The 144,179-nt window shown below is 45.9% G+C and overlaps 3 protein-coding genes across 7 annotated transcripts; all 3 read right to left on the reverse strand.

Moving 5' to 3' along the window:
* Positions 1 to 1,404: 1,404 nt before the first annotated feature.
* On the reverse strand, positions 1,405 to 13,104 carry ARPP19 (cAMP regulated phosphoprotein 19). 5 transcript variants are annotated; one of them, XM_054272657.1, is made up of 3 exons: positions 12,932 to 13,104; positions 8,169 to 8,291; positions 1,405 to 4,910 (listed from the first exon to the last, which is right to left on the reverse strand). In XM_054272657.1, exons 1-3 carry the CDS (start codon positions 12,974 to 12,976, stop codon positions 4,740 to 4,742), a joined length of 339 nt encoding a protein of 112 aa, XP_054128632.1. In that variant the 5' UTR covers positions 12,977 to 13,104; the 3' UTR covers positions 1,405 to 4,739. The 5 variants fall into 5 exon arrangements, with proteins under 5 accessions (XP_054128632.1, XP_054128634.1, XP_054128633.1 ...); XM_054272659.1 differs by lacking the exon at positions 12,932 to 13,104 and adding an exon at positions 10,456 to 10,759; XM_054272658.1 differs by lacking the exon at positions 12,932 to 13,104 and adding an exon at positions 10,453 to 10,758.
* A 4,066-nt stretch (positions 13,105 to 17,170) lies between these two features.
* Positions 17,171 to 64,679, reverse strand: ATOSA (atos homolog A). The gene is made up of 12 exons (XM_054272588.1): positions 64,554 to 64,679; positions 33,953 to 34,137; positions 32,920 to 33,122; positions 32,356 to 32,481; positions 30,243 to 32,091; positions 29,480 to 29,596; positions 28,462 to 28,535; positions 27,552 to 27,660; positions 26,686 to 26,844; positions 24,816 to 24,884; positions 23,785 to 23,984; positions 17,171 to 18,405 (listed from the first exon to the last, which is right to left on the reverse strand). The coding sequence occupies exons 1-12, from the start codon at positions 64,567 to 64,569 to the stop codon at positions 18,252 to 18,254; spliced, it is 3,261 nt and encodes a 1,086-aa protein (XP_054128563.1). The 5' UTR covers positions 64,570 to 64,679; the 3' UTR covers positions 17,171 to 18,251.
* A 26,953-nt stretch (positions 64,680 to 91,632) lies between these two features.
* Positions 91,633 to 107,284, reverse strand: ONECUT1 (one cut homeobox 1). The gene is made up of 2 exons (XM_054272806.1): positions 106,204 to 107,284; positions 91,633 to 92,948 (listed from the first exon to the last, which is right to left on the reverse strand). Exons 1-2 carry the CDS (start codon positions 107,282 to 107,284, stop codon positions 92,656 to 92,658), a joined length of 1,374 nt encoding a protein of 457 aa, XP_054128781.1. The 3' UTR covers positions 91,633 to 92,655.
* Positions 107,285 to 144,179: the final 36,895 nt, after the last annotated feature.

A 144,179-nucleotide genomic window follows, 5' to 3' on the forward strand; every position in this document is an offset into this window, starting at 1 on the left:
GGTTCTGCTGGGAGAGTTTAAAATAACGTGAACAGAATTTTAAAAATACATTCCTTCCCATGTTCTGCCAGCATGTCCAGGCTCATCAACCACAGCTGCTGTTGCTGTCCCACAGCAGGAGGCTCACTCCAGCAGACCTGGACATTCACTCTCAGTGCTATAAAAAGCCCAGAAGGGTTCCTGGGAGCTGCTGTCCAGGCCAGGGGTGAAGTTTTGGCTAAGCTGTGCTCATAGCTGCTCTCCATCCCTCCGCCAAGGCAAACCAGGGAGATCTGTACTAAAGCTACCAGACACCTTTCATGTGCAACACTGGAACTATAAACAACTGAAATTTCAGGTTTGTTTTCAGAAAGGACCTGGACCTCCCCTCTGTGTGAAGCTTCACATCAGATATTTTGAACCCTTTAAATTCAAAGACACTCATTTCAGGAGTTTGCCTGGACTGTGGATTACTGATCTCAGCCACCCACAGCTGGAGCTCAGGAGCCAAATGTAATGAGCCACAGCAAAAAATAGATATCTGAGTCCAAAATATGCTATGATTTGACACAATTTGCATAAACCAGGATTTCAAATCTGCCATTAAGGACAGGAATTGGGGGCATTGAAAGTTGCCAGGAAACAACCTTTTTGCAGTGTATCCAGAGCGACTGCTTTAAGATGCATCCTCTGTATCAAGTATTTGCCGGCAAGATTTTAAAAGACCCCATCTCTTACCTTGCACAACATCTTTTTGAAAACATGGCATTTTTTTCAGAGCATAGATCCCAGGGTGTTCCAGATAACAGCATACAGATGATGTAACTGACACAGTCCACATGTAGAATTTTATACTGAATTTTTATGCAATTTTTTTTCAGCAGTTAAGAAGCATTTGCCCTATCTTTTTTCTTACACCTGTGTTCTGTTTATATCTGTGATCTGTTCAACTGTGGCAGAGAAATTTCCTACTCACACAGGACTTCCTATTCTGTACAATCAGTGAGCAGAGAGTTCTCTGCCAAGCCCACATTCTCACACCTCACGGACCAGGCCTGCAGATTTTAGCTGTAAAAACAAACAGGGCTGGTTCCAGCCAGTACTGATGGAACAGTTAAGAACTCTGCAATGTAATACAAGAGATATGTAGGAAGAGAGACAATCGTGTACCAGGCAGAGCACAGAGGGTGTTACTGTAACCCTGGGGACTGAGCTAACTGTGTAAATAACACCCCGTGGAGCTGGAAGCTGTGCAAAGATCAGCCTCAGGCTGACTGGGAAATCAGTGGGACTCTTCCAGCATTGTTGTTTCTGGAAATGTTGCCATATTTAGGCCAACAGTCTAAAGCAATGCAGACTTCTTTGCACCAAGCTGGTTCCCAGACATCCCCTTCATTCAGTGCAAGGGACCCAAACAATCATCTGTTACGGAGTTTTCAAACAATAAGCTTTAATTGCCTTAATAGAAAAATAAGCACTGAAATATATATAAATGTGATTACATTAAAGTAATTCTGTAGTCTAACATACTAGAAACCAACGCCCAGTCGTATTTTTAATGATACAGAGTAGTAAGATTTAGGGTTTAGAAATTTTCCACAGAGAATACCGAAGTATCCAGTATTGTTTAGGAAAACACAGTAAAGATGAGACAAACCTCCATGGTGCAATAAAAACTAAGTAAATCAATTTATTCTGTATACTATACAACGTGTAAGTTTGTAAAGAACAATTGACATTTTTATCACCTTAACATCTTGACTGGGTGTAAATATGTCCAACAAAATGTACTCCTGTGGCCTTTACACAAACACTGTCCTACTACATCAAGAACAATGAGAGGGAAGCCTTTGGTGTTACAGATTTGGGGACATATCTGTGAAGTTGTAATTAATCCACTTAACTATCTCAAATAAAATGTTGGTGCTATCTGCTATAACAAGCCTACATGAGTACTACTCTAACAACTAAACACTCTATCTTTAAAGGCAAGATATGAAAGGGACTGCCAGTCTACAGTGTGGACAGGTTTTCTTTGAAAAAGGCAATTATCAAATGGTAAAACTCATATAATACATTATGTACATCAGTTTGGATAGCTGAGTTATCTTGCTGGAGTAAGCTGAAAGTAAGCATCGATCTGCAGTCATGTTCCATTTCCTGTTAAGTGACTACTGGACTTGAGTTTTATACAGTGTACAGAATCAAAATAGCTGTGCCTGCTGCTGAGGTCTGTCAGATGTGAAGGCTCATAATCAGTCACTGACCTAGTTAGTATTACAGTACTTCAAATATACACATGGAGAATATATTCATAGCTGAATTTGTAGTAATCTTAGGAACTGCAAGTCACTGAGTGAGCACTGGAAGAGCTTGTGTTGTCCAACCAGCAGGACAAGCTGAGTTGTAGCTGAGTGAGTGGAATGTTTAAATTTAAATGGCTCTCTTTTTAAACCTTCCCAAACATCAAGAGAACTCACCTTAGGGGAGCTACAGAATAGTGGCACCAGACAATACAGAGCAAGTCACCTTGAGTTGTTCAACATTTGTTTCAGGCCCAATCCTATTGTTAATTTCAATTTCATTTATACATAGAAAAATAAAGAAGGATTTTCACATTAGAACAAACATTTATAAAAAGCAGCTTGCTTTAATATTTCCAGTTTCCTTGTTATTCTTCCAGCCTAATTTCTTTAAGAACTCAAGTAGGTCCATTTCTTCAAACTGTTCTGCAAAAACCACAAATTATTTGTAATACTAGTGGAGGATAAGGAGTAAGGACAGGCTTGACAAAGCCCACCTAACTACTAAAACAGGGCTATACAGACTCAAATAGAATCAGGTTAGGAATTCTGAAATTCTCTGGAATTGCTTCTCTGAATCAAAAATGTGACACAGACACTATGTTCTGATCAAAACAGGACCAAATAAAGACTATTCAATTTCTCTTGACCATTTTGTTTGCCTCTAGAAGAGAGCATTGCAGAAGATATGGGCCAGCATTGGTATTGACTAGCAGTCCTTTATACCCCAAGACCTTTCTGAATATGTCAGCACAAAGTACAAGCTTCTAAAAACATGCAGCTTTAAGTGTTCTCTCTTGTGATACTCACATTGGTGCTTTGTTTCTAACAGGCTCTTTCCAAACTATTTTTTTTTTAAAAAGCATTCAGTAAATGGATCTTTTAAAAGAGTTTCTTGTTCTCCCAAAGACTGTGAAGGCTGTGACTACCTATACGAAAATCAATTAAATTGTGGATCATACTCCACTTTCAATATTCTGGTTTCATTGAACTAACATGTTTTAAATGCATCAATTCACCTAACTAACACCAACTATGTATTCTGTTTACCTAATACAACCTTCATCATAAACATGAACTGGAGTTCAATCCTATTTTCTGCTATGAAAAGTTACCTATTTCTAAATAAGTCATTATAGAAATATCTTTCCAGATATTTGTTTCCACAAAGCCAATGAGGGGCTGCTGTACAACAAAGAAAAGGAAATAATTTACTACCTCTTCAGGAGTCCAAGAAAAAAAAAATATATCCTTCTGCTTCCAGAAGTCTAAAGTAGCTCAAAAGCCAATTGCATATCAAACATCAGTGAGCCTAAATCTGGTGTTTGCCACACAGGGAACTCTCTAGAACAGTACACTTAACCATATTCCATGCCAACAGACAGAGCATTTCTGCTTTAAAAGCTTGAACAACTGCTGAACATAAAGGGCACTTGCCTGCAAATATAGGTACAAATTCCAAATTTATACTTGAATGCTGGATATTGTTGTGAAACAAAACATACAACTGCAAAAGCATACGGTTGAGTCAAGTGTAAATGTGTTTCACAAATTTCAGGTATACAATTTTTACTTTCAGTAGCAAGATTCTGGGCTCTTAGTTTCAGGACAAGACTTTGAAAGATACAGAATCACTTGTGCTTTGATTGGCACATTATCTGCTTTTTAAAACATAAAACTAATAGACGTTTGCAAAAGGTTGTGCAAAACTATTGTATTTACAAAAAATGGCACAAGAGTGAATTCAACAGTCTATGCACATGCACACTTCATCCACATCTTCAACAAAAGTGTGTCCTAAGCTACAGAACTGAAAAGAATACCAGCTTCAACAGGCAGTTGTCAATAAGCACTAGGTTCACAAGAGTTACACCAGAATGGGCAAATATTGCCCAAGTAAAAACTCTATTGTTAAAGCTGAAACAGGTTTAAGGCCGTTCAAGTTCAAAAGCAGAAACAAAATTCAATCAGAGCCCTGTCTTTGTTTTTATACATGCTTCACCATCTAGCAACTTGTGGTCTAAACCTCTATTTTAGACAACAAACCCAAACACGGAAGAAAAACCCAACACAACTGGAGGTTATATTAAATACAAATATGCTGTAATTAAGATGAAATAACAAAAGCAGAAACATTAGAAGTTGTAAAACTTGCGATGTCACTTGCTGGAACCAGTCCTACACTAGGAAATGGGCAATATGTACATTTTCAAGTAGATTACATTGCTCTAACCAAACTTGTCCTTTTTAATCAGTGCATTGTTCTCAACTAGACCAAATACTACATTTTACTCTTAACAGTATTCCCTTACAATAGCAGCACATGCTATCGCTACCTGCAAAGCTGTCAGTCTCATGACTTAGTGTAAGAAAGAAAAAGGGGGATGTGAGGGTGAGAAATAACTATTAAGGAGAAATAACAGGAATGAGAATAATCATGCAGTTCAGGTGCTCTCGTCAGCCAGCCAGCTTGCTAGCAACAAGAGATGGTTTCCGCTGAGGAAGATCCTGTGGAGTAGGAATATGGTCACCAGTGACTTCTGTCTTGTCAGGAGCTGCAGTAGGCAGTTGCTTATTCTTCATCTTTGCTTTAGCCATGTTGTAGTCACCAGAATCAAAGTATTTTTGCTAGAAGACAAAACACACATATTTAAAAGCCTGAAATCTTTTCAGATGTATTCACCGAATTATATTGGCAAATAGATATTTTAGATATTAAAAAGTTGCAAAAACTCTGTGATTTCTCGAAGTAGCTTTGTGTTGATTAAAAAAAGGTCAAGACTAGTAAGCATAGACAGCTGAACTCTTAACATCACTGTGAACAATAATCTGAACATTACTTTTGCCTTGGTCTTCCCAAAAACTCATCTCACACTACTGAAACCTTGGGGTTTGCAAATTTTGTTGCACTGAACAAGTTCTGCTACTCAGAACAATAACCAAACAATGCACAAATTAAAACTGGAGAACAGAGCCTGATCTATCACACCAGAGAGATCTATCAAAGTATCATGAAAGTGTGTGCTAACAAGAAAACCTCTTCTCTGCACACATTAAAACAGTGAAACTGTAATCTCTAAAGTTCTCAAACCAATTATTTAGCAAAGTCAAATCTACTGTACAGTCCTGAAAAGCACTAGGTCAAGGAAATTATTATCCCCCATTCCATTTTTTCTGAATACAAAAATAAATTAAGTTTTAAATTCCTAGTTGAAAAACAGCGTTCCTTAATATATCAGCAAGTTTTTATTAGCATTACATTTAAGAGTAGCCAGACTTCTCAAAATGTTAAATTATCTATGCATGTCAAAGCCAAATGACTGTTATTTATCCACATCATGGTAAAATGAGGCATGGAATTTCATCCAATTCTTCAACTGGTCACTGACACATTTTGCAGGAAAAGTTGCATTGTTTTTACATCTCACCATGAGGTCTACCATTCAGATACTCATAATCCAGGATTTTGAACAGATTTTGTACGAGGCAAAAAAATTAGGTTCAGGATTAAGATTGACACCACTGACTACTGCTCACAATCACAACCATGTCTGAAGATAGACCACCCAGTTAGATTTGTACAGGCTTAGTCCTCAGCCAGCTGAACAACAGCCATCACGACCTGCCATGTCCAAGTGCTTCTGGGCAGCACAGTGCCAACACAGCCTTTACTCTGCATTAGTACTAACCAGCTGCAAAATGCTCAGCAGCAGCAGTTGCTAGACAGAAGCAACTTGAACTGGCTTTAAATGTTCCCTTGGCAGAGCCCTGAAGTTACCTGATCTATCTCTCCCATAGTCCATCGTACATCTGAATCACACACTCTTATTATTTATAAACCTTCCCAGAACAATCCTTTTGATGGTGTAATCCCTATTTACACCAAAATGTTCTAGCACTACTTCTGCAGCCTAGGCCTCAAGGTAGAACATAATCTGATTTGGAAAAAGGTTTTCCCATTCTGCCCTTTAAGACTGAAGCAATCGAAAGAAACTTCTAAACAGCAACTAGGTAATAACAGAACCATTTGATCTTCAGATGTGATACAGCTGTTAGCAGATATCTTTCTGTCTCTCCAAGAGTTCCAAACAGAATCCTCCCACGGGAGCATGACCTAGTACTGTTCTCATCTACCACTATTCCAGAGAAAGTGTGCTGGTAACAGTGTGTGCATCAAATGCAGAACATTTCATGCAGAACAGCAAATATGACCTGGCAAAGTGTGTCCTGGTTGCAAAACTGATGATGATTTGGGCTACAGCTGACCACAGAAGAATATTTGAGAAAACCCACCATCTCTCATGCATTAGAATACCAATCCATTTTGTCCTTTAACATATTCCTGTACTTTCCCGATTTATTCTAGCTTCTCACAGATGGCCTGAATTTGATCACCCCTTCCAAAACCAACTATGTCTGTCCAGTGTCTTCCTGTCACAAACAGTATCTGACAGCACATACACTATCCTCACTCTATTCTAACTCTCAGTGCAGGCAGCTCAAAGTATACCAGAACTCCTACCAAGTAAAGGAGCCTCTTCATTTAAGACACTGAGCACACTAAATTGAAATTTTAAAAAATTGAATAAAGTTATTATCACCACATCAGGAACTGCAGGAGACCTATTATGAATTGGAACCCACAAGTTTATGCCATCTTTCATCAGAGCAGCAAAAGTCAATTAAGATGGCCATGGATCTGTCTGTGCTCAAATCTGAAAGTCCATGCTGCAAGAGCCTTTGCATTCAATGTGTATAATTAAGATGGCGATATTGTACAGGCTGTTATTGCTGGTGGTGAGATTCTCTCACATTTGCACCAAGTGCAAGCAGCCACAATTCTTTATGGCTATCAATCTTTACTGACTGAATGCTGGCCTGTTTTCCTGAGATATCATCACAATACAAACTTACCACTCCCTTCTGTGTCTACACATACCCTGAACCCAGTGAAGTCTCACTGAGGCTGCAGAGTAGCTCAGAGGGAGTCACCTCAGCTACCACCTGCCCAGCCATTAACTCTGCTTCATATCTTCCAACTCATGAGACAAAGATTATCCAAAAAACCTGCCAACAGTAACAATCCCCAAGAGATGTTACCAGATAGCACAGAATTAGATCAGCACTGAACTCCACCAGCTGGTTTGTGAAGGATTTATACCTGGAATCGTTGTGTGTACTGAAAGGGCCTAGACAATAGTGACAACGGTGTGACAGCAATGAAAGCACCACCAGAAGCAGTGACATACCAGGATTATTACAAGAACAGAGTCCCAGCATGCCTGAAAGGCATTACATAATCACTCTATGAATAATTAAACTAAAAATCCCCCAGTCAAATAGCTAGGAAGAGACATTGGTTAGATGTGGAACAATACTGAAATATTAACTCACTCTTCATTCTTCTATCATTATTTTTGGGTCTGGGTGTATATCCAGAATTATACAACCATTGTCAAACCACTAATGTCAGATAATGCCTGGTCCAACAGCAGGCACCAAACTTACTTGTGCCAGAAAATGGATAAAAGGAGTGGACATAGATTTTGGGGGCATAAGAATGGGCAGGATAAAATCACTACAAAATAAGGATGAGTTCCTAATCTTTGGTGTTTACTTTACAGGTTTTTTTCAAGTCTATCACAGCAGCTTCTAAGTTTAATTTTTTATAACAAGAGTGGTTGAGGCCCTGATGCTGTAAACAGCTATCCTGCCAACCTGGCATTTGTTGTGCAGAGACAAATTTGTCTTCCTCGTGCTTTCTCAAAATTTAAGGTTCTTAGGACTCTTTAACCATGCAAAGACCTGTGGATGAGGAAAAAAAAATCACAGATACAGGAATTTTGGATTTTTTTGTCTATACCCTGTGGACAATAAAGAACTTACTCCTTTTTGAAGCCTCTTCCTCAAGAAGTCTGAGCCTCCTGGCTTCTGGCCCAGATGAGGATATCTTGCTTTCAATTTTGCTTCTTCAGCTTTTTCTGGACTTAACACCTTATCCTCCATCTCCTGAAAGACAGTGAGTGATACTGTAAGTGGAACATCCAACAATGTATATTTATGCAGAACAGCTTTGCAGGTAATACACCCACAGCCCATTGCTGCTACCAAGTGAGCATAACAATTATCTGATTAGACATTTTCAAAGACTCTTTCTCAGATGCTGACAGCAATTGTAGGAGTTCAGCCTCCCATTTTAGACACCTTTCCTGGAGATGCTGAAAATGTCACACTTCCCTCTCAAAGAAAAGTAATTTGAATTATTCAATCTTGAATAAAAAAGCTCAAACAAAACTGTTGGGTTTTTTTGGTCAAAACAAGGGGTCCACTAAGAACAAATACTGAATAGTGAGCAAAAACCACAGGGTTTTTTTTTCCAAATGCCTGTTTCATTATTTAGTTGCTTAGGCAGATTGGCACTTGCACTGCCACACTGATCTGTATGGCTGCTCCAGCCTAATGTGTTGATATTCACTGTGAAACAGTCTCAAAAACATGCCTGCTGTTACATTAATAGCAATACTGTGTTTCTCTATACATGCCTATAATTATCCTGAAATTATGAGGATGAAGACAGTTGGGTAGTGCGTTTGTGTAAAATAAAATGCCTATTTTATGAGCATACTGTAAAACATGGATGCTCAAAATAATAATTTAGAGATATTCATTTGGCAAAACTGCAATTTGTTCACTGGCCTCTACTTCACACTCATCTTTTCCATGTCCATGTAGCAATTTAATGTATGAAGTACAATTTATTCTGTTGAATCATTCCTAAAATATCTTTCATTCAAAATTCTTGGTCTGTTTTTTCCAGAATTTGGCCACAGCCTTTTTTTTTTTTTAAGGAAAACCATTCCTGGTTCAGAGAAAATACATGATGTGCACTGATTGCTGTAGCACAGAATTGTTATCACCTGAAGCACAGAAAGACTTTCAGGCAGCAAGTAAGAACTGCCACTGAAATCAGGAGGGTGTCACTCATCTATGACTAAGATTTCATGTCCACTTAGAGCTGCTTAGGCAGCCCCTTCCTACTCTTTTCCATGCCTGTCATCATCCTTTGCATTGCATCAATCAGCATGACTGCCTGTATTCCCCAGTTAGGCTTTACAGAAACTAATCCAACAAAAAATAAGCCATTTATAATTTTTTTTCCTTCTCTCCTTTGTTGGGCTGTTTCATTAGGATGTGTTTGCACGGGCTGGATGAGCAGGCAGCTGCACAAACAGGTTCACACAGCAGCAGGAGGACAGGGACACAGGGAGCTACTTAAGCCACAACTGAAGAGGAACAGGAGCCACCAGCACAGTCGCCATCCCTAGGGGCTCTTCTCTATCTCTTATAGACTGCTCCAGGTTGTGACAGATTCAACATCTTTCTGGTAAGGTGCCTCAGAAACAAAGACTGTAACAGATTTAGAATGTAACATTTTCTAGTTGCTCCATTTGGGCAAACACCTCAAGGACAGCTTTGCACAATACAACAGGAAACTGAATTAACTGTTCTGCCAAGGAAAAAACAGAAACTCTCATAACAATTAAAGAGAAACTACAGTGGCAACAGGAACCAATGCTTTTTATTAGATGAAAATGCAGCTAGGCAATACGATGCAAAATCCAAACATTTAAAATAAAGGGCAAAGTCTCCCTGGCACTCCTGAGCATAGAACTACACCATTTCTCACTAGGCAGTATCACACTAGCCAAGCCCAGGGTTCTCATGCCTTACAAAGATCACACAGCAGCTGCTCTCCCCATTGTGTTTTATCAAAATGCCACCACAGCCTGGATTTGCTCAAAAGTAATCCTTTCAGCTCAACACTGTGAACACCTAATGCTGAATCACTGGGTACTCACTGCTGAGCCAACACACAAAGTATTAGAGGGGGCACATTTTGCCACACTAAAAGCCAAAAGGACATATTTTTTAAGACAAGAGGACAAACAATAAATAGCTTATATAAATATGTATTCACGGTGCATCAAAGGAGACATTTATGCAAACTCACAGGGCTGACAAATTATGGCACAGCAGGCAATCCAAACAAAAACATTGTGTTATGCATCAGTGCAGCTCAAAAGGATACAGAGCACGGCGCTTCTTCTGGATGACCAACAACAACTAAGACCCAAAAACCCACAGAACACAAATTAAAGAATTTCAATACCACGACTTGGCGTGTCAAACAAAACCAGCTGACAGCAGGTTCAAAAAATACTCAAGACAACAGTTCTTCACGTAAAATACAGTTAAGGTGCAGAACTCCTGGCTGAAGGATACAGGGAGTGCCAAGGGCTTGGATTCAGAAAGCAATTCGCTGTGTTCATTTGCAGCTCAGAAGCCTAAACCAGATTGCTGAGACCTCGGAGAGTTTTCCTGGGAAGATCACTGCCTGCACGTCCTGATCTTATGTTCTTCTGAGGACTAAATGGTACTGAGCACTCTCAGAGACTTCAGCCCAAGCCACTCCTACATTCAGAACATTCCCCCTTGAATTACAGAAGCAACAACCAAGTGACTAACAAATGACTGGGGAGTGGGCAGAAATCAAGATATACCACGCTCTTCTTCCAAGTGACAACCACACAAAAGTTATAATTTTAGTTCTACAGGAACCTGACACAGCTCATGAAGTCATTAAAATGATCTACCAGGAAGGCAGTAGTTACCTAACTCACTTAAAGACAGCTTTTGCTTTTAATCTTCGCACAGGTTCTGGCAGCATGAAGTTCTGTATCTGCTGGACAAGTGACCTGCATGACTAAAAAACCAGCCAGCAGCCTTTTAAAACTCTGGTATGAATGGCTCATCTTTGGCACAAGACATCAGACAAAATGCAAAGCAGAAAATGGGAAAAACACAGCAACAGCACAACCCTACAGCAAACTGATGTGGCAAAAACCAATCCAGCAACAAAATGCAGCACCTCTAAGAGTTTCCTGAAAAATACAGGCTTCTAAGGCCAAAAGGGTCAACCAAGCATACATTCTCCTCTGTCCAAAGTTTCTTTGTTTCTGAACTTCCCCCTGCCACTGTCCTGAGTTCTCACACCAAGAACAGGAAACACTGGTCTTTGGCAGATTTTCAGCTTGTATCACTGTAGTTAGAAACCTTTCTCACTCAGCACAAGCTTCTTACAGCATGTCAGAAAGTTTAGAAAAAAGCTCTGATCATGAAAACACTGCCTCAAAGTTCATTTAGGGGTGACATCTTTTTGAAGCATACATATGAATAAGTACTGCAAACTGGGTTGTTTATGTAAGTGTTTCAGAGCTAAGCATTAACCAAGTGAGTGCTCAGTTCTGCCTACCCAGACAAATTGTTTTAGTGGAGGTTAATATTGCAATGTCATAACAGCACTCATATCACAGTATCACACTAGGACATAAACTCAGAGAAAGCAAAGTTTTATTTTATTGATGTTATATAATTTTTCTTGAACACGTTGCCAGAATAAAACTAAATTAGGAGAGAAGCAAGGACCTCCCATCTGTCAAGTAAAAGGTAATTTCTCCAAGCAGTGCAAAAGCATGACATTTCAAGACTTCACTCTGAAAGTTGGTTAGGAAAATCAGCCCCAGTCACCTGACTTCATCAGAACACCCTAGAAGGCATTACAATAAACTTGCTGCCACATGTTTAACTATGCTCTTATTACAGAGCTATTCTAGGAGAGCTGCATAGGCCAGGGACTTATTTTTATAGGCTTTGAACAGGAACAGTATCCGTTCAGCAGCCTACCTGGCATGGACGTTCAGTCACGCTGCAGAACACACCTATTTAAGAGCAGATTACAGACCTGACAAGGAGCTGGTTCTGATTACTGCACCTACTGAGAAGGTATCATTCCATATTAAACCCCAAAGCTCTACCTGTGTGACTAACTCATATTACAAACTGTAAATTATTAAACAAAAACTTAACAGCTGATGTAGATCAAGCTTTTTCCTTTAGCGTCCTTCAAAGCAGTACTTGCGTTTCATAACTTCTCCGGATCATCGCCGCGGGGATTGCAACCGGGCTCCCACGGCAATGACAAGACTAAAAAACAAACGGCTTCTTAAAGTCACAGCACAGCCACCTATGAAACCAAACCCCACTTGAGAAATGACACAATTATCAGTGAGATGACATAAGAGGGACACAAGATAACCCAGACAGTTATTCTTTTTAGCCTTAACTAGCACAGGTCACGGCCGTTGTGATTTGGGTATTTCCGCTCCTGAACTGATTACATTAAAAACTGACCATTTTTTAGAAGTGAAACAAACGTTCAGCCTGCGGATTATGGCTGGTGTCCATCCGGCCATTGCGATCGTGAGCCGCAGGCCGGCGCGGCCCGCGGAGCACCCGGAGGGAGCGGGCCCGAGGCCGGACAACGAGCGAGGGAGCGCCGCGGGCCCGGCCAGGCCGGCGCACAGCGCGATGGGCCGGGAACACCCGCTCCGGAGCCATCGTGCTGCTGCGGCTCCTCCGCCTGCAGCCCGGGACCGCCGGCCGGCCCTGCTGCGCTCCCACAGCCCGGGGCAGGCGGTGCGGCCCGCGGGGCTCCCCGGGCCGAGCGAGGGAGGGACAGGCCCGGCCGCGCCGATGGAGGCGGGAGAGGCCCCGCGGGGCTCCCTGTGCTCCTCGGCCCGGCCACCCACCTTCTGCTCCTCGGCCGAGGCGGGCTCGGGGCTCTCGGCAGACATGGCGCCGCGGCAGCGGGACGGCGGGGCCGGGCGGGAGGGAAGCAGGGAGCGAGGGAAGGAGGCGGGCGGGAGGCGCGGCCGCGGCTCCTCCGCACTGCTGCTGCTGCCTCTGCTGCGGCTGCTGCCGCCTCTTCCCGCACAAGATGGCGGCGGCGGGCGCGACGGAGCGTCGGCGGGGCCAGACTTCCTCCGCCTCGGCCCCCGCGCGCGGGCTGGGCAGCGGGGGCGGGATCCGCCTGCTCCCCGCGCGTCACGTCCGGGGCCGCGGGTTCGAGGCCCGAGCTCGGGGGCGGCTGTCGGAGCCAGGATGGGCTCGGTGCCCCTCCCGTTCGAATGACAGAATTACAGAAACATCGGGGTTGGAAGAGATGTTCAGTGTGGTCCAGTCCACCCTCACAGGCGTCACTGTAACCACTAAAGCACATCAACCGGCGCCAGGGCCATACGTGTCTTAAAACACCTCCAGGGATGGTGACTCCATCGCCTCCCTGGGCGCCTGACCAGCCCAACAGTGAAATGAAATTCTTCCAATATCTCATGTGAACCGCCCGTGTCAGCTTAAGGCCATTTCCTCTGGTCCCCTCAGTGGCCCCCAGCTCCCCTCCCCTCACCACAGGCCCCTCACCCCAGCTTGTCCAGGCTGCACGGCCTGCCCTACTCAGCCTCAGCCTAAAGGGGAAAAGCCTTTACTGCTTGGATAAAGTCAGTTCTTTTGGCTACTTTTAGTGAGTAAAACACAAGGAGCTGAGTCCTCAGCAGCATTACTCGAGGATCTCACAAATCCCAGACAGCAGCTGACAGGATAGGAAGGCTCAGTCCATTGGAACTCCTTAACAGCACAGTATCAAGTGATACTGAGTATTTTATTCCCTCCCCATCTTTCCCTGTCTGGTTCTTGGCTGAAAAATAACCTTCTGTGGACTCTCTTCGAGGGATTTAAATAGCCCACCATTAGTAAATCTTTAGGGGTCCCTAAATAAATGGATTATGTGAACATCAAGGTGTGGATTAGCACAGCTCAGGAGGGACTGGCCAGGACAGGCTTTGTGTGATTATGGTCAGGAAGAACATGAGAGGCAGATCAGGAAGGTCTGTGAAAGCTGGAGCTGTCAATGACTTTGTCACAGCTAAATTGTACTAAATAGCCCACAAGGCAGTAGGTGGAAGAGGTGTTTTTTTATGCACCTGAGAGATCCATCCAGAGAGATTCATCCAGGATCACGAAGCTGCAGAGAACCCAAGGAATGTGCATAACCCTCGTTCAGAAAGGGATACAGCCAGGCAGGTTGCACAGAAAAATAATCACAGAATGCACCAGTGGGTTTTTTCCTAATGATGAAAAAAGCTATGATAGTGGTGGGTGTGCCACATTTGCTTCTGGCAAAATTAGGGAGAAATGGTCTGAAAGTGTGAAAAACACAGCGACATTAAAAAATTATCATAAAAAGGATGAAATTCAGCGGTGACAGCAGACAAGATTGCAAACTCCAGGAATTTCTTTCAAATCTCTTAGGAAATTAATGTGAGGGAAAACAGTTTCAAGGATTCAGCAGTTCCTTAATGCAGTTATTTCTTTAAGGGAACATAATGCAGAGCAAAGATGGGAAATAAATTCAGAACCTCAGGAAAAGCCCAAGTTCTTCAATGGCCTCAAATACAAGAAAGCAGCCTACAGAAACTGGGTCAGTTTTTAAGGATGTGCACCTAAACCAGATCATGAAGACAGGGGGGTACCAAAATATTACAGAATAAAACTTTTAAAGACTAAAGTGTTTAATGTTTGTTTTTGTTCAATCTGACATGATCAAAGTAAATAGTGTAACAAACAAAGTATAGCCTCCAGCTGGAATAAGGAAAGACTGGTTTGCATGTTACTTTAATTAGTTTTGGTAAATATTTTCAACTTGGATGAAAAAATATCCTTAAGAGATTAGAGAATGACAGAAGCAATTTCCAGTTAATTACTGGTGATTCATATGGGAACCTGTGAAAAAATGAATGGGTTTCCAGGAGTCACTTTTCCTGAATTTGAATTAAGAGTATGGGGAGGACAGAATACAAGCTATATAATTTGGCTGTCAATAATGACTTGAAAATCATCTAAAATAAGCACTCAAAAGAAACTGAGTAGCTAGGCAGGAATTCACAGTTAAGAACAAGGGTTTCACACAATCATTTTTCCTTTAAGAAAAAGGAAATAAACCATGTGGAGAAGTGGGTGAAGGTGGCTGAAGTTCCAGATGCCTTCTGGCATTAATGAGGCTTCTGACACTTTCCCATGCAAATTAGGGAAACTTAATTAGATGAAACTTTAATGTGGTGGATGCAAGTTTGTTGGACACAGCTATCAATTCTTCAAACAGCAATGCTGTGTTCAGCATATAAAATCTTGGGTGGTGAGAGAATAAAGTTCAATAAAAAGAGCTGCTATTTTGGGAACAAGCAGGTAGGATGTCTCTTGTGTTGGGTCACAAGATGAATGCAAGTTGACATCTGATACTGAAAACCAGTGTATTCCAACAGGATGCATGAAGAGGACTTTAATCCATATGATTTATCAACCAATTCTTCCAGTCTGACTGGCACAGAGAGGCCCTGACTGGGATGCTGTGTCCAACCTCACACACTTCAAGACTGACTCAGTCTAAAAGAAGAAAGCAAAGAGCCAGAATGACAAGAGGTGCAAAAAAACAAAGACTGACTGAACAGTCCAGGGTTCTCTTAGTTACCAAAAAAAAAAAAAAAAGACTGAGAAGGGACATAAAAGAATTAAATTGTTTGCTTACAGTGAAAAGGCTAGGCAGTATTTAATTCAACTTCAGCAACATTTAGTTGGATGCTATAAATCCTTATATAACTATAACTAAATGTATATAGTATAACTAAATGTTATACTTCGTCAAGATAAGTATAATTTATCACTGGAAGAGATTAGTTGTAGCAGCCATCACTGGAGGCCCTTAAAAACCACTCATTTATTAAAAATAATTGTATATGGTTGAGCCTATTGAGGAATAAAGAGAAGAAACCAATGATCTCTCAAAAATTAGTCTAGTCTTACCCTGAGCTTAGAAGGTCATGTGGAATTTAGTTCAAATTTTATGAGCATCCAGCATTTTTCCAGGTGTGTCCCTAATGGAAAGTGTTTACTCAGATCAAGCTGTAAATAGAGAATGACTCAGTAAAATCAAAGTTGTGCACAGATAATCCAAGGTCACTTTCATTCCAAATCCACATAGGGGCTAAGTGTAGTTTGACTATTTAAGTGAACACAAATTTATTTCCTAGACATGACTTGTAGTAACCACATATTCAAAATCCACACTTCTTTGCTATTCAAAGCAAATGAAGGATAGGAGATGACTTGAAGAAGTCTATTTAAATAAAGTTATCAAGATACAAACATTGCATAATGTCAGTGCAAAAATAAAAGGTTAATCTACTACTAATGGTGACTTTTCATTAAAAATGTGTCCTTTCCTCATGTTGTTTTTTCATTGAGCATGCAAGCAAGCTCTGCACCATGACACAAATAAGTAGTTTGAGGATACATGCTGTTTGCTTATGACTCAACAGCAGCTACACACAAACTAGGACGCCCTCTTGATATCCCAGTTCAGACCTTAGATCTGTACACAGCACAGCTGAGGTTGTGTTTGACTCTTCTGCTACCAAAAGAAACCTTTTCTCAGTTTTAAAGGGCACTCAATGACTAGAAACTGCAAACAATCTCTTCCTGTACAGATTTCCCCGATTCGCTCTAAAATGAATGCTAGGTAAACCTTTGAAAACCTGGGGTAGCAGAATGGCAAACACTGCTGACATGGAGAGAGGACTCAGCAATATCTGAGCTTTGCCCTTCAGGAGCAGCAGTCATTTGCATGTACAAGGGAGTTGATGAGTATCATCTGGAAAGTCCAGTCTCCCTTACGTCCCCTGGCAGCCTTCCTGGAGATTTCATGATACACTGACTTCTCTCATCTAGGGGCACTGCTGAATATACAGGATGCACATTCATCCTTTCTCCAGTCTTCATCAGATAAGCATGGTAAAGGGCACGTTGCATATTACTGACACTCTAAAAACCTACAGCACAGTAAAGAAAAACACAAATCAAGGCAAGACAGTTGAGAAACTCAGATCTTCATCAAATGTCATAAAGCTTCATTTCCATTATTAAATATATGGCTCAAATATAATCAAATGCTTCTAACTTTATTTCTCTCAGTTACACAGTTGAACACTTAGCATAAACTGTTCATCTGGCTGTTTTGTTGTAGGAATACACACACGTATTGGAAAATAGTCATATGCCCAGTGTAGCATTGCTAGTAAAACTTCCTGTGGCCACCTAGTGGCCTACATGGAATTGACCTATGAAAAATATTTAGGATTACATGAAGATCCTCTCATCTAAAAATAAAACAAAAAGTACAAGTTTCATAGCTTTTGCATATATTTGAGATATAAATACTAATTTGTTTGCACAGGACATCCTTTAACACAATTTGAGAAATAAAATGGGGGAGGGTGCAAATTTTATGTGAGGAAAAGTAATAGGAGAAAACAAAATTAAAATGGCCCTTAAGGAAAGAAAAGGAGGGAGCAAAATGTGAATTGAATTAATGATCTGAATGAATGAGTAAATAAACAATCTGCAGTGTGGTTGCAAGTGTTATTAAATCTGGATGCAAGAAAAAATGGAAAATGGTACCATTAAAGAGAAAAAACAGCTAAATGCTTGCATAGTATGAAATGTTATGGAAATTCACCTGTTGTCCCCATTTTCAATAACTTAAATGAATATCACTTAAAACAGCACACAGATTAAAGACATCTGTATATATTTCAGATTTCAATATTAATGCCAAAAATACATAGTATGATTTTACATAGGATTTATGCTACATTAGAACACTAAAGACAAACATCACTTGAGTATTAAATGAAACATTAAATATTAAATAACTGAAAAATAAAATAAAAAGTGTAAACACTAAACTAAATTGGGAATTTGCTATTGCAACACATCCAATGAAGTGGTTTTAAACAGTACAAAAAGATTAGATTGAAGTATGTTTCCAGTCTACTTGGAATACACAAAGCTCATTCCAGAAACCTTTTAAAAACTGGTCCAGGATCACACAGAACCTTCTTTCTCTTGAGCGCTATTTTCATTCCTTTACAGACTTAACTTTATACTGTTGTCTCTACCAATCTTTGCTTGCAAGGAGTACTCAACAGTAAAATGAATACTTGAGTTGGCCATTGTTTGCTAGCATCTTGGTGAAAACTGAGGGTTTGTTGGAGATTCAGTGTAAGATTTGAGTTCGTATGCAGCGCCGCTATCAACTTCCATGGATTTCCGAGAGAATAGGAGCCTTACATCTCTGTGGAGGTAGATCTTTCCAGATTTAGAACTCTGGAACCTGAAAAGATACAAATAGCTGTATTACCTAAACCAAAAGAATAATCTTTAAAAAATATTAAATAAAATGCACTCTTAAAACATTTAAGGCCAAAACACATTTGAACAAACAAAATTAGTCAGTTAAAATTAAAAGAGAAAGAATATCCTAACACTTTCATTCTGTTTTGTTTCTTTTGACATTTAAAGGTTCTGTTCCTAATCACCAATGCAGTGCACAGCTTTTAAAGTGGCATGGAATATTTGAGTTCACAGTGCCATTATGTACATTGAAGATTAAAGTCCTCAGAAATCAGGAATGGCAAAAAATTCCCTTCAGTGAGCACTCCTAAAAATGTCCAAAGGGTGGCCTAAGCACACACAAAAAAGAATTTTCAACTATATACAAACTGAATATGCATTTCTGTTCCTGCAATCATATAGACAGATCTCATTGCTCTCTTTATGAGTGTAACACCAGGAAGCTTACTACTGCTTTATACCACACTCCAAATAAAAGAACTTGTCTTGAGAAGCAGTAGGTACTTGGATCTCTGCAGGCAGACAAAAAGAAATTTTTTTGCACAGACTAGAAACATTTCTAAGAGACTGCAGTTCACTGGCCCAATCACCAAGCAAACAGTGGTCAATTCCAGCTAAACAGCCTAATTCAGGTCCTCCAAACCTGCAGGAATGTGCCAGTTCCACTTCCCGAGGGTATTAACAACTGTATATAGGGAGACAAGATCTGCATTTCAGAGAACTGTATTCTACAGTTTTTCATGTGGCAGAACTCTGATTTCCTTCTCTCCACCAGGAAAGACAGAAGAGCCTAAGGAGCATTTGTTACAGCAACTGAATTAATATAAGTACCACTGTGCCACAGAGACAGAAAAGTGCTATTGCTGCTGCAACAGAAACAGAAAAGGCATTGCTGTTGTCACAACAAGATGATACCATGGCAAATGCTGAGAGAGCAGTGCATGCGGTGTTATCATGTATTACAATTTGCACAGATTTTTAATAGGCTTTTACATATTGACCCCATTGAAGCAAAGCAGTATCTCTAGAATAAACCTATTCATAATTGGACTTAAATTCTGGGCAGTAGGAGAAAGACAAGTACAGAAGATCCACCAAGGCTTCATGGTCTGAGGAAGGCAGGGTGCAGAAATGGATTCTGTGGCACTGTTCTGTTCAGAGGAGTGGTGCAGAATAGCCTGTGGTCATCCCCACAGCCAGACAAAGGCAAACTCTGTTCTCCTAGATGCAGCTGTCAAGGACATTAAATGCAGCAGGGTCCAGCAGAATGCTCCTACTGGCTCCCTCAGAGATCTCATCCATCACTATTTATTTGCTCGGTGCTGTCAGTGTAAAAGCCCTTTACCTGATAGGCAAAAGGGAGAGACACTACCTTAAGAGAAGACTGTGGAGGAGAACACAAGGAAGAGTGAAAGAGATAAGGGACAAAGCAAACACCACAAACAGTTAACTCAGAATCTAGCTCATAACACATTTTAAAAGGAAAAAATTAGTGGAAGTCTATTGCAGCAAAAGTATGACTGAAATTAATTCCTATAGATCTAGTTATCAAAGCGCCATCATAAAACAGATCTCAACTCCCATTTTACACAAGGATCTTTCAAAAGAATTATTAGCATGGTCTATTTTTAAACTCCTCAAGCTTGCTCTTTTCTACAAGTGATAATCCTGCAAGACTCCCTTTGCTCAGTAAATAGTGGTTCCCTGCAACATGACTTTTCTGAGCATGGCATTTCAGAAAGATTGAAGAAGGATAAGTGTGAGACAGCAGCAAAGTTCAAGGGATCCTTCTCATCTCTGCATCCTTATTTATGTTTGTTTTCTTTTAGACAGGTCTACCCTAGTAATTGGGATTTAGAAATGTTGCTTTTTATACATGCAAATACATTGGAATAATTGAGACAAACATTCCCTACATCCTTGCAGGATGGTGATGGAGTGGCCAGCATAGGACTGACTCCAGAGCTGTAGCAGCTCCAGTAGTTTTGTGTAAAGAAATTTTAAAATCCCAACACAACCAAGGTCTCTGACAGATGGTGTCCTAGGAACAGCAACAACAGACACATACAGAAATAATTAAACACACAAATATCAGATGCTAAGAAGTCTGGCAGAGGAACTTTACTGAAGAAATGACAAATACAAGCACAAAGTCCCTATATGTATTTTATAGGCCATCACAATTCACAAAGAACAGAGAAATTCATGGAAACAGAATAATCCTGAAAAGCAGGATCATCGTGAAAACATGTAGCAAGGTGTGTTTTGTAAGTGTAAAAGACTATACAACACCACCTATAAAATCTGTAAGTAAAAGCATTAGGACAAGGATAACAATTTCTAGATAAGAAAGAATGCTGAGAGACCAGAAAGATCAAAAGCAGCTAGTAAATCAGTCATAGCAGGTATCTTCAGCTTCCACCAATAAAGGTGCATGTCACATTAGGACAGTATTTTAAAAAAAGTTTCTCAACACCTTGAGGAATCACTACTTTTAACAACCACTTTCAGGCTTACCTTCCACTGAGCCCTCAGTAACAGCCCCTGTTTAGCTGTTAGGCAACAGCAACTATGCTCCATGCAATTCCTGGCATTGTGTCGGTAACTAAGGCTGTTGACCAAGCTTTAAAATCTTGAAAAATGCTGAGCTGTGGGCAGGTTAGCTGTTTAATTACTTTTTACAAGAGTGCCAGAACGTGACCTAGAAACCCACAGATGGTCATCACAACGCCAGGCAGAAATGAGGCACAAGCAGAGCTGAGCTCACAGCACTTATGCTGAAGTAGATTTAATTACAAGACAAGGAGTCATTGCTTCACATGCAACAAAAAATTTATCCCTAAAGCATCTTCAAAAACCAACTTAAACTGCAGGTGCAACTCTTGGGGATTTTTAATAACGAATAAAGCTCTGCTGTGTGTGCAAGCTACATTTGGTGTCTCAATCCTGTAGCTGGGGTACAAGTACAGTCTGATGGCATATTGAACAGAGCCTCAGCCATACAGAACTGCATGCAGAAGCTGCTCACACAATAAATCTGACACTTTAAAGACTGTTGTAGAAAATCTGGCCGCCAGTGTTAAGCTCCAGACCTATGCAAGCGTTTTTGCTGAATTACCACTTGAAAAGGAGCTTTCATAATGTGAGTGCTGACAACTGTGATTAAGGCCTGCAAGCAGATGTGACCACAATGCAGCTCACTGGTGGTGACTTCATTTGTTTTTTTAAACAAAATTTCAATACGTAAGCCTAAGATGCTTGTGCTCAATGACTACTGCAACTAAAACTGAAAGGCTGTTCTAAGTCAACTTGAGCTACAAACAAAAAGAAATCTGAATAGTTAAAACTTTTTAGGTTTACATAACTTTTCAGAAAAGCAGGGTTGAGGAAACTTTGCTGCTTTTAAAAATGAAGCTTTAAAACCAACTTACACAAACTAATATACTACTAAGATTTTTTAAAGCCTTCCTAATTAAAATCCATCTTCAGTAAAGAAGGCTACTAAATGGACAACTGAGTCTTTTGTAAAACTATAGGTGCTCAGTATAATAAACTACAAGACAGATCAACATAAGCTACTTTAATATTTCAAGGAGTTCTGCCATTCTTACATTATGAGAAAGGACCCAAAGCTTGAGCTTATCACTGAAGAAAAACTTGTGGCATATCCGTAGTTATTCACTTTTCAAAGTAAGCAGCTCAGCATCATAATTATGACTTTGGTTTTCCCATCAGAAATGGATGCATTTCCAATTCCACATCATAAACCCATGAACTGATCTCTACCAGAGGTCTGAAAGCTGAATTGTAAAGATATCTCAAAATAAGAAGCATCAGAACTGCAACATTTCTGTCTCTCAGCAGGTATCAGAAATAGGAAGCTCTTAAAAAAGACTTCCAGCTGTAACAGATGAGAGAGCAGAAAGCAGGTTTGACTTCAAATGAAAGTAATTCCTGATTCTGTCAACAAGAAATTTACAACCAACATTAAAGTAGAAACTGAAAGGGGACACAAGACCACTACTCTTCATGCAGGTATGCCAGAGCCAGCTGGCCACAGATTTCACCCACCACTGCAGCCAAGGCCTGTCCCCAGTTCCTCTGCACAGGCAGATCAACATTACACCTGGACAGAGCCTTCTATTGGGGCTACACACTTTTTCAGAATTTGCCCCAAAAGAAAAATTTTAGAAGGTGGCTAGGTTAGACCTTGCAAGTCAGTGTGGCCTGAAAGGCTGAATTTCAATCCAGGCTGCATTTCAGAATGAAAACACTGTTCAACAGCCTTCTCATGACACTATTTTCACACTCCAGTAAACCAACACACTTTTTATGACTGTCAACTTCCATTCAATGGGAGAGTCTGGCTTAGAATCACTGTTCTAGACAAGGTTGTGTTTGAAAAGTCTGTTGGATAGAAACCAATGCCACTAAATAAGAAAATAATATGCACCAGAAATAATTGTAAAACAACAGAGAAGTGTAAGATATTTGATTTTGTTCTGCTTGCTCACTTCAGAATGTCAGCTGCTGGTGGGTTTTCAAGTGCTGCAATGAAAGCACTGGGTCTGTGTGTACAGACATTTTTTACTGCAAAGACACATACAAAAAGTCTGCAAACTGCAGGAGGACAGAGTATATCCATCATTCCCCTTTGTTTCCAACTGCAGTTTCCAGAACACCCCAAGAGCAGCAGCACAGTGTCTAGTTCCAGGCAGTGCTTTGTAAATCATTTAAGGAAGATTGAGTGAATATTTTATAAAGTGAAAGGCATCATCAGCAGTAATGCATCATGAAACAGGCATTTACATTTTTGCCACTAAACACTGTATTTTTAGGAGTAGCTCAGACCATTTTTCATATTACAAGCTATTCTGGTCAAGAGGCACATGTGAGGCACACCAGGCACATGTGAGGCACACCTTCCCTTTAGTGATCCTTAGTTCTGGCTTTTGCCCATGTAACATCCACTTTCACCATTTCCTGTAACCTCAAAAAAAGTGCATTGATTCAGCCAGAACAATTTCTGTCTTGCTAGGAAAAGGTTTAAGCTTTATAAGGTTATACAACATACTTTAATGCCAAGAGAGAGCTTTATCTTATATTTCAGCTTTGTTTCTCCCAAGGACAACCCAAATTATTTATTACCTCTTCTTCCTCTACTGTCTAGCTTAAAGACCAAGTTAGCATTCTTTTTTTTTATTTTTTTCTTTTCATTCTTTCTTATTTCTGTATACAAAAAGGTTGGCTGGGAAAGAAATTACGAGTTGAATTTTGGCAGATACTTTTTTGAGGTTTTGGCTTGGGTTTGTTGGAGGTTTTTTGTTTTATTTTGGTGTTTGAACCTCAAGGAGCTTACCTCAGATGTATGAGGTAGCGTAGTAGCCTTTCTTCAGTCTGGTGGCTGTTTTCTTTATTGACAGTTCTCTTGACTTCTCGTCTCACAGGAACAGAAAAAGTTCTTTGCCGTAGGAATGTTTGATGATTAGCTGGCATTTCTCTCAAGTCATAGATCACCACAAACATCTTCACCACAGTTTTGTTAGGGTTAAATAAGGTCTGAAAAGACAAACAGTTCAATACAATACTCTTTAGAGAATTTTTTTTTAAAAGAACAATAAATCTAACCAAACTCAATCTGTCAAAATAGTTATCTATGCACTTTGTTTCTGTGCCATACAGAAACATTTATGTAAAGACATTGTGAAGCCTTTCTGGTTTTCAACACTTCAGCTACCAGCAATTCCCATTTGAATTATGTTATAATTATAATGCTAAACACAATCTAATCTGAATGAAACACTAGTATATGACTACTCTTACTTTGCTAATCAGCATCCCCGTTTTTGTTAATTTTTCCAGTCAGCTTTTTGTCTACACTGTTTTCCAGACACAATACACTCGCAGGAAGCACAGTGGTGGGCTCCGCTTTTAAACCTGAAATTATGAATGTGTTATCTTGGACTGGGTTCTTAAAAGAAAGAGTTCACTGGTTCTAAGCAATGACTGTGATTTACTTTTTATTAAAAAAGTAAAGGTGGTGTTAAAATATTACAAAAAGTAGATACAATTTTTCAATAGTAATTGATTTAGAAGAATTTCAGGATTTGGACTGTGGCCTAATTACTTCCCCATGACTTTTTCAAAGCCACAGTGTCCCCAGGTATTCCAAATCTCCTGGAACTGATTGTAAGACTCCTCAGAGCACAGAAGTGTTCAAAGATTGGGAATCTTTTTTGCCCCACACACAGATTTCTACTTTGAATTACTACAGTACCTACAGAGATGCACATTTCCACTGCTAGCTTCATGCTCATCTCCAATAAACTCATCTGTGCATGGCTTTCTGGGTATTAGTGGTTTCAAGGCACTTATCTGCTGAGTACGTACCACTTGTATTGTTCCTGAAGGCGGTACCCGATAACCCCTTTTACCAAGGGACTCTAAAGTAATTACACCCTACAAAAACAAAACCCATATTTAGGTCACAGAGATAAACAAATCAAAATGTTCTAGTCATGTAATTGCATTAATTTGAAACATAATCAGTAATTTATAAAAAACTAAAAATAGAGAAGGCAATGCATTTAAACAATGCAGTTAAAAAATCAACAGTAGGGGCCTTAAAGATACTTTGGCAGACCATTAAAAGCTGTGCAATAAGAGGTACATTCTCCTCTTGAAACAAGATTCAAGTTTCCACATCTTCTCCACATCAGGGAGCTAGGACAAAACGGAGCTTTCTTTTCAAAGCAGCTGGGAGGTTAAACCGAAACATTTGTCCCCTCCTTTCCATTTCTATATCATCTACAATTGCACCAATAATACTCCAAATCTCACAGAACTCATTTTTGCTTTTCAAAGGCAGCAGATGCACTTAATCTTCCATTCTAATCCAAACCTTAGGAAGGATGACATCTGCTTTTGTACCAGCTGTGATGCACAGAGCAGCCCCACAGGCGCTGTGGCTGCCGAGGCCACGCTGGGGGCACTGCCACACGGCTGGGCACCCTGCAGGGCACCAGGGCTGCACAGGGCTCCAAAACCCAAACCAAACAACAACCAGGAACAGACCCCACAGCACAGAAACTAGCTATACAAACAGAAACAATGCTTCTGATGATGGAGGCACTACACAAATGCTGTATTAATCCTGCGAGACTCAGCCATAATAGCATATTTGGAAATAGCATGTGGAAAAGCCTGAAACAATGAAACCCAGCTAGGAAAATAAGCAATGCTACTTTTAACCATTTGAGCAACATGAGAATCCTTTCACCTCCTAGAAAATCACATGAAATAATCTAGAAAGATGAAAGCAAAAGAATAGATATTTTTTGCCGTGGTTAAAACATATACAAGTTTAAACTCAAAGCCATTACTTAAAGTCTAAGCAATTTCATTTTCTAAATACTTTCCAAAACAGGAGGTCAGAAATGGTAACTGCTATGAATTTAAAATTTAAATCTAAGTAATGGAATACTCAGATGTTCACTGCTTGACTCCCACATTTAAACAAACCCTTTAGTCCATATTAGACAGACATACGCATATGAAAATCTCTACAAATTGGACCTGTCACCTATGTAAAATTAAGGTTCCTTAACAGGCATTCAGAACAAATCCAGTCTCTGATTCAATGCCAGCATACAAGTCACCATTTTCTTTTTACAGAGGAGCACTTTTAGACATGCAAAGCCCATGTGGAACAGAATTAGCACCCAGAGACTGAGAACACAAACACGGCATGGCTGCAAACATCAGCAAACCACGCAGCCTGTGAGGGTGCTGAGTGTCACCACAGCCCAGGCAGTATCTGCTTTAAAAGAAAGGGCTGAGTAACTTCCACGGCTAAGGTCTCCAGCAGCCCCTTGGCCTGCACCTAAGCCACTCTGCAGGGTGGTTAGTTGCCCAGAGCAGCTGCTTGTTGGGACAACAAAATGTATCCTGTTAAGTCCAGCTACTGCCTCACTGCTATTTTAAGTTAGATGGATAAAAAGAGATGTTGGGGGTTGATCACTCCAGTGTGAGGGGAGACAAATACATTCAATATCCCAAGATGAGAACAGCTGAATGGTGGGGCAGAGAAGTAGGAGGAAAAGCACTAGTTAGGGAAAGGAAGGAGGACAGGAGAACTCTGTCATAGGCAGTTGAAAATAAGCCTGCAAATCTTTACTTTCTGAACCCTCTACTCACCAAGCTCTTGCTCTTCACCTCCACATATCAGAACTTATTAAAATAAATCCAACCACACATTTACCATGTAAGGAGAGGGAGCATTGTCATCTGAAACGCTGTAGAATGACACCTCAACTGGCAGAGTCATGTGCGTGGGACAAAAGACTCCACTTGCTCCCACCTCTGCTGTGAAACCCTCCACGACACCCAGCGGGTCCAGGCGGAAATTCAGGACAGATTCCTGAGAAACAAAGCACACACAGCTTGGCTTGGGATCACCTCAAATAAAACAGAGCATAACTTCTGTCAGAAATTCTGTAATCAGGAAATAAGAGCAAAAGCCCACAGAGAACTTTATTGCAGCAGGATCTGTGCTTGCTTTTCAACATATACTATCTGAAAAAAATTAATTAACCTACATTATGTAACCTTCCCCTACAAATTCAACTCTGTACTTCACAAGACAGTACAATATAACCCTTTAATGCACTGGCTAATAGCTGCTGTTATTGGATATGCTATATGAAGTGAAGAGCTGGAGTCTACACTTCAAACACTTTCTGTTTAACACACTGATTCAATCCAGCTTTTGTGACATACTAAGTAGACTTTAAGAGTGAAAATGTAAATTCTTTTTTCTAGGTAAGTACATTATAAACATGAACAATTACAGGTTATTAAATATCATTTATGGCAACAGAACATCTTCTAACTTGACCCTAGTGGGAAACAAAGGCTTAAGCAACTCTTTGTATTTGATTCTCTGAGACAGAAGATGTCTGGGGCATGAAATAAGTGCCTTTACAGCTGGAAATGAAAACAAATTTTATTCAATTCAGTCAGGAACTTTTACATTCTAATAGTGCTGGAATTGTTCACAGTAATATACTTTTAAAAGCAGTACAGAAGAGTAAAAATACCACAAGAATTCTAGAGAATATGCAATACCTCAAAGTTTCCCAGAAGGCTCAGACTTGTTACTGGGGGAGCACTAGAACTTAGAATTGGTTTCCCATGGCTGTCTGGATCACTCTCTTTGTTTATACATTGTTGTGGGCTATTAAAAAAAGACAGAATAAATATAGAGGATAAACATGTTTGCTTTTGTCTTCTGGGCATAAACAGCTCTAGAAAGAATAATTTACTTACTGTACTACAAAATGTTGTTCTAAAGAAGTAACAGTTGAACATTGCTTATTAATACCTTAGCAGAACATTTTCTAGTTAACTGAAAAAATATTTTTACCAGCTTTACATTAACAAGGGATAAAGACAATAAAAAATTGTTCTTTAGCTCCATTTGCAGGAGCCAAAATAAAGTATTATTTTCTCTTGTATGTGGGTACTTCTGTCTCATATTCTCATATGAGATATGAGATATATGTCATATTTCCAACACCAAACTACCATACCAAAAGCTGTTTATGTTACATGTATTAATGTATGAAAGGTCATGATTTGCCCTTTTTAAAAGTCTGGTTCTCTGAACAAGTGAAGGTAAAATGCTTAACACATTCAACACCATGAACAAAATACAACACAAAAATAACATTGGTTTGCAGGAGAATCAACAATTACTAGCTTTTCTGTCTGAAAACTCAAGTGCATCTGACAGCATATCTACCCCTGCATGGGACAGAATTCATTCTGCCAGCAGCTCTCATTGCATGGCTATGTCCCAGAGCTGTGCTAACCTGGAAACTCCCAGGGCAACTCAGATGCTGAGTCTTGTATCAAAATAAGGATTCCTTTGAAAGCATTTTTTGTCTTTGCTAACATGCTTTGATTTTGCATATAAATATATATATACATTATGCCTCCCTCAAAAATCTCAATGTTTCTGGTAAATAAAACATACCTTCTTGCAGACAGACATTTCAACAATGAAGAATCCAGATCAAAGCACCCAGACTGTGTTTTCCTTTGAGGAACCTCAACAAGGAAAGAAGATGTTAATTTGAAAACTGAACTGCTACCACAGGCAATTTTGCCAAGTAAGCACATTTTGCCAAGAATTTTCATGACATTATAAAATTACAAAAACAGAGCAGAGAATATAATTCTTATACATTTTAAACTGAGTGAAGAAAGTTCTAGGATAATTAATGATGAGACTGTAAATTCTGATTAACAGGAAGCATTTCAGTAAAGACATTCAGGAAGCTGATGTCTCTTTGGAACAGGACAGAACATTACTAATAAACAGGCTGTAACAATTTCCATCCAATTTCCCTGAAAATATGACAGCCTTTACAGGTAAGGAAGAATAAAGCATCCCATGTGTTGATTGCTACTTCAGTAGTTTTAATAGGAACTGCCTGGTTTTTTTAAAACTCCAACCAACCTACCAAGAACTCTAACACTCCCCTAGTGTCTGCCTTATCACAGCAGCTTTGTTCACTAAGTCATTCCATGACACCTCTAGTTACTGAGGAATATACAGTACAAACTGTTCACAGAAACAAAGGCTTTGGAATAATGGGCAATCAGGTGTTGAAAAGGAACACAAGATCCCCTAAATGAAAAAATGTTAACTTACACTTAAAACACTGATCTTCAAAATGCTTTCTTTTGTGTTCTAAAATAGCACCAAAGCATTGTTTCTATCCATTTTTCAATTTAATGCCACCTTTTGTTAATCTTGATATGATCTCAACAACTAAATCTTTAGTATTTTCTTTTCCAAAATTATTATTCAGCCTAATTTACATGTTCTCTCATTTAAGCATTAATTTCTACTCCCAAGAGTATTCACTGTGACACAAAGTAAATATACACCCTTCACCTAGGTATTTTGTCAAATTCTGTGCCATGCACAGACATTAGAAGAACAAACAGTCCCTTTCTCAGCTATAAGAATTTCCAGAATAACTTACAGGACTTGAAAGCAGAGGCAGTCCAGTTCTGGGATGAAAAGCCTTGGTTGAAGTTCCATCCAGGGATCTAAAATTGTGTTTCCTCCACGTATTTGTGTGTTTTAGAGGTGGTGCTTTCTGCCAGCAAAACAAATTTACTGAGCTTATCAGTGGGATATTTCAGTGACCTATCATGGTAACACTCACTTGCTGTAAGGGAGATGATTCCTGACCCTGGTGGATCTACAGCACACTAGCATGGGATGAAACATTCAGTAGAAATTCCCCTTGACTCAATCCACAGCTACAGACTGCCCCTAACAGATCACATTCCCTACTCAGATGGGTGCATTTCTACAAACCAGGGTGCCTCCCTGCCCATGGAAACAGCCTTGCATAACTCTGCCACCATGAGGGGAAGAGGACAGTTAGTCCTTCTCCACGTTGAACTGAAGTTTAGGGGAGGCACCAACGGCCAAGTTACCCCATCACACAGAATCATTTGACAGGGCACCTTGTCAGCTAGGCCATGGCAATAAATTGTTTCTTGTACACCTCCAGGGATGGTGACTCCACCACCTGGGGAATCCATTCCCGTGCTTAACCCTTTCCATGAAGAAATTCTTCCTGAGTTACTTCAGGCCAGGACTACAATGGTAATACACTGCTACCTGCAAGGTCAGGCTGAAACTCCTCTTCATGCTGGCCCCCAGCAGACAGAGGGTACAAGCTATGTGACAAAGGGCAGCTAGAGGAATTATTGCCTGTTCCCAAATGTACCTACCTGTACATCTGGGTTCTTCTGCCGCTCACCCTTAACCACACTGTCTTCTGCAGGTTTCTTCTGAGAAGTGCTCTGAAAATCAAGGCCTGTTGGGTCTTCATTCTCATCATGTGCAGTTTTTGTTTTATCTTGTTTGGTTTTGGTTTTAAAACTGTCATGGTCTTTATTTAAATAATTTTCAATACTAATAAGTTGTGTATTTTGCTCATAAATAATTGGTTTTTTGGAGTCTCTGTCTAAACACTTGAGCTCATTTTTGTGCAAAGAGTCAGATAGCGGGATCACGGTTGCTTTTTTTGTACCTTCAAGTATTCTGCATTTTTCTATCTGTATATTATTACAACTGTCTGTGCCATTGTTCTCACTAACAATTGTTCTTTCTTTAAGTTTATTTGTGCAAATCTGTTCATCAATGCTGCTGGGATTTGAACCCTGTTTAATTCTATTGGTTATCTGATCTTTCTGTGCACAACCAGAATGTATTTCCAATTTATCTGGAATTTCAGATTTGTTTTCTTTAATACATGATGATGATATGTGAATGCTACTAAATGCATGACAAGTTTTATTGGAAGTCTGATTAAATGAATTTTGGACAGCTTCACTGGGTTTTGCTAAAACCAATTTTCTTCTTGCTTGGACTTTTAGAGAAGTCTTCAATTCTCCATCAAACCTAGAAGGACTGATAGGAGTATCAGGTGTCTTTGTCCCTGATTTACTGCTGTCTTCTAACAAAGAAAATTTTGATTTAGCAGAAGAAACAGAATACGATTCCTTGCCTTTCTTCAGCAAATTTTCATCTTCATATGTACTTCGGAAAACTTTTGATGTGACTGGACTAGCCTCATGCACTTTGAATGGATGTCCAGCAACATGGGAAGTGGCTGGATCACAATGGATCAAGTGCTGGGCAATCCTTGCTATCACCTCCTGGCGCTCCTGGAGCAGGGAATCAATCAGGGGGTTACCCTCCCCTGCTGACGGACGGCCACAGTGGCTCCCTGGCACACGGGCATCGAGCAGGGGCACCTCTGGCACTGCTCTAGCTTTGCCTTCATCACCACCCTCCTGTTTTGCATTGTCTAAATTGGCAGCAGGAACAGGGGAGCTCTCCTTGCTTTTCCTTGGCAAGTTTTCCTCTTCAAAAGTGCTCCGAAAAGCTTTGGGTGTAGCTGAGATGTTTTCATGTGTGGTGAATGGACGCCCAGCAACAACTGGTGAAGTAGCTGGATCACAGTGAATCAAGTGCTGAGCGATCCTTGCGATGACTTCTTGTCGCTCTTGAAGCAAAGAGCCTATCAAAGGATTGGTTTCTCCTGTGGGCTGATGAGAGCAGTGACTGTTTGAAACACGGGAATCCACCAGAGAGTAGGATTTAAAAGTTCTGACCGGTGTTTCACGAGCCTGTGTCTTATTGTCTGCTGTAGCATTATAACACTGAACTTTGGACTGTGACGCCCCAAAGTCAGATCCAAGTCTGGTAGATGGGTAAAGTTTTAAATTTCTAAAAGATGTGGTAAATTCAGGCATCTTTTTTCCATTAAGTAGGCCTTCAGGTGTCATTGTCCATGTCTGCTTCCCACGAAAATGCAGCGGACTGGAAGTGCTGCATTGCTGAGCAGCACTGGGATCGCTGCGCTGATGGAACTTTCGCTCTTGCATTTGCTTTTCATAAAAGCTAAGGTTGGTGTGAATACTACAGGTCAAAACTGGGTAGTTGGATTGCCTGGGCAGGGACTGGACGCTGACCCTCAAGGCCACATTGTGAGAAACATTAGGAACAGGAAAGACATGCTCAGTGGGTGTCTGGGAGAACGTCCATTGCAAGTCCACATCTGCAGCGCTCACCCTGAAACAATACCAAAGGGCATTTACAAAAATAGCTAAATGAAAAGCTTTTCATTATCTACTTTGTAACAAATATCTAAGAAAAAGCACTAGAAACATCAGCAACTGCTGTATTTGCACAGTACACAAATCCTATAGAACTGCCAAAGTACCAACAATATGGCACCTTCTAAAAGCAAGCAGGAAACAAGAGAGAAGAATGATTTTAAGAGAAGCTGCAGCAATCTGCAAACAGCAAACCAGTATTTTTCCATTGCAGGCATACCTGTACAGGATGTTTCGGGGAACAGCACCATGTGAAACACTCAGCCACGCGCTCAGCTGAGAGAAGAAAACAAAGGAGCGAACTGCCAGTAAAAGGGTCTTCTCTTCAATAAATCGATCTCCACTCCTAAGCATTTAAAGACAAACATATGAATGTTGGTAAGAATACTCAGAGACCTATTAGAACTAGACCATTGTCAGATATTTGGTCAGAAAATAAAATACGGTTAAATCAAACAAAGCAAAAACTCCTCAAACATTTTGAAGATTCCAGAGTCTGATTTGTTTTTATACACATAAAAAAATTTGACATAACAAATGTTACACATTACCATTTGCAGCCAGGATCATTTCATACTCTGCACTGCAGAATGTGCGCTGCAGAAATTTTGAGTATAAGATGACTAAAATTGAAATGCTTCAATTTCACTAGCAAAAAGTGGTTTCTTAGATCAGTCCTCATGGCATGGCAAAGAGCCAGTTCAAAAACACTAACTGATTACTTTAAGGACTTTAATATGACAAGATTCTTGCAATTATCAACTAATCCTCATATCCAACTTACTGTCGAGGAACTGGCTCCAAAATCCACCTTTCTAACAGCAATGCATCTTGTTTGATTGCAGGATCATTTAAATCATTCCCCTCTGTGGTGGGCCCTTCATCACTATAGCAACAGTCTGGAAGTAGCATCACTTCTACCATGATTGGAATATTGTTCTTCCACAGAAGCATAACCTCAGATCTGGTTCGCCTGGCCTGACGACACTGAGGGAAAGCAAAATGTCAACATACACAAGCCATAAAAATACTAGCTAGATTATATCTGATTTAAAAGCACAATCCAAAGTACTAGAGAAAGGTAAGGGTCAAATTCTGTTTGGTTTCACCAAATCAGAAATAAGATTCCAGAGATATTAAATTAAAAAATAATTAACATCTCCTTTACAGTTGCCATTCCTTTCTTTAGGAAATTTAAAAAGCTTATAAAAATGCATTTCCCCAACTACTGCACTTTGCTACCTTGTAGTTACCTCTCCACAAGGCACCCTCTTGGGTAGACAGACTCCAGCAGTATCTTTATAAATTCTGTGTCTTGGAGCAGGCTAACTTCTGCATGAATATAACTTAAATTCCCACAGTACTTAAGAACTTTTACTTGAGAAATGGAATGCTCCAACCTTACTCCCAAATAGCCAGGCTAGATTTGATGTGCTTGTGTTTTTTGGATCACTAACTTTTCCAGAACACCTGGAAAAGCAAAAAGTTAGGCAAGTCAGCCCACATTTTCTCCAAAGAAACCCCAGACCAAGAATACTAAGTATAGTGCTTGTCATTTGCATAATAAAGATTCAAACAAGCACTGCATTCAGGTAGTCATGCAGAACTTCGTGTTCAAGGATAAAAGGCTTAATGATCTCTCATTTTAAGGACAGATCTATTATTAGCAGGGTACTGAATTACATACTCATTTAAATGAAGGACTGCCAGAAAGCCATTGTTACTCATGCTGAACTGTGAATCCACTGTGGGGTTCCTGGCTGGCTTTAACCACAGGAGCAAGGATTTGTGACATGAAATGGGTACCACCACCATACCTGAGCCAGTTTGTCGCTGCATTCATGCTTAGTTGTTGGTGGCTGACTTGACTGTGCTGGTGGGCAGTGAAAGCCCTCTGTCCTGCCCTTGATGGAGTACTCTGGTGTCCGGCCCTCCGTGATCAGCAGGGCCAGGGAGACCAGGAACTCCTCAGCTTCATACTCAAAGTATTCATCCAAAGTATCTGCCATTTCAAAAAGACAAAAATTAATGACATTTGCTGGATAACAACTGTTGGTAGACTCTGCAGTTTGTTTCAGTTACACTTGAAATGAGAATGGGCTATGGGAAATGGATCTTTGTGTCAGACTGGCTGCACTCCCCATAAAACCCACCAGCCCCCACTCCAGCACCACAAAACAACTTTCCTCATCTCATAATGCTGTCACCACAAACAACGAACTTTGTTTTTCTACAGCTTTTCCAGAAGACAAAAGGTTTCCTGGGCTCTTGTTGGAGAAGTCTAATGACAGTATGACTTGGCATTGTTATTATCATCTGACAGATGGAACAAGAAGCCACAATATATCATAAAGTAGATTAAAAATTGAAGAAGAAGAAGAAAAAGAAATATTTACTTCTATTATGGAAAAAGTGGGACACAATGTTCTTTAAGATTTTTATTGCAAGTCCCTCCTGCTGAGAGCAGAGCTTACTTCAGAGGTTCATTTTTAGTTACCACTAACACATGGGAAATGTTCTGAAGAAACATACAGACTATTCATTGTTTTGTACCACGGTCAGTCTAAACTTGTGCAAAGAAAGAAAACTCAACAAGTCTCTGTAGACAAAGCAGCAGCTGGCATTGCTCTTCATGAAGAGCCCTGGCACACTCAGTTCCTGCAGAGTTAAGTGGCACCATTTTATGGTGTTTTATAGAGCACCCTTCTCCTCCTCCTCACTCATCACGAGGATGTCACCCATCATTCAAACACATTTAAGTACAACCAGATCATGTCGTTCCCCTCACTGCTTCAAAACACTTAAAGTTTCAAAATTATTTAATTACTGAAGAGGTTACAGAAAACTCTCTTTTCCATGAAAGATAAAATACATTCCCTTCAAAGTCTATTTTAAGAGCAGCAAAGAAAAGCGGGTGGAGGCAGGGCTGCCAGCAGTTCTTTACCTTTATTTTGATGCTTTAGGGGAACAAAAGCACCTGACATCTTCACAATTTTAGTTTAAATGTCCTATGTCATCCACCAAAACTGCCACAGGGAGAGAGTTAATTTCTATTCACGTTTCAATTATCAAGCATAAAATACCTTTCAGAAGTCTTTTTTGTCTTGGGCCCCTAATAGCAGAGCATTTGGCAAACACTGCACTGGCAGACTTGAGAGATGCACACAAGAATGGATGCATGAAACAAAAGCTCCAATTAAATGTGCAATTATCTGCATATGCAAATCATGGAGTGTGTACAACTAGCTTTTGCATGTACATATTTGCCTAGCCCAGGCTTGTACACCATGGACCCCAGGGCTTACAGACTGTTTGAAGGGATCTACACAAGGTAAGTAAGAGAAGTCAGCCCACTGCTGAAGAAGAGCCAGAGGACAGAGGAGTTACCCTGGAGGACCCCATGTGGCATGTGAACAATACATTAATTCATCTGGCATAAGTTAAAATGGTCATCCATCTGATGGATGGCAAAAAATATCTAATAAAGGGCGCATGAAAGATTAAAGGAATGGTAAATAACAGAGAAGACAAGCCTCTGAGGTAGTGATATGAGTCACCTACAAAATTAGGCACCTGCACTTTTTTTTCAGCTAGAAGTCTGGTAAACAATTGGCAAGTCATACTTGGGAATAGGAAAATGGAATTTGGGAAGACTCTGAAAAGGATTTGGATATACAACAGATAAAAAAATAATTTCAGTATTATCTTGCTGCTAAGTTCATCTTTGTATGTCCAAAGGCCATGGTAATTTCAAGAAAGTCACAGCATGAAGGATCACTACTGGCGTATTTGGCATACTCTGACATAGAAGTTCAAAAATCTAGAAAGTGTTCAACAGGAGTAGAATTAATTTAAACAAGAATTGCCTCATGCCTAGCAGACTAAACAAAACTAACTCACTCCTAGAAAAATCTGAGAGAATTGTTTTTAGTTAAGATACATAAAAACATGTATGATTTTTAAGAAAAACTGCAAAGAGAGTGTGATCAAGATCAGCACAGTAAAATGTGATACAGCACAGTAAAATGTGATACCTGAAAATTTACATTAGAGAATTTTAAGTGGCAAGTACCAGTAAAACAGACATGCCCTTCAATTACCATTAGCAGCTTACCAGATGAAGCAGTAGACTTTGTATTATTTAGCTCTCTTTTTAAGAGAGCTATATGTTATCAAAATCTTTTGGGCTTGACACAAATTAATGGAGAAATCCTATGGCCTCAGTGCTTCTACTGAGCAGTTAAGATTTAGGCAAAAAAACCCCACCCCTTTTTTGCATTCAAAAGCCTCTGATACCAAAGCTCATATTGCCTACTTTAAGTGCTCAGTGCCTTCACAAAGCTGTCACAGGTCACTACAAGGCACAGACAGTTTAAGATGTTCAGATAAAAGACCCAGTGAATAGTAAATTAGCAAGATCTAGTGAATCAAGCCAGGTACATATTCTGAAATAATCATCACTCAAGAAACAGATTACATACACAATATTGATTTGTGCAAACAGATGAAGCTCACTTCCAAATTCAATTTACAAATACAGCCTCTGTTCCTGTATCAGACCTATTATTTCAGAAGCAACCAGTTTCTTGCCTTAAGAATGGAAGAGAAGGCCCAACTAGCTAAAGAGACATATTTATGTAGTTATATTGGCTGCAGTTACAAAAACACCACGTTGTTTCAAAATAAAAATGGCATCACTAAAAAGTCTGTGTTGAACTAAGAAATGCTGCAGCATTATAAAAACAGGGCCAGTACTTTAAAATTATGTCAGCAAGGGAATCAACCAGTTATTTGATCTGGACTTAAAAGAAAATAAAATTAAAGCACAAACAGCAAGAGGTATCAAGAAATATACTTTTTCCTACAAAGTTCATGTGGCAAAATATCTTTTTTTAGCTCCACTAGATTTACATATCATTTAGCAACTTCTAAGAGTTTTCATAAAGGAAAAAACCCTATAACCATTGAGAAGCCTGGTAATTGTTCCTATACAACAGACATAGATGATGCAAGTTGATGTAATTGAGGACAATGTGGAATGACATTTATAGAAACAGCAAGCTCAGTGTTTAGTTTTAAAAGTCTTACTGTGTGTGTGCTGTAACTGTTTGGTTTTGTGTATGAATCAGCCCTAGGACACATCATATATTGTGTATAGAACAGCCTCAATCCTATAACCTGACTATACAACTGTGATTATTGTTCTGCTTCATTTCTAGCACTGCAACGTGCCAAGTATATAGTATAAAACATGCATCTCTGCACTGTCTGGGGTTTATTCTCCTTAAAATCCAGTGACACAAGTAAATAAGAATTAAAGTAGTAAGGCACTGCAGCCCTCTAACCAATACAACTAAAGATTATTGACCAGGTGGACACAAGAGATAGCAGCAGGTGTCAGACTACTCTAGAAGGAAGAAAGAGAAATTGAAATTTAGACTGAAGCTCCTGTGCATAGAGCAAAGCATACAATACTGGAGAACTGAATATGCAATACTGGAACTTTGTTTTCCTTTGCCTCCTGCACATATCAACGTCAACAAAGACTGATTTTCTACACCTTCTCAAAAAACAGAAAAGCCCATTTAACCAGAAATGTCAAAGAGTCTTCAAATCCTTGTCCTCCTACCTCCACTACACACAGGTGCATGAGCACTGGAATACAGAATAAGAAGCCACAATCCCCCTCCCAAACTGAAATTGGCTCACATCCTGAAACACCAATTAAGGTTAGTTATGTGGTAGTAGGGATTCACAAATCCACTTAACTGTAACCCAAGGACTCTCTGAAAACTTCAGTTAATTGAGTTATGCTTAGCTGACTCCTTTCCCAACTAGGTCACGCTTGTGCGGACCAACTCCCTTCCCTTTCCTATCACAGCTTTTTCTGTAGTAATTACAGAAGATGTTTTCCTGAAATACATGTTTTAGAAGAGCATTTAATCTGTTTTCTAGGCTCAGGCCAGGAAACAAAGACATTTGGTATCACGTAACCCATTGTGTTCCAGGTGCCACCAGAGGATGCATCTGGGAGCTGCTGCCCTGTCCTGCCTGGGCACAGCAAGGCAATAAAGGGCCCCAGCAGAGCCTCTCCTGCCCTGTGCCACCCTCCCATCATGACCAGGCTGTGACACAATCACCGTCTCTCCTAGTCCATGCTTATTATATTGTCCTAGAACCTCTCATACTGCACTGCTCACCACAACTGTCTACCAAACTCGTCCTCTTCTCAGAAAAAGAGCTCATTTCTGCAAAGAGATTTTCTTCAAAGAAAGACAATTTAGTTCAACTGAGAGTATCCTTTAATCCTGACCTTTACTGATTGAGGGCTACTTCCTTTGAGAGTCCATGAAACAACTAATAATTGTCCTTGAATATGCTCTGTAACAGCCCAGACCTTTCCTGGAAAATCTTTAGGCACCCATAATGGATTTTGAAGGCCCCTGATTAAAAGTAATCACACTCCTATTTTACTTAGAAAGTTGAAACCCAGTAAGCAAAATACTTAACAAAAATTGGACTGTATGGTGTAGCCTGTTGGGATTCCCAGCTGATCAAGCCCTGCTCAGTGGGCACCATGGCATGGCTGCCCACATCTGCTCTCTCCTTCCTTTCTCAAAGACTAAAAGCATGGCTTAAATACTTGGATTTCTTTGTTGTGCTTTCAGCACAGGCAGTCCCAAAGGAGACACTTCAGTCCAAGGGTGCCATGGCAGGAGAGTCAGGTACACTGGAGGAGAAGTGGCTGCACTGTCAGAACTCAGAACCCATCACCTCCCAGCAAGGGCAGTGCCCTGCTTTGAAAAAAATACAGCAAAAGCCCTTCCTGCAAATCAATCAACTCTGAAGAAGTTTTATATCTTGCTATTCCAAGAAACAGGTTAAAGGTACTTCCACATTTTCGGAGTAAGGCAGGGATTCAAGAAACTACTGTAAAGGAAATGAAACACAATGTAAACCTTTGACTAACAGTTTCTCTTCTGGAATTAGAAACACCTACGGATGCTTTGGTTAACTAATTCCACGTTGTGCTTCACTTCAAAAGAAAGTTGCCCTTGAATCCCCCAAATTCAGGATTCTCTAAATGAGCAGTCATGTTGTGTCTGCATATTACAAACCCATAATTATATCTGAAGTCACACGCTTCAAAAGCTTTGTAATATTAAGAGTTTAGGTATAATTTAAGCTATCAAGAGTTAAAGTTATGAGATGGCCTACTTTTTTCAAGAAACAAGCTATTAGTTTCTTAAACTCAAGCAAATACAGTGAACTGATTACCTTAATTTAGGAGGAATCTCATACAGATTGACACACATTGCCAACTGTCTTACATTCTTATGGGTCAAGATCTTTGAGCTCAGGGACAGTCATTGTGAAAACATGAAGAGAGCAGCACCATAATTCATCTTATTGTTACTGTTTGCTTACTTTTTCCAGGGTATCAAACTGAACCACTACCTGGTGGTTTTGATATCTGGGTATCAAAGCAGTTCAGCTGTAGGCAGAAAATGGCAGCATAGGAATTTATATTAGAACCGATGCATACCTGTTATTCAAATAAATTAACAGTATAAGCAACAAAAACCTCTGGTCCTACTTAGTTTCACATAAAACAGGGAGATACTCACCTGCCTCTGTGTTGTTATGCCAGTTTATAATTAGAAAAACCAACCAAAGCACACTATCTTGTAAGTTAGGGAGGTTATTTAAAACTCAAGACAGAGCTATGTGGAGCTGATGAAGTTATTGCAGAGTTGCACAGCAGTGAGAATCAATCAGTGCCATGAGGTGCAGTGCCGAGTGCAGTGCTGCATGAACTCCCTGGGTGTGTGTGTATCACTGCTCATCTCCTGCACGTTCCTGCTGGATGCCTCTCACAGCACCCAGGGCTAATCTCCAGGCAGCTTTACTGTAAATAGAGAGACTGGCTTTAAAACTGGGCCGGGGGAAAAAAAAAGTGTAATTCACATTTTACTAAAACTTTTTCAGGTTCAAACAGCTTAATGAGTGCAGACATAAAATCCATTTAAAGCTTAAGTTTCTTGCAGTCATCTCAGAAACTACTGCTCCCTGGGAGTGTAAAAGGCAGACTGTTAAACTGATCTGGGTGTTCCCATCTTGCTTCCTGCGTTTTGGCTGACATCCTATTTTGCCATCACCATGCTGCTTACTGAGTCACTTCTCTCTGTCCAACTGTAGCTTCTATTTTTATCTAAGCAACAACAGTTTAATGTGCTTCTTTTGATTTTTTGGCACTAAACCAAATTCTAGATCCAATATTTGCATTTTGAGCCGGGAATCTGGATTTGTATTCCCTTAAGTGGACAAAGAAAAAGAAAAAATGGTATCAGCTGAATCGTTTTTTGCTCCACAATGAAATCAAAATTGTAAAGTAGGTCAATCATTACAGTTTCAACATCTGTATTTAGTAGAAGGAAAGCAATATCTGAAAACATGAACTTTGAGGCTTATTTCAAACATCAATTCATGAAAAGTTGCAAGAGAACATGTATCATGTAAAATACAACTGTCTCCACTCTATCCTTACATGGTAAATAAGTGCTGAAATATCAATGTAAAGCTGTAAGACTATCAGTGCTGCAATGGTTAGCAGTTTAAAAATAAGCCAGTTGTGGGGAGAGAACATTTTCATTTTGCTGACCCCTAAACTAAAGGTGCTACTTTGTACCAACATGCTACAACTGGACAGGTCCTGAAAGCAAAGAGGACTTGGCTCAGCAAATGCCCTTAAGAGCACATCAATTTCTATTTTCCTTTATATTACCATTTCCTACATTGTGATAACATTAAACGTGACTACATTAAAAAAACCCCTGAAGTTGTACTATAACGGAACAAAAATGCCTAAAAGGAGCAGACCAAGTAATTTCCATTAGTTCATCTCTAGGTTTTTACATTTTTCCCTTGTTTAGCTGATGCTCTGCCTAAGCTAGCAAGTGTTAGAACAAACTGCATGACACAAGGCACCTATCTGAACAAAAATTTAAATTCCAACAAAGCAAAAGGATTTCTGTCAGGCGTTTCTGTTCATTTCTAAAAGAAAATAATTAGGAGAAAACAGCTCTTTCAAATTAGTGTGTGGTGCTGAGTATAGAATAGACACTTGGCTGTAACTGGAAGGGAATAGAAGGTTTCTATCTGGCCTTCACTCATCACCAGTGCAGTGACTTACTACCCTGGTAAAGATGCTGATAGAAACTTTGCAGAATTATATTGGAGACAAATTTCTGTTTTAAATTCCACCCTAGTCCCACAGGGTAGCAAGGGCAATGTGGAGGTCAGACCTAGGCTAACTTCACAGTCACTGGTACCACAATGCAAAACCCATCCAAATGCCCAGTTTGGGCAGCTGAAGGAGCCCTGTGTCACCCTAGAACAGAAAACAGCACACTTCATTTTACAGAGTATGTGAGAATCTCTTCCTGAGGTGTTTCCTTGGCCAATAACTGAGCATTTTTTACACTAAAGCACAGATTTTCCAATACAAAATTTCTATGTATATAATTTTTTCCACGCTTCCCTCACTGGTATTGATGTCTTTCATCAAGGCTTTCCCAGCCAAGGGAACTTTGAAGATGGGAATGATGACCACCTTCATTAAGGCAGCTCATTAACTCAGAAGGAGCTCAGCAGCAGCCACATGGCTGAAGACACATGGACTGAAGGCTTTCAGCAGCTCACTCTATTTCACCTTTGCTGTAAATATCATTCTGCAGTAACTCCACAGCTGCTACTTTCTTTTCAAATGAAACCCAGTGTGTGCTAACAATGAAAAAGCACATCTATTTAGCTAATCCTCACCTCTTCCTGAAGGCATATCATCCATGTGACAGTTGCAATTGAATATTGAGAAGTCTTAACTCCCAGGCCAAGATATCCTTCCCATTAAACAGGTTGATGCAGCTCTGCATTAAATTCCAGCTGTGACAGCATTTTTATAGTACATAAATAAAAGTGTGTGCCAGAAATTTTATTTCAGGCCCTACACACAATACAATACAGGATGACATCCATAAGTTTCAATTTTAATTTGTTTAACAATCCAGCCTGACAAAGATTCAACTACTTGCACACTTCTGTACTGTTTTATACAGAGATTGGTTAGAGATGGAAAGCAGTAATTTGTGATAATAAATCTCTTCCAGATGTTACTGGAAAACAACAGAGACCTTTTTAAAAGTCCTGCAGTAGGTATTTCAATGCCTACGAGAGCTGCACTTAAAAAAAATAGATGTTTGCACCTTTTGCTGACCAGATTTTTGATGAAGTATCACTTGGTTTATTCCTCTGTAATAGATATTCACATCAGACACAAGTATCTTTGGGCTCAGCATTTATAGGGATGAAGTGTTATCCTTGCCAAATATACTGGTTTCTAAAATTTCCCCATTGACACCAAATTTTTTTCTGTTTGGGGTATTTCATGCTTTATTTCATCATCTCAAACATGAATTGTACTTAGAAACTTTGGCAATATACTTTTAAGTGTTCTTGTGCTTCTTTTTCTATTAATACAGATAAAATAACACTTCTTTTCTGAGGAGAAATATAAAGTAGCTTTCAGCTTTCAAAAGGATTTTTAGCAAATTGTTTAGAAGAGTCTCTCAGTGCTTGACAAAACTGCAATGGGAACACAAAAGTCTCACTGGGAAAAGCCATCTCTATTCCGTGTGTGCAAAGGTTCCACTCTGGTTTACACCCACCAGGCACAAGTTCCTCTTCCCTAAAACAATTGCAAGGAAAAGAACTGTTACATCATGAGCCCTTTGCTTCAGACCATAGTTGGACTTGTTGGAAAATAAACCAGAGATTGGAAAGTGCTGTGTGAGAGCTCTGACTCACTTTTGGGTGGAATCAGCAGGCATGCCACAGCTGCTGGAGCCAGGGAAAGCCCCTGGTGAAAGTACCATACTGACTTATGGGACCACACTTCATGGAAACCTTTCACTGAGCATTCAGCCCTCAACACAAAATTGTCGACTAGGCAAGTGAGGTTTCATAAGCACCAAACACTCAGAAAACTTTCAACAACCAATACTCAAACACTCTTCTCCACACTGTGGTCAGGTGCCAGTGGGCCTGACTGATGGTTTTTGAAAACCATGCTACTGACAAAGCTCTTGTATGCTGAAAATCTCCTCAAAAGATACCTATCAGTATCTATTTTTAATAGATATTGGACTTTCTCAGCTTTACTGTGGTTACAAAATCCCCAATCAAAAACAAACCAGAGAAGACTGCTGTGGGACAGGGGTGGGCAGAAGTCTATATGTTGAAAAAAAAACAAACACCTAGTGTAATTTTTGGTGAGTCTATTCTATTAAAAGACCACTAAATAAAATAAAACCAGACAAACAACTCTCCCATGTGTGGTTAGTATGTGATTTCTTCAAGGGCAAGAATTTTGGTCATTTACAGGTAGCACATTTTAAAAGTTTTGGTTTTGTTACTTACATTATAAATTGGGTAAGAGTGTAAAATAGGTGCTATCAGCAAGTCACCAGTGCAGCAATAAACCCTGCACCCATGGCAAAAGCAACCCCTCTCCCTCAAGGATGGATAACACTCAATTTCAAATATCCTGTTGTCTTAGAGGAACCTGCAAAAACCATAAAGCTATGAATGAATGCCAGCACTGTTACCCAGGTCAGCCAATGGCCCTGATCCAGATAAATGAAGGTTAATTGGTGTTTTTTTTAAATTCTAGAGAATATGACAGCCTGTGCAGTTTTCCATGGGGCTGAAAAGACCTCATGGGCTAGGAATTAAAAATTTGCAACTGCTTAGACAGTAATGAACTTGTAGTTCAATACAAATCATCAAAATAGTCATTGTACATGTCTAGATGTATTTCATCTGGGCAAGTACTGAATTGCTTGATGTATGCAGTTTTTCTTTCTCTTGCTTTCACCCAATTTGAAGACTCGACAGGATCTAGCTGAGTACATTTATCTTGTTACAGATCAGACTGACCTTAAGATTTAAAAAAAACAAAACAATCAGACTAATGAAACTCTAGAGCACCAGACCTTGGAAAGTACCTTTTTAAAAACTTGAACAGTGAAATTTCAAACAGCATACTTGTTTGCTTACAAAATTTAAGCGTCTGCTTTCCCTCTCCCCTTCATTCAACCATCCTTCCAGGCTTGCACTGCAGCTTTTAAGGCTACCAGAGCCATCCAGCCACCGGGCACCTCACAGAACAAAGCAAGCTTCTGACAATCCCAGACACAGGACACTCGCACCAAGTGCCAAAATTAACACTGCTGGAGCAGGGATAATAGTGGTGTATTCACCATGTATCTGCTGAAAACAATTCTCCCTTGAGGGGGAAGAGACTGCTCAGGCTGCTGCTGGCAGGGAGAGAGGGAGGGACCGTGAGGGCAGCAGGCAGAGTGTGCCTGCACGGGGAGGACAGCAGGCAGAGTGTCCCTGTGTCCCTGCACGGGGAGGACAGCAGGCAGAGTGTCCCTGTGTCCCTGCACGATGGGGACAGCAGGCAGAGTGTCCCTGTGTCCCTGCACTATGGGACAGCAGGCAGAGTGTCCCTGTGTCCCTGCACGATGGGGACAGCAGGCAGAGTGTCCCTGCACTATGGGACAGCAGGCAGAGTGTCCCTGTGTCCCTGCATGATTGGGACAGCAGGCAGAGTGTCCCTGTGGCCCTGCACGATGGGGACAGCAGGCAGAGTGTCCCTGCACTATGGGACAGCAGGCAGAGTGTTCCTGTGTCCCTGCACGATGGGGACAGCAGGCAGAGTGTCCCTGCACTATGGGACAGCAGGCAGAGTGTCCCTGTGTCCCTGCATGATTGGGACAGCAGGCAGAGTGTCCCTGTGTCCCTGCACGGTGGGGACAGCAGGCAGAGTGTCCCTGTGTCCCTGAACGGTGGGGACAGCAGGCAGAGTGTCCCTGTGGCCCTGCACGGTGGGGACAGCAGGCAGAGTGTCCCTGTGTCCCTGCACGATGGGGACAGCAGGCAGAGTGTCCCTGCACTATGGGACAGCAGGCAGAGTGTCCCTGTGTCCCTGCATGATTGGGACAGCAGGCAGAGTGTCCCTGTGGCCCTGCACGATGGGGACAGCAGGCAGAGTGTCCCTGTGTCCCTGCACGATGGGGACAGCAGGCAGAGTGTCCCTGCACTATGGGACAGCAGGCAGAGTGTTCCTGTGTCCCTGCACGATGGGGACAGCAGGCAGAGTGTCCCTGCACTATGGGACAGCAGGCAGAGTGTCCCTGTGTCCCTGCATGATTGGGACAGCAGGCAGAGTGTCCCTGTGTCCCTGCACGGTGGGGACAGCAGGCAGAGTGTCCCTGTGGCCCTGCACGGTGGGGACAGCAGGCAGTGTCCCTGCACGGCACTGACCTGGAGTCACCCACCGGGCTGGGCTGGGCTGGGCTGGAGCTCATTGGCCGCACGTGTGTTTGTAACACCCTGTACTGAGGATTCTTGGAACGTTCTTTCCAGAGAAGCACAGGGCCAGGGCTCACCCCTGCACGGCCACTTGCAGGCCAATCTCCCCAGCAGCAGCAGCATCCTGCTCCTCGAGATAAACTATCAGGTTATACAAGAGGAAAGGATCCAAAGCCTGCTCGCGTGCTCTGAAATCAGGTGACCCGTGAGTCAAGGGACAGAGTAATAAATTATTAGGAAAAACAAAACACTACACTAAAAATAGTGAACACGAGCAGCACATGAAGAATAACAGTTTTTATCCAGTCAAAGCTCAAGGCCCTCCCCAGCTTCTTTTGTATCTGGGCAAAACAAATTGCTATGGGAAAAGGCAGACAAACAAATAAAACCTTACTTTAGTTTCTCCTTGATAATTCACAACTATATTAATTAAAAGTAAACAGCAGGGTCAAAAAGCCCAGAAAGCTGAGTTTTGGACCAGCAGAAAAAGTATTCATGCCCAAAGTAAATATCCAATGCAACTTCAATCAGAAAATACCAAAGTTACTTTCTTTCAGGAAAAATTGTTCCAAGATGAATTCAGCTCAGATATACCAAAAGCTTCACTTCAGCTACTAACACAGTTCAGGCAACATTAAGGATTTGCCCACTTGTCAGGTTTAACAGATCTAATAAATTATTGTGAATGCTCAAGTTAAGCATTAGGTAAAAAAACCAAAAGCCCTTCACAAACATTCCTGAATCCAAGTGCCTGATAGCCATAACTTATTTTGTCAACCCTCCCATTAGCAAAACCATTATACAGAGATTTTCTACTAGAAATCAATAAAGAAAATAAATTTTGTTATTATCAGGGGACAACAATGCATAATTTTGTTGGAGAAAGAGGATTTTTTTCTAAGAGATAAGAAAACAGCAAGCGCAGAAGAGTAGTCAAAAAGACTTAAAGTTTCCATTTAGAAGTATCTGATTACATTGGCTATTACTGTAAACAGCTGGTTTTTTGCAATCACTTATCTTCAAGAACTAATAAAAAACACATCTGAGAGATTTTTAGCACAGAACATTTTATTCTTACCATGTGAATTAGTGGCTGAAGAAAGTTCTGAAAGCATCAGAATCTGGCATGGGAACCCAGACAACAAGGAACCTGCCCTCTTTATCCCCAGAAAAACATGCAAACTGGGTTCACTACACCCTCCTTGCTGGGCTGAATCCCTAGGAAACAGCATTCAGAGAATTGCTTTTAGCATGAGCTGGTTTTCCTCTCGAGTATGGAAAAATGCTTGTCTGAAATCCAAAGATTTTCCTCGGAGATAAATTCCTCACAGTGCAAGCTGGAAGCTTGCCCTGCCAGTGGGGACCTCTGGGCTGGGCACTGCCCACGTGAATGCCACAGCGAGCAGATGGCACTGCCTTATCTGCCTGCCCAGGGCAGAGCCAGCACTGCCCGCAGGATTTCTCACAGAATCTGTGTGAAAAAGGCACAGGCAAGGTTATGCCTCACCACCACCCAGCCTTGTAAGGTACCTCTGATCGGTGCCTAACAGGAAGCCATATTTTCCTGTTCTTTTTGTCTCTTAAAACATCATCTTTCATAACAAGAGAATTACCTTTTTTTTCTTCTCCTTTCAAGATGCTCCATGGCTTACCAGCATTCCTGTTGTCACCCACTCACTACTGCAGTAAACTGGTTTCTGATTACTTTAATCACCAGTCCTCACTCCCCCTGTGTTGTTCTACACTCTTGATTAAAATGACTCTGCTTTGCAGCTTCTCCATTACGGTGATAAAGGCTTGTTAGCCTGTGGGAGCACAGTTTATCTGTCTCCATCAGTATTATCCCTTTGTCTCCACACAGCCCTCTGTTGGAAGCCATTGATTTAGCGTTTGATACTTGCATAAGGTCTGAGGTGAGGACAGTCTTTTGTTCCATGCTTGTAAAGCACAGATACCCAAGTGGGAGTCTTAATTTGTACAACAGATCCAAATAACGCCATGAACTTGCTTCCCTTCTCTTTAAGTCCTTTATGACTGAGTTACACACCTGGAGGAGGAAGAAGTCCTTGATCCACCTGACACAGCAACACAAAACAGTGAGCAAACACAGCCTGAGAATACAGAGGCTTGGTACACAACTACATGAAGTACTTCCTTCACTCTGTAAAGAAGCCACTGCTGTAGTCAAGACCCACAAGCACAGATGTACCTCACAAACACAGCAAAAGCTGAGGAATCTACGTGTCCTCAACAGCACTGATAAGAGACAACAGGTTGTTCCTGCTGTATGAGAAGTGACCTGGACTCAGTTATATACACAGCTCTTGTTCATGACTTCCCAAATGAAACCCCACCCTCCATAGTACTTTCAGTGCCATGAAGCTTAGTCTAAAACAACAATCTTTCAGATGTCTTACCCTAAAAAGAGATATTGATATATTCTCGTTTGAATTTAACTACAGTAGGTACAGCACCCATAGAGTAACTTCACTATAAAAATAGGAGAGCACTTGGGGCACCTCCAGCATCCTGCTCACACAGCCCAAGGGCAGTGGGAGTCAGAGCAGAAGTCGCATCCACCCCACCACAGGCTCCTCCTCACCCCTACCATGCCCAGGTCAAAGGCAGAGAGCTTCTTACCTCCTGCTCCCTTTCTCCTTTGTGATGCCATTCAAGTTGCATGAGGCAAATTTTCATGTTTAGTTAAATGGAAAGCATTCAGAGAGATCTGCTCAGATTATAAACTTCTGCATTTAAACTGATGTTTTAACTGCCAGGCATTTTAAAGTATACAGTACTTCAGACATCTTTTGGAAAGATGTTATAGGAACTCCAATACACAAGGCCTCTAGGAATTCATATCCACATATTCTTAGTTTACCTTTTCTCCTTCTCCAGCTGGTTTGCTTTGCCTTTTAAAATTTGTTTTAAAGTCATAAAACCAACAAGTTATCTTGAGTTCCATAAACTTTGCTAAAACTGGAGAGTAAAACGTGTTAGTTGCCATGGCAGTAGTGAGGAGTTGCTGGGTCAGGATGTAGAGAACTTCTCTTGTTCTGTCTCATCATTTGCATCAGAAGTTCAGCCATCTGTTATTAACTATTTAACAACAGTCTTGCTTGTTAGCACTGGTGCTTGCTATTTAAGTCTCCCCACCTTCAGCCCTTTTGAAAATCTCCTAATTAAAATAAATTCATCTGAGGGCTCAGTTATCTTTCAGGCAGGATGACCACCATTACTTCAAGTTGGCCAATATTCTCCTTTCTCACCAAGGAAAAAGCAAACACTTATGCAGACACCAACCTCTAGAAGCAGCAGCTTTATTGTTAGACAGCAATTTGAAAAGAATTTCATCAGACAGTAGATGATGTGGCTGAACTCCAAGAGAGACTATATCCCTCCATTGAAGTACACTCCACTCTACATTTTCTTCCCAAAGTTCCACAGCATCCCTCAATCTTCTTTATCCCAGCTTCTTGATATAGCAAAAGAAAAGTTTTGTAGTTTTATTTCAGAGGATGAATAGCATTGATTCATCCATGTGTTGTTAACAAGTAAATACTGTCTTTCATCCTCTGAGAGAATCTGAAATATGCTTGCCTACTTGCTGCATACATGAAGAAAAAAAAACTTAGTTATTAATTTCCAAGCATAGAATTTTGGAGTTAAAAGCATTTTACTTTATCTTTACTCTGCTATATTCATTTAAATCTGCATAACCTAAAGAAAAATACTCTGAGTCTCATTCTAGGAAAGCAGGCCAGTCTTGTTGCTCTTCACTCATCACACCCTCAATAAGAAAGTGGGAGGCTGTACAGTGACAAAAGGGAACAATGCATCTCACTGTTCCTAAAACTACTTCATAAAAAAACACACAGAAAAAAAAAACCCACCAAAAAAAACCCCAAAAATACCCAAAAAACCAAGACCCAGTAAAATTAGGGGCAAGGAAGAGGCCTCCAGCAGGAAGTCCTTGTTTCAGTCATTTAACACCCTAACATATGTTAAGAGCACTCTGTTCACAGGTACACCCAGCGAAACTCAGATCCTCCAAAATTACAAAGTGGAAGAAAATTCTGAAAAATACTTATGTGGAATACAGAGTTGCAGGGCATCAGAAGACACATCCCAATAACAAGACTATTTTCCAGGCTGGTCTGTCTTTCATGATGACAAGCAGACCAGCAGCCTGTTATATGCACAAATACTTTCAGAGCAGCAGAACATGGCTCAGAGACAGCACAGGCTGAGATGCCTTCTCAGGCTAAAAAAATGAGAGACTGGGTAGATACAACCACACATGCATAGGACAGATCTGATATAATACAAGGGTTTAGAGATCCAGAACAAGAACACAGTGTCATTACTTGTGATTCAAAAGAGAATGATGCAACTGAACGGTCTAGAAGTGCCTGAAAAGATTTTCCTCTTAGCATGTTCAGGAAAATTCCCCTTTACAGATATTTTTGTCTTCACATGTGAAGGCTTGGAGAAATACATCCAGGGCAGCTTTCTGACTATCAGACCACATCAACTCGAGAGGCTTCCTTCAACTCCAACAAGAATGCGAGCACTGATGGCATAACTAAACTCAAATAATCCTGGGGAAGAACTATTAAGCACATTTTCTGCCTACATGTAAGGCACCTACAATGCCACTAAGCTGCAATTTTTTTCCCCAAAATCAGTGAAAAACAAGAAAATGAGAAACAAACCTAAGAGTGCAAATGCACTGATAAGCACTGATAATGATAAAGCTTGTAAAAAGCAATAACAGCGAGAAGAGATAGAAACACCCAAGAATTCAATAATTTTATTTTAATGGACAAGACATTAAACATTATAGTATGCAGGTTAAGTAGGAGCTGATATTCCTATAGCTTTATTACAACATCATGTCAGTTAGAAATCACACCTACAAGCTGAACACTTCTGCAGCTCTGCTGCTAGAACAGAACTATCAGGGTAATGAAAAAAGCACACAGGAGAAAAAGCACAGGACTTGTTAGGAAGTGTCCTCAGGTGAGGAATGCAGATTAAGAATTCCATTATTTTATCTGAAATACAGAAAAAGACAAAACAAAAAGCCCAGAGCAAACTATTTTCATAACATCTGACCTCTTCTACTGCAGCTTCTTTTTTGTACTCATCTTCTCTTTGTGCTACTTGATCTCCCAAAACTTTGATGTTACAAACCATTCATTGTCATCTAAGTGGTGGGTAATATATCTTGTGGAACTTTGTCAGAACATGTCTGACCACCCAAAATCCTCCTCCTAGCTAGCAAGGCTACCTCCAGCTTCAGTAGGTTTCAGTATTTGCAGCCCCAATTATTGAGAGGGTGGGGTGGAGGGAGAGGCATAAGGCTGGCAGACCAAAGGCACAGACTGTACTTCTTCCTGAGAAATGCAAGGAGCTCTGAGAGATGAATTGATGATGGTGGAGCAGCATGAAGCTCCTCGGGTCATTTTCCCAATGCTATTAACCTTCACCTACAATGCCTGCCTTTAAGTGGTTAAACAGTAACCTGCAAAAGTAAAAAAGTTACAAAAGAGACAATATATGCTTCCCATTTAAAAAAAAATTCTGGGAGAGTGGCCAGGCCCATAAATTGTTTTTAAATTTTATTTGGGAGGATAAATGAGGACATTACAACTTTCAAGCTGTGTAAAAGACTGCACTTTAAAATGGACACCAGAGCCTACTATGAAATTTTGAATGCATAAAACAAAAGAACTTATTTGATAGTTTTAGAATTGAACAGTGTCACACAGCACAATTCAGCTATTTACAAGTTTCTGTGCTGTAAGTCATGTTATTAAGCTCTAATAGTTTTCTGGTACTCCAAATAATAAAACTTTACATAGGGTCAAAACTGAAAGGCTTGACAGAATTTTAGCCAAGAATCTAGTTTACCCGCCTCTTCCCTAATATATGGCAATTTTCCACATAGCAAAATGGCAGACTCACATATTTAAAATTTAATCTATGTAATTATGAAATTTCACTGTCCTCTCAAAATTCCTTACTACTTTACAAAGCAGTGCTTCAGTGATTCAAAGCCAATATTCCCACACAAAACACAAGAGTACACTAGTGGAATCATTCCTCCTCCCGTGCCAGGAGGGGGTCATCCAATGTCAGCAAGCTCACTTAAATTAGAGCTCTTGCACTTTTCAGAGGAATATCAACAAGCTCTAGACACAGGATTAATATGTATATATATATATATATATATATAAATATATATGCAAGTACTTGGTCAGAGCAACATTGACATTTTAGATAACAAGTTAGCATAAAAAGCAATAGATAATCCTCATGTCTGCACTGAGTTCAGTATAACATTAATTAGCTTTTTATACCATATAGTTGAGCAACCTGTAAGATGCTAATTAAAAATACATATTTGTATTGCCCCCAAAGCTGACATATTTGCATCAGCTTCATTTGCCCCAAGACAAACAAGTAGTGGCAAAGGGCTAATAATGTTTCATGCATTGTTTCTAGCAGAAATCAAAATACTGTAATAGTTTCCTCCTGCTGGAGGAAAAAAAAGAGGAGAGAGAAACTTGACCTACATAACAAGGCACAGAAGAAACTCAGTTAAGCTTCAGGGTGTTTTGGGGAGGGGGAAGAGGTTGGTTTTTTTTTCTCATAACAATGAAGAGTCAAACAGTTACATATGGCTACACTAACTACAACTGTTAGCACATCTGACACTTAACCAGCGTCTCACTTTTAAGGCTTAAAAATCCTCCCCTCCTGTTCCAGGACATTTAATACTCTTGCCCTAACAAGCTAATGAATTAACCGAGTTAATTTTTAGGCTGTCCATTACTTTCCTTTAAGGGAACGTTAGAAAAGGAAAACGAAAAGCCAACCCCCAACTCAGAGAAATTCAGCGTTTCATAGGCTCAGCACACGGAAGGAAAGGAAGAATGTCTGCTTTGGGTTTCTAAAGGAACTGTTTACAGACTCAGCCGGAGCGGCAAACTTTGCTACACTCAGTATAGGTGGGTTTCGAATCACCTTTCTCGGACAAGCACCGCCAACAGCTGCCGACTGCCCTGAGTCACACAGCTTGAACTTGTTTCACGCCTTGCAGCCTGTCCGGGCCGGTGCCACCGGCCCTCCAGCCTCCCCCCGCCGCTCCGCCCGGCCCCCTCCCCGGCACCCCGGGCCGGGCCGTCCCGAGGCGCGGGGCTCGCTGCCGTACACACCTTGTCCGCTCGGCCCGGCGCTCCCGCAGCGAGCCCCGCAGCGCCGGCGCGGGCGGCTGGGTGCCCAGGGCATCCTCCACAAAGGAGGCAGAGTAGGGGCGCGCATAGCAACAGGGCCGGCCGCCGATTGGCCCCGCGGCCGAGCGCCGGCCCCTCGGCACGGCCCGGCCCGGCCCCCGCGCCCGCCCGGGCCAGGTGAGCGGGGCGGGCCCGCCGCACGCAAACCAGCGGGGCCGCGCTCTGCAACCGGGACCGGCGTTACCGGGACCCCGCGGAGGGATGCCCAGGAGCCGCTCCCCTGCCCCGGGCACGCTGGCACCGCGCCGCCCGCAGCAGCAGCGGCAGCAGCCTCCGTGTGTCTGACTGTGTGTCTGTCTGTGCGCTGGCACCGCGCTCCCCGCAGCAGCAGCCGTGTGTCTGTCTGTGTGTCTGTCTGCGCCCTGGCACCGCACACGGAATGTCCCCGCACAGCACCGCTCCGCAGAGCCAGCCCCAGCTGCGGGCTGTGAGGTGATGAATATTTACATCTGGAGCGGAAAAAGCCGCCAGCCCGTCCTCCTGCCAGGCAGCGCCAGCCAAGTTCCCACCGCTGTTTTTCCACTGCTCAGCCCACTCGGGAGTGGCTCGGCCGCCGCACTCCTGTGACCCTCCCGGAGCACACAGCGGGAGCAGGATCCAGCTCTCCTTGCACTACCGTAGCTCTTACTTCAGTATTTGTAATGGGCACTTCTGAGGACTAATTTATGAGGATGTTTCAAGAGAGTAGTCTCAAAACAACATGTGCTATTTTAGATATAGTCTAAACAACATACTGGCTACGTTAAACAATTTCATCCAGCTCTGACGTATTTATAAGTATTAAAGTCAGATGACAGTACCATATTAACATAATCAGTGCAAAAAACCTATCTCACTCCCAGCCTAACCACATCACAAAGCAAGACTAAAACCCTTGTTCTGTAATTAGATACCATGGAACTATGAAAAGTCCAGATCAAACTAGACTACACAACCACATTCAAAATCCAGTACCACTCACTAACCCATTCAAGAGCATGGAAAACATGCCACTTCACAAAATTGCTTTTCCCCACTCACAGTTTATATACCAGTATAATTTAGCTGTGGTTGCAAGAAAACACAGTCTATACAAGATTTTTAAGTAGACATTTTATCCGAGGAAGGTCAGATACCTTTTATTAGTTGGCCCATTTAAAGATCTCACATACAGATAGTGCCTTACAGAGAGTTAGATGCAAAACATACCATTTCATTAGTCACTGACATTCAAGCTTCCTGTATATTTTATTTTACCTGTCTGCTTTCCAAGTATTTTTCCTTCATGGAACATTTACTTCTATAAAAACAACTGTCGTTCACACAGTTGTCTGAAAAAGCAATTTCAGGTTTTCTTCATCAAGCAACTACCTAGCATTTGAGAAAAGTACTCAGATGATTTTCTATAAAACAGTTATTCAGTATCTACAGGACGAATGGGAGGGGTAAGAGCAATATTTATCACATTAGTAAACATAGTATGTTTAGTTTTGCTAGCAAGAGACAGGAGCAACAACACCCAAGTCAATTCCCACAGAGGCCAGCACAGACAGCATTCAGGAGCCACCAGGTGTTTTTACAGGCCAGCTAACAATGTTTTAGTGAAGAGCAGCTGTGTCTAGATGACAGGCATACCTACCCACCATACTGCTCCTCAACAGTCTCCCCACACTGCACTGCTGCAGCACAACCACAAAGATCCTTTTCACACCACATATTCTCCAAGTACAGTAAAAGTAGGACAGCTTGTTGACACTCCAGCTTTTAAGGTTACGGTCCTAAACCAGCTGTAGGTGCACTGAGCTGAGCTCTGTGCCTGTTTGTGGACAAACACCCCAGAAGTGAATTCATCTGGCCTAATAACACAATAATTTTATAAACTGCAGTATTAGAAATTCTACCAAAACAAAACCTATCTTGAAGGACATTACTCATTTATTGGATCTCTCACACTCCCACAAATTCCAGAGGCACAAGATGCTTTACATGAGAATATGGTAGCACACAGAGGCATGCACAGGACTTTATCCTAGGCTGCATACTTCACCATCATAAAGTACCTGCACTTCAAATACTATTACTATCCTCACAGTTCTAACACTGTGCAAAATGACAGGCAATAATCAAGATAACCAGAGTGTATTTTAACCCACCTTCTAAAAATTAAACACTTCCAAAAATGAAAAAGGTGAGGTCTTCCTAACTGTGGATTTTATCCCAACACTTTGGGAGTAAGCAGCCCTACACATTCTATAAAGCAGGAAATCAGAGCCAAGCATGGTTCATCTCAGTATCAAGTGAATTACACATCAATTCAGAGGCACTTGCCAATAGACATAATAGGCATCATCCCTACATTATAAAAAACACTCAATTCAACCTTTGAAAGGCCATGCCAAAGCACAGGTTGTCTAGTAATGAGCCAGTTCAGAAAAACACTCTAATTCAGGTGCCAGCCCTCCCTTGTGCAGGAAAAGCAAGGTGTGCATGTGACCCCTAAGGGGCAAAGCCTAAGTGGCTCCATAGCCCCTTATGTTTACACAGCCTAGTCATGGAGACAAGCTAAAAATAAAAATACACTTCCACTAACACATCCCTTCCTTGAAACAAACATTTTGGATTGAGTTACTAATTTGCAGAACACAAAACCACCAAGTGCTCTCATGTAGACAGCTTTATTCCCCTTCTCCCAGTACAGATGCTCAATTCCTCAGAACAAAGCTGAGGTCAGTTCTTGATGCTTGCAATGCATGTTAAAGAGATGGTTAGATACACCACTCACACTCTGTGTATAGTTTTCCTCTGGCTTATGCCCAAACTCAAATTTCTTGAGTGAGAAAGGCTACCTACAGTCCACAGTACACCTAGAGAAGCTGAAAGCAAAATTAGTGCGTAATATAAAGCTGCTCAGATTTCATACTAGAAACTTACACAAGAATTAATTTTGCCAGTTCACAAAAAGTGTCCTAAGACATTTATAAAAGGCCAATACATCTTCTCAACATGAAGATGGAATGAGAGAACATACAATGCACATCAAGCACCATAACTTTCATCTCTAGTGGATCCAAAATACTTTCTCCTAGAAAGTTGTTAATTCAGCAAGGCTCTGGTAGCAAACATCCAGAGGCAGCACAATAACAGCCAGTCATGACTGGCCTAAGTGCTTGGTGCAAGGTGAGCCAGGTGTGCATTCTAACAGTTTTACATTGAACTTTGCCTTCAGACATTTCCAGTATTATCAACTATTCCTCCTGTTTCAGCTGAACTAGCCATTTGGTTTTACTCCTCCACTTGTTACCACCAGGGTCCTCAGAGGGGTCCTCCACACCTTGTTTGTGTTAGCATGGTGTAGGCAGTTACACCAGGAATACGACTGCTAGTACAGCTATGGCAGAACCATTACCCAGGCCTATCCTCCAATTCTAGCTCTCCAGATACTTTGTTTCTCATGGTTTCCCCACAGTAAACAAAATCCTCTGGCGATTCAAATAGCACGTGCTTCAAAAGGAAGAAGCTGTTTCCCCCTCAGATTAAAACAAAGCAAAGTCATACTTTTCACTAAAAGGTAATTGAAGTGGGAAAACTTTCTATATATAGAAAATATACTTGAAGATCAATTTTAAAGACATTTACAGCAGAGAAAAAAGGGTTTACCTTTGAGCAGCATGAGTGTTGGTATCAATCCCTTTGACCTAACTGCATTCCCAGTCCATGCTGACCTTCACAATTTTGTCCCTGTGCAGTTCCTATTGATAGGAAACTCCTCCTCTTTTATTCCACATCACTCTAATATTTACTGAAGTTCTTCCCTTCTTGATGCAACTATCCTCTTCTCCCCTACCCTCAAATTCACCTACTTAATGAAAATTAAAAAATAAAGAACAAGTAAATAAAAATCTTGAAGACTCAGATCTAACATGCAAAGGAAATGCACCAGTGCTTGTGACTTTACAGAAAACTGCACATTAAAAAAAGCATCAACTCAACATATCAGAACTTCCCTCTCTGTTAACACAGAAGTTATGGCAAGGAGCCATCACAGACATTTACTCAGATTCTGCTCTTACACACCCTCTCTGCCCCCCCAAGCCTGCAAACAAAGCCTTCCACCAAACTTGCTGACCTGCCTGAAGTGTGAGTTTGAGCCATGGTTTGTTTCATGGCGTTGCTGGGCTGGTGCCCTGGCAAGGAATCAAGGAGAACAATACCTGGCAGGGGAGAAGGGCTTCCCATTGCTCTGAAAAAAACCAGGCTGACCACAGCAGCTCTTCCTGCACCTCTCCTTCTCCTTCCCTTGTCCCTCAGAAGAAACCAGCTGCCTCTCTACCACCTCCCATCATGGTGCTGACTGTACTGGGGATATGAAATCATACTTGCCACCCTCAATTTTACTGAAGTTCTGTGTCTCTTTTTGCCCTTCCTGCCCCCATTACACAAAACAAGTTGATACTTGCACAGCATCCTAAGAAAGAAGCTTGATTTGTTAAAGCACAGAGAAGTGTGAATTATGTCCCAGAAATCCTGAAGGCTCATTAGTGGGCAAAAGGAATTCCTGCATACACAGCAAGCACCATTAAGAGGTTAAATTAGCACAAGCAGTCACCTGCTCATAGACTCCCTAAAGTAGTTCACTATCCAAAATGGACTTACTTCACAACCTGGTTCCCAGGGATCTTGATGGAAAAAAGATCACTAACTTGTGTAATGTAAAACAGATGACATTGCTCACGTGCAACCAGAGTCCCTATTGCAGCTATATTCTCCCTTTTTTATGCCTCAGAAGAAAATCCAACTTGATTTTTCCTTAGAAAAAGCCAATGGGTTTGGGAAACGCATTGATCATTGCTAAGAGGGAAGCTCAGCTGCCCCATGGTTACTGGAACTACATACCTGCACAGAGAGAGACTGCATACCTGCCCATGAAAGAAAAGTGGCCAAACCAAAATAAATGTGTATGGGGGGGAAGAGCTCCCCTCACTGCTCCTGAAGAAACAAATTTGTTCAGAAGATTTCTCAGTGAGGCTATTTTGTTTGCCTTTATTCATTACAAGGACTGTTACAATCAGCACATTAAATCAGACATGAAATGCCATTGGTATTTCATGTATGCAGAGTGCTCCCTCCCTGTGTGTCCAGCTGCCTCACACACAGCTCCCTCTCCAAATTATCCCCAAGAACATCCTCACACTACCCTATTACATCTTTGCATTTTGAGTCAATGTGATGGTGTAACACCATCCCAGACAGCAATTTGAACCAGCTTTGGTCCCAAAGCTAGCATGAAAAATCACTAGCCAAAGAACTGGTCAGGCCATTTAACATAGAAGGAAATGTATTAGTACAAGTGACTTGGTCTTGGTAAGATTAACTCTGAATTGTTAAGAAAAGATGGAGAATTTTCATGACTTACAACTCAATTATTCTGTTTACAAGTAGCCTTTGCAAAAAAAAAAAATCTCTTCCAATCTCAGTACAGCTCTGATTGCAGAGCAAGAATAACTCACATGGCTTCAGCCATGTGCTTGTAGCTGTAGTCATGCCACCCTGCACGAGACCAGCAGAAAAAGGAATAGGTAATGAAAGTGAAGTCTTCCAAAGTCCAGCTACCTACCCAGGTCCAAGAGGCACTCTTCTGTATTTGCATTCATCCTTAATTGCCTACTTATACATGGAGTTTTAGTACTGGGTAGTACAAAGGTAACCATGCAACTGTACATGCACTTCTAAAACAATTTTAACTTAAAAACTGGCTTCTGTCTAAACATTACATTTAAATGACCTGCAAAGACTGAACAATTTACCACCTCCTTGAAAGACAATGATGTGAGACAATTTCAAAAAAATCTAAAAAACATAGTTAATCAAGTATTACACTGGAATGGAGACAATAACTACCACTATATTTACAGTTAAACTGCAAGGCCTTATGGACTAGAAGAATAGCTGGACTGTTACCTTAAACTCATTGCTGAAAAGATAAAAGGTTATGGCTATTTCTCCACCAGTAAATGGCTGCTATTAGTAGAAGTCCGTCAAAATACCAAAGAAACATTTTATAAACAGTGAAGGAGACAGAGCAAGTTCTTTTAACAAATGTCATATAGCTGGTTTGTTCTCGTCAGTTACTCTGTTTTCACAGAAGACTTCTAATTTTAATAAATAGAATTTAATTTGGCAGCAAATTCTTGTCTCTCATGAGAATCTGTATTTATAAATGTTAGCTTATTTTTAAAAACATTTAGAAGCTGGCAGACCTCAGATCCAATAATAATGTCAACACTGCCCTTAACAGCAAAGTCCAACCTAATATGTTTCACCCCAGGGATCTGAACTGACATGCCAAAGTTTCTCACCGCAGCAAGTAAAGAATATGGTCAGAAGGGACAGTTTATACACTCCAAGCCTATGGGCTTGGCATATCCACAGTCCCCAAAATATCCACCTACATGCCACCCCAGCAGCATCTCTTTTAGCAACAGCTAAAGGCAGCTAATATGGGCAACACCAAGCAAACTACCAAAAAATGGCAAAGTTGTTACCAGGATGGTTCTCTCTCAGAAACAGGTATGCCATGAAGAACCCTCACTGCTGACCAATGATAAAAGCACCCTTCCAACCCAAGAAATACTTTTGCAACAGGAAGACTTGCCTTGCTGTCAATAGCTAGGTACAAATTGCAGAACAGGTAAGAAAACTAAGCTGGGATTTCAAATTAAAACCTGAGATTTTCCATTCTACAAATAAATACACTTTAAATTTTTTGGTGCCTAAAATTTTTAAAAAGTTAAGCACCTAAAAGCTAAGAATTCTTCCAAGTTAAACGTTTGAGGTAGAAATTTAATAAAAAGAGTTTATACTGCCATTTTACAGGTGCAAGGACAGAACTGTATTGAAAGCATCTAGACTCCACCCTCAATTAAAAAACAAAGGCTTCTGTTCCTGTCCACTCATATCCTGTATCTATATGCTATCTGTTCTCAGGACAAATCTGCTCTCCCCAAAGATTAGAGCTGGATGGCTCCATGCCCCATTAAAGGAACGTGAGTGCAGCACCTGTCAGTTTGCTTGGCTGGTGGGGTTTTCACCCTGAGCAGTTTCAGGTGCTGTTTCTCTCTGAGAACAAGCAGGTTTTGTCGGCAGCCACGCAGGCAGGAGGAGCGGGCTCCCGGCACACGCAGCTGGCCACACGTGCCCTGCTTGCCCGGGGGCTTCCTGGGGCAGGCACAGCGTCAGCCCGGCTCATCAGTGCCCAACCTGCACTTACCTGTGGCAACCCAGCCCCGGGCGCTGCCCCGGCGCCTCTGGAGTGACAGCTCCACCGAGCAGGAAGCAGCTCATTTCCACTTTATTACTTTGTTGACTGCCTGCATCATTCTGCCGTGGAAAAGTTTAAGTGCTTTGTGACATTTCACTGAGAAGATACTACAAAATTAAAGTGTCTGGATCACGGTTCAATATAGGACACTAAAACAACACTCATCCTTTTTCAATATATATTTTCACTTCCTAATCTGCATACTCTGTAGCACATCATCTTTGCTAAAAAGTTTTCCAGAACATCTTCCCCAGTTAATATAGGGCACATTTACGCTTATAAAAACAAGGGCCTTACCCACATATCCTAAATTAACAACCATCTCCACAACTGAACACACTGGTTCAGCTCACTTCCCCTGAGTCCCATGCCTCCTCATCCTTCCTCCTAAGAATCTAAATTCCATCAACTGTTCATTAATCTCTACTCCAGCTTTCCCCACAGACAGATCCCAAAATGCCTCAGCCATGTTTCCCACAGGAGGCAGTAAACAGACTTTTGCTGAACCAAGAGTTACCTCTTTCCACACCAACCCACCAAGTAATGTGGCACAAGTTCCTTAACCCAGTTACTACAAACAGACCCTGAGGCACATAGCCAAGTTTGACTTGCAAAGAAGGAAGGAGAAGACAAAAAGCAATCTTCAGTCTGCTTGTTCCTCTCTTGTAGACAGAAAGTCATTTCTGTAAATTAGGATCATCTCAAGGAGGGAATTGATGCTTCAGAAAGTAAGAAAGGACTGCTTTTTGTTTAATTTGTAAGTGAAAACAAAATAGTTTCTACACAGAGAACACAAATAGAGGAAAAACAAAGCAAGGCAATAAGAAAGTAAGAAAAGACTAGAATAAGGTGATAAAAACCAGCCAGCATGAATTTAGAGACAAACAAGCCTGTCCTCCTCCTTTAACTGATCATTCATGCAATGAGGGAGAGGGAGGAGGAAGGAACAATAACTCCCAGCTATTTAGACTATAGCAAAACTTTTGATGTCTTGTAACATTTCCACAGTAAAATATGACTATGGTGTAGATTCATCTAAACCACAAGATGTTTTCCAGTTGTGCACCAAGTGTACTCTAAGAGTACATAACAAGCCTTCTGAGTTTGGCAGCAAGCTATCACTCTGACATTATGCAATGTTTTCATTAATGCTGATGGTGAAACAGTGTGTTTATACAGTTTATGAACAAAGCTGAGCTGGAAAACTTTGCAAGCTCTCTGCTACAAAGCCTTATTCTGTCTTCCAAACTCAATAAACTGCCCAAGCGACCAGAAGTCATTAGAACGAAGTTCAATAGAAGCAAGAGCAAAGCTCTGTACTTGAGAAAGGAAACAGCAGTCCAAACATGCAGCACGAAGCAGCTGACTAGGCAGCTGTACTGCAGAAACCAAATCGTGATGATATCATGGATCAAAGCCAGGTAACCTGATATGTTGTTACTGCAGAAAGAAAAAAACCCAAAAAACAACCAAAACTAACTCCAAACTCAAACATCACTCCAAAAACATGGCATGGAAGAAAGGCAGATTCTTCTCCCTGGCACCAGTGGAGGCTCAGCTGAAGAACCATGACCACTGTATTTTAACATGCTTCAAGAGTTCACTCGAAGCACAGGGAAGGTAAAGCTGAGCAGCAGCCATCAGTTCTTGGGTTACTGTGTTCCCTCGACCCAGTACAGACAGTTCTGGGAATGTGCTCAAAGCAGCCACTGTCCTCCCACACTCAAACCCCACCTGAGGGCCATGTTCTGAGTGATGCTCATGAGATACATCCTGGGAGTGCCCCGTGCCTTTGCCTGGCAAAGGAACAAGTCCACATTTTTACCTGTGCTTTCAAAGCTCTCTTCCTGCTCTCCCTCACCCACAGAACTGCTATGCAGAGCTACATATTCCATCCCCTCCACACTGCTCTCACACATTACATATCTATAGCTGCAATTTCCCAACTTGCCCTCCTAGAGAGGTAAGTACCTTAAGGCCAAATTCCCACATTTTCTTCATTTCTGTCCATCCCTCTCACCTCCTTAAATTTAAACATTCTGTAGCTCTTCCCACTGATAAAAACAGTTGCACATTTAGATCTCCACTTTCCTCTCCTGCATCATCCATCTTTGCTGGGGATAACAAGAACCTTACTGGTAGCTCAGCAAAGGCTAAACCCCACCTCTCCCAATGTGCCTGGGCACTACACTCTTCAGTGCAGCGCTGAGTTAAATTCTAACAAGAACTGCATCCCTCTGCTCCAAAATGATTCTGATATAATTATTTGCAACAACAACAACAACAAAAAAAGCCAACACATTGCAAGCCTGTTTAAAGTCTGCTTCTTTTTGCTTCACTTGGGGTGTGAGCTTACAGTCTTCCAGGATTTTGAGGCTCTGTAGAGCAGTGAAGCCTGTGGCAAGCTGAGTGGTCTGCTTCTCCTCTGCCCTTTGCCATTAATCTGCGACGATTGGAAGCAGGTGACTGCACACTTGACTGCTTGTGTCCTGTGCTACAGCTGCTATGCAGAAAGCAGCACATGTAAACATTTGCATGATTCGTGCCTCCTAAGAGTCTGCACATGGCATTTAGGCAGCACTTTCACAACCCCCTTTGTGCACGGTGTTGCTCTGCTGTATTAGCACACAGTTAAACTGGAGGGATCCACTAAAATGGCTGGAGATACCCTCCCACGTTTGGTAAGAGCCATTATTTACTTCAAGACTTTTGTTAATTATCTTAGAAGAATTTCAAAACATAACTTCTGAAGGATTTTGTCCAGTTCATGGTAAACACTTTACACTGTATAAGAATCTCAATTTATTATCTTCCAGCTTATGAGGAAAAAAAAAAAGAAAAAAACCCACAAAAAATACCCCAGCAACCTAATAACTTGCTTTCTGTACAAATTTGATTCCCTCCCTCCTTAAAAAAGGCATCTGGATCACTTCTCATACAGCAACTGAAAATGTTTGCAGTGTCCTAACTCCTTCTGCCTAAAAATTAAAGAAAGGATTACACAAAGGTCATGTAGATGTGGAACCACTAGATTAGAACATATTAAAGCTGCAAATATTGACTTGGGTTTTACCTGGTTGTTTTGAAATATAATTTTACCCTAACAGTAAACAGTTTTCAAACTTCAGTGTCTGGTATTAAAATCTAAAGATCCTACAAACAACCAGCCTTGCTGCAGTAGATGGTGTGAAGCTTTAAGCAGTTAAGAAACAAGGAAGAAAGCAATGAGAAAGGCCCATTTCAAAACCATGGTACTTAAACCCCATTAATTTATGATTGCTTCTGTACTATCTGTGCTATCATCACACCATATAATCCTTTCAGCACATACAAACAAGAAATCCACCTGAGAGTGGTCATGTATGCAGTGTCACTATTAGCAAACATGTCATTAACAAACCTAATTAGGATGCGTATGTCATGCAAGTGTTAGCATTTAATACACGAATATCAGCTATATAAAAGTGTTTCTCAAAACACCAAAGTGATGATAACAGAAATAGAACATGTTTTTAAACTGAAAGAAACCAGGAATCAATAGAATCATCAAAACTTTAGGAAACATGGATTATTGTTATTAATTACCATTCTGAATATTACGATGAGCACTTCTAAAATTTTCTTCAAAAAATGTCTTGCTTTAACACGAATCAATAATCACTGCTCTGTGGATCAAAATAGAAGTCATGACATATTTCCAACTCTAGGGGCATCAGCAGCTGTTGCTATACGGCAAAAGAGCTCAAGTGTTATAAACATATACGTAGACTGCCGTCTTGATTTTTCTGTAAAACCAGATGTCAGTAATCCGATGAGATGTAACCAAATAATCGTGAAAAATTTATATTTCACCACGCTTGTTATGAAATATCTCCATTATAACCGGGGAAAAAAAGCACTGTCAGTTTATAAAACAACACAGATGTAAGTTATGGTTATTTTCAGGGTGTTTTTCAGCTATATTTAGATATTTCTGTACATCTGCTGGCTTTGTCTGTCGATGCCCGATTTGCCTTTGACCGACTCTCGGCTCGGCACTGCAGGACTGTGCTAACGAGCCGGCTGTGTCTGACACACGAACTGCAGCATTCCCACAGCAAAAGCACTCGGCTACGGCGTTTGTCTCCTTCCATCCAGCCGAGACAATGGGAAGCCGAAGGGCAGGCAGGACACGGGGCTGGAGCCCCCCTTGGCGGGGCACCCTCCGCATCCCGCTCCCACCGGCATTCCCCGAGCTGAGCCCGAGTACCTGGGTCCTTTCCCACCCCCCAAAATGACAGGGGAGGGGGTAAGGAAACGGAGCAATAACATCGAAGCCAAACACCGGGCTACTTGTAATCCTACAGACAAAACAAACAAAAAGCAATGTACTGATAAGCCCTTTACCTCGTTCCGGCTTCATCTTCCCTGCTGCCTCAGCGAGGTCTGACAGGGCCGAGGTGCCGTGCGGCTGTCCCCGCGGAGCCGGGCTGTGGCTGCCCCGGCCGCCGGTGTCACTGTGGCCCCGGCAGCGGGCACGGCGGGCGGGAGGCGGCCCCGCCGCTACGGCAGCTGGGCCGGCGGGCCGGCCGGGGGAGGCTGCGCGCCGGCGGCCTCTGCCCGCGCCCGGCCAGGGTGTCCTTCCGTGACACGGCGCCGCGCGGGGCTATTTATAACCTGCCGGGGAAAAAAATCCCACAACAACAGACCTCGGCTCACCCCCGGCCGCGCCGGCTCTGAGTCACCGCGGCCCCGGGCGACGGCAGCCCCTGCCGGAGTCCCCTCCCTCCTGCCCGCCCGCCCGCCTGCCCCAAGGAAGGCAGCGAGCGGCCCCCCGCCCGCCCCGTCGGGGCCGCGGCCCCCGCCCCGTCACGGGCCGGCGGCTGGCGGCGGGGGGCTGCGCCGCACCTTCATGCCCGGCCCCGCCGCTGCCCCCGGGCTGCCGGGCCGTGCCCCCGCGCTGCGCCCCGGTCACACAGGCAGCCCCGCCCGCCCAGCGCGGCTCTCCATGGCTCTGCCTCCGGCCCTGCCTCCTCCTCCTCCTCGCCGCTGACTAACTCCCCTCCTCTCCGCCGAGCACTCCCCGCCTCCCGCCGAGCGGGGCACACGCATCACAGCCCGGCGGCGGGGACGGCACGGTACGGCACAGGGCAGGGCAGAACGAGCTGAGGCAGCGCAGCTCAGCCGGGGGTACCCGCCACACTCGGGCGCCAGCGATGGGGGCCCGCGACCACCGCCCGCCGGGACCGCGGGCCCCGCTGCGCCCGCCCCGCGCCGCGCTCATCCCGCCCCCGGGCGGGCCTGCCCGGCCCACAGCCGCCCCACGTGCCGCACGGCGGCCAATGCTCCGCGCCCGCCCATCCGTCCGCCGTCGAGCAGCTCGGTTGTCACAGCAACAGAGCGCGGCACGGCACAGTCCGGTCCCGCCCGGAGCGCGGTGCCCGCTGTCCCGGGACACCCGTGCCCTGCGCTGCAAACGGCGCCGCTGGGTTTATGGGTGTGCGCGAACGGCCTCGTCCCTTCGCCCCTAATCCCCCGCCAAGTGCTCTGGCAGCCAGGCTCCTGCCCCGGGGACGGGAGCGGCCCCTCGCTCACTCACTCACCCGGCTCCGCCGGGGGCTGGCGCGGCCCCTCACCCGCGCCGTTCCCGCAGCGCCGCCAGCCGCTGCCCGGCCTCCTTCCCGCTGCCCCCCGCACACGTGTCCTGCCACGCGTGTGCCCGCAGGAGCCCATGGCCGCCGGGGTTAAATGCTCGTGTGTCCGCAGAGCGGCGATCCCAGGTGTGAAGTGCCCGCCGGGCCGCAGCTGAGCCCCCGCCCGCTCACCCCTCACCCTGCGGGCCGCCCCTGCCCCGGGGCAGCGCTGCCCGCGCCCGCCCGGCCCTGCCCGGCGGCATGGCTCACTTCACGCTGATAACAACATTGTGCGGAGGAACAATGGAGTCAGCTGGGCTGCGGTTACACAACCGCATTAATCCGGCAGAAATACAGGTTTCACTGAAAGGGACGGGCCGGCGCCATCGCTCACGTCAGGCCTGCCTAGCAAAGCAGGACAGGACCGGGGCTCCCAGTGCGGACCCTCTGCCCGTGCCCCGAGCCCCTCCATCGCTTAGACGCACTGCTAAATGCACGACGGAGAACGGGGAAACAAACGGCCCTGGTGATGGGGATCCCCCTTTCACCAGGGGCACAGATCTAGGCCGGCTAAAGTCGCCTCTAGAGAGCAGAAAGAAAAGCTTGAAAGGGGAAGCGGTACTGCAGAAGAGCTGGAATGTCAAGGTACAGCTCACCTGGAGGCTGTGCCACAGCCAGGGCAGGCCCCATGGACAGCTCTGTTACTCGGCTTGGGACTCAGGCAGAAACACAGATGAGACAAGATGTTTGTTGTGCTTTTAGATGGTCCCCATACGTGGGATGTACATAGACACTGCCACATCTCCAGTCATTACTCTGGTAATTCCTTGCACTGAGATTTTTTTACAAACATCCCACCCTATAGCCTGGGCCCTATGGGAGGCACTCACTCCCTGCAACAGGGTGACTGATACATACTCAAGTCTTCTGACTCTTGTGCATGGCCTAGCCAGTTCCTGATTCTTTCTAGTGTGCCAGCATCCCTGCAGATGTGTGTACATCTGGGCTCTGCACAGCCACTCTTTTCTCACAGCTAGCTGAGCATGCACTGGAGATATTGCAAAGAGTGTAAAGTTCCAGAATAACTCAGTTCTGCACTGTTTGGCTTGTGTGAACTGCACCTATTTCCCTCTCTCATTTATCAGTTGTGTGTCATTACACTGGGACGGTGCTTCACAGAATATAAACTGTGCAGTAAACACCTCTCAGTTCAGTCACGGGCAGGTGGGAGGTTCAGTGCTTTGATTTTGCACTCGTGAGTACATGAGTGTCACTTCGGTTGCTGTGTGACTGCTGTGGACGTGTTTGGTAATTACAGATCTCGGAGCTCTCTGCCGGATGCAATGTAATTGCACATGTGGCAATCCAGAATTATAAAAGGAAGAATTTGACTGAGCAATAAATACTGTGGGTGCATGCAGATGAAGTTCAGCGTGACTGCAGTGGGCATGATTCAGCCACCTGTCAGATCCTCCTAGTCATCCTCATGAAAAGTCACATCCTTTAGGACACTAATTGTTGCTGTAGGACACTGCAAATTAGTTTGTACCTCGTTCTAATATTGGTTTTACAGCCAAAACCAAATCTGCCTTTCTACTATTTAATTACAATTGTAGCTATTTAGCCATTAAGCTTCACATACTATTTTTTAATAGCTTTAAAAGTTTTAATCTCACTTTGGCACTTTTTATAAAACAGCTCATCAGACACAAACAGACCCCATTTCCAGGAAAATGCTATCTCAAAATACTTTTTTCTATTTTAATTAATGAGCCAGCTAGCTTCCCATTACCTTGTAGTTCTTAGGAGTTTAAGCCAATGGCAAATTAATTGCCAGCCTGAAAACCACTTATCATTAAAAAAGTTTTAGGCATATGACAAGAGAAAGCCACATCTGGTGTGCAGTGCTACTCTGCGTGACCATGTAGGAGACTTTGGGTTCAGCTCCCACTCCTGAGTCAGTGCATTCCTGGACCCTGAGAGCCATGGGTATGTCTGAGATACATCCTTCAGGTCCTGCTTCACTTCAGATGAAGGACTTTTCCCTTTTGACCATATAGATACATAATTGAGCTGAAAAAAAGCAGAACATAAAATTATTTGAGAGATCTAATTATACAGTATTTTCCGTGTAATAATAAAAGCAAAATAATGATAAACATCCCAAACAAATTTGTGGACTCAGTTTGGGTAAAACAGCTAAAAATGTTCTCGAACTCATAATTTTTGTCCCAGTCACCAAAAAAAAAAAAAATACTACATGAATACACAGAAAAAATATGGGATAAGGGGCTTCCACCACAGGAATTTGCTTACACGCACTTGGAAATCTAATGAGAGCAATGACAGTACTGAAATGAATCTCTGACCTCAGAAGCTTAGCATCAACTTAAATATCCAAAAGCACATGGTGGCATTACACATCACACAAAAGCAGGATTAGCTTAGAAACACAAACGGAACTTTGACTGCCCTCCCACTGCCAAGTTTAGACCTACACATACTTCTGGGAGCAGGGACAAAACCAGGTTTCTTATCCATTTCTGTCTCATGGTAGCTTAACCTCACTGTGTAAACAGGTGAGAGCTTAGGCTGTAGGCTCTGTGTGAACAAAGTGGCTCTGGCACAAACAGTGGCTCTGGCACAAACAGTGCATCAATTTTGGTGGCAGCTCCTTTCCTGGTGGAAACCTTAACAGGGCCACCCTATCCTTTTCCTGAAATGTGCCAGACCTTTATTTCTCTTGTGAACAGTAACCACATGTGAAACTTGTCTCAAATGGGCCATTGGATTTTAAAATGTTCTCACCTGGGGCAGCATGACACAGTGATGTCTCATAAGTCTTGTTCATATAGAAATTCAGTTTAAAAGGAAACCAAAAAACCAAGAAGAATGTATGGCTGTGTTTTCTTCAGCACTGTAGGCTGTTGGCACAGTCCCTGCAACCTGACACAGAGTGTATTTTAAGTTCCATCCCAAGTGTCTTTTCAGCTTTAGCTGTCAAAGAAGTGATGTCTGATGCAGCAGATCAAGATTCCTGTGTTTCCTGGAAACAATTACTGCCTGTTAAATGATGTGGCACAACTGCTTTTGACATGGCTGCCACCTATGAGGTATAATGCTACTGCAGCTGGGAGAATATTATTGCAAAAGGCTGAAGACAATCAGGAATAGACTGGAAGGTACAGTATGCAATGCAACAAATTTGAAATGTGCTAAAAACACCCTATGAATAATCAAATATCAGTTAATTGTCACCAGTAGTAACCACTTTGCAAAGAAATTACTTATGTACTTATAGGAATTAATGAATTCACAACTAATAAATTCCTACAAGCTGTTACTAAAATTGAATTATAAGCCCTTATCTTATACAGATAAGGGGATCTAGTTGAAAGGAAAAGAACTTATTATTCTTCCTCAAGATACCTACAAGCCCAATAGCAAGGACAGACTGAGACAATTGTCCTATGTCTGCCTACCTTTGTGTTACACTGTTGGCTTCAGCCTCCAGCACTTAAGAGTAAATATTTTAGCCCAAATGATCTTGATTTAACAGCTTGATTTAAGCTTTAATAGCATCCACCCAATAAGATTTTAAAATACATTAGAAACAGCCAAACTGCATTTCCAATCCTTACAGCTTCCAGGTAACCTGGCTCATGATGTCGTGCCAAGATCCATGAGTGTCATGAGGCAGTGCTTTCATAGATCCTCACCTTGCTTTATCCCACACTGGTCTGGGAGGCAGGAGAACCTTGTTGGTGGGTGCTGCAGAGGAGGTTTTGTTCTATATTCATTCCCCAACCCATGCAGAAATTCCTCCACAAAGCTGCTCCCCAGCATCCTTTGGAACAGCCCTTAGGCCTCTGTTACATTTGTGGCTTGCCTCAGGATTAAAGAGAGGAAAGTGGATTTTTCTAATCTTTTGGAGTCCTCAGACACACTCACACAATAATGTCTGTCAGGGTGGAATATACTCATGTTCTAGAGTACCACATGATGAGTGCTCTGTGCTCTGGGTACAGGCTGATACAGTTATACTTTGGGAGAGAAAATTCAAACCTTCAACCCAGGATGTCCAATATGCCTGTAACAATACCAGGCATTTGCATAAAGCAGGCTGACTTTTAAAGGAAAACTCACCTTCAGCTCAAATTGACTTCAGCAGAATTTGTCACTCCAGCAGTGTTTTTGAAAACCAGTCCACCTCTTCTCAAGTTCCTAATTATGGAATTAGGCACCTAATTTTAGATACTTATTTCTGAATCTCTTGACCCATGGGCTTGATTGTCATCTTACTGCATCAGCTCTCCCTGGTGCAAATGCATCAATTAAGGCACTGGAGGTACTTCTGCAGGAAGCCTGTCCCATGTCTGGAAAATCAGGATCTGTGACAGTAGGAACAGCAATAGTTTAGTTTTCTTTCTTAGAAATACACAAATTGTGGTCACAGTGTTAAATATTTTGAAGAGAGTGAACAAACATAGGAAGCATAAACCAACTGGTGCTCTACTGTTAGACCCTGTTGTTTTTAACTTACAGGGATTTTTCTTTCCATGCAGTTCCTACCAAAGTCCTCCATTGCTTAATTTCACTACTATTTGTCCCTTTCAAAGCAAAAACATATAGCTATTAACATGTTCTCACCGGCTAAATTCACTTTTTGAAATCAAATGTGAAATGGCATCTCGGGTTTTTTGTTTTCCTCTGCATTCTCTCAAGTTCCTTTATGTTCCAAGTAGTCCTTTCCCACTGGAGACACAGCCAAAACTAAATTGTGGAGGAACTAGGAGAACAATAGAGAAGTAATTACACTCTTCTCAGAAGGAAAGCTTATTCTCCTCACCAGAAATGATTTCCTGGACTCAACACTTTGCTGCGAAACTTTGTTTACATACAGAAGATTCCTTCTGTTGGAAACAGCCTGGTCCGTGTCCTGTGCTGCTCCTCAAGTTCCCCATGTCACATGGGATGCCCTGTGCCTTCTTTACTCTGCTGGCAGCAGCAGCAGGAGCTTAGCACCTCTCAGGATGGAATCTCCTCTCCTGCCAGCTTCCAGAGGCTGAGGTCCAGCAGTCAGCCAGGCCCTCCTGCCAACAGAAACTGAGCCCTTCCTGCGTGTCTGTCATTCACCTTGGGAAAAGTAACTTGCATAATCTCCTCTCTATTTGGAGCAACTCCTGAACTGATACTCCATAAGCTTTGCATGCTTCTTTAACAGCTGATCTGTGATGGGCAATTAGACACCAGCTCCAAAGGAGAACAGTGCAGTCAGTGACTGGTAGCAATGGAAATATAGAAATAGGGTGGGAAAAACAAAGAAAGGTTCTGTTTTACAGAAATACTAATGACCTGTTCTTTTAAAATGCCAATCTAAGCAGACACCTACTCAGTAAGATCATTAAGTTTAATTGCATCAGCACTTGACTAATCAGGCAATAATGCAGTGAAAAGCAAATGATTGACTTGTGAATCATTCCTCAATCTCTGAAAGAGGGGAAAATTATTCTCTTTTGCATAGAAGATCTTTTCTGTGGCTGTAATATTCATTCTAGACCAAAAGCAGGTTTTTGAAATATTTTTTCAATGTTTTTCCAAGGGGATTGTGCAAGTCCACTGATGAATGCTAATGTTACACAATGTTTACCCAGGACTAAGCTTGATGGAAATATTAATCAGAAAACATACAGATTTCCATATTAAAGTTGAAGTTTTTGTAGCAACAGCAGGCCCAGACCAGAAGCTGAAGATGTATGTTTGCCAAGAGAAACAGCAAGACATTGCCAGCAGTAGGATTGGGGGAAATGGAAGCACAAGAACTGTTTTCAGTCAAGGTCATCTCTCTCCCCTCATCACTGTGTTTACTTCTGAGCAGGTACATCCAGGAGCTGTACCCCAATTACTCAATGCAGTGATCCAGGAAGCCAGGCACCGCATTTGCATTAATTTCAGTAGAAAGTGAGTGCACAACACTTGGAAGGAGGTGATTGGAGTTTTGCAATGTTGTTTTCCTATTGTAATGAGTTGATCTATCTTGCAATAATTTCCAACGCAGTTGTGTGGAAGTAATTGCACCAAATTAATTGCTGGTGTAACTCCATCTGGTAGGAGTTCACAAAGTTCAGCTTCTGGTGCCTCTGCCAGCCCTGTTTACTTTCCCTGTCCTACTGCAGCAGCTGGGTCATGGCTTTGCATGCACCAGTTTGGTGGCACATCCAGCCAGCTCCTGCCCCTCCGGCAGCTCCCTCCTGTACAGCAGGGCTCAGCTCACAGCCTCTGCCCTCTGTGCCTCCCCTCTACCAGAGCTTGTACCCAAGTGCTGCTGACCGAGTTTGTACAGCTCTCTGCAGAGCTGCCATCCCTGTCAGCCTGTCAGGAAGGCCTTGGGCTTGCCATTTTCAGGCAGGGCTCATCCTCTGTCACATTAGTACCCATTTTGTAGGGGAGGCCAGCATCCCTCCAAAGGGCCAGCTTGTGATACATCTGACCCTGCAGCAAAGCTGTGGCAGTGGGGACAAAAACAACACAGGGAGCACGTGCACAACATGTTAAAGGATTGCTACAGCTACACTGATGGGTTTAAATTACACACAACTTTCCATGGGCCCTGGAAATGAAAAGGATAATTCATTTATGCAGAGAAGCAATTACCTTGCTGGAACAACAAGTCCAACCTATAGTTCCACCCAAGCTAAATTAAGGCCACAACTCCTATTAGACTTATGAGAGTAGGGCAGGAAAGTAGCACGTTGTTAAATACAAGGCAATATTTAATGTAACCCCATGCCAGGTTTACAAGAGAAGCCATGTATCATTTACTGAAGCAGTCACTGAGTTGGGGCTTATTAGGCAAGTGGCAGAGCTGTGGAAAACTGCCATGGCCTCCTTCTAAAAATTTTAATCACATCGTTATTAGCCACAGTCCATCTAATTTATTCATGGCCATTTAGTGGCCTATACTATGTGCTAATAGTAAAGACTGAATGGAAATGGCACTGAACAGAATGTGCTGCACATCATCATCAGGACTGGGTTTTTTTCAATACAAAAATGTGAAATATATCCAGCTTCAGGTTTAAGTAGCTTCAAATTTTGTAGGTTTATTTTTCTTAATTTTTTAACATTAAAATATTCCATAAAACTCCACTCATGAGCTGCTGTCCTATAGTATAAGTATAGTATATCGAAGAATACTGTGTCTCACCTTACTTGTTGGCAAAGTTCTATCACTCCTGGGCCCAACTCCACTCTATTCATATACCAATTTTCCCTGGTACACACAAAGCCCCTGTCTCTCACCCCAAGCATAGTGTTTGCAAGCTTTACTGTACCTGAAACAAAACAATTTCTCTTTTCAGGAGTGTGACATCCTCAAGTGAGAGCATAATAGCAACTATAGCAAAAAAAAACCCAAAAAGAACATTAAAGCTGAATACTGAAAGTCCTGATTGTGCTTCACTGAGTGAAAATAAATAAATATGTATGTATATAAATCTCTGTGCCTGCCAGATGTCATCAATAGTGAAAGCCTTGGTCATGCACAAAGTTCAACTCCTCTTCACACAGAAGCAGCTAGAATTTCAACTCAGGCTATGCTGGGTAAAATTTTGTCTCCTACTTTCACACCAGGTCAATTATAATTTTAATCCTTACAATTGATTTGTTCTTATGTTGCATAACATTATTTGAAGGGAAAGGGAAGCTTACATTCATTCAATGATCTCAAACAAAGCCAGTAAAGTAGAGTACATATACTAAAATAAATAAAATTGCAGAAACTTATTAAATTGCTCACCTTTGGATGTCAATTAGAACTCAAAACCAAGACAGATCAGTGTACATATTTATAGTGAAGTCAATACTTCCTTAATTAGGCTGGGTATTTTTTTTAAGCTAGCAATACAGTTGGAATATTGTAGCTTTATCTGTGCTCATATTGCTTTTGGCTCCTTCTGAATTTCTTGGTCAATTTATTTCCCCTTAAAGCTGTTTGACTGAGTTTCTTTCTTTACACAAAACATAAGCAGCTTCAGTGCCTGGAAAACACAGAGCCTGATTGTTCTTACACCAGCGCAAATCAGCAGTGATGCCACCGGTCCATAGGATTACAGCAACGTAAAGATGACGCCAGAGAGATAGTAATCAAAGCCATTGTTTTCAAGTTAATTTAATTGGTTTTGTTTCAAAAAACAAAAGATGAGCACAGAGTACGTTTGTTCTCTTTCTCAACAGAAATGTCAAAGAATCACTGTGGTTTTGGCATCTGGTCTGTGTGGGATTTGCACACACGGATCACGTTTCAAAAGCAGGGCTCCAGTCACAGCCCACCATGCTAAGGGTCCATTTCCTCACTCCAGTTGTAAGGAAGGGGAGGGTTTTACTCCTCTTCCTTTGCTGTCATTGAGGCTGCTTTTTCCACTGTCCAGAGCCAGTAGCAAGCTGCCATCAGCTGTCAGCAGCAGGGCTCCAGCAAGGAACACGTGGCACACTTAAAGCCACTGCCCAGCTTTGATTCACCTCGTCACTCTGCACATTTAACGCTTCAGATTTTTCCTTGGCAGGAAAGAACATTGTAATACTTATAATATTTTCCCCTCTTTACATAAATAGATATATTGCTTATGAAAAGGGGATGCTGGTTTGCCTTAGGAGGCTGCTATACATCACAACATCTTTAGGAATGTTGTAACTTATGGTAGGTACCTTTCTGACATAAATAAGGCAGAGTTGCTTTTCTCTACATCTCTGGTCACTGTAGCCATGAATCTTCATCACTGTTTTGCTATGAGCCTTCTAGATTCACCTCCCTTATGTTTAAAATTCTGGAAGCCAGGTCCTCACTGCAGAGGAGCAGGTGGCAGCTGTCCTTGCCAAAGCACACTCAGCCCTGCATGGCAGAGGTAAGGGGCAGCTCGGGCACAGAGAGTGCTGCCAGGGCACCTGGAGAGTGCCACCAGCACTGCCCCACTGTGCCAAGCATGCGCAGGCTGCCACGCTGTGGGACCACCCCTGCTGGTGACACACTCCTGCAGCCTCACAGGGCACCCACAGGCTTCACTCACCTGGCAGCAGCTCCAGGTGCTTGTTTAACCCTGTCTGGACACTGCTTGTAGGGCATTAGCAGGGATTAATGCTGCATTTATTACACAAGTCAGAGCCACATGGGCTGATTGACATGCCCTGTCCCTCCCTCAGCTGTCCTTTGGAACTTCTGATGGAGAGATTGAGAAATTACATCCAAATTGAGGGGTTGTCCTTTTTTGCATTGTTACTCAAACACCAAAAGTACTCAGGGTAGAAGCTACAGCTTATGTTGAAGAGAAAATCCAGAGATTTCCTCCCACTTCCCCAGAGTGAGGGAAGATATATTTTCAAGGGAAAACACAGTAAATTACACATGAGAAGAAGCTGATGATTCTAGACACAAGAGTAAAACTGATCAGCTCTGTTCAGACACTGGTGGGCCCCACTGCCCCCCCAAATTCTGCTCTTACCCTTTTCAATTGCTGGGAATTGCCAGTGCAGCAGAACTGTGCAGCTGGAGACTCTCAGGGAGGCAGGTGTGCATTTCTTCTCTCTTTTGGTGGAAGCTAAACAGCATATCATCCTTCTCAATGATCTGTGTGGAGGTCCCAGGCCATGCACCACACCAGCTATCATAGAGCCAATCTTTGCTGGAACAGAGGAAAGCATGACTGAACATCTGCCTAGCACATGTGGAAGCTACAGCTCTAAAGGGTGCTCTAAAGGGAGATGCATACACACAGAAATGCAGTTTGGCTGTAAAATTCCTCCACCTTTGTCTCCAACCCAGCAGGCAGAGGGGTGGTGGGCACTGCTGAGCCCCTCCCTTTGCCCCAGGACAGCCCTGGGGTGACACACACTGTGTTCCATGCCACAGGACTGCAGGGAGGCTGAACTGGCAGGGGAGATCACTGCCAGGTGTGGAACACTGGCTGCTTTATGCACAGGGGTGAGAAAGGCAGTATTTACCTACTGAAAGGGCTGGAGTTTAATTATTTATTTTTCATGGCACGTAGAGGCTCTGTTGAGCAATGAGACTCCATTGTGTGCCAAGTGCAGTAGGCATAGAAGAGGAAATATTATTTCCATGAAGAGGCTGTATCCTGGAAAGGCAGGGCACAAACACATAAACACAGAAACGAGTTGCCAACGGTCATATTTTAAAAAATTAAACAAACAAACCAATCACTCATTCATTAATTGCTATTTTTTCTTTTTCACATAATTTAGAGATTTGTTAAAACTCATTTTCATTGTAATAATTTTATTCATTAAATACACAGTAAACATAAAAATGCCAAAGGAGTAGCTATGGTTCTTGATGTTTACTATGTGGTAGTTAAAATATTGTCATTGAAAGAAAACAAAAATAGGGAAAAACATTAACTTTAGCCAGAATACAATGTTCAGAACTAAAGGCAGGAAATGAGGATTCACAGCAATTACCTGTGAAGAGCTTCATATTTTCAATCTTGATAATATAAATAAAATATTTAAATATTAAATAAAATAAGATAAATGCATTTTATCTGGGAGATGGTTTGAAGTAGCACTTTTCCACTCACTTTGAGTGTCTGTTTTTGCAGACATTACACTATACTTGTATTTCAATGCATGAAAAGACAAAGGTTAAAAATATCCAAAATACCTGTGTTAGCTGTACAGAAATCAGTGAACCTTAAGGAAAATGTGTGTTGCTTGCAATACTCTGTCCTGAGCAGCACTTTCCACATGTTTAAATGCAGAAGCACAATTAGAGGGTTTTTAAAAGCTCCACCCTGCCCTAACCTCTCCCGTGCTGGATTTCCTTGATGGCCTCTCCTTGGCAGCAGTTCCCTTGTCTGCACTCGACTCCAGCTGCCTCTGAGGTCAGGTCAGATCCTTCTCAACCTAATGAAGAAAATTTGAAATAAGAGAGTAGTGTAAGAGTACAGCTTGCTAATCTACCAAAGATCAGAAAAACTGAAAAGGGAATAGCAAAGGCCGTAAAAAACAATGAGGAGTGAAAAATAGATCACTGGAGGAACAGCCCCTTTCCTGTTGTGCTCTGAAGACACACACAGTCTTCCACTGTCTGGTTTTGCACTAAAATGCCTTAAAACCTCTGACTTTTCCATCTTTTCAAGTTTGGATTTGTTATCAGGTGTTAGCAGATTACACGGACCACAAGTCTCCTAAACAGCCTCTTTTGGTTTATATACATTAATTGATCCTGCTGTCAGCCAGAGGGAGATGCATCACCAGCAGGATAATATATAAAGCTAAGCGCTGTCTTGCTAGGGAGTGTAGAATAATATTCTGATTTTTATAGCACCTTCTCCCTAAAGCCCTCAAGGCACTTTACAAGGAAGATTGAATTAAGCTTGTCAGCATTCTGTATGGGAAGTAAATATTTCTTTTCTATGGTGCAGAAGGGAAACTGAGGCATTGATATTAAGTCCCCAGCAAAGGATTTCACTTCATGCTTTTCAGCCCCTTAAACTCCTCACATGATTTAATTAAGCACATACTCAAGTGATTTGCTGGAATAGTGCCTAAGAAAAATGCTACAACCACACTGCCAATTCAGACTGCAGCTGAGAAAACACCCTGGGTTCCCCATCACTCATTCTGGAACAAGAACTTCTTTAAAATCTGCTGTTTTTCCTAAAATTAAGATCACATCTTTTGAGTCCCACCCACATGGTGTGTTGCTGGATGAGTCCTGGGACATGACATCCTCAGAGCCTGTTGTGCCTCAAACCTGCTCTCTGGTGTCTTCAGTCCTGCCTTACCTCTGATCAGACAGATGAGCCTTTCCATCTCCAGTTTGGCTGTTGAACAAGACCTTTGGTTCTCCTTGGGGCTGGAGCTCAGCTGAGGGCCTGTGGCATCCCCTTGGGGAGCAGCATGTGCACTCTGTACCCAGCACCACGGAGCTCCTGGCTGAAATCCTCAAAAATCCAGCAGCAAACCTGCATCCAAGGAATGCTCCATCTGTTCTGCCTTCCCTAAGGGGTCTAATGGCTAACTGCAGGAGCCTGGGGGTTGTGGAGCTGCAGAATTTACAGCTGTGTCTTCATCTCACATGCTGTCACTCTTCCTCACTGTGCCAATGACCACACTAAGAGCCAAATAAAGTGAGCTTGTTTCTGTCCCTTATTGCACATGACTTCCTGCAATTTAGTGTTTGCCAAGTGAGGCACAATGTAAAAATTAGTGAAACATAAGAAAGGAGCAATCTAAAGTACTTCCAAGGTCAAGTGCTTTGGAAATGCAGGGCTGTATAACTCTTCAGGGATTTAAAATCTGGGTTTAATGCATATCCTCATACCAATGACCCTCTATAAGCAGGCTTGACATCAAAACAACCCTTTAAAATGAATACATAGATAATACATCATTACTAACATTATATACACTCTAATTAAAGAGATAAGGATCATATAATTTCTGTTAGAGGTGAATTAGTTAATTACTCTAGGCAGGCCTCCTTCAGAAGTGAGCGACACTGAAAAAGCTGCCAACACCCAGCTGATGCAAAGCCCACTAAAATTAGCTGGAAGACTGATGGGTCACAGTCAGCCCTGCTCCAGCCACTAATTTCTCCCTCCAGAGGTTCATGGAAACCTCCATCAATGTGAGAAAACTATTATTAACCCCAAATGTTCATGTCATTCAATAAACTCTCAAATATCACTGCACTGATTTACAATCAAAAATAATTGCAGTTGATAGTATTTGGCATGTCTAATGTGCCTTGTGGTTCTGAAGTTTTTAAGGATTATCATCATAATGTTTTTACTGACTTTCATTGTTCATAGCAGCATCCCAAGTGAAAGTTACAGCTCTCCCTCTGGCCAGTCAGGCTTTAGGGAAAGGATGGATTTTGTGAGACTTCTGATAAAACTGGAAGCAGGCAGTCACATAAATTTGAAGGCAAGTTGCTCCTTTGAGCAACCAAAAAAGGATTTCAATGGAGAAGGACAGGTTTGGGAACACATCAGGGGCTGGGGTCAGCCCAGCACCCCATGGCATTTCTCTTCAGCCAGGCTGGTACTTTACAGCCTTTAAAACCCTCACCAACACTCTGGATATTTGTGCTTTCACCTGCTGCCTTTGCTGCTTTGGCCTTCATCCTTACCTGCACCTCTTCATCTGCATGTCCCTGTTCAAAATAATTATGCAAAATTTCCTTGCACCTTTGAAAAGCACAGGGGCAAGGGCTGCACAGAAAGGAAAGCCAAAGGCTTTTCCTTCTTGTGCAAAGGAACACTTTCAGCCACGTTTTTCCTTGGAGCTTTCATTCAGAGTATTTTCTGAGTGGATTTCTTATCTTGTTTACAAACTTTGGGACTCCAGTGATCCAGACAAACCGGGTGACTGAAGTGACTCCTGCTGGTAGCTCCACACTGCATGTAATCCTCCAAGGGAACAGAACACCAGAAACCTGTGGTGTATAACCCCACATCAGGGAATGAAGCCTTGGCTCTCAGCAGAGGCCCTGAGGAGCCCCCCAGGCTGAGATGAGCAGAAGATGAGCCCAGGTTTGGGGTGCTGGCTTTCCGTGGCGACACTAACCCCGTGCATTCCCCCATGCATTAGCGTTGCTGCAGAACTCTTTACACTTTTACTTTCTCTGTCCTCCCCTTCCCTGCCTCCCCCAGCCCAGGTGTGTGCTGGGCAGTGCCCAGGGCTGCCCCCAGCCCCCGGAGCCCCCGGGTGTCTGTGCCCCCAGCACGGCCAGCCTGGGCTGGCAGCTCAGCACTGGGAGAGGCTGCTGCTTTCCACAGCAAATCAGTGCCTGGCTTTCTATTTCCAGTGGCTGCTAAGAATATGACAAATTTTCTCTTATTCCTACAAATCCAGCAACCACATAGTCTTTCACTACCATAAAGAGTAAAAAAATGTCCAATTCGGGATTTAAATTAGATCCAGGAAACCTCTGCTGTCTTTTCCTGTCTAAAGACATTTTTAAAATAAAAGAGAGTTTGAATATGGCTTTACAGTCCCAAACTGCAGCCCTAGGTCTGTCTTTAGAAGTGTCAAATTTCATGGAGGTTTGTTTAAAGGGGAATTACTGAAGTTATTTGTATTTTAGTGGTATACCTAACTGGAGCCAGGATTTGTCAGACGGGTGCAGGTGGAAGGGTTGCAGTGAGCAAGCAGGAGGGCTCCCTGTGGACAGAGCAGGGAGAGCCAAGCTCAGCAGCACAGCCCTGTGTGCTGTCTGCTCTGCTCCAGCTGGGTGGGACACAGCCACGGGCACAGCATCAGTTCTGCAGCCTGGCTGCTGCTCCATCATCGTCCTTCTCATATTTGATTCCTTTCTGTTTGTGGTGCATGAACATTTTCCTCAGATTAGTTTAGAAGGGCTGGGGAAGCTTCAGGGTGTCACTGTCCCACCACATTGGCAAACTTTCACAGTTCACTCGGCAAAAAATCTGCTTTGCTGGAATAGATGATGCCTCACCCCTAATTTGAACAACTGGAGACCTCTGCAAAATTACATCTGCTCAGCCTGAGCCTGAAATAACACTGCAGTCTGTCCTGCCTGCTTTTGTGTTCCTGCAAATGATTTAATATTTTGCCAATGCAGTAAATCAGAAAACCTTCCTACAGTGCAAGTTCATCCAGACTGCTGCTCACCTGACAGCAGATCTTGTTCTCATTCTTAGACCTTTGCAAAGCAATGGTTTGCTTAGAACATTTTTCCAATACACTCTTAGATATTTTAATTACTTTATTTGATACTAAATCTGTTTTACAAGTGATTGGAAAGGAAGAATTAAGCAACAGTATCCAAAATCCATATTAAAATTGCAACCTCCCTTGTAGTGTCTGAAGCACTTGCAGACAACTGAAGGTTTTCAGAGCCTGCACAGCAGCATGTGCTTGTTCCTACATGGAATTTCCCTAATTCCTCAATCAATTACCTGGGAAAAGCGGCCATTTTAATCAAAACCCTAAGGGTAGATGAAATCATGAGAAAACAGGAGCTTTATTGCAATGGATATTGACTGTAACTCATTAAGATGTTAAAGTATTGACATCCCGTTTGATGAGAAAAATGTCTGATAGTGAGTGTACATAACTGTGCTCAGAGAATGCCAGCATCAACACATCATAATGAGTAACTAATGATGTCTGTGGCCTAACGAGGTGATTAAAGCAGTATCCTTTGATCTATGTCACTGACTTGATTTAATGCCAGCCCGAGATTGAATCTCCCTGCACCACTGGGGAGATTCAAGTCATTTGAGTAATTCACTCGGCCGGTCCCTGCATCGCCAGGGCTGTTTGTGATGAGCACGGTCCCTGCTGTGGCTCGGTCACCCCGGGCAGCACACAGTGCCAGGGAGGAGCCCACTGCCCCTGCCTGCTGCCAGCCCCTGCAGGAGCCCCACACAGACAAGGGCCATGGCCATGGGGCCTCCTTGTGCCTCACAGCGCTCTCACTCCACTGGCAGGCTTTGGGAGCATCCTCCACCAAGCAAAGCTCCCGTGAGATGCTCTGCTAGCCTTCACCACTGGCAGGCTTTGGGAGCATCCTCCACCAAGCAAAGCTCCCGTGAGATGCTCTGCTAGCCTTCAGCCAAGCACAGCAGGCAGGAGTCCCACTGTGCTGAAACACAGGGCTTGGTGCCAGGAATGTGCTGAGCATCCCATTCAAGCCACTGTGCTCAGGACGAAAGCTCAGTACCTGTTCTTTGGGACAGCAAACACTGTGCCAAGAGTCCAGGCCACAGGTGACCCCAGAGGCACAAAACCTTTGCCCAGGCTCACAAAGTGGTGTGGCCTGGCTGCCAGCCTATAGCCTGTTCCCAACAGTGGAAATCCTGCTCACCCTTCCCAGGGAGGGCATTGCCAACCCTGTCACACACAGCACAGCAGCTCCTCAAGCAGCCCCTCCTGCCTGTGTGGACAGACCTTGGCTGAGCAGGGGTGCCCTGGGCTGTAAAGTCTGGGGTTGTATTTGCTTCATGAGGCTGCCAAAACAAAAGCATGGCCACCCTCAGCCAGGCCAAGGGTTCATTTCTGTGGTACAGGGACAGCTGGGTGCCCAGGGCAGAGCACACAGAATGGGCTGGCATTCCTTGGTACTCTCTCTGCTGCCCACCACTTGCAGCTGATATTCTGAGCAGTGTGTGGTTCATGTATTAGCAGCCACTGTGGGTTCATCTCCACTAGGTGCTTATACTTTGCATTGCAGTGCTTCTTCCTAATGAAGCCAATAACAGGGATTAATTTTCCCTCCCAATCATCTTTAACCTTAAGTGATAATTAGTACTGAAATCATAACTGAGACTCAAATTCTGGGCACCTCCCTTGGGCAGGAAATTGCTTTGTTTGATGAATAGACCCTTTTTTACAAAGGGCTTTTTCCTGTCCATAAATAACTGTGCTGGCTCCTAGATGCACGGGTGTGATACTGCCACCTCCATCCAAACAGGGGTTGTCACCAGGGAGAAAAATGCCCCCCTGCCCTGGCACAGGGGCTGGGCACTGTGCAGCCTCCTCTCCCCCAGCAGTGCCTGAAAAGGAGGAAAATTGCTCAGGAATTGTCCAGGTCCTGTCCCAGACTTCAGCAGCCCCAGCACCAGCATCCTGCATCCCTGCTGGGCCCCCATCCCTGCTGCAGAGCCAGGCCCAGCTGCAGGCCCCAGCAGCAGCAGCACATCCCTCCAGCTCTGTCCCCTGCCTCATTACCCACCTCCCCTCCACAGCCCTGCTGGAGGCTTTTAGCATTTATTGGTAATTTATAACATTGACAGCAGCACTGCCTCATCACACACAGGGCACCTGAGCCATGACCCAGAGCTTCCTCCCCCACCCATAAACACAAAACCCTAAAGACTCGAACCCGAGCACAAAGCAGCCCATATCCCCCAAACACACCAGATCTCCCCTTACCAGGCACAGCTCCTCTGGCTGGGCAGCAGGGCCAGCTCAGGCAGCCTTTATTGCCCTGGGTCAGCCACACAACCAGGCTGCAGCTGAGCAGCCCCCTGCTGCCCCAGCCGCCTCCAGGGTGGGTAAGGCAGGGTCAGCTGCTGCTGCTGTCATCCCCCCTGGAAGGGTCTGGGTGCAACTGAGGCAAGAGCCACCCCTCTCCCTGTCCTGGGGTTGCACTGCTCCGCTCCCCTTGCATTCTGCCTGTGCTCAGAAAATAAAATTTGTGAAGCTCATTTGGGTGTTTGTGTTGTGGGCTTCTGTGGGAAGCCCAGCTCGCTCCCCTCAGTGGGCTGGCATAAGTGGTGCACACACCAGAGTTAAATAGAGCTCCAAAATGAAGTTGTAGCTTGATGAAGTCACTGGGGAGCTGTGCAGGCTCCTGGGCACCCAGCTGGCCCTGCCTGTGACTGGCCTGTCCCTGCAGCGTGGGCTGGGGGGCCAGGGGTGCCCCAGATATGGGATGGGTGCACCCAGGGACACGTTCCTGGGCACAGATTGGTGACCAAATGACTCATGTGAGAAGGAAACAAGGGACAGGAGGTGTGGAGAGAGGTGACAGCAAGGGGACCTGCTGTGGCTGTGACAGGCTCTGCCCACATGCTGCCCATTGTTGTCCCTGGCCCATGGCATGAGAACCTGGCAAACAGTCCCCACATGTGCTTCTCTGTGGCATCTCTGGATTTTTTTTTTTTAGAAAAAGCATTTTCTGTGTCCCCTGGTCTGCCAGGTGAGGGTGAGCACAGCTGGAGCCCTCGCCTGGCACTGTGGCCAGCACCATCCCATGGACACAGCGACCCAGCCAGCTGAGTTATCCCAGTATGATCTGCAGATGAACAAATCCATAGGCACTCCTGCTGGCATGGAGGACATTGCTGGCCTCCTATGTCCCCTGTGCCTTTGTGCTTGCCCTGGGCAGGGGTTCCTGCTGATGCTTTGGTTTCTGACCTGCTTTTGGGACACCGAGCCCGGGTGGCTCCGGAGGGATGCGCTCGGTGCCTCTCAGCTTAGCAGTAAAAAGAAATTGCACATCAGGGCACAGGCTGCAGGCATTCCAGAGATAAAATATTGTCAGCAGAGCCCAGGCCATCCATCAGAATAAATGTAGCTGATGCCGTGATTTATGGGACAACGATGAAGGTTTAATCCTCCTCTCAGCAGTGCAACCTGATTTGCCACAAAACCCTGTTAAATTTTGTGGCACACGCTTCATCACTTCATTAGGAGATAGAGAGAAAATGGTTCAATGCATTCCTGAATCTTTTATGGCTGAGACTCTCCTCCCACCACTCCCGAGTGATGGGTAATCTTTCTGATCAGATCCCCAGGAAAAGACCCCGTGGGATTACAGAGAGCGAAAGCATTAACAACAGTGACAGGAAAGGAATACAATATCCCTTTAAACAATTAAATATTGATCCTGCAGGCCTGAGGTGGACTCCATCACACAAAAGGAAACACCTCTGTGAATTAGTTTGGTGACATCCATACCCTTAGATGATATAAAGGAAACCAAGATTATTTGCTTCACTTATTTTTCTTAATGTTTTTTCCCTCAATTAGAGAAATGCATCCGGTATGAGCCTTGCTCGCCTTTCAGACACTTGGCACTCATCCTTCCAGAGCCCACCGGGATGGGATGAGATGGGATGGGATGGGCTGGGATGAGATGGGGTGGGATGGGGTGGGATGGGCTGGGATGGGATGGGATGGGATGGGATGCGGTGGGGTGGGATGGGATGGGATGGGGAGAGCCTGCTGGGGTCAGAGGCTGCACAGCTGTGTGGACAGAGGGAAGAAGACAGTGCTGGGAAGCCTTAGGTGCCCTTTCATGTGCTGGGAAGCCTTGGGTGCCCTTCCGTGTCCCCTCCCCTGTTACCTCCCCCCACCCCGGGATGTCCCTCCCCGGGCCCCACCATGGGGCTCCCCTGCTCCCCTTGGCTCAGCCCAGTGCCTCGGGGCTGCACACGGACAAACAAAAGAAGGCAAGAAATGTCTAAATTTAAAGTGCTGGAAAATCCAACCTTTTATTTACTACATTTTTGTGACTACATAAACGCTGAAACATTGTAACGCTGAAACATTGTAACACTGAAAAGCATGATGACATCATCACTTGCTTTTTTCTTTTTTTTTTTTTACTTTTTCTCTTTTTTTTGTTTCTTTTTTTTTTTTTTTTTTTTGCTTAGCAAACACAGCAGATGATATTGCACGGCATAAAGTGAGAACAGTAGCAAAGCTTAAAAAAAGTAACTTAAGGAAATCTTAACGCAGTACAGGAGATACTCATACCCAACCCAGGGCAATGCCTAGCGCACTGCACTTGTCATCGCTACACACAAAAATACAGAAGAAGCGCTTGACTAAGAGAGAGAGTGAGGAAATATCAGCAATCAACCGTAATTAGGTACAATAATCACTTAGTCTGAAATGCAGATGCAACGCATAAACTACTGCTGCTTCCTAATGGGCGAACTAAAGATGGCAGCAAAGGGCTTTAGCAAAATCTTCGCTTCGTATTCGTTATTTCTCTTTTTTTTTTATTTCATTTTTTCCTTTTTTTTTTCTTTTTTTTTCTTTTTTTTTTTTTTTTTTTGTTTTGGTTTTGTTCCGTTGCTCTGGAAGAATTGCCGCTCGCTCTGGGAAGGTTTCCTGGCCCTGCGGAGCCGGGGCCGGTGATTGTCTCGGGCGGGGCGGGCGGGGGTCCCCGGGCAGGGCCGGGCACGGGCAGGGCTGTACCCGCGTTCCCGCTGCAGAACCACCGCGGGTGGAGTGCGGGAAATGCAAACACGCCGCGACAAACCAAACCAGGGGACGGGACGGGACCCCGCGGCTCCCCGAGCACGGTGTGCCCGGTGCTCATGGCTCACGCTGGTTCACTGACTGTAATGCTTCGCCTCCCCTCCCCGTGAAGCAGAATCATTGCGCAGCATCAGCTCCTGTATTAAAAGCAGACACTGAGCCAATGCCCGCCAACAGATCATTTAATGATCCTTCATTTCAGAGTGTCTTTTTTGCCCCATTTCAATACTTGAAGTATAAAAATGTACCTAGAAAGTGTAACTTCCACCAAAAGCTCAGACCCTGTCCTCATCCTTCCCTCCCTCAACCCCTTCACTATCCCCTCAGAGGAAAACAAGCTACACCTGGGGCTCAGTTACTGCACGGGACAGGAAATATTCACAGCCAGCACAAACCATGTTGGTACATGATGTTTGGTTGAACCAGACTCTAGTCTTTATGCAAAATAAACCACAAGTGAGTGGCATCCTATTCTCTGTGCCGTGATGCCATCATCAGCTTTGCAGAAGTATCATTGTCATTACCCTTCCTTGACTTTTTGCTTTTCAACTCTGAGCTGCCTTGTCCTCCCTGGAGCTGTGTGGCTGCCAGGGCAGCTCCATTCCCTGTGCACTCCCTCACTGCTGGGGCACCACCTGAGCCTGGCAGAAGCTGCAGCTTCCCCAGGGACCCAGCTGTGCCCCAGGGACCACATCCCATCCCATTGCAGCCCTGCCTGGGGACCAGGTGACCCAGGGTGGCCTGGGGTGGCCCTGAGCCCCCTGGAGCCATCCCATCCCATTCCTGCATCCCTGCTTGGGGACCAGGTGGCCTGGGATGGCCTGGGGTGGCCCTGAGCCCCCCAGAGCCATCCCATCCCATTCCATCCCATCCCTGCCTGGGGAGCAGGTGGCCTGGGATGGCCTGGGGTGGCCCTGAGCCCCCCAGAGCCATCCCATCCCATTCCATCCCATTCCATCCCATGCCATCCCTACAGCCCTGCCTGGGGACCAGGTGGCCTGGGATGGCCTGGGGTGGCCCTGAGCCCCCCAGAGCCATCCCATCCCATTCCATCCCATCCCTGCCTGGGGACCAGGTGGCCTGGGATGGCCTGGGGTGGCCCTGAGCCCCCCAGAGCCATCCCATCCCATTCCATCCCATCCCTGCCTGGGGACCAGGTGGCCTGGGATGGCCTGGGGTGGCCCTGAGCCCCCCAGAGCCATCCCATCCCATTCCATCCCATCCCTGCCTGGGGAGCAGGTGGCCTGGGATGGCCTGGGGTGGCCCTGAGCCCCCCAGAGCCATCCCATCCCATCCCATCCCATCCCATTCCATCCCATGCCATCCCTACAGCCCTGCCTGGGGACCAGGTGGCCCAGGGTGGCCCCGAGCCCGCGCTGTCGCAGCGCCCGCCGCAAAGGCCTTTCCATGAGCAAGGTTTCCAGATTCAAGTCAGCTTTTCTCCCGAGGCCCGCGCCCGCTTCTTGCTTGCGCTACCCGTGCGAATGGCGAAGGAAAACAAAAACTCAGCAAAATCTCTCACAAATGCCAGTGCTTTTTAAACATTAAACGACTTTTAAATTCTTTGGATGTGCGGGTCTCACCCACAAAGCAATCTTTCTAGAAAAAGACAAATAAATTAAAGAAAAAACACGCTAATAATGCCTTTCTGCTTTCTAAGTGACAAAAGTACTACCTTGAAACACTCATTTTGGCATGTACAATTGGGGGAAGGGAGGCCTGGGGGGTAACCTGGCAGTGTTTGTAACACGGGTGGAAGTGCATGCCAAGACAAGGCTGAAGATACACCCTGCAGTCAAGAGAAGCACTCTCCTTCAGTTCATCTCAGCATCAAGAATGAAAAGATTGTAACATAAAGCTTTGGCCATTTTTGAATCTACTATATACAATTTTTTTTTAACTACATAGTCATAAATTAAAGCAGTGATTAAATAAGCGTATACAAAATGTAATTAAATTAAAAGTCACAGCACATTATAGAGAAAAAATAGGAACCATTTATCACAGCAGAGAATATTATTTTTTTACCCTGTGAAAAGAACACCGACTAGCAAACACAAAGCATTCTAGCTGAAACAAAAGTAATTGAAGCCATGTTTCCCTTTCTTGCATTCATTGCAAACAGCGATCTTTACCCACTTTGAAACATTCCCAGGAATAAGATCTTCCTTGAGTATAACAGAGAAGTTCTGCCAAAAAAAAGGAAAAAAAGAAGAAACCCAAACCCAAACCAAACAATATAAAAGGAATATACAAACAAAACAACCCCTACAAAATAAATAAGAATTATAAAGCTTTTTTTTAAGTAACCTTAACAATTATCAAACTAGTAAGTTCTGCCTTATCACATAGACTCTCTATACAACATAACCCTAAAGATTTATTACTATGAGGTATTTGGAGGAATTGGTAAAAGCGATGCACGGCCTGTCTGGGCTCAGGGACTCAAGCTGCTTTGGGGGAAAGGAGAGGGAACCTTTGGTTTGTCAGCAAGAAAGTGGAAAAAAACATTTTCCTTTGGTATCAAAGAAAGTTTCATTGCATGGTTGCACGGCAAAAAGCACCACGGTGAAGAATTATTCCTTTTTTTCATTAGTGGCCTTTCTAACAGGCTGAGGTATTCAAAGAGTATAAGGTGAGAGATAAAGAGGTCAACAGCGGTTTAACACTTTGGTTCAAGCAAGGCACTCGTCCTATGAGTTTACAAAGTTTGCAACATGTTTGCCAAGAGCTTTATTATTATTATTATTATTATCCTTATCATCGTCAGTAGTAGCAGTTGTAGCAAGAGAAGTATTCATAAGGTTATTAGCATTACCACTAAGAATGAAGACAAGGTTACACACTGAGTGAAGGTGAGGAAGGGGGTCAGGGGATGGGGGCAAGAAGGAGGATGAGTTCCCTTTCCAGACCAAGGCCGTGCATGAAAAATCTTTGGTATTCTTTGGTATCATCAATGTGATTAAAATCACCAATGGAAATCGAGTGAGGTAGCGTCTTTGGTTCACACTATAAATAGTAGATCTTTACACACTTTTTTTTCTTTTTTTTTTTTCTTTTTTTTTTAACACGTGGAAGTAGCTATTCCTTACCTTTTGCTTCTTTGTCTTTAGCAAATAGTTACCAAATGTATTGTAAAGCTAACCACACCACAATAATAAACCAGGAGGCTAAGCAAAGTCTCAAAATTAGCCCCTGGGCCTTTGAATGCACCCAAACGCAGTGAGATAGAAAAGGGTAAGTGCTTTCTCTTTGTTTGCTAAATGCATAGTTTTCATCCCTATGTACAAAGGAGGAGGAAGAGGAGGAGGATAGGAGGAAGAGTAGTAGAAAGAAGGAACGTTTTTGGGGTAAAAATGTCCTGTTTACAACTCAGGTGAGGAGAGGTGTCCTAAGACTCTTTGGTATTAGCTCAGCAGTGTTAGCGAGCCCTCTGGGCAGCAGCAGCCCCGGGCAGTGCCCAGGAGCAGCGCGGTGCCGCTCTCGTGCCAGGCCACCCTGCCGGGGAATTCGCTCCTGGCCTGGGGTGCAGGAGCAACTGCCCGAGCACAGGCCCCGTGTCTGGCTGGCTCTGGGGGGGTTTGCTTTACCTGAGTAAGGAGAGGAGGCTGCAGCCCTGGGAGCACACAGGGCTGAAGGAGCGCTCTGGGGCAGGCTGAAGGAGGACTTTTTTTTTAAGTTTGTTTTGTTTTTTTTTTCCTAGAAATCTAAATGATGCCATTTACAATGGGGATGGATGAGGACAGTTCACCTCTTGGCCAGCCTCCCCCTGTGGGTCACTGCAGTCGTGTTTGGATGCAGCCTGTTTGCTGAATGCATGTTCCTAATGCCCTCCTGCCCTTGGAGTCACCTTTGACTGAAGCCCCATCTCCTGATGCTCCCAGACTGTTTTGGGTTCTGCTCCCTCTCCTATTCCTTCCTGGCAGAGTTTTGGATCCTCTTGTCGAATTTGAAACCAATTTCCATTTTGTCAGGAATGAAATTAGCTGAAAGACTGACACTAACAGGCAGAGACAGGTTTCCTGGGAAATGTTAAATGCAGCATCAGAGGAAACTCCCCTTCAAGGATGCCCTGTTGGGTGATGGCACCAGGCAGAGCAAGGGAGCACCAGGTAACCTGTCTGTGCTTCAGTCGGTGTGGCTGGGCAGTCTGCTCAGAGGTAACACAGCTTTACAGCTACACTGAGCAGTTCCAGAGTTATTTGCTTCATGTTTTGAAGGAATTTGAGGAGAATTGTGTTCTTTGCCTGTTCAGAGTATGAGGTGCATATTGCTCATGGGAAGAGTGGTTTGTTCCTAATGGCTTAGAGAAAACCAAAAGGTTTATATCTACTTAAACAGACATGTAAAAAACCCAAAACACTTAAAATCTACAACTTGTGCATCAGTTTTAGTGTGTGTGGACATGTGTGTGCACGTGTATACATACATACATACACCCCATCAAAATGTGCGTGCATGTACATATACACAGTCCTGTTTGTCTAGGGGCTTGCATGTGTGTGTATCAGAGATCCTGAAATTGCATATTGGGTGCAAATTTAATGCTGGTATGAAAGTTCTCTTTGGTTTCAGCAAGTAGTCTATAAAGACAATACAATGGAAATACTAAAAATGCGGCAATGTACTTTGAATTTCCCTGCATTTTTTAAATTCTCAAGTTTTAAATAAATAAGGCTTTATTCTCTAAACTATAGGTATGTCACAAAGCAGTGTTTTGCTGGAAAAAAAACGAAACCTTTAGTTATCACTGTCCTTTACTAACCTTACACTAATGAGACTGCATTCATAAAGTACTTCCTATGTGAGCTTATCAATGTTTCCATGTCAATTATGTCTCCATGGGGATGGAACGCTTCAAAAGAAAGCTTGCTAAAATTTAAGGTAAGCTAGAGACTCAAAAAAGTCCAGATTAGATGCCATTTTCATAGATAATTGCCTTGTCAGCCTTAAAGTGGGTTTAACATACTGAAATACGGAGAAATATTCAGTGCCAAAAATATTGGGTTTATTTAACTTTATTAAAATAAAGAGATATTTCACCTATATTCTAAACACTGGGTGGAAATAAACTGTATACCCTGAACCTTGACTAGACCCTGTCCTCTTGGGAAACAACTGGTGCTACAGAAGTTGCTCTACTTTGGTGTCACTGGTATTTTGAGTGGGCTTCATCCCCCAAACCAGTATCTGCTACTGTTTATAGTGTTTGGATTCTAGTTTACCTTGAATTTTCCTTTGTCTTTTTTTTTTTCCTTAAAAACAAAAAGGTTGGAAGTAAGATGATCTATTTCTAGTCCTTGCATTGGGCCGATACCTGCATATTTGATTATTTTGGAATTTAATATACCTAGCATAATTACTACAGTAATTTGAAATACCAGTTAGAAACCTAACAGGCACATGTATGGTTCTTAAAGTCTATTTTCCCCTTACATTAAAATTTAATATGCAGATATTTCACGCTTTTCTCTTTAATTTTATCAGAGTAGGAACGGGATGATTTCTCTCCTATGGGTCTGTTAGCAACAGAGCGTTTAAAGCTTTTCAGCTACAAACTTCAAACTATTTCATGCATTATCCTGACTAAGAGATGAGCAAGAAAGAATGCACGGGACAACAGCTCAGCCTGCCACACACATACAAAGCCACAAAACATCGGGCTGTATCTCTGTGTCACGAGAATTTTGCTCTTGACTCCAGAGAGATCCCAATTCCTCCTTCCAAAAGCATTCCTGGAGCTCCCCTTGGAGCTCCTCCCACGTTTACTGATGTTCTACCACTGCTTCCACTAGGAAAGGACCACGACCCGGCAAAGCTGTTACTATTCCTTCGCCTGGTAAAGTCGATAGGTAAAAAAAAGCTCGCTAATGTCAATGAGTATTGATCAGACGCTGAGCCCTGCGGTTTTGCATCCCTCAACTCCTTTCATTTTTGCATCCCGAGTGCCTCAGGTCCCCTGTTGGCAGGCTAGATGGCAGAGCTGAGCCACGCTGGAGCGCAGCTGCACCGGGCTCCAGCCGGGACACGCCTGGGGACAGTGCCACACACGCGGTGTCACACGGGGTGTCACACTCGGGGTGTCACACGCGGCTCCCTCCTGCGCTCCCGTTGGAGTCAGTGAGGAAAGGGCTCACTGAGTTCAATGGAAGCAGCATCCCGTTCTGGTTCCCGTGCTCTCCTCGGGTGACATTCTTTCTTGCCAATCACAGAAAGAAACGATAATGTGGTTTTACTAATTGCAAATAACAGTCTTGATTACAAGTTTTATGTGTTATACAGTTAGATTAGTTTATACCTATAACTCTACATAGTATTTGTGTAAAAATAGCTTTGGAATATTAAAATCATTGCAATAAAATACCTGCAATACAATTATTAAATGTGTTCTTTGGTAGCTAGTCGATTTTTTTTTATGGATGGAATAGTTTTCCTTTTTTTAAATCTGAACATTCCTTAACAAACAAAGAGAATGCACTGGTTTAGGTACCATTCAAAATTTCTTTGCCTAGTTTGAACTTGTTTCGAGGCATTGCACCAGCCAAGTTCAAACTGTGAAACAGCAAAAATCACACTACCGTTCCGAGGAATTCAGACGACTCCACGCTCCGGGGGCCGTGCCCTGGCACAGCCCTCTCTGGAGACCAGCCCTAAGTCCCTACCCACTGGGTGCACGCAGGACGGACACACTGACACCTCCATGGCAACTGCTGTGGCCGTGAAGAGCTGTATCCAAAGAGATGTCTGCTCAATGACAGGAAATCACTATGCTCCAAACCACTACACAGCCAAGTACGGTGAGGATGATGATGGGCAAAGGTGTGAGACCAGTGGTCTGTTCCTCTTCTCTTTGCTTTCCGTTCCGTTCCCTCCATTTCGCTTCCTTCTTCCTCTCTGTTTTTTTTGCAAGTCGTCATCCTACTAAAGTGTGTGTCTTAGAACAAAGTCATAATGCAGGTGAAATAAGTCTTTGGTTTCTTTGGACTTATAAATAATTTTTTTCAAATAGTTTTAAGTATAAACCTGCTATTTTGAGGTCCTGGTCTGTCTTTATTTTATTTATTTATTTATTTTTTAAAGCTTTTCCACCGAGGTTTCAGTTCGTGGTTATTCCTTCATGCTTTGGTACAAGTGCTTGATGAAGAAGATGAGTTGCCTGAATTGGAGCTGCCCTCGTCTTGCCACTTATCCAGACTCCTCCTCCGTGCATTCATGAAAAAGTTGCTGACGGTGCTCAGCTCCAACCCGAGCTGCTGGGAAATGGTGATTTGTAACTCTTTGGACGGACGCTTGTTCTCCTTGAATATTGCATGTAGAGTTCGACGCTGGACGTCGGTGAAGACCAGCCGAGGCTTCTTGGGCGTGTTCCCTCTGTCCTTGCCGTGCTCCTGTTCTTTCCTCTTGCATGCTGCAAGAGAGGGGAGCACAGTTAGAGAGGCTGCCAGAGCAGTGGGAGAGCACAGTGCAGGGCAAATCAGGGAAAAAGGAATGTTCGTGTCAGCTTCTGAGTTTGGACAGGATGCGGGACATTTACATCTCTAACTCGTTACAAACTATTACTAGTATAAGGAATTAGAAAATATCTTTGTTGTTGTTGTTAAAACTCAGCAAATGCTTTTACTGAGAGCTTACATTTTGATACTACCCATTAGTGCTGAGAACTATTTAATATCTCTAGGAGGTAGAGTGGAATTTCAGGGAACTCTAAAGTTAATCTTGGTCATACTTTCCACCATTATTAGTTGCTTTCAATCCATTTCTGTAGCTTTTTGTTGACTGAGAATTAAGGAACTATGAGAAAGCAGGATGCTACTGCAGTATTACAGGCCAGATGAATTCTGAACAAAATAAACATGTTTTGTCATGAAAAACAATGGTATAGAAAATCTTCATTTTAGAATTGCTCCTTATTTCATCTAATCATCCCTTCTTTCCCTTTGGGAATGTTATTTTGCTCTACATTAATAAAGGGTGCTTGCAATTTGCAATCTGCCTCCCAGAGCACATTCCATGTAGGATCTGATGGGATGTGAGGGAGACTCCCATATCCCTCTGTCAGCCTTTGACTGTGTGCCAGCTCATCTTAGCATTTTGCTAGGATAAAAGCTTCCTTGGGAGGCCTGATCCCTCTGTCTCACTTTCAAAATGCTCTGAAGCTGTCTGTTTCCCTTCATTCTCTGACAATGTCCTTTAATTCTGATTGAGAGATGTGTTACTGAAGGCAATATGAATGTTCTTTCTCTGGGTCTGTCTAGTCCTGGCTTCTGTGGAGATCAGTACTGACTACATGAAGAATTTTGTGCAGGATCTCTACTTACAGCATGATTATTGGAATGAAAATAACAAATTACTTTGCAAAGGTCCTTTCTACAGCTTGTATTACTATCAAGAGCTGGCCCTGGCATGAGGGATTTATTGCTCATGGGAGGTATAAAAATAGTCATCCCCCTTGTGTACCTGAGAAATGGGAACTGCACAGATGAGGAGAAATGGGAACTGCACAGATCAGGAGCCCAGAGCTGTGAGGGCTCCTTGTGCTGGCCCAGGCAGGGACCAAGGCACTGGTGGCTCAGTCCCCTCTGAGGAGAGGCTTTTGAAAAGGTCCCTAGCAATTTATATTCCAGCCACATACTCTCTCCTGAGAAATCACACATCAATCAAATAGACTGGGCTGCCAAGCTCACGTCTCCTACAGGTATTTTTATCTGAAAGCCTTTGAAGAACACTTTGAAGTTACATCCTGACCTCTAAACCACCGTGGAGCTTCTGGGCTAAAAACCAGGTTTCCTGATGCTCAAAAGCCCCTACTGAAGCCAAACTGCTGAATTCACTGTGGGGATTGGTTCCTGCTGAAATAATCTGCATCCCCACTGGAGGCTGACATGGGCAAACCAAGGGTTAAAAATGCTTTTTCAAGAATAGTCTGTTATTTACGGCCACATATTCAGAATGAGGATACCAACAGCATCTCAGTCTTTTATATATCTCTGACCATAATCAGAAATTCCTGGGAAAGCAGCTGCAGGAGCTCAGCTTTACAACAGCCTCAGCCTCCAGCTCTGGCTGCCCCTGCTAACAGGCTCAGGCAGAAAAGAAGACAAACCAAGTGCAGACAACATTTACTGCACTTCATTTCTGCTCATGCTGCTTTACACCTCCCTTTCTCAAAGGCTACACAAATTCCATCTTCTGCCTAGATACTCCATCCAGATCATAATTTGTCACAAAATCCTAATGGCACAGCTAGCGTGATCCGAGTCAGCGCTGTGCAATGCTTCAGTGTGAATCACCACATCACAAATGACAGCCACAGCAGTAGGTGCAGAGCCAGCTCAATTAGTGATGGTAGCCTCTGGGGCTTCGACCACAAGCTGCTACATGAGCTCTCTGAAACAGCAGGGAATAACAAAAAAACAACCATCTATTGGGAAACTGGCTTGCATAACACATTGTCTTCCTGAACTTGTGCTCATTTTCTGAAATGTAGTATTCCTGAACAATTATGTCCATGGACAGTGTCCCAAGAGCTACAACATACCTTGTTCCTCAGTTTCAATCGTACCAAAATCCTCTTTAATTAATGCTAGTGACATCACAGAGCATAGCTCATTACTACATCACAGAAAATAGCTCATTACTAAGGAGAAAAAAAATAAAACCTATCCAGTCTATGATAAAAATAAGTCTATTTTACTTTTTTTGCAACTATTTTCAGCTCTATTTCCATTAGTATTTGCCAGAGGCAGATTGAGGGCAAAAATTTCCCAACACACTCAATTGTTCCAAGAGCCCTTGCACTGCCAGGCTCAGGTTGTGAGCAGCAGGAGTGGATAGCACCTCTCATCTTCTGCCTTGTCCAAGCTCAGGAATATTAATAGCACTTAAAAATAAATAATAGTGATAATGAAAAACTGTAATAGGGTTTCCTTGCGATCGTTTTCCCTGCACTGGAGCCAATCAATTTTAATAATAAATTGTAGCTTCCAGCTTGCCAGAGAACAAATGCACACCACGGGATAAAATCTGCTCCAACAGGAGAGTGGATGCAGAGCAGGCACAGAGATGGGCCTGGCAAGGTGGGGCTGCCAGGCTCTCCGAGCCAGGCCATGCCCAGGCAGAGCAGCACACCCTAATGCCAGGGCCTCCCCTAATGTCCACTGAGGTCAGAGATGTCAGCTGAAATGGTTTTTTTGGAAAAACACCAGAGCCTGTCCTCACAGCGATTTATCACACACTCCATCTCTCTTTTATCTTACACAGCAGAAGATAAAAACAGTAATTTGCACTGATGTCCTTCTCGTGCCCCTGCCCTTGAGCACTGTGAGAGGACTCTCTCCCAGAGCACAGACCCTGGATTCAGGTGCTTTGCAGGGTGCTGGGCTCCCTGGAGGTGTGCACCTCCCCAGGACACACCTGCAGACTCCCTGCCCTCACTGCCTGCTGCAGTAGTCCTGTTCTTTGTCTCCAGGGTGCCCCAGCTGAGCGATGCTCCATGTGATGCCTTTTGAAAAAGCCTTTAAGAAAATCTTGTTAAGAAAAAAGAAAAGCAGAGGATAAAGGAAGAGTCACCCTGACTCTGGCAGCACACGTGCAGATATGACAATGTAATATTATCAGTGCCAGAAGGAGCCTTATAAATCCAGTCCTGAACTCTGGCCTCTCCCAGTCACTTCCATCTTCCTCTGCCCTGCGCAACAGATATTTTTGACACTTGCAATTCTCCTGACACAACCCATCAATCTATTTTTGCCTCCCTTTGTTCCTTCTAAGGCACCCGAGGGATTTACTCAAGCAAACTTGCCAGGCCCCGTGAGGTCTGTGCATGGCAGGGAGGCCCAGGTGCCTGGGCATGGAGCAGAAATGGGCTCCACCTCTGCAGCCCCATTGCCTGCTGACCCTGCTCTGCAGCCCCACGGCCTGCTGGCACCCCTCTGCAGCCCCAGCTGCAGTTCTGCCCTGCCAGGGGCACAAACAGGACCCTTTCCCCTACAAAAATGCACTAATTGCATCTTTAGGTCGAGACAGTGAAGAGGATGTTTTGCCTACCTGAGATATAAACAGCATTATTCGGTCAGTGTAAAAGTCAAGATTATAGTAAGCTCAAGTGTTAACCTTGATGCTTGATCTAATGTTTCAAGCCTAGAGGATGGATTTCTTTTTAAAATTGAAGGAAAAAACCCTGATTACTATACATCAATTTCCAGGAGCATGTGGTGTGTACACATGTGCCTTGCTGTTTCTGGCAAACTCCAGTTTTCCTTTCTAAAAAACAGAAGCAAAGAATAAAACTGGTGATGCTCTCAATAAACCTAATTTCCCATGAGTTCTGGTTTGGTTTGTGAACAAAGTAAAATATCACCACAAGTTCTGCTGGCTGCTTTTCTGGAAGACTGTCACTGCAGCAGAGGGAACAACAATGGAGAATTTTACTTGGGCAAGCCCTGCCCCAAGCCCTGTGGCTGCTTTTGGTGTCAGAGGGGAACTCTCCCTGAGAGAGGCATTGCTCAGCTGGTGGCCACTGTGGTGCCAGCACAGAACGAGCTCTGACAGGGCATGCAGGGGTGCAGACACGGAGGCAGATGGTGGATTTGGGGTCTCAGAGAGCTGTGCCCACACAGGCGCAGCCAGGCCAAAGCCACCATTACTCGATGGCCACCAAGTGCCTTGTACGAGATGATGTCTTTTACCCCTCCTCCTGCAAAAGTCCTTTAGTTATCCCAACCTTGTGTGTACAGGACTGTCTTTAAGACATAAAAAGCCCTTTTAGAAGTCTCTCTTTACATGTATTTTCTAATCTCTGTTGTGTCAAGTCTAAAAAGCTCAGCTACAGTCTGAACTGCATCCACCTAGGAATCCCTTTCCAAATCTCCTGCTTCTAGTTTTGAAACATCACACAGTATCCAATAACATGTGTGGAGAGTGAAAGCTTCACTGATATTGACTGGAGAATATCCTGAAGGATATTCTTCTGTAGGAGGCTCTAAATTCTGGTGGAGAAAGCAGCTGCGTTTCTGCTTCCTCAGGAGGCTGAAACTGCTGGAGGACTTTGGCCATCGCAGATGGTTCTAATCACACTGGCTACAACAGCTCAGTAGAAACCAGTAGCCAAAAGCTTATGGTAAATTCATGGTGCCAATAACTCACAATAAAGTGTGATAAGTTACATCCTTATCATGTGAATAACACCTCTGGGGCTTGCAGAGAGACACACGAACAACAGACCTTTCCCAATTATCAAAAACTTCATATTTGGGGGCATATGAAAACAAAATAAAAGGGCATAGGAGACACAGGCTACCTGAGGGTTAGATGCCCCCACATGAACTAAACCCAAGCAAATCTGTTTCACCTGAATAATAACCACAACTGCTGGGTGACATTCACTATGATACATCACTATTTAGTGGTCCCCTGCACTGCCCCAGGTTCCTCAAAGGTGCTTGGGAAATGGAATCCCTCTGGAAAGGCATTCTGTGAGAGAGCCTCCACTCATGGAGGCAGCTCATAGCAGGTCGCAGACAGCACTGAGGCTTAGGAGATCATTCCCTCAGCTCCAGCCCATTGTGGGGCAAGGCCCTGCACAGCTGTCAGGGATGAAAGCCCACCTGGGTGACACAGGTTGCTCCCCAAAGCTTTCTCCTGTCAACTGAAAAGAGCATGGTCTACTCTGAAACGTGAGCCCACACTAAAGTCTCTGTTTTTAGTCCTGACAGTATTCAGCATTTGGCACTTGTTTCTCTAGTGATTTGCATTTATGCTTATTCAGGGTATAGGTGTCTCCATATGCCCAGAGATCTTTTGATTTGTGTCTCATTTCTCTGCCATCAAATCTAGGGAATGCTCTTTTGTTGTTTCATAACATCAAAAGAGATGAAAATACCTTTGTGTGTATGGGAAGCTCACAGGATGACATCGCCCCACCAACATACACATCCCAGCTGAGCCAGAACAGTAAACATCTCACTCCTGGGCACTGTATTAAAATGAGTGACCTTAATTTGCTGCCCCTGGAATAATGAAGTGAATCTGGCTGAGGAGTGCTGACTCAGCAGTTGGGATTCAGGGGTTTACACAAACTCGGTGTTGATGGATCTGTAACCACTTCAGCAAACCGACATCACCGTTACACAATGTGGTGCTAAGTGGATCAATCAGGGGAAAGCACCTGATTTCGCTGCGATATCATTTAAAGCAAACGTTAAAATTCTTTAGCTGGCTCTTTAGTTAACCATATTACTGTGACAAATATTTCTTAGCGTAGCATAAGTAATTAGAATTTAATCACTTAAACTGCATCTTAATTACCCCAAATGAATTGAAAGGACATTTAATAGCAAAGATTAAATTGCCTTAATGAACGATTTTTGCGACTACATCAATATTTTAACCGCGTCAGCCAGGCCCGGCTCCCGCCCCGCGCCGCAGCGGCACCGGCGGGCCCCGGCCGCGGGGGGGCGCCCGCTCCGAGCCACAGGAGCGCCGCGGGAGCGAGCGGGGGGCCGGGTGCGCATCCCCGGTACCGCATCCCAGCGCACGGGATCCCACCAGACTGCGGGGCTCGGCACCGCATCCCGCGCACCGCACGGTACCGTATCACATCCCACCGCGGGGCCCGGGTGCGCATCCCGCGGTACCGCACGGTACCGCATCCCAGCGCGCCGCATCGCGTCCCATTGCACCGCGGGGCTTGGCTCAGCATCCCGCGCACCGCCCCGCATCACATCCCTCCGCACGGTACCGCATCCCACCAGACTGCGGGGCTCGGCTCCGCATCCTACTGCACAGCACGATACCGCACCCCACCGCACCGCAGCGCGTCCCATTGCGCCACGGGCCTCCGCGCCGCATCCCATGGCACCGCACCGCACAGTACCGCATCCCACCGCATCCCATGGCACCGCATCGCATCACATCACACCGCACCTCACCACATCCCACGGCACCGCACCCCACAGCGGGGACCGTACCGCATCCCGCGGCATGGCATCACATCCCACCCCACCGCACCGCGGGGCTCAGCACCGCATCCCACTGCACCGCGGGGGCCACACCGCACCGCAGGTTTCTTCTCTAAGGCATCACAGCACGCCGTGGGCTCCGCGCCGCGCCCTGGGCTCCTCACCCTCACCAAGGCACGGCATCCCGCTGGGGAGAGCCAGCCGTTCCGTTCCGCTGCACTCCGCATAGCGCAAGCCGGAAAACACCACCCGCTCACGCTCTGCTCTGCCCCGCTTATGCGCCGCGCCCCGCCTACGCGGGCCAGCCCACCCGGGCCGGGCAGCACCGCCCGCTGCGCACCTGGCCGTGCCCTCCGCACCCTCCGCGTGTCCCGCCCCCGCCCCGCCCCGGCAGCCCCGCCCCGCGGGACAGACCCCGCGCCCGGCCCGCGGGCCCCGGCCCCGAGTGTGCGAGCGAACCCCCTGTGAGCCTCCGCGGCGTTCGGGTGCTGACTCCGGCACATTCCGCCCGCTCCAGCAGCCCCAGGCAGAGACTTTGCTACAGCAGCCGAAAATTGAGTTTCTGAGCGCTGGAAACGACGCAAAAGCTTCACTGCAACACTGAGTATGGCCAGATTCACTGAAAAACTCAGATCGTTTCTCTGGTTCCGCTCCTATAGGCTGCCGCTTCCCCGGCTCCAATTTTTTAGTTCTCCGTCAATTCCAATTTTTTCAAAATAACGAGATATGTTTCAAATAAAGGAGAAATGAGTCAGTGATGGCATAAAGAAGTTCCTCCGGCTGGGGAGGACATTAAGGAAGCCGTTTGGGAACCTGCCTGTGCGGGGGGAAACGGGGGAAAAGGGGCTGCGGGCAACTCTCCCGCCTGTGGTTCAGTTCTTACCGACGGGTTTCTAATGCGTGTGACAACGAACGCAGAATTCTGCACCCTAAAAGCATCCAAAACCTGAGCTCGGGTTCACTTCAGTGGCTTTCTGCACCCAAGCGTTTAGGAAGAGCCCCCTGTGCCATCCGATTCGCTACTTTATGGGAAGCAGCAGCATTTCCAGCCCCACCAGCCGCGCTCTGCGCCCCGCGGTGCTGCCCGCAGCCCCGCGGAACAGCAGCCGTCCATCGAGCTTTAATTCCGTTCGGGCTGCACGGAAAATGTCACCACTGAGGCTTGCTATCGCCCTAAAGTGAGGGGGGGGGGAAAGGAAAACTACTGTTCCGTTAATAAATAGTTACTATAAATTAATCTTTCAGCATCATAAAACTGACTTCTTCTTAACCAAAACGGCTCAAGTCAGCCGCGTTTCCAAAGAGAGTCTGTCAGCATCGGTCACTTCTCTGTCCGGGTATGATTAATCCAGGTAGATTTATGTCTGAAACGCGAATCTACATTTATCGATTTGATCATGGAAGCGCCCGACACGCGGCCGTGCTGGGTCCCGGTCGGTCCTCAGGAAAAGCTCCCCTCGATGCCTGCAGTCTTCAGGCGAAATTCACCAGCACCTCAGCAACAGCTCCTACGCTTCAGTCACCTTCGAACTCCCGGGTTCTCGTCCCTCGTGTGGAGTTCATGCGGACCCTCCGGCTACAGGGGCAGGTGAGGGCTGCCCGAGGCAGAGCCGGAGCGGTGGGTTAATGCCGGTGCAGGCAAAGCCAAGCACCGGAGCATACCTGGCCTATGATTTCCAGATGATTTTGTCTCAATCTGATTATCACCTTCCTTCCTGGCTATGTAAAAGGCAGATCGCACACGCCAGAACCCAGCTGAGCACCGGCAGGAGCGCGGGCTCCCTACCGGTGTCACCTGCAGCGGGCACAATCCCGGTGCCACTCACCTCTCCTCTGCTCCTGGGGTACCCCGACCCCTCTGGCTGAGTTACCGTGCTGGGGGAAGCTCGCTTCCCTCTGGCCACGCAGTTCGCAGGCACTCATGCCCAAAAGAGGGGCCCCCGGGGCTCTGTGCTGCCGGGAACCGAGCCGCCCCCGCCGCGGGCAGCCCGTGCGCTCGGCCCGGCGCTGGCCGCAGCACCGCGGCACTAATTGCCGGCTGCAGCTACGGACAATCGATGCTACTGCTCCCCATCGGGCCGGCAGCCGTGGGGAGGCTCAGCAAGCACCTGCGCCCGGCCGGCCTCGTCCATGAGCCGGGAGGGGCTGGCCCGGCCCCGGCGGCCGCGGGGCTCACCCGGGAGCGGGGCGGGAGGCGGAGCTGGGGCCGGGCCGTGCCGGAGCCGCTGTTCGTGGTGCTGAACTCCAGCAGGGCCTCGCTCGTCCCGTGCGGAGCCAGCCCGGGGGCGGCGCGGGGCCCTCGGCTCGCAGCGCTCCCCGGAGCCGCCGCCGCTGCCCGGTGCCCGGTGCCCGGTGCGGGCGGGTGCCGGGTCCGGCGGGGCCGCTCCCGCCCGCTGGCCGTCAGTAGATGGCGCAGAACCCCCGGGAACCGAGGGGCGACCGGCGAGGGCTGCGGACGGCGCGATGGCCCCGGCGGGTCGGGGCGGGCACCGCGCCCGCAGCCTGGCTGTGTGACCCGGGGCGGCCCCGGCGGCACCCACCGGCGGCACCAGCCCTGATTTGAGGCTGCTGGATTCAAACGGCAGCGAGGGTGGGAGCGGGCACGGCCCCGGGTGCCGCCCCGCCACGCGGCGCTAATTAAAACAAACAAACAGCGGCGAACGCACGCACGAACACACGGCGGGGCCGAGCAGCCCGAGGGGCGGGGGCTGTGCCAGGACGGGCCCGGCCCGGTGCGGAGGAACGCGGCTCGCCCGGCCCCGCTCCTCCTCCCGCTGGGCAAACATTAACGAAGGGCAAACGCGGCTGTAAATCAATCCCGCTGAAGGACACGGCCGGCAAACAAGCGCGCCCCAGCGCTGCCCCGGCTGTGCACCGGGCACGACTGCTCCGGGCGCTCTCCCACCCTCCGATCCCTCCCGCCCAGGCCCCGCACCGGCAGCAGCAGCGCGGCCGCTGTCACGGCCCGAGGTGCGCCGAGCCAGGCCCGAGCTGTCCCCGTCCGGGCGGCCCGCAGGGTCGGGAGGGGCAGGGCCTCTCCCCCGGGTCCGGAGTGTCGCCGGTGAAGGCCCCGGTCGATGCCCCCCGCCTCCCTGATGCAAACGCCTTTATGCAAAGTGCCCGCAGGGTAAATATTAAACAGCCCCTAATGAGGCCACCGGGGCCGGGGCGGCCCAGACCTTCCCGGTGCGCTCGGGGGCGGCGGCGGGCGAGAGGTGCAAACGGCGTCATTAGATTTCATATTTAATGTGGAAAACGCTCTGATTACTCCATCGATTTCTTTACAGTTAATTTGGCGAGAATTTCTCGCCGGCTTCCCAAGGCTTCAGCTTAGCCGGGATTCACATCGGGAGGGAGAAAGGAGAAGGGGAGGGGAGGAAAAGAGGTGCAGCTATGAAAAATAGCAGTGAGGTCGCGGGCAAACGTGGAGCAGCTTTGGAGGGACGGGCCTGTCCCCTCCTGAAAGCCGCGGGCGAGCGCGGGGTCCCCTCGGTGCCCCGCTCGGGGAGCCCCACGGGGAACCTTCGGGACGAGCCCGCTCGGAGGGCGCACATGGCAAAGGACCCCCTCCGGCAGTGGATTCTAAAGAATCTCGGGCTCCCTTACACCCCTCTGGCGCCTTCACAAAATGTGTTTCTGCCGCGTTTTCCCCGGGCGCTACCCTTGCTCCCGAGCGGCGGGCCCGAGCGAGGCCGGCGGGCAGTCGCAGCTCCAACAAAGAATGGCTCGAAGCAGATTATTTTTTCCTGAACAAGACAAAGTCGTGGTTTTTTCTTCCTTTATCCTCTCCTGTTTCCTCTTTCTCACACACACGGAAAAAAAAAAATCCAACAAACTGAAATTAATTCAGCCCCAAATCCCAGCAGGCTGCAGGAGGGATGTACTTTTTCTTTTAATTGTATTTATTTTTTCGGCGTCCCCTTCGCAGCCCTTCCAAATGTCAATGAAGGCGAGAGAGAGGGAGGGAAAACTAACAGAGAGACAGTCAAATAGATACATATTCAGTGATAGAGAGGAGAGAGAGAGTGGGACAGACAAAGGAAAAAAGAACAGAGAAGAGAAGGGAGATGGGATGAATAAGATGGAGGCTGGAAGAGGTCAGCTTTGCAATTAGCAGTTCTGCTTACATTTCAAGAGACAGCCCAGGAAGTGTCAAGACCTCAATCCTGCTTCCATGTAACTACCAATTTTTCTTCTATTTGTCGGAGCTTCTGTAATCTGGGAGGTAGGAATCCCCCAGGGACGGCTGGAAGGGGCAAATACTCAAGATAAAGTGCAAGGCGAGACCGCGAGGCCTAAAATAAGCAGGCTGCATCCCCCTCACTGCCTCCCGGTTGTTGTCTGCAGGAAATCAGAAAGGGAAGAAATGAAGGCGGCTCTGGGTATTTATCTACCTGATAATTCTCTAAACGCCCGGGAGTGAGTTATAATTTGGACGTGAAATTTAATTTGCGTCGGCCGCAGTAATTTATGTTATTTCGAATTGATGTTCATACATCAATATCAATCGGGGCAGATTTTTACCACTTAGTAAGATCATCACACATTTAAAACCTGCACAAAATAAAATCGATACTTTATGCATTTACAGCCGGCAGCGCGGCGCGGAGGGGCGCGCAGGCTGCGCGGGGCGGGGCGGGGGCCCCGGGACCGCCCCACGGACAGGGACGCAGCTCTATGCAAATGCCCACGTGCTGCCGGAGCCCGGGTGGGCAGCGCCCGGCGAGGCCCGGAGCCCCCGGTGCGCGGGGAGAGCTCCGCGGGCCCGGCCCAGAGCCCCCGGTGCGCGGGGAGAGCTCCGCGGGCCCGGCCCGGAGCCCCCGGTACGCGGGGAGAGCTCTGCTCGGGATGCTCTACATCCCGACCCCCCCGTGCTGCCAGCCCCTCTCGGCCCCGGGGAAGCCGTTTCTGTAAGGTGCCAGCTTTGGGGTTTCATCGGAAAGGGAAGGCGGAATAATGAGGCTTTGTCTCTCTAACGGGATTACCGGGATCCGTTTATGAGAGGGCAGCGCTGAGGTGGCTGGAAGAAGGGGCGGTCTGGGGGCAGCAGCAAACAATGGGACCCTCCGGACCCGGCAGCTGGGCAGAGCATGGCCGCCTCCCTCCGTCCCTCCGTCCCTCGTTCCCTCCCGGCCTGCAGCAGCCGGGGCTGGCAGAGCTCCCCGGCCGGCAGCGCCAGGGAAGGGATGCCAGCAGGCTCCGAATCGAGGGGTTGTTTCCAGTATCGATCTATGCAAATGAGCGGAGATTCAGGTCGACCAAATTGTCGTAAAAACACGCTCCAAATCGAAGAAAGTTCGCCTTAGCAATCGTTACGGGGAGATTGGAAACACAAACTGCATCCTCCTCTCGTGGGTAGCACCAGCAAGACGAGGTTTTTTTCGCTGGTGGGGTGGCTGCTGAGGGAGGGAAGGCGGAAAGGGCAATTTCTGAGAGCTCAGACCTTTGAAACCGACTCGGCAGGAGTGGAAGCCAAAGAGAGCAACGTCCTCCACCGGCGGGCACCTACGGGCCAGCTACAGCGGGGAGGGAGGCCCTGCCCCGGACCCTTCCCAGCCCTGCTTTAGGTTTCTGGAGCAAGGTGGTTCACTGAAAAGAGGCACGGAGCACGGGGGTGGCCCAGCCGCGTCCCTGCACACCCGGGGAACGCTCGCAAGTTCTCACCGTCTCGGTAGTCGAAAGTGCAAGACACGTTGAGCTTTTGAAAGGAGAAAGATTTGGCCCTTCCCTTATTTTTGTCCGTGAAACGGATCAGTGACCCTGGCTCCAACTCGGATTGACTGTCTTGCGTTCTCCAGGGACAAATTAATGGAGACCTATCACTTAATTAACAAACCCTCACTCACGGTATATTAAAGCCGGGCTCTGCACCCGGAGCGCAGACGGGAGGGTTTGGGGAGGCGGCAGGGCACAGGTCCGGACCGGGACGGCCATCTCCGAGCGGACAATACGGGACCCGCTCGGGAGCACCCCGAGCAGCAAGCACCGGCAGCGGGGCAGCGGAACGGCGACACGGCCGGTTCGTGTCACGGAGAGACATCCACGCGAAACTCACAGTGCGCGGCCTAATGATAACTACAACCAGTTTAAAAAAATGAAATCAAACGAATTTAGCCACCAGCATTTCTCAGGCACCGCTCACCCGCCGGGCTCGGCTCATTCGAACCAAACGCGTGTCCCAGCTCACCCAGCCCCAGCGGGACGCGGGCCCCGAGCCCCGCCGCGACCTGAGCCCACCGCCCCCGCACAAAGCAGGGGCACCGACTCCTCTCGGCGGGCATTACCGGGGCTCCCCCGCACCCCGTCCGCGGGCCCCGTTCAGCCGCCAATTCCAGCATTTCCGCCTCGCCCTCCGCGCCCCGGGCAGCGCTGCCGCCGGCCCGAGCGGCTTTCGGCGGCGTCCCGTTACCGGGCGGGCTGGGCGATCTCCTGCCCGCGGCAAGGGAGCCTGGCCCGGGGAACGGGGAGAGCCGGGGCGCCGCACTGCGCTGCCCGAGCCCCGAGCCCCGAGCCCCGGCTCGGCTTTGTCTGAGGAACCGGACGGTGCCGGTGCACCGAGCAGGGAGAGGGCAAGGGAGAGAAATGGAGTGGCGGAACGGGGATCGGTGCTGCTCTTCAGGGACGGGCAGGGACCGGGGCGGCCTGCCCAGGCCCGAGGCCCCGCTCTGCCGCTGCCGTGCCCCGAACACCCCGCAGCGGGCTCACCTGCAAGCCGCAGAGCAGACATCCGCTGAAACTCCGGCTCCTGGAGCCACTTCCACATTCTGCGGAAGGTCTCCCGGCCGGATTTGAGCTTGCTCCAGGGCTTGGGGTTCCTCAGCAGGTCTGAGAGCGTCCCTTGAGAGCGGCACAGCACCCTCTGAGCGAAGATAGCCTGGGGGATGCTGTACCGCTTGAGCTCGGTGGTGATCCTCTGAGCTACTTCTTTGGTATTGATTTCTTCCATTTGCCCTGAATTACTTCCACTGTTGACCTGCGAACCAGTTACAGAAGGGTTTTGCTCCCTGGCAGAGCCCAGGATCTGCCCGTGGCTCTGGGCATTCAGGTGGGCATGGGGGTGGTGTGGGATCCCGTTGATAGGCACCATGCCAGCGGAGGTGGGGGTGAGGTGTTGGTCGCCATGCCTGGCTAACATGGCAGGGTGGTGGGCTTCAAATCCGTTTGGGGTGAGCATTTTCTCGGCGGGCATGGTGGCACTGGGATGAGCGTAGTGGGGCAGCCCTTGCTGGGAGTTGTGGATGCTCCCCAGGCCCGATCCAGACAACGGAGAGAGGCTCTGCCCCATGCCGGTAACATCCTTGTGGTAGGGGGTGTAGAGATTGTTCATAGACGCCAGACCCCTCTCGTCCCGCATGAGCGTGAAGCTGCCGCTCACGTTGCCCGGTATCCGCTGGTGGGGATGGTGATGGTGGTGATGGTGGTGGTGGTGGTGAGGGAACTTGTCCGAGACCGTCGAGATGGGAGGTAGAGGCTGCAGAGGGGTTAACGTGGTGTAGGTGCTGCTCATGCTCATGCCGGGGGGTGTCTCGCAGGCCATGGTCATGGTGGGGTGCAGGGGGCCGGTCAGGGCGTGCTCGGGCGGCCGGTGGTGGTGGTGGTAGTCGCCGCCGTCGAGGATGGACGCCATGCCCATGGAGCGCGGGTGGGCCGGCAGGTGGCTGCCGCGGTGGGCCACCGCGCTCCGGTGGTGGGGGCTGCCGCTCATCAGGTCGGCGGCGGCGGGCACCGGCTCATGGCTCACCCCGTGCAGATCGCCGATGTTCTCCATCGCCAGCTGCGCGTTCATCGTCGGCCGTGCGGGCGGCGGGACCGCACATCTATCTGGTGGGCGGCGGGGCGTCCCGGAGCTCTTGGCGGCGGCCGGTTGCTCCCGCGGGCCGGCGGCGGCGGGCGAGCGCTGCGGGCTGGTGGTGGCGGTGCTGCTGCTGTTGCTGCCCGGGCTGCTGGCTTTTTCCCGGTTTCGGTTGGTTCTTTTTTTTTTTTTTCCTTTTAATTTTTGTTTCGTGGCAATGTATTTATTTGTTTTTTCCCGCTGCTGGCTGGCGCCGCCGGGCCGGTCCTAGGGCCGCCGCTCCCTCAGGCCGGGCCCCGCAGCCGCAGCCGCGGCGGGTGTGTGGCCGCGTCCCTCGCCATCCCCAGCCATGGCTCTGTCTCTGTCTCTGTCTCTGCCCCGCGCTCCGGCTCCGCTCCGTGCTGCAGCGCCGCCGCCGCCCGCACCGCGCATGCGCGCGGCGCCCCCGCCCGCCCCGCCCCGCCCCGTGACGTCAGAGCCGCTATTAAGCGGGCGAGCCCCGCGCGGCGGCGCCCAGAGTCGGTGGTGCTGCTGCTGCTGCCCCGGCCCTGCCGCCCTCGCCCCGGGCACAAAGGGCCCAGAGCCCGCCCCCGCTGCCGGCCAGGGACACCCGCCCCGCCCCGCCCCTTCGGTGACTCCGCGTTTTCCGTGAGCGCGGAGCCTCCTCACCGGGAGCTTCCGGAGGTGACACCGGACCGCCCTGCCCCGCGGCGCCCGCGGGCCGTGCCCCCCGTGTCCCCCGCACTCCCCGCCGTATGTGCCCACGCTGTCCCGGTATCGCTCCTCTCAGGTGCCCTGCGGGGAAATTTCCCGTTGCCCGGGCCGGGGATGGGCGGTGGGAGCCGCACGGAGCCGCGTCCCGGGGCCGGCCCCGAGGCTCCGCTCCCGCACCCCTCCCGCAGCCCTGCCGGGGGTGCCGCTGGTCCGGCCGGGCGGTGCGTGGGGAGGGACGCCCCCCTGCAGCCCCCGCCGGGACCCCGGGCAGTGCAAGGCGAGCATATGTCCCGAGGCGCCCAGCAGCCGGACATGCCGCTGGTTTTCTTTTATTTTTTCTTCAAAAAGAAAGAAAAGGAGGCGGAGGAGAAAGAACAAGCGAGCTCACCCGCCGGCCCCCCTCGTTAGCTAAGGTGCCTTTATGCTGGAAGAAAGGGCAGATGTGCCTATTGTTCGCCCATTAACAATAACGAACCACGCCGGGCAGAGTGCAGCGTGTGCGCGGCGCCGAGCGGCGGGAGGGACGGGCCGAGCCGAGCCGAGCCGCGGGAGAGCCGCGGGGCCGCAGCCGGGCGGCACCGGGCCGGCAGCGCACAAAGGCCGCCGCCGCTTCCCCCCGCTCCGCTCTTGGGCACCGCGGTGTCTCTCGGCACCCTGCGGAGCCGCTTGTCCCTATCGTCCCCAGGGCCAGGCCCGGGAACAGCGAGCAGATCTGCGCCGCGCTGGGGCTCGGGCCGGGCTCCCGGTGTCTTTTCCATGGAGCGGGGATAGGAGCTGAGCACCTGTCCTGGCAAAGCCCGCACCGGCGGCACGCAGAGCCGCTGCGTCCCGCGGGACCCGCGCAGGGCTCAGTGCGGGGGCATTGTCACCGTCCCGCGCTCCGCTGAGAGCTCCGAGACCCCTTCCTTGGCAAGAGGCAGGAGCCGCTGGCAGCGGCCCCCGGGGAACGTAGGGACAGAGACAGGAGCCGCTCCTGGGGCAGGGTCCCCATGGCAGCCAGCTGAAAGCAGCCCCTGGGGTTACTTTTCTCGGAGTTACTGCCCTAACTTTAGTGACAGGGCCTGCGGAGAGTCCCCTCGGTGCGAGGGCAAGGGCACGGCTCGGGGTCCCGTGGGGTCTCACTGTTCTCCGGTTCACCGAGGCAGCGAGACCCCTGGCCCCGCGCTTTGAGCCCAAAGCCCCGCACCGGTGGCCTGGGCTCGGAGCCCCACGGCCGGAGCCGGGCCTGGCCCCGCTCCGTCCCTGCTGCCCGTCCCCACGCCCGCGGGAGCAGCCGCGGCCCCGCCGCGGGGTGCGGACCGTGCCTCGCACCGGAGCGCCTGGCCCGGCCTCCCGCACGCCCGCCCCGCAGCGGGACCCGGAGCTGAGCGGAGCCCCCGGTGCCTCCCGCACTCCCGGGCGCTCACGGGACGGTGCCCCCAGCGTGGGGAATGCACCGGGACCGGCCCCGAGCGTGGCTGCGGGCGCACAGCCTGCGTGTGCCTGAACTCGGAGATCAAAAATCACCAGGCGCTCGGAGGCTCGCAGGAAACTTTCAGAATCACAACTATCCTCTGTGTCTGCGGTGCGTGTATGGCCCTGCAAGCGAGTATACTTTTCGCCTCTGTAAATTCAGAATTTGCACAGCGGTTTTATGTATTTCCTGAAATTAACACATATACACATACATACAAACGCTTTTAAGAATTCTGAGCTACTGAACCCCGTCTCCGAAAGAAATCAATTGCTCACTACCGTTCATTTTCCCTGGGTGCAAGGAGTTCCCCGTATTTTATTTTGTGCAAAAAAAAAAATCCCACGTACAGATCCCGCCCTGTTGCTGCCACCCCAGCCGTCCCCATCCTAAACGCTTCCATAACTCTCTAAATTTTTGTAACGTTGACGCTGACAGTATCTCCATTTCTGATAGCGAGGAATAGATAAGGAGATGTATACCTGCCAAAGAAGAAAAAATAAATCTGAAACCTAATCAATGATCTCAGAAAATGTTTAGGATGAAATAAAATAAAATACAATAGAATACAAAATTAAAATGCAATAAAATACAGCAATAAAATAATCGAGAACGTTTTGAGCCCGAAGTGAACAGCTGTGATTGTTTCCCAAGCCAACGCAAGGTGATGTCACAGATCTAATCGAAACATTGCCAGCTTCTTCATTATCAATATCTGTACACAATTTACAGTTTAATTAAAAATATTTAGTCTCAGTGTATTTAGCGATTAGTTATCAAAGCAAACGTCACAGCGAATATGTTACTTCCTCGAGTTTGTAGGAAATTGCAACATCCAATTTTTCTTCAAGAAATGAGTATAAACCCGACCGCTAACAATTTGGAGAGTCCTGTGACACGCCGGCCTCCGTCGAGGTTCAATCTCTAGCCTTAGAAAAGAGTGTCTGTACAAACGCACCCAGCTCCCCCCAGCCCTGCATGCATCTTTTATTTTTAAAATATCTTTTCCGTTACTCTGGGCTGACCCAAGGACGAAGCGGCTCCGGTGCGCAACAGCCGCGGGCGCGGAGGACAGAGCAGCACCTGGGCCCGACCGCCCCGGTCCCGTCTCAGCCGCAGGGTGCCTCGGGAGCCCGCGGTGGGCTCGCAGGAGCCCGGGACAGGGCAGACGAGGCCGGCACACTCCCCGCATTCTCCCTTCTCCGCCGTCGGGGTGCCGTGCGCGGGCTCTCCTCGTCGCGGAGCCGGCGCGGTTCCCCCGCGGAGCTTCCCGCCCCACTGGCGAAGGGCGAGCGCCGGGGAGAGCTCATTTCGGTGCGCTAATCAATTACTGCTTGTGCAGTCAAGTACCATATATTTAACAGAATAATCGTTACCGCCCTTAAGTCTTTATTTGATCAGCAGATACTCGGAGCGGACTTAAAACGCAACTTTGCTTGTTTGAATTGCGTGGCGTGTGTGTGCTTTTTAAATCCGAGCTAATGACACCATGAAACGGCCGTAATCTCCCGCCTGACGCCAGCAAACACCGCGCGGGCACCGGGGCCCGCCCGACGTGGCGGCCCGGCCGGGGCAGCGGCCACAGCGCGCTGCAACCGACCGGACACAATTGCCTTTCTTCCCTTTTTCTTTTCTTCTCTCTCTCTTTTTTTTTTTTTTCCTTTTCCTTTATTTTCTTTTTTCCCCCTTTAATTTATTTTTATTTGTATTATACTTTTCCACTTTGATTTTCTTTTAATGGCGTGTGAGGGGGCTGCCGCCGCCCGCGCCCTCCGCGCCTCCTGTGCGGTGACAGCTTGCGGCACCGGGTCCCCTCGCACGGGGAGCGTGTCAAAGGTGACGCTCGAAGGCTCCCAAAGCCAACAGCTGCCGGGGGGGATTAACTTTTCCAGACTTTCCCCTGTCGAGCTTCTTGGAAACTTGCTTGGCGACAAAAACATATACATCTGTCGGGGGCAGGCAGAGAACAGAGGGCTGCCCGGCCGGGGCAGGTGGGGGAGGGCCTGGCTTTCAGGGGAAGCTGCGGCGCGGCGGGGGCTCGCTGCGGGTGCCCGCCCGGGGGGGTCCTGCCCTTCCCCTCTCCCCCGGGCCCGACTTCTGCCCGAGGGGAGCCCCGCGGAACCCGGGGTCGGCAGCGCGGGGGCTGAACTCGCTCCCAGCCGGCCCCTGCCACCCGCCTAAGGGCGCTGGGCTCTTCCCTTCTCCCCTCTGGAGCCCCACGGTGGGGTCTGAAGGACGCGGGGCTGGGAGAGGGCACCGAGCGAGCCCGGGCGCTGCCCGGCCGAGCCGCCGCGGTCCCTCTGCAGCCGCGCTCTCCCGCACCCCCCGGAGCAAACCGCAGCGCTTGTTAATGAAGGAACTTATGGAAGATTGCAAAACACCGTAAATAATTTAGCATTGTATTTCAGGAAAAAAAAAATAGCTTTCTTAAATCATCTCCTCAATATAACTTGCAGACTTACAGTATGGCCCTGGTAAGTCTAAATTTTTAAAGTAGCAATACTCAAAGAGACAGAGATGTCTGTATTAATTATTTATCCGCTGGTGCCTTCCTTCGTTTCTAACTTATTATTAATTAGGCGCCTCTAGTCTTTCGCAGAGAGCTCCACAGAGCCAGTTGCAGCTTTAAATATGAATTAAAAGCAAATCCAAGCTACTGTAATGCGAAAATTATTCCGTGTCTTCTATGGCAGAGATGAATAGCTGCGCAAATCAATACTGTGAAGCTATGCTCCAAACGACAGGGTTATTGATAGCTTATATTAATGATGTTAATGATGGAAAAAGGAAAACAAGAACCCGACCAACTTATAAACTTTTTATCTGCTGAAACCCCGCAATCAAGAGGACAGGAGCATGAATTAAGGGGGCTGCAGATAATAAGAACATTATTTATGAAACCGGATAAATGACTTCTGATAGTTTGATGCGTTTGAACTCTACACTGCCGCCTTCTCGGAGGCAGGCTGGGACCGGCGGGGCGCTGCCCCTGGCCGGGGCGGCCCCGGGCCCCAGGGGATGTGCGATCCACGCACGAAACACGCACGATCCACGCGCGGTACACGCGGTGGCGGCGCGGCGGGCGGCAGCCCTGGGCTGTGGATCCTCCGAGGATGCCACGGGAAACCCGCAGGGAAACCCTCCCGGGGCCAAAGGACGCGCTCCTCACGGGCACCGCCGCCAGCTGTGCCCGGCGACGGCCTCGGCACGGAGCGGAGCGTCCCCGGCACGGCCGGGCAGAGCTGGGGAACGGGAGGAGGAGAGAGGGAAGGAGCCGCGCTCCTCCTCCCCTGCAGCCACCGCCCACGGCGCTCCGCGGACCCGCGGGGCCGGGCCGAGCCTCACCCGCCGAGCCGGGGTTCGCGGGCAGGAGCTGCCGGCGGGTCCGGCCCGGCCCGTCCCACGGCGGGACACTGCTGCTGCCCCGCTGCTGCCCCGGTGCCCCCTCCCTCACCGGGCCGGGCCGGGAGGGCCGCGGGGGCTCCTGCCCTCTCCACCGCCCCTCGCCCCAAGGGTACCCCCAAACAGGAGCGATCCTCGGGGTCACAGCGGCTCGGGCTGTCCGAGCCCACGGACGGGGACACAATGGGGATCAATAGGCTTTGGGGAACGCTGTCCTTCTGGGTCATTACTCAGGGAAAGGTGCAGTTAAATCCCCGGGGTGCACGGAGGTGAGGCTGTGCCAGGCCCGGGAAGGGCACCTGGCCGCGCAGGCAGCACGTGGCGCCGAGCTAGCAATTAAGGCAGGGACACGTTTTAATCTGGCAGCGCTGCTCGCAGTGCCCTGGGTTCTCAGCTGAGATCTTTATTAGTTACATGTAGGAGCGAATATAGTCCGTCACATTTTTTTTTAATCCTTTTCTCCCCTTCCGCGGACGCCAGACCGAGGGTTCTGTAAAGTCTTCGCCTTTGTACTTATTCGTATTAGACATTTTCCCATGCAATGCTCTTCCTTTGCCTGTCCTAGCGCATTTTCTAAAATTCTTTGTCTAGATGCCGTCTCAGATATACATGATTAATCTCATAGATAATTTCCCCCGTACTTTAAAAACCTAACGGTTTAAGAAATATTTTTAAAAATATATTTTTGTAATTATTATTTTTTACAAAAGCTTCCACCAGAAGAAAGTCGCACTTGTTTCCAAAAACAATTCACAGCAGATAGTGTAGATATCACTTAATTCCTACAGAAATCAATGTGAAAATTAGATTTATTGGCTACTTACATTGTTAAAAATGACAAAGTGCTCCCTTTTATTTTCATAAAACCACAGAAGACCAAAAATCATTTAATAAAGAATCCACCTAGTTTAATTTCACTGTAGGTCTCTCGCATCGAAACCAATTCTTCGAGCCTCTCCCTCACAGACCTGCCTTCTATTCTAGTATTAAGAGCAAAAATAATATTCTCAAAGAGAGTTAAAATAGTAGCATTTGTTTGCTGGCTGAAAAACCTTTCACGCCGTTAGCTTAAAGGGGTCATGTAAATAAAACAGGATGTGCGGTTTCAAATCGTTCGGTGTTCTCTACTAGCCCCAAAGATTTGGTGATTTCTATTTTTATTTTTTTTTAACAAAATTCCCCCTTAAAAAAATATTTAATTAGTGTATTTCTAAGAAACGGGAGGGAGAAGAGAAGAGAAGAGAAGAGGAGAGCGAAGGGCCGGCGCTGCCGGCGCTGCCGGGCGTGTGGCGGCCGAGGCGGTGCGTGCCCGGCGGCGCGGCCGCTTCTGCTCCCGCTACTTGTTGGGTTTGGCTGCGAGGGAGCGGAGCGGCGGGCAGGGGCGGCGGGCAGCCCCCGAACCTCGGGCAGCTCCCGAGCCACGGGCAGCCCCGAGCTGTGGGCATCTCCGCAGCCCGGCCGCTCCGCAGGGCCCGGCGCAGGCTGGGGGTGCGCTGCCTTCCCCCCGAGTCCTGCTGCCCACTCCTCGGCAGGGCCAGGCCGGGGGGAGCGCTCCGGGCCGTGCCGGGCCGTGCCGGGGGCTCGGGCAGCGCCCGCCCTCCCGTCCTGGCCGCTACGCGGCACCGCGCCTAACGCCGCCGGGATTTAGGATCCGCGCCCCGGCCTGGGAGAGCGTCGATAAAATTCTGCGTATCAAATGAGCAATCATTTGTTGTGGTTACGTGTTGGGTAATGAAAGATGTTAGCAGGATCAATAAAAATGAAAACACTTTTACTTACATCTTGAATTACTGTTTTAAGGAGTGAGCTGTGGTGATGCAACAAACCAGAGAAAGATCTACAACCATCAAATGCCTTCAAATGAAATCAAAATGAACGCGCGTCACCCTGGGCTCACGAAAGCGTGTCACCCAGCCGAAAGCTCTCCCTGTTCGTGCAGCCTGCGAGGGCAGGGCCGGCCCGGGCCGGGCCCGGCTCCCCTTGGCCGTGTCATCCCACCACGTCGGCTTATTTCTATTTCGAAAGAAAAGTTCAGCTATCTTCCGGGGTGTCTAAAGGTCAAATAACAGGTCGTAGCCCGAGGCAAATGGGAATTTTGGAGGGACGAGGAGCCAGCCAGCTCCACGGCATCCTAAAAACTTTCCTCCGGCTGCCGCTAAATAATAAAATATCTGCGCATCTCTATGGTTTATTCCCGCGTACAGCGAGCCGGCAGGCACACGCTCGGGCATCCGTGCGACTGGGCTGTGCAGCGCACGAACCTGCGGAGGAACCTGCTCGCAATCGATCCCCCGACCCGCAATGGCCGGCGCAGAGCTGCTTAGCCCGGCTGAAATAAAAGCGGGGCCCTTATTAGCAGAAAATTATCGGCATCGATTTCGGGGACATTCACGGTGAATTTAGCAAGGAACGGCCCCAAACATGGAGGCTGCCGGTGCTCCGGGACCGCTCCCGCTCTCGGACGCGCCGGCGGGCAGCGGCCGCAGCCTGCGCGGGGCCGCGCGGCGGCGGAGCGGGTGCGGAGCTGCCCGGTGCCTACGCGCGGCCCCCGCGCAAGGACCGCGGGCCGCTCTGCGGGCGCGGAGGCTCCGGACGGGGCTCCCTGCCCCGCCTGCGCGCAGCCCGCTCCGCGGGCGCGGAGGAGGCCGCGGGCGCCGCTCGGGCCCCGTTCCGCCGTCGCTGCGCGGCCGCGGCCGCCCCGGCGCGCCCCGCCCCGCCCCGCCCGCCGGCCCCGCCGCCCGCGCCGTGCCCCGCTGGGCACGCTTACCCCGCGTCCGCCGCACGCCGCCGGGACGGCCATCCGCTGCGGGCTCGCCTCCTAGATTGTCCCTAGGAGGAAAAAACTCAAAGTAAAAAAAAAAAAAATCTATCTGCATAATTTCAAATGAGAACGAGAGGAAGAAAAAGAAGAAGAAGGGAAAAAATGAAAAAAAAAAAAAAGGGCAAACGCCGCGGCTGCCACGCCAGTCCCATTTAAAAAAATAAAGCACCAAACCCTCACAAGGTGTAGGAGAGATCTTTTATTGGACCAACTTAAACGCAAGAATTTACAGCCAGAATTACACGATCTTCATCAGCCCAACAGGCACCAGAGGCAGAGGCACAGGCAGCAATTTGTGTATTCCCTGGGTCTGCAGGAGCTGAGACGGTTTTGGTGGAGAAAGGGGATGGAAGAGAGGATGGACCCTCTTTCCCTCCAAAGAGCCTCAGTTTGTGGCTCAGGTAAAAATAAAAATAGGAAAAAGAAAAAAGAAAAAACCACAAGAAAAATCTCTTCAGCGCCCCATTTTGCTCCATCTTTAAGTCCAGTTCAGGATCAATTCCTTCCCTTACATCCCCAGCCATAAGCCAACAGCTTCCAGCTAAACCTTTTAAAGGTTAAAAGGAACAAAAATAGAAATAATAATCAAGGGGTTTTTCTTCTCCTCCTGCTTGTAGGACAGCGCATTTTGGTCAGTCTAGCCTTGCATTTAGGGATGCTACTTGCATTTGAATAGCTGCCTGGCTGGTTATGGATCGGGAGGCTATGAGAGGAATCAGTATGCAAATTGTTTCAGTTACAATCGAAGGGTTCGATCTGGAGAAGGTGCCTGAGCGGAAGTCGCTGTCAGCCAGCGGTGCATTAGGCTGCCATTGCCTCCGCCGTCTGGGCCTGCTCTCCCTTTCCCTCACCCTTTTTTATGCTTGTGTACAGGTTTCTCCGGCGGTAATTAAAACATACACACAAATCAGGGGCTGCTGCATATCACGTTGGTGCCTTTTGCAGGCTGCGGGCACAGGGAGAGGGGGAGTGCAGAGAATATATCGCCGTGCTGCTGGGGTTATTATTATGCAGCAAGGGTGAGGCGATCAGTGAAATAAAACATTTATAAATGGTTTCGTGCTTACAGTAGGAGAGGTGGGTTGGGGGGGGTGGGGGGGGGGCGCCCGGGCGCTGATCACACAGTGCAGGCTGCAAATCGATAACCCTTTCCTTGTAATCCCAGTAATTGTGGGAATCACGGCTCTCCGTTAAAGGGACAGCGGGCTGCAGCGGGGGGCTGCGCTCGCACAGCCTCTGCTCCCTAGCGCCAGCCCGGGCTGCCAGCCCTGCCTGCGAGGCAGCTGGCACGGCTAAGGGCACGGGGCAGGGGCACCCTGGCACCACCAGAGCATTTCCACAGAGCCCTCGGCGGCTGCAGCGAGGCCCTTCCTGTCACCTCTGGCATCCTCCTCCAGAACCCCCAGCCAGAGGCACGGAGGGGAGCGAGGGCAGCCCCGGGGTGCAGGCAGGGGAAGGGGCCGCTCGCAGCTGTGCCTGCCCTGGCCAGGCTCCCTGTGGCTGCCCCATGTCCCTACGGAGCCCAGACAGCCCAGCCCAGCTCCTTCCTCTGTCCTGGCACCGCCAGGAGCAGCCTTGAGAGGCCTTGGGCGCTCTGCACTGCTCAGGTCTCCCCGGATTTAGTGCTATTTTGTCGTGTGGCAGAAGGATGAGAAGAACTGGTGCTGGAATCAGGCCGGCGTGAGCTGTCCCTGCCCAGATTCCCTGGGCACTGCCCTGCATCCCCCAGGTGTGTGCCTGCGGCTCGGGGTGCCAGCAGCCTCGGGGCCGGCCGGCGAGGGGGCTGCGTGGGCAGGAGCAGGGCCCCATGCCCCCGGCGCTGCTGCCCTCTCGCTGCCGCTGACCATCTGTCATTCAATTAGGGCTGCGAGGCAGCTGAGGGCTGGGGGGAGCGGGGCTGGGGGTCAGCGACCCCGCGCACAACGGCCTGCTGCCTCGCCGGGCGGGAGAAGTTCAAATGTTAAATGCTCTCCGGCCCCGGCTCATCCAGGCCACTCGCCTTTGCAGGCAGCGGAGGGGTGAAGGGCATCAGTCATTAGCACTTAGATTTCAGCTCCGAGGCTGACCCTGCCTTCTGTTGGGGGATTTTGGCCTGAAAAGCCTTAACCCTTCCAGGGCGGCCCCCTCCCTCCTGCAGCCCGCACCCGGGTAGCCCCAGGCCGGTGCTGCCTGACCAGGCTGCTCCCCACAGCTCTGGGGCTGTCCCCCTCGGGCAGGTGGGTTTGGGCAGAGCGGGGGTGCCTGCAGCCCTGCCCGCTCCCCTGACCCTGCAAAGGGCGAGGCAGGGACACAGGGCAGAGAGAGCCCGGCTGGACACGGCACATGCGGCCTGCCCACCCACGGCTGCACTGCCTGCCGGGCCCACACCCCCGCACCCTCCTACAAACACACCAGAACAAATTGATGAATTGAGTTTCCACTATGCTAATTTGGACATTATAAATATTTAACTATCAACCCTAGCAGCCAGCCAGAGAGGGCTCCTCTCTTCTTTACATGCCACTTAATCTAAAGTAAATGTTTGCCCCAGAAGTGGCTAGGGCAATCTGAGCATCTCATTCCCTGCCCCTGACTCCCTCAGGGGAGTCCTGAGGGTACAAAAGGGGGTTTTGTCACGTTTGACTCCTTTTGCAGTGTCTCCCTGGTAGCCTTCCTCCTTGTTTTGGGTGTGTTAAGAAGCTCAGCTCAGGCAGAGATCGAGCTGTGGCTTCTGCCCAGGAGGATTCTGACACGGTGGCCCAAATCAGAGGTCTCTGGCCACATCACCTGACACTGGGCTGCTCTGCCTGGAGCAGATTTCACGTGTATTCAGAGATGGAGAGATTCCTGACTTTGAATCAAGACAATGAAGAATGAGTTTTCATTCTCTTTCAATGAAAACAAATTCCTCTGTCCCATGAAAACCCACAATATTTATAATTTCAGTGGGATTATACCTAGCAAGTTAACCCCTCTATGTTCTTCATTTCAAAGACAGATTGTATACCCCTCATGGCATCAGCATTTGGTATGTTTGGTAGATTTTCATGTTTGATATACTTACTGTTTGCTGCTGAAGGGTAGTAATTTTCTCTTTCAACATGGTAACGCATCACAAGTATTTGTTAATGATCACAGAGCTTTGTTTTTCTGAAGGGCTTGAGCAGCTCTTTGGAACTCTTGTCTGTAACAGTCTTGCAAGTTATTCACTATAGAGGCTGTGGAAGCAAAAGAAAATGTCACCCAGAGTAGTGCAGGGATTTGTGAAGCTCCAAACAGCTCCTCTGGGGCTTGGGCTGGCATTTTTAAGGCATTTGTGTGGCAGCAGCTCACTCATATGATGGCAGGTCCTGGGAAGTTGCCTTTCTGTTCCTGAGCTCTGTTAATTCGTTAGTGAGAAGCTCAGGATACCTGTTGCTTGTGCTGACTCAGTCTCTCACCTGATGGCCAAAAGTGAAGTTCTCCTCTAAAGAGTAGTGCCCTGGTGCTTTGGTACCTCCCTGGGGCAGACACGATGTACCCCTGTGAGCTCACATCCCTCCTGACAGCCCTGGCCAAGCACAGAGCATGGCATCAGACAAAGGCCAGATGTGCCAAGAAAACATGAGAACAATCATGGGTGTTATGAGTTGAGCATGCACAGGAGCAGGACATCAATCCCTACAGTAAAATACACAAGGACAGGAGATGATGCCTTGCCAGCAATGAACCTGCAGATCTGTGTGGCTTCCCTCACAGCCTCCTCCCTCAGCTATGTACAAACACAGGGAATGCTGGTGTATTTTTGTGCTCTCTCATTCTCCCTGCCTAGGAGGAGCTGGCAGCAGGCTGGTGAGGTGCTGGGAGCAGGGACAGTGCAGCCCATGAGGGTGTAAAAGCAGGCTGGGTGCTGCACTGGAGATGTGAAACACTAGTTTGCTGTAGGGTCAGATATTGGATTACCAACAAAAGTTGATCCCAGTCACATGACAGATCTTACATTTGCTGTCATAAAATCTATCATTATTTAATAGGCATGGAAATCAAATTCTTCTGTGGACTATGAAGCAAGAATCTTTTAAAAATGTCTGTTTACCACAACAGACAACATATTGATCATTAGTTTTGAGACCTCACAGACGATTCATAGATGTGTGTGAACACAAGCTGGCAGCTTGCTTTGCGCTATTCACTGCTCAAAATCAAACCCCACCAACTGCCACACACTCAGCTTTCCAATCAGGTAGATTTTAATTTCTTTACTTGAAGACTACTGTTTTGTTAAAGACAAATAACAAAAAAATCATAAAGGACCAACCTGCCTTCTGGTGATGCTGCTGTCTGCAGTGATACTGACAGGTACACACAGTGAGGAGACACTCCTGTCTTTTGCCACAGAAAAAAACCTGCCTTCTCTGAATGCAGCTGACCTGGTATTTACCACGGTGAACAGCCTCATCCATTTTGGCAGCACAAAGGGGCTGATCTCCTCCTGACTTGAGTCAATATAATTTTTTTCCCTGGTATCAGGGGCACTGGGATGGGTGGAAGATGGACCAGGTTGCTTTACTCTTTGCAAAGCCTACAAGTACTGTTTCCATCCTTCAGCCTCCCCATTTCTGCCTTGGGATCCCTGGATGAGAGTTGTGAGATGAAACTGAAAGGAAAAGTTGCCATGCTGGTGTGGAGCTTGTAGGAACCTGGCAGAACCTGCTCTCCTCCAGCCAGTGGCAAAGGTGTGTCTGTCTGTCCCTCCTTTGTGCCCTGGCAAGGCAGTTCAGGTCATGACAAAGGGCTCCAGGTAAGGATCACTAACAGCAAATCACTGACTGGTGATTAGTACCAGATTTCCTGACAGAGACAGTAAGTCATCTCACATGGGTTGCTGTGGAGTGTTTGTAGATGTGTTTTTCCATCCCCACGAGCTGCCATGGCCCCATGGTCCCCAGGCTGAGCCCCCTGGCCCCAGCAGCCAGTGGCACCTCTGTGACACCCAGCACCGAGCAGAGGAGGGGGAGCCAGCCCTATCTCCCTCTAGCTTTAGAACTAGCACAGTCTTTAATCTGTGCATATTTTAAGGTGTGGGGATCCCATAAATCCTTTCACATCTGGGATCACTTGTAATGGCCAGTGTCAGGAGTTTACAGAGGAGCTTTCCTAAGATCTAGTGCCCAGAATCAATAGCAGCTGCAACTCCAGCCGGGGGGATAGGCTGAATCCCGATTTGATTCTCAGGTGTTTTCAATTGTATTTCCAGCAAAAAATTACTGTTGTTAAGTGATTCTGCTGGTCTGGTCGTGCCTTTTGAAGTTGCCTTTATTTCTTTGAGCTCAGATTCCTTGAGATCCTCTAGGTGCTCTGTCCCCAAGCCCGCACATATCTAATAAACCTGACAGCTTCCCAGCAGATGTCTCTATCTTCTTCATTTTCTCCTTTATCAAGGGGACAGACTTCACTGGAGAGTGCATCTCAGCAAGTGAGGCCAGTGCAGGCTCTTTAGAGAGCTCCCAGAGGCCCAAGGCATCTACTCCAGCCATGAAAGAGCGAGGGGACCCTGTGTGGCAAGGCAGGGTTTGACACACACACCCTGCAGCTCCCATTCCTTCATTGCCCACTTCCCCCTTGCCCTGGCAGCATCAGCTCCCATCTGCCTGCAAGGATTCAGGCTGCTCTGGGGTGAACTTTCTGAGGTTTCAGCCACCTGGGGAGCACCCCTCATTAACAGCATCACCATTCCTGTTTGTGCTCTGCCTGGGACCACCAGGAAAATGGAGTCTGGAGAAAAGGGCTCTGTTGTACAGCCTTGGGCACAGTGTGCTGCCAGGACTGCTGGCTGGACTCTGCCCTCTCCATGAGGTGCTTCTGGGCCTGTGCTAAATCACAGGCAAGTTGGGGCCAGACTTCCCTTGGCTGTCCCTGCTTGCTCTGAAGTGCCTACATCTGAATTCCTTGTGGGTGGAAGAAAGGAACATGGAGGTGATAGGCAGCATCTGTAATAGGAAATTGCTGTCTGCAGATGTGCGTGTGAAGGAAAGCCTGTGTCAGAAAATGGTATCAAGGGATAAATTCCACAAGTGAGTGAATCCATCTGAGTGTAAGACACAGGTTGTGCATTTTCCTCAAGAAGGAGCTGAACAGCTTCAAGGATATCAATCCATTTTATGAATGACATGGTTTCCCTAGCATTGCCTATGCTTACTCTGTAGGAGAGAAGACAACAGGCAAATAAACAGGTGTTTGGCCTATCTTGGACCAGGTTTTGAATCTTTTCTCCCTTTGCATTCGGGTGGAGCTATGCTGACTGACTCAAGTTTTGCTTGAGTAAGGAGTTTGATTACATTCTTCTTTGGAAGGAGCATTGTCCAAGCTGACACACCTCCTGAAAAACACAACATTCTCTCCTGGCTGGCTCTGCAGGTGTGTGGTGTGCAGTGGAAGATGCTCCTGTTCTTCTAAAATAAGGTTTTGCCTGTTGACTAGAATGGAAAGCAGCTTGTTACCACGTCTAAGCATAGAAATTTCTTCTGCTTTGCTTTGCACAAATGGAAATCTGATTGCTCCTTCTAATCTTCCCTAGTACACCTGGTGTGTGAGGGACCAGTGACAACCTGGCCCTGATAAAGACTTCAAGAGTGCACCTATTATCTATACCCCAGAAAAACTCCCATCATGTGGGAATAGTTAAAAGTGGGAAAATATATAACAGGTCATCCGTCTTTCAGCTGCACTCAGCCCAAGGTGGGAGCAGATTGACACAGCTGGGTGCAGCCATGCCCCAGAGCCTGCAAAGGCTGCAGCTGGACAGAGCATAGCTGTTCATCTGCCAGGCCTGGCTGCCAGCTCTGGGGTGGCCAAAGCACTGGGGCTGCTTTCTGCCATCCCACTCTGATGAGGCACGGAGCCCCAGGCCGGGTTTGGTTCCCTGTCCTGGAGGTGTGTGCAGTGATGTGACCTCTCCTTGGTGCAGCCCTGGCACTGTGCTGAGGGCTGGGAGCTGGCTGGTGCTGGGACAGGGCTCCTGGGCACTGCCAGCCCTCCCTGACAGCCAGGCCTGGTGCTGCAGAGCAGCTGGGTGCTGGGCAGTGCAAGCCTTCCTCTGTGCACAGCATCATTGTGGGCAGGGTGTGACCCCTGGCCCCCAGTGCACATGGCTGCATGAAAACAATTAATCTTTTGGAGAGCAGTGAAAGGAAACATTAGTGCCTCGACCCCTAACACAGGTGAGCATCGCTGCCCAGCGAAGGTTTGTGTGCACAGGGAGCTTTTGCTGACTGCAAGCTTTTTCAGGCTTGTGGGTCTGTAAGAAAAGGCAGAGACTGATGGAGAAAGGGATACAGGGATGCAGAGAAACACTGCATTCTCCTGGACAAGCCCTGAGGAAAGCCAGTGTGTCCCGGTGGGTGCAGGCTGCCCAGGGGGCTGGGAGAGGAGGGCAGCAAACACCCCTTGCTCTGATCCCTGCTGTGGAAAAGGAAATGTGGCATGGCTGTTTGGTCCTGGCAGATAACCTGGAAGCCATCTAACAAATACCCCAGCTTCACCTATTATCCCAGGAGGAATCAACCATCTGCAGCTTTGCTAGCTGTGCTGGACAGGAAGGGATAGCTCATTAGCAATTTATACATTTGGTTTGTCTCCTAAAATGGATCTTTCCAGCAGCAGGGATGTGTCATTTCCCTGTTGGGATGCTCCTGCTTTCACAGTGCTGGCTCCCAGGCCAATCACTCTCAGCAGGAGCTGAGCTCCCAGCGTATGTAAATGACGTAAATAAGCTGCAGGAGCAGGGTCACATAACTGTTTTGTTAGGTTCTGCCCTGTCAGCCCTATTTCATGGATCCTGCCAGAATATTAACATGTTTGCATATGTAAATGTGTTAAAGAGAGCATCAGCTGAGGGAATACATTAAACCCGGTCGTCCTTCCAAGTTGATTTAATCTGACAGCACCTCCATTAAAAAAATAAAAAGCATCAGTTTTCCTTTTGTGACTTGATGTACAGTAATTAGCTTGTTAGAGCAGGAAACACCTCCTTTCATAATTGATTTTGCACCCCTTTTACTTGGATATCTCTGACAAGCTGTTTCTCGCTCCCCAAGGACACCATCAGTACTTCCCATGTGTTTGGAATTTCATGAATGTGAATAATGAATATGATTTATCCCTCCCACACTCCCATGCACAGATAATATATGTAGCCAATTTGTGAACTGAACCTCACATCAGAAAGATTGGTGTCAAAGTATTAGTAGTGTAGTGACCAAACGTGCACAGGAATCAGGGCCCAGCTAAGCAGAGATTTTTGGGGCATTAGCGAGGTGGGAACAGGTTGCACCACGTGTTTGTCACTGGGAAGGAAAGAAAGAATGAAGATTTTCTCAATGGTCCTGTGTATCTAAGTTAGCATGCCAAATTGGTTGCTTATTACAGCTGGCACAGTGCCTTAGTGGGCTAATGTGTTAATAATGTGTAATGTTTCTCTTAGGCAATGGCACCACTCTTCATTAGCACATCTCAAGCCCTGTCACTGTTGCTTAGCTCGACATTTTGTTTCTGATGTTCCAGTGAGGGTATTTGAAATCAGGGTTTCAGATCTGCTAATACATGTCACACACTCTTTAAAAATGGATTTTAAAAGGGCCTCAATAATTTTATGGCTACTAATAACATTTGTAGCTATGTGAGCTAAGCTAATGATAAGAGTAATCAAATTTCATGTTTCACGGCATAAAATGAGCAACTGCAGGGGTCAGGAAGGTATTCACTCGCTGCCCTCCTCCCCTGGGAACTCTGTCTTTTCCGGTTGGTTCAGGAGATGAGCAGTGTTTGGGACATGAAACAGCACAGTGCTGCAGGGAAGTCCAGGCCTCGCACTGTACATGGCAAGGATCTTCTCTGCAAGAATCAGAACTCTGGTTTCAGCGGGGAAATGGAGCAAAACAAAACATTTGGACGATAGATTTGTTTCACACTGATTACATCTCACTCAACCTCCAGTACATGGGCTTGAGTCTCCCCATTTCTGTGCCTGTTTACTCAAGTCCCCTGAACTTGGACATTGAGCCTTATGTTTCTGAGAGTCCCCAGCACAGCCACGTAATTCAGATCTTAATTTTTCAATCAGTAAAGATGCTCGCTTAGACTTCCCTCAAATTTCTGTTTTCACTCACTGTATTAGCAAGTTTGTTCTGAGCATTTCTTTAACACTGGGAGTGACTGAGAGGCATCCAAGGGCACCTGGAGCCACCAGCAAACACCTTCCCAGCAGGATTGCAGTGGAGAGAGGCATCAGTGCCTGCAGGTTGCCCTGCCCTGGCCCAGAGCCTGGCTGCAGCATGCCCAGGTGCTGAGGGGCAGGGCTGGAGCCTGGAGGCTGGCACTTTGCAGGGCAGCGAACTGTTTAACTTTGATAGAGGCTTCCCCTCCCTTTGCCAAATAGTGCCAAGAGCACTTCCTAGCACCCATACTTTTAGTGTGATGTGTTTTCTAAAGCCTTTTAGTGCATTGCACCAGTGATGAGCCTAAAAGGACTCACTTAACACAATGCCTTATAAACCAGATTGGAGATGTGCTGAATAAAGTAACCCAGCAGAGACAGCCAAAAAGCTATCTGAATTTTCTTTTGAACAGGAAAACAGCTTTTATTTTTTTTTTTTTTTAAAAAAGCTAATTTCCAGAAAACCTTGGCATCAGGCATTTTTTGAAGCTCAGAGTAGGTTGCCACGAGGAGGGGGCTTCTGGTACATCAGGGAACATAATGGGAAAGGCTGAAGTTAAAGAGCCTTTAATTGAGGCCTTCAGAATGGTAAGTATAACACTGCCTCGCTCTGTTTAGGGGATTTTGAGTATCTCTACCATCAAGGCTACATTTGTCTGTAGGATTAATCACTTTTTGATCCAGAGGGTTTAAGACAGACAGCTTACTAGGAATGTGCTGCATGGCTCTCCCAGGCTGGCAATTAGCTTTGTTTCTTCCTATTGTCTTGTTTATTATACCATTCTCCATCTCTTTTTTTTTTTTTTTTTCTGAGCAACATGTTAATATACAAATTCATTTTTAATTCATTTTTAATCCATCTTTAACTGTGCAGAGGGTTTTTAATAAAGTCTCTGTGTCAAATACAGAAAATAAAATACTCCTGCTGCTGAGCAGGGAGCTGGTTTGTGTATAGATGATATTGTAAAAAAATATTGGAAAAACTCAAAGACATAATTTTGCTCTATTTTAGGGCTTTATCTCTAGACTTGCTGAGGTTCTTCTACTTGCTGGAAGACCTCAAGAATCTGAATTATACCCATTACATTTGACCTGGATGCAAACAGGGTTTTTTTGGACATTGTTTGTACCTCATATGAAAGAAAAAATATGTCAAGGTAGCTGTGTGTGGGCATCCACTCAGGTTCTTTCAGAGGCTCAGAAACTATCTCCTGCCCTTGATAGGCTCTTTTCCCCTGAATATCAGTGGCCCTGAATATCAGAGAAAGCACATATCCCTGTGTCCCATCACACAACCTTTTCTCCATACCACTAGTCCTTACAGGCTAGCACAGAAGATGGATGATGTCTCTATTTCCTTATCATGTGTGCTGTATGAATGGCACTGGACAAGCAGGAAACAGTCCTTGAGCTCTAGACCAAAAATACCCTCAATGCTGTGTTTGGGAGGCATCCATGTGAAGTTCTCACATGGGATTGCACATATATGGGACTTGTGAGCTGCCGGCAAATAGCACAACACCAGGCAAAGCCCCCCAGACCTGGGAGCTTGCTTTGGGCTGGAAACAATCCAAATGTACTTGAATGCTACCTAAGGGCTTAGAGTTTTCCTGTTTCCAGAAGTAGCTTGGCCCTGAATCTGTAGGGTGGCCTTGGTTAATCAAGTTCAGTGCTCTGCATCCATTTCCCCCCTGGGTACCCATGAGAGTGATGCCGGCCACTTTGATCCAGCATTTTGCTCTACCCTGAGGACAAGCACAATCTCAGGACTGAATATTGCTGTGTAGAACAGCACACAGTGGATGTAAGTACAGAGTCCCCAGCCAAAGCTTACTGACATACATGGGACTGCAATGAATTGACTTTGGTCAGTTTTGGATCAGAGCTCAACGCTGTAAAATGTCTTTGACCTTATAACATCCCCAGTGTGAAGTTACTAGCAGGTCAGAACTAGGTGCAGCACGTACTGTGCTTTTCTGTCACAAACAGTTTGTCTTCCTTTTTCTTGGCTCTTCTTTTAATAAATGTAACCCCTTCTCCTATGGCTCAGGCATTGTGCTGAAGCACGCCAACAAATGTTCTCAGGTTTTAAAATATTCGGTATTAAAGAGATCAGGCCAGATGTGCTCTGCTGCCTTCATCACTCTGGGTTGTGTACTCTGTGTTGAAATGATTATTGTCATCACCCAGTGAAAGGCAGCTGATGAAAGACTCTCTCCCCCTGTGATGAGCTATCTATCCACCCCTGCCTGGTGCAGAGTGCACGGGTTTTGTTTTTGAATGATCTATTGCTGTGTCAAAGTGGCTTATGTGCTGCTTAAACTTGCACTGGTGAATGATAGAGAGTGTGCATTAAACACTCTCCCTGCAATGGGAGCTGTATTTTCTCATCTCCATCTTTGGGAGCACCAAAGGCCATCCCTGCAGGAGCCCAGCAGGAGCTCCTGGAGCAGTGTCTGAGTGTGGCTGTGCCCACACTGGGCACTTCTATAGAAATACTGCTGGGTACCATTTAGACTCTTCCTAGAGGACACAACTGTGCTTTTTGCCCACCCCATTCTGTTGATAAAGGAAACTGTTCAACATGACACATTACAAAATGTTTTGTGTTTGGGTGCATTTCCCATAAATTCTTTCCTGTTCTCAGGCAGTATAGTTTTTGTTTTCCCACTTTTACTCCACTTTATTACTTTTGTTTTTTTTCAATTTTTGCAAGGTTAGCAACAATTGCTAAGAAGAGATAGAAAAAGGGAGATTCCATTTTGGGTCTACTGACAGACTCCCAAACCATCTTCCAAGAAAGTGTTTGATAACTAAAACACATTAAACCAACATCTGCCTTGAAAAAAGTTTTGATTGGAAAACTCAAAGCCTTCCACCCTTCTACAGTCCTTCAGTATATCTGGTAAATCCCAGCATCCCTGAGCAGAGCCCATAACATGAATAAGACCTTTCCTAACAACTGAGAAAAATTAAAAAACCCAAGACACAGATATTTTCCTCATGTAGTGACACAATCAAATACATAACCAAAAAAATGTAATGAAAAATCTGGGTCAGAAAAAGGAGCACTGCAGCCTGGAAAAATAGTTTTCTGACCTTCTGGATTTCCTCTATTAGAGGACTACTGTGCAGTGAGCAAACCCTATTTCTTACAACAAAGAAATTTAGCAATCTGGAGGCTGTGTCACCTTGCTGGCAGAAACACTGAGCAGCAATAGTGCTGAAAGTCAACACTAATAGCTGACACCAAATTAAACTGCCAGGGTTTGTGTGATGTAGTTCTGTCACCCTTTGACACATTTGATGTGAATTCAGAGGCTTCTGCTGTAAACTCATCAGCAGAGCTCATGACGCATCATCTTTACATATCTGTCCATCCACATTTGTCAGCAAACTGTGAGCCTCAAATGACTCCAGCCATTGGGATATAGATTGCTTTACCTTCACATATAGTAAATAGAGTGTTTTAACACTTGTGATACCCTCAGCTCCAGCTTTTAACTGACTAAGTCTTGTTAGCTGCACTCCAGCCCTTCTGCTGAACGTGGTGATTGATGAGGGCTGATGATGGCAGTGGGGTGGCCCAGCCCTCCCTCACTTGTGCCTCAAATCATCTCCAGTTTGCCCATGCAGAAGAGCAGCAGGCACACTCCTAAGTGTCTTCATGAAGTGCCTGATTGAAAGGCCACAGCCAATTAGGTTGAGCTGAAATGGACACTTGCAGGATGTCTTTGCCTCTCAGTTCCCTGCGTGGTGCCTGCAGAGAGCAGGCACCAGAAAATGCTGCCAGCCCTCACATGTGCCTGCATCACCCAACAGCCTCAGAGCCAGCGTTCCAGCCTGGGAACCAGGCAGGGTGGCTGTGCCCCCACTTCCCAGCTTTGCACCAGGAATGGCCCCAGCAAGTGCCAGGGCTCAGATCCTGAGCAGCAAGCCGCTCACAAATGCCAGGCATGCTGCTCAGGCAGCTGTTGACTGGTGACAAACAAATAATCTCCAGGTAAAACAACATGGCATTTCAAAACACAAACAACCCCTCACATGTGATTCTCCCTGGGCAATCCAAAAGAGATTTCTAATATTTTGTTTTCTCTAAACCAGTTAGTTTTTTTGCAGTTTCTGATTGATGCCTTTTGGTCAAGAACTCCTAATTTTCCTGTTAATTTTGGACTTACCAAGATAAGGAAAGCAGGTCCCTTCAGATGACAACAAATTCTGCCAGGTTGCATGTGAGTGCTGGACTTGATGTGATGCTGAAGAGACTCCCCAGGTTTGTGCGAGGTTTGTGTCTTCCCTATGGACCAGAAAGGAAAAAAGAGTCTGCAGTTTCTGTTTATGTCTCCATGGAATCTAACATATTTCTATCTTCAATAGCATCTCATTTGCCACATATGGCCCTAGTATTGTAACATCTTGTTCTACTGACTGGCTTTGCTATCAGTGTAAATTACCACGGACAGAAAGCTGTATTTAGGCTCACAGGAGGAACAAACAGACCAAGAACAAGAAATCAGATTATTTTTTTATAAGTCCATTTTAACATATGGCTTCAAAGACTACCTTTATAAGGTAGTATGCATTAAATCACACTTATTCAAGTGTGAGCTAAAAGAGAATGGGAACAGAAACATGATGTCCTACAAGAAAAACCACTCTATTTTCACCCTGTCTCCAAATCTCCTGCTTGCATAATAACTGGCATAAAAACATTGCACAGTGTCCCATGTTCCAATAACACTTTGTATCACTAGAATCATCTCCAAAAATGCTGATAGAAAATTACATTTGCTCTTAAAAATGATAAACTCCATAATTTTGTAAAAAATTTGGGAAATAAGTATAAGCTTTAAAAATATTTCCCAGCCACTTCCACTGATGCTTTGTGAGCAGCCCCATTTGGAAACTGCTGTGGAGTGCCACTTGGCTTGTGTGATGGAAGCAGCTTGAGTTCTCAGACTGAGCACCTGGGATTTATTTAATTTGACACCTTGAACATCATACTCTTGTGCTCTGGAAATGTCTCCTTGTCAGGATTTGTTCCAAGGTCTGCAAGAACTGAGTGCAGCATTAAACCAGAATTTGGAACATCCTTTCTTTCTCTGCTTGGTGTGGAGTGGCTTCTACCCTAGGTGCCACATGTGGGTGGCCAGGAGGGACCAGCCTGGCCAAATGATGCAGCTGAGAGTCACAGCCTCACCCTGCACAGCCTTGGGGCATCTGGGGCTCATCCAGGCACAGGGGGATTGTAATGGAAACACTGACAGCTCTTAATAGTTATGACATCTAGGCATCCCTGTAATTACTGCACAGAGCCTTCTGGCATGCAAACAATATTAGGCTGCATCTTGTGCCTGACTTGTTTTATCTCTGTGGCAAAGCTCCTGAGGACAGGACATCATTGCTTCTCCTCACGTTTTTCAAACACTGGTTGTGCTCTCAGCAGCTTGCAGGTACTTACTAACAGCAGTGGCAATTGGACTGATTCAATGCTTATTTCAGTTGCCAGATTTCCTGTTAATAGGCTGTAGAGCCCAGATACCCAGTGCAAGGTGCTCAGTGGACAGCAGCTCTCTCTGCAGTGTCCTAGAGAAGAGAAACCTTAAACCTGCACCTACAGAAACTATTTATAAATGCACCTGACTTTAGCTTTTGTGTCATGTCATCACTGGGACCAGGGCTCTTTGTCCTTTCTTGCACCTTCCTGGTTGGCAGCAGGGAAATATAATTCTCTGCCTGCAAAGGGACTTGTCCCACCTCCTGTATTTGGCACTTTCTAAAGCAATGAACAATACAAGTCTTATAAGTACATTTTATGGCACTCTTGGCCAGGTAAAGGTTTAAATCAGATGAGTTAAAATGGGTTATGAGATGTAAAGCAGCCATCTCTGACATTACCTGGACTGTGGCCAGTGCAGCACAGCACTCCTGCAATGTGTGTGAGCCATAACCACCTGCAGATAACACTCCTTGACAAGCAAAACCAGCAGCTGAGCAGCAGCCCCTGCCTGCCCTCACATCACCCCAAACCCTGGAATAGTGCAGGAAAGGCTGCAGCTCCAGTGGAGCAGGCCCTGGGGACCAGGGAACGAGGCCCAGAGATTGCTCCCCACTCAGAGTGCAGCTCTAGGGTGCCACCTTGTCCTGCATCTCCTTCCCCTGGAGCAGCAGCCAGTGCCACGTCCCGCACCCAGCCCAGAGGTGGCTGCATTTCCAGGGCTGCCCCAGCAGCAGCCAGGGGGTGTGTGCCTGGCAGATGGAGGGGTTCACAGCCCCACCAGAGGAATATTTTAACTAATTTAAATAAGTTCTCTGGATAATTAGATATCGTAGCACCCTCTTCTGGCTTCCTGCATTCCCTGGGCTCTGGCTGTGTCTCCTCTTTGAGACCATTTGACCCACCTGGGTTTCCTGGTCACAGTTTTGAAGTTGCATCCATCCCAACCCTCTCCCAATTTCTATAACCTCATGGCTTTCTAGGAGAAGGACTTCTCAAGCTCATGTTCATTTCCCACACAGAGTCCCTTCACAATTAACCTTTTTGTGCAACCTTTTCTTATTTTTTTTTCACCGACTGGTGATCATGGAAAAGCCCTGACTGAGCACATTTGGCGCAGCTGTGGCTGTGCTGCTGTGGAGAGGGTTACCCCTGAAAGCAGAGAGGGATCCTGTGTGAGGAGAGGAGCTGCCCCAGCCCTTGGGGAGCAGCAGGATGGGGAGGGTCCCCACCACCCCCAGTGCTGCTGCTAAGGCAGTCAGGGACCTTCACACAGGTTTTGGGGGTGCTGCTTCCTCTCTGGTGTCCTCGTTGTGAACCCAGAAACAAGCAATTATAATTCATAATGTGGGTGTGCAAAATTCCCTCTAAGAGCTAATTAACTGTGAGGACTAATATTTCTGGTTAAGGGGCCACAAATGTCATTATACCATTATAAAATAAACTCTTGAAAAATAATTCACTTTTAAAATAAAACATTGCTTTCCTTTTACCCAATAGGTTAAAGTACTTTGTTCCAGGGTATCAGCTTTAAATTTTTCATGTCAGGGTAAAAAGTAATTTTTTAATTATAATTTTAATGCAACTGACCATATTTCGTAATGATACATTTTGAACTCAACTTGTAAAGATGTCAAAAGAAAATATGTCTATTCCATAGAACAGACATAGAAATATCTGAATCATAAGACCACAGTTGAAATAAAATAGTGCTTTTAGAAGTGCCAATTATTTATTTTAACGGTGATATTACAGCTGTCATTAGCACCGTGGGAAATATTTTCTGTATTATTAGGGAAGTTTCAAATTCACCAGTTTCAAATCTGACAGAATTTACAGGAATACAAAGTACCAGGTTAGGGCTCCTCTGAAGCAGGTCTGGTGGCAAAATTCAGCCTTAAATCCACTTCAACCAGTTCCCTTCCCTTTGTCCCTTCAGGTGACAAAGCCATCCTCTCCTGCCCTGCCCACCCAACATCCTTCACCTCATCCCAGGGGCTCTGGGCAGGTCAGACCCTGTCAGGGAAGGGAATTGGCTTTGCTTGGCAGGATGGAGAGCAGGAACCATCAGCCCATCCTGCAAACAGGGAATGGGAGCGGGACTGGGAGGCACAGCAGAGAGTGCTACCAGTACTCAGGAATGCCACCAGCCCCAGGGAGTGCCACTAGCATATAGGGAGTGCCACCAGCCTCAGGCAGTGCCACCAGCCCCAGGGAGGTGCCACCAGCACCTAGGGAGGTGCCACCAGCCCCAGGGAGGTGCCACCAGCATATAGGGAGTGCCACCAGCACCCAGGGAGTGCCATCAGCACCCAGGGAGTGCCACCAGCACCCAGGGAGGTGCCACCAGCACCCAGGGAGTGCCACCAGCACCCAGGGAGATGCCACCAGCCCCAGGGAGGTGCCACCAGCACCCAGGGAGGTGCCACCAGCCCCCAGGGCAGCAGTGCCCAGCTCATCAAGGCTCTTAATAACCTCCCTTTGAAGCGCTACTTAGAGGTTGTACTTATTCATCCCTTTGGCTTAATACTGGTGTTCAGCTAGCACAAATCATTCCTCAGCCCTTTTTGGTGGCTGCTTTTTGGCATCTCTTGCTGTTAACTCAGTATAGTTTGTACATCCAGAAGGTCTAATCAGGGTGTTCTGCTCAGCTGTCTCCCTCAATAAGGTTTGGTGCAGGCACCTTTAGGTGTTTCTGCCTCAGACATTCCCCTGCAGCCTTACACCCCTCACTGTGGCATGTGTGAGCCCCGTGAGCCAGTGCTGGAGGAGCACAGCTGGCAGGAGGTGCTGCCTTAGTGACAGCAGCAGAAGCATCATCCTTCCTCCCTTGCACACAAACTTCTCTTTCCCCATTTATCATGGTTCAAAGGTCCAAGGTAGCTGCTCTACCACTTCCATGGCTCTGCTGAAGTTTTATGTCCTGGAATTGCTGTTAAGTTTAATGTTAGCATTTTATATAATAAAACAGCAGTTGTTACTCCTCTGCAACCTGCATGAATTCACACTGAAAAGATTGAAAATTTCAGGTGAATTTTCCCAAACTCCTCAGACCTTTACCAATGGCCTTGCATTGGATTAAAAGCAGAAGTAAGCAGTATTTACTTGGGAAACTGAGCACCAGACATACCTGGAGAATTCTTTCTGAACCTAATATCAATGTATTTGAGAGGAAACCATCAGAATATTTACCCTTTTGTACAGCTTCATCGACCTTTTCTTACAACCTCTTGTTAGCTTTTCCCTTTACAGGTTTTTGGTATAGATCCTTGGGTTATAAGTCTGCAGTTCTCTGACATGTTATTGCTTTGTAGAAAGGAAGGTCTCTTTGTTTTACACTTTTAAAATACAAAACCTAGGAATGATTGCCTGTTCTGTAGTATTTTTACATAAGCATGGGCTCATTGACAAAACTCTCATTGGCTTTGAGGGTTACAAAAACAATGTTTGAATTTAAAAAGAAAATTTAAAAAGAAAACATTATTATGCTTAAAGGTGACAGTCTGATGTTCCCAGTACCTTAAAATCTGATAGAGCCAGTGGTTTACCTAAAAGCCAAACCTATGTCCCTTATGGTAATGAGCTCTAACTGGAGGCCGCTCTGAAACACCTGAAGACAATTTCCAGCATTTTCAAAACCAACTGAGAGCTGATGGGTTGCTTCACAGTTTTTTTGCATAGTTCATTTTATAATTGCTGTGAGCAATCCCAGAGGAGCCCATTCTTCAGTCTGGCGGGGGAAGCTGCACCTTAAGGTCTCGTTACATTTGCAGATCTGAACATTTTAATTCATTCCCCTTCTGGCAAGTGGAAACTGAGCTAAGCCCAAAGGCACAAGGTGTAGCTGTGATGCAGAAGCAGAGCTGATGAGCAGAGGATGCAGAGCCCAGAGTTACCCCTGGTCCCTCTGCATTCACTTGCATGCCCACAGCAGTGCTGGGGTCACAGGTTCAGCGCTGCAGCACCAAACCCTCTGCAGAGCTGTGCCTGAGCCCGTCCCTGGGGTGCCAAAGGAGCTTATGCTGCACTAGGAAGAGAGGAAGAAAAATGCCTCCGTGACTAGTAAGTCTAAAATGTGTATTATTGTCAAAGAAACAATAGCAGCATCAGCTGCTGCTGCTGCCCAGGAGCAGAGCACTGTCATTAAGGCACAGGGCAGGGCACCTCGGGGGCAGGCAATGCTGCTGCCTCTGCAGCCCTGGGAGGCACTGCCAGAGCAGCTGAGCTTCTGGAGCAGGGGCATGGCAGAAATCTGCCACTGGGAAATGCTCTTCCTTCTCCTAAGAGCACAATGAACTGACTCATAACTGACCAACCTGGAAAACACAGCGGGCTGTGGTGCTCCTCTAGTTCTTATTTAGCTGGCAATTTGCCTCATGTTTTTCAGTGACCATATTTTCAAGTGGCCCTGCACTGCTGATTGCTCTACCATGCTTCAGACATGTTTGAAATATCCTTATTTGAATTACGACTCACAACATCTGTATTTAAAACCATATACTTCACCTTCACTTTCTACAATCAATATTGTTAACAGGGATAAAGATATGGAGGGATGACAGAAAATATTTGCTCATTTCTCCCTGCACAGTCCTGCCCAGCCCTGCATTAGCCCATCCCTGATCTCACTCACTCTGCACCCAGGGATGCAGCTCCCACTGGACTCTGGCAGCAGAGGGATGTGCTGCTGGCAGTGCTCTGGGACAGGTTTTTCCAGAGGACCAGGACCCTTCTGTCCCTGTAGCCCTGCCTTTTGTCCAGCAGTTCACTCCCCGTGGGGAGTGCTGCTCCCTGGGCTGGTGCTCGTCAGGTTGCCACCCTCTCTGTCAGGTGCCAGGAGACTGCTCTGCCTGCTGCATATCTGGCTGCACTGCCCTCTAAAACTACATTGTGTAAAGATCATCCAAGTCCTTTCCAGATATTCCAGTAAGGCTTTTAAGAGCAGACTTATCTGATGTAAACTGATGCAGCTCCATCAAGTCAATGGAGTGATGTTGTATTATAGCTAAAGCCTTCATTTGTTGGTTTTTATAATTGAATATACAACTCTTCCAATTTCAGGTAACAGACACCTTCATTTCCACATTGGCAAGGGGTTGATTTATTCCAATAAATATTGACCTGCTGTGATGAAGCATTCTTATTATCAGGATGTATTGGTACAGCACAGATATATCGATAGATTTTCAGCTCAATGTTGTATAAACATTTTACAATGACATATTTTGAACTTACACTGACATGTTTCTGAAAATATTTGTGGTGGTGAGGAAGCTGTGAGCTCAGTCACTTATCTCTGACAGGGCAAGGGCTGGGAGAATGACCAAAGATTCACTAGAGTTTTGGGCTCTTATCAGTTGTTTTGCATGTACAAACCCAAGCACAGGTCAGGAGTCTGTTTGCAGTGGGGACCCACTTGTAAAATTTGCTCCATAAATCATCCTTTGTTCTATCCATCAATAAAAAAGAATTAATGAAGCCCAAAATTTTCACACTGATTAGAGAAAGGTTGGTTAATTCGCTTTTTAGAAATTTCCACACTGGGAAATAGCTCCTAGTTCCACTGTTTTGCTCCTTCCAAGGTCTGGGTGGTGGAGCTGGGCACCCACACCTCCTGCCCACAAGCAGCCTGGTAGTTCAGTCCCAAAGCATGCTGCTGGGAGAGCTTTTGCCCCTGCTATCTGTGAGCACAGCCCGTGAAGCTGCAGTGCAAAAGCTCTCTCTGACATGACAAGCAAAATGGTGAATAGAGTAAAATATGGGACCTGAATGGTTTTAAGTATTCATTCCCTGAGAGCAAGATACTTTTCTTTAAGTGACAGTGAAGCTGCCAGCCCCCTCCCCAAGCAGGATCACTCTCCTGAAGGTTGCTGGCCTGGGCAGGGTTGGAGCTCCTGCTCTGTCCCACTCTGCACACTGAGCACTGGGGGAGGAGCAGCCTCTTTCTAATCCCCTAATGGGTGAATTTTAGCTGCTCATTGGTGAGAGGCAATTCCCTAGTCCCAGAAGAAGCAGTATCATCTGAGCTGTCAGCAAGTGGCAGGAGGGATGGATTGTGCCCCTGGCTGTCAGGAGCAAACCTTGCAGCGCTTCCCCCGTGATGGCACGCGGCATCCCCAAACTTTTCTGGACTTGTTTGCTTTATCTTGATTAATAAGCTCAAGTATTCATAAAGCTGAGGCCTGCCATTAAGGAGGTGATAAGCCATAATTTGTAATAAAAGAGCTACCTTTTCCAATTGTCTTTGGCTGAAGCTCAGAGTCCCCCGTAATGATTTATTGCCTTACTGCCAGGCTCTTGATAAGTGGACACCAAATGGCTCCTCATTACTCAAAAGCTCCTATGCATTCTTGCACCAAAGTCCCTTCCAAGCTCCACTTAGTCCACTTTCTTTCCAAAGAAAATGAATCAAGGCCCTTCTCTCAGCAGCCTATAAACTATTTTAGCATAAAAAAATATCATAAATGAGAAAGGAGAAAATCTTGTTTGCTAAAGGGCTGCTGGATGAACTGCCTCTTGCCCTTTTGATAGCATCTTTGAAATGGAAATGGCCAGCTGCCTGACCTTCTGTTCAATGACCCTTTTTGTACAAAGTCAAATTGCAGTGGCTTCACAGCAGCAATTCACCTATGGACATAAACTAGATTTCAGGGGGGTATGGAAGAGGAGGCTTCTATCTGCAGTTTCTTTACAATATTTCTTCCATGTTAGTATTTCCTACACACACATAAAGAATCAAGTTTATAAAATGAATTACTGTTCATAAAAGGTATTTAGACTTATACTTCAGTAGTTTAAATCTCTTGACTTTTTTATATTGTGGATGTAACAAGCTGTCCTTAAAAATCATTAATCAAAAAGATTTAGTATGTGAACAGTGCTACATGCAATTTTGAAAAAAATTCTATAATCAGTTATTGGATTGGGACATTAATTATTTAACTCATTTTATTAGAACTCAAGGAAAAATATCATTCTAAGCAGAATGAAAGATCAGCAAAAACAAAAGAATAGGAAAAAATATAATATTTTTAAATATATTGAGACTTAAGTGCCCAAATTTAGAAACTGGCTGGCCATGTGAGTTGCCCAAGTACTGTGAGAGCCACATTTGCTGTCCAATTTCTGCTCTTACAGCTTAGCTTATCCTGTGATACAATTGCTTTTTAGGAGCACTCATTCGTTGTTAAACGTATTTGCCAAATTCAAACCCATTCTTCCAGCTGGGGTAAATCACTCATGCTCTATTATACCAGCTGAGAAGTTGTCCAAGGAGGTTTTGCAGATATCCACAGGAGCATCAGGCTCAGGGTGTTGGTTGGCAGGAGTGGCTGGAAATGTGTCTGTGCCCTGCCCCACAGCCACGCAGCCTTTATCCTCCAGCCCCTCCTCTGCCTCTCTGCCAAGTGCCAAACATCCTCCAGCCGAGGAGAAAAACAGTGGAATGTGTTTGGTTTTACAAGCAGTAAAACCATTTACATTTAGCAGCATTTCAGCTTCATCTAAAATTATGCCTGGATCATGTAAGCATAAGAAATCACTCATAGCTGTCAAAAAAATTAGACCCTTAAGGTAGCTAGTACATTTTCTGATTAAAGAGCAGCCCTGATTGTTGGTTTATAGCTAACAGCTGGTATGTTAAAGCTAAAATCTGAGTGTCAATTAATTCTGTATCAGATCAGCTGAGAAAGACAACTGTGCACAAGCATATGGTCATTGCAGGAGTAAGGCTGCTGAAAGCTGAGGGTGTTTGATGGTTGCAGCCTGTCGTTCCTCACTTATGATATTGTAAATGAGGCCAAAACAGTTTAATTCGTGTAACTGGCAGTCAGAAGCAGTGTTTAATTGAGGGAGAGGGAGGGCTGGCAGCACTGCCAGCTTCTCCTGCGGTTGCTTGATGCACAGTGGATTGTGCCCAGTGGCAAGTTGCCCAGTCCTGTAGCACACACAAAACCAGTTCATAATTGCACCATAATTCAATCTGAAGTCTTGTTTCCAATAAATCCCTCATGAAATTAGCTTTCTACCCAGCCTCAGCCCAGACAGCCCCCAGCCCTGCCACCTTTGGATGTGGCATGGGAGGAACCCTGCAGGCTGAAGGAGAACCTGTCCCTCTTGGTGAGGGCATGGTGGTGGCCAGGGCTGCTCTTGGCCACTGGCTGGGACCCTGATGTGCTGCCACTGTGCCCTGTCCTTCTGCTCTTTGGCAATGGGGAGACATGGCTTTCCTATCTGGGATACACTAATGGCTTGGAAATTTTCCACTTCATTGGTTACAACGCAACCTCAAAGGAGAAGGAAAACAACACTCAAAATGAATAAATGGAATACAGCATAAGAGATGACCCTCCTTCTGTTCCTGCTGGCACAGGTCAAGCCAGGAGAAGTTTTATGGCATACTCTTGGGCCCCCAGGTTCAAAAAAGCATCTGTGCATTTGTCTAAGTTTTAAACATGTAGTTATGTCCATTCCTACACAACAGCGCTCTCAAATCATGTGGCAACTCTGTCAAACCATAAAGAATAAATTTTTATAACATTTTGTAGAAACTGTCAAAGGTTTGATCCAAAAAATAAGTTTAGGTGAAATTCAGGTTCCTGACTTTAGAAATACCACCTGGTTGTATTTTAAAGGTAAAGGTTGTATTGAAGGTTCAAGTGGACACAGGTTCATGCTGTCAGAAGATCCTCCAGCATGACCAGGCTCAGTAGGTTGGCATCTCCTGAGGTCCAAGAAGGGGATGATTTCCATCTGCTCTGCTTTTGTTCATATCCCCCAGCCTTGCCTGTGCTGTCTGGTCTCTCTTTTCACAGAGCTGGGGGAGAGGTGCTGCCATTCCCTTGGTTGTTTTTCCCCAGTGAAGCCCTGTGGTTAAGGCAGAGGGAGACCTGGGTTTCTCCTCTTCTGCCTGAGAGGTTTGTGTACAGGGAGTTGTGGCTACTGAACTGTACTCTTCTACAGGAAAAGCCTGTGAGGGGACCAGGAGGGAAATTGCTCTTCACCCCTCCTGTTGAGAAATGCAATTTGGAAAGGTCCCTGGAGGCAGTGAGAGCAGCCACGAGCCCGAGCATTTCACTGAGAGAGTAGGGCACTCACCTAGCAGGCAGGATGGGCCCCGCTGGCCCAGCACTTCATTCAAGGACTGATGTAATTAAAAAAGACACAAGCAAATAGTCATCTCCTGTTACCTTCTGTATAAAAGCATCTAAAATACTACTGACAGAGAAGGAACTGTCTTTTCGAGCCCCATACGTGGAGGTCTCTAAAATGGCCAAGAAGTATTTCACAGATGTTTAGAGGAAAATAAAATTCTCTCTTTGAGCAGAGAACAAGGATGAAACACTCAGACCGAAGGTTAGTGTCCTCCCATATATATAAACCTCCCGGGTCACTGGCTGTTAAGATAGAAATGGTTCCTCCATACTGAAGCACCACAAAGCTGTAGGACTGCTGCATTTACAGGAGAAATAGCAAAGTGTTCCTGAACAGAGTCAAAGCACAGACTCAGAGATATGGGGAGAGCAGAATGTGAACCCAGGCTCCGGGGTGTGTACATGGCATGGCCAGGCAGGAAGGTTTTTAGAGTTTTTAGAAACTTTTCCAGAGAGATAGATAGATGGATAGATTTATTTTTCCTTCCCTATTTGGAGTTTGTCCCTGTAACCCCTGCATGTGAGCAGCTCCAAGGAAATGCCCAACACAGACGTGGGGAGCCCCTGAAGGGACACTCCCCCCTCAAGTTGTCTCCACGATCCAGCATCCAAGGACAGGCTTGCCAGGAGTTACCAACCATTCCCCCTACAAAACAAAATGCTTATGCTTTCTCTTCACCCATACCGTCCCAGTGAACATGAAACTACAATAACCACAGCAGTGTGTTGTTTGAAATGAAAATGGCAGCACATTTTCTTCAGGAAAGTCTTTTATCATCTGCCTTGTCAGCAGTGGCACTGTGGCAGTGAGAATCAGTTAATGCAATCCTCCCAAATCAGCACTAACCCCACAGATGCTGGGAACCTTTGACAGAAGAACTTCATACCGTGGAGGAAGTTACCTGATTCCTAAAGGTCTTTACAAGTTCAGCACTCCCTGTTGTTTCTGCACAGTGGCAGAGCAGGATTAGGGGCATGACACAGACACCACTGCAGACACAAGTGCTGTGCTAATTCCCCTCTGAAAATTATCTGTTGGCTCTGCTTAAAATCCAGGGCTCCTTGGTTAGGGAACAAACACTGTTGTACTCAGATTAAACACCTTTGTTTCCCAAAATAAAATAAATGATGGAATACAAGATTAATGAAATCATTTTGCTTGAAACAACAAGTTGAATCCTGCAGTGCAGCTTTACCAGACTAATGAGCACAACAGTGAGGCTGAGCAGAATGCCAGCTAGGAGAAAGGAAAAAGTGGTTCAAAAACCAGTGTGACAACATGCAAATAAAACACCTCCCAGGTTTTATGCTTTGCCCTTATAATCACTGCACTTGCTTTAAAGGATTCCGAAATGCACAATTGCTTATGTGCCCTTATTTTCCCCCAAACAACAGATTGTTTATTGTTTATGGCAGAAGTAGCACGCAGATCACAGCATAAGGGTTAAAGATGCTGCATCCATATCTGCTTGTTGCTATTATTCTTGGCTTGTGAATATTTTAAAGCACATGCCAACTCTTTGCCTCTGAAAATCAATGCAAGTTTGGCCATTGACTTTACAGAGCTGGATCAGAACTGAAGGTCTGTGCCCCCCACCCCCTTTTTAAATAAGTGGGAATTTTATAGGATAATGGTCCTGGAGCATATTGATTGGCCTCAGCCAGGCTGCACATCGCCCTCACTGGAAACTGTAAAACCTGTAATGGGCTGAACACAATGGAGATGTGAGTGACATGTGCCGAGGGCATTTGGGGCTCAGGGCTGCACTCAGCTCAGGGTGCTGCAGGCTGGGAGGTGTCACAGGAGACACCCAGCAGGCCTGGCATGGAGCACCGCATGGAGCACAAACATCCATAACGCTCTGTGGGGTGAGTGACCTCAACGTGACAGGCTCCTGTGCTGCTCTGCAGGGACAGCACACCAGGCTGTGTCCCTGCCCACGCTGAGGGGACAGTGCCTGTGCTGGGGGACAGACAGTGCCCTGCAAAAAATGCTGCGGGGCTCAGCAAAATGGTGATGTGGAAAACCAGCCACAGCATTTTGTCTTACTACCTCCTTCATGTATCAGCAGTGGTGAATAAGGCAAGTGCAGAGGGACCTGTGGGGTTTTGCAGAGGTGATGTGAACCCTACAGAAGTGCTGATGAATATATCAGCCCTGTGCCAACCTTGTCACCTCCCTTAATCAGCCCCTGCCTCAGCTGGTGGCTGGGTATCTCTATTTGTTGCTCTGTGCAAAGGACATTCAAATCAGAGCTACATTCAAATCAGAACTACTGTCCTGGAAAAAAATCTTTCCACTACAACAAGTGATGATGTGAGCCCACATCAGTGGGAGCCTTATTGACTGGTGAGGGTTTTGGATCAGGCCCTCCCCTGTGGTCATTTCCAGAGACAATTATTCTGCTAGCTCCTGCTTTGCCTTCTGTGACGTAGGGCCATTGCTCTGGGGCTGGCCAGGCTCCTGTGCTCTCCTGGAAGCCATTTCCCTTCACTGAACTTTGATTGTGAGGAATGGGTTATTGTCCAGGCTTTGAAAAGCAGACTCTGCAGAACCCTGGCTGGATCCAGACGCCCACTCTTTTCACACTCAAAATCAAAACAAAACACTGCTGCATGTGACTGCAAAACAATCTACACGTTTGTGCCTGTTTATCTGAATATGGGAATATGCTCTGTGAGATTTTCTGCTAAAAACACCATGTATTGTCTGCTGCTTCCAAGGTTTCACAGTGCACACACAGGAAATAAAATCTTAGTTTTGCAAAAATCAGAGGATCTTTACTTTTCTTTTTAACCTGACTTCACCTCACTTAAAATAATGTTTTAGGTACAGTATTAATGAAAAGCTACTGCCATGTAAAAGGAACACGGGTGTCAGCCAGAGTAATAATGGTAATGTAAAAATCATAGAAAGTTGATGTGTGACATGTACTAGCCCCATTACACAGGCTGTGCACGCACATGCATGATATTCAGGACACCCTCTTATCAGGTTTAATTATATTAGTACCCACTGCTCATGTGTATCCTGTATAAAAGCAGCAAGGCAATCATTAGGAATAAGCATTGCAAGGTAGAGCAGAGACCGGAGCACAGCGGCAGCGTCTCTCTCGCGGTTTGATTTGACATGCTTGCATAATCACGGATGGGATGGCTCCTTCTTGTTTCATTTTCAGGAACAAACAAAAAATGTCCTAACCTGAAACAATATGATGACAATTTTCCATAAAGGAAGAGGCTGAACTACTTATGGCTACAAAGACAGAGGAGATTGTATTAAAGGACCGTGAATCTGGACCTCTTTGTTGTGTTCGCAGGGATTTTCAGGGTGATTTAGTGTGGATTGATTTGCAGTTTATTCTGCAGCCATTGTTTGTAATGTGCTTTGCAAGCTCATGTACTCTGAACCTTAATTGTTCTAAATTAAACTATGGGGACCAGACAGAACACATTTCAATCAGAATTACAAAATATTGCACCAAATTCCTTTGGGATACATAATCTCTTGCTACGTCTGGAACGCTTGTATACATGAAGGAGGAGTGAGAAAGCATATTTAGGAAGACATTTTACTATAATTTAATTTACCCTTTTCCATTGGTAAAGCAAACAAGGACAGAGGCAGTGGCAGAAACAGGGAAGTGGTTCTGAAGCTGCCTCACCGTGGTGTTTTTCGCACCCTGAGAGCAGCTGCTGGTGCACAACGCTCTGAGCAGGGAGGGAAACACTGCCAGCAGTGAGGGGCTGGCACTGCCTGGGATCACAGAGATTGGCAGGGCAGGGAAGGCAATAAAAGCTTACTTGGGCTAGCATGGGAGAAAGGAGCAATATAACTTGCATTGATTTGAAGGATTCTGAGTGAAAGAAGCTCAGATATTAGTAGGGTTGGAGCCCTTTTAAGCCAACATGCCTTTACTGAAAGAGCTCTGTAATATTTGCTTGAAAAATACCTTTGTGTATCCTTGCTAGCACTGACCTGGCTCCTGGCAAGTTGGCAGACAAGGAAACCCCCTTTTTTTCCTCTTATTTTTGTTCAGGTAATTGCTTCCCCAGCTGAAGCTTCTCTGAAGAACCATGATAAAGAAGTTATATATGAAGATTTAATCTGGGAGAAAAACACTCGGTGAGGATGAGAAATAGAGTGAGAGTGCAGCAGTGGTGGCAAAAGCAGGAAAGGATTTTGGGGAAGGGCAGGTGGTGCCAGAGCAAAAAGCATGGCCATAGGAAAATAAGGGCTCAGGACAGCTCTGCCACCCAGTATCAGATTCTGGCCCCAAAAAGCTCTTCTGCTCAGTGTGCCAAAGCATTAATAGAAATTTCCTTTTCTATTCAGCACTACAGTGGGTTAAAATCATTAAAGAACATTATTTTTGGAGTTTAGCATAAGAATATTCTTTCTATGCCTGTGTCTGAGCAAGATAGAGAGTGGCTGCTCCAGAGCCTGGTGGATACTTCAGTATCCCACACTTGGAACGGTCTCAACATCATTTTAGGCTATATTCTGCATTGCTATTTGGGTGATTTGAGCTGGGACCTTCCAGCAGCAGGCTATCTCAGCAGCTCTGGGAGCAGAAGTGATGTCAGGATGCTAATGGGCCCCAGGCTGCACTGCCAGGAGACCACCTGAGCCTCCCTGGTGGGGGCAGAGGGGGAGAGAGACAACTCCCAGCTAATG

Source organism: Melozone crissalis, unplaced genomic scaffold (genome assembly GCF_028551555.1).
Source record: "Melozone crissalis strain CALT ecotype California unplaced genomic scaffold, PUWL_Pcris_2 ptg000014l_1, whole genome shotgun sequence".
Lineage (NCBI taxonomy): Eukaryota > Metazoa > Chordata > Aves > Passeriformes > Passerellidae > Melozone > Melozone crissalis.

Excerpts from the sequence above, each read along its gene's own strand:
- ARPP19 (XM_054272657.1), bottom strand. The coding sequence starts at position 12,976 with ATGTCTGCCGAGAGCCCCGAGCCCGCCTCGGCCGAGGAGCAGAAG. Across the intron at positions 8,292-12,931 it reads CCTCGGCCGAGGAGCAGAAG|GAGATGGAGGATAAGGTGTT; the intron begins GTGGGTGGCCGG and ends ACTGTCTTTCAG. Across the intron at positions 4,911-8,168 it reads GGAAGAGGCTTCAAAAAGGA|CAAAAATACTTTGATTCTGG; the intron begins GTAAGTTCTTTA and ends TTTGTCTTCTAG.
- ATOSA (XM_054272588.1), bottom strand. Across the intron at positions 23,985-24,815 it reads CTTCAGGAACAATACAAGTG|ACCTTATTTAACCCTAACAA; the intron begins GTACGTACTCAG and ends TTGTCTTTTCAG. Across the intron at positions 18,406-23,784 it reads CGCTACCTCATACATCTGAG|GTTCCAGAGTTCTAAATCTG; the intron begins GTAAGCTCCTTG and ends GTATCTTTTCAG.
- ONECUT1 (XM_054272806.1), bottom strand. The coding sequence starts at position 107,284 with ATGAACGCGCAGCTGGCGATGGAGAACATCGGCGATCTGCACGGGGTG. Across the intron at positions 92,949-106,203 it reads GTCTGCTCTGCGGCTTGCAG|CATGCAAGAGGAAAGAACAG; the intron begins GTGAGCCCGCTG and ends CCTCTCTTGCAG.